The 140,730-nt window shown below is 39.4% G+C and overlaps 4 protein-coding genes across 4 annotated transcripts; 2 read left to right on the forward strand and 2 right to left on the reverse strand.

Moving 5' to 3' along the window:
- Positions 1-16,370: 16,370 nt before the first annotated feature.
- LOC119525972 (ras-related protein R-Ras2) lies at positions 16,371-18,283 on the reverse strand. The gene has a single exon (XM_037824743.1). The coding sequence runs from the start codon at positions 18,004-18,006 to the stop codon at positions 17,392-17,394; it is 615 nt and encodes a 204-aa protein (XP_037680671.1). The 5' UTR covers positions 18,007-18,283; the 3' UTR covers positions 16,371-17,391.
- A 2,226-nt stretch (positions 18,284-20,509) lies between these two features.
- Positions 20,510-42,433, forward strand: LOC119525971 (lanC-like protein 3). Its single transcript, XM_037824742.1, has 5 exons — positions 20,510-20,524; positions 21,372-21,495; positions 24,359-24,556; positions 35,461-35,668; positions 42,207-42,433. Exons 1-5 carry the CDS (start codon positions 20,510-20,512, stop codon positions 42,364-42,366), a joined length of 705 nt encoding a protein of 234 aa, XP_037680670.1. The 3' UTR covers positions 42,367-42,433.
- A 19,642-nt stretch (positions 42,434-62,075) lies between these two features.
- On the forward strand, positions 62,076-119,564 carry XK (X-linked Kx blood group). The gene is given in 3 exon segments (XM_037824745.1): positions 62,076-62,424; positions 70,231-70,493; positions 114,689-119,564. Coding segments are annotated over 3 exon segments (1,335 nt in total). The 5' UTR covers positions 62,076-62,179; the 3' UTR covers positions 115,516-119,564.
- LOC119525973 (heterogeneous nuclear ribonucleoprotein D-like) lies at positions 107,978-109,188 on the reverse strand. The gene has a single exon (XM_037824744.1). It carries the CDS (start codon positions 109,150-109,152, stop codon positions 108,247-108,249), a length of 906 nt encoding a protein of 301 aa, XP_037680672.1. The 5' UTR covers positions 109,153-109,188; the 3' UTR covers positions 107,978-108,246.
- Positions 119,565-140,730: the final 21,166 nt, after the last annotated feature.

Raw genomic sequence — 140,730 nt, forward strand, 5'->3', positions numbered from 1 at the left:
TAAAGTTGTCTGTAATCGATAGTAAAATATATCCCAAGTGTCATTTAAATTTTAGTGCTGGTATGCCTTAATAACTTCTTTTAGTTATGTACTCCTTGAATAATGTGACAGTCTTAACATGAGATTTATCCAACAGGATTCATCATCAAAGCTGGGATTTATTCTGACCAAATGTGAATAAAGGGGCACTTCCTGCTCCCCGGTCACAGGCCAAAGAGTGACCTTCATTCTTTCAGATAATCTACTTAATTTCCATGCTAATAGCAACATAAAATTATTCCATGGCTTGCAATAATGTGGGGACAGTTAACTCATTTAAAGGCAAGTGTTTGTGATGTTTAGTCTTCCTTATGTTTCTCTTCTAGGCATCCTCCCCCCACCCCACCACCATTATAAGTTCTGTGCAAAAGATAAGTGGTTTATAGGGGAGGCAAGCAAATATGTAGAGGTAGAGAAGTTTGGCCATTCTCCAGTGAAGGTACCCGATTGTTGATGACTTACCTTGGACACTTTGTTGCCTTAAGACTGTAGCTTTGTAACCAAATAAACCCCCTTTTATAAAAGCCAATCCATCTCTGGTGTTTTGCATTCTGGCAGCATTAGCAAACTAGAACACCCACCCAACTGTGAGTGGCACCTTTGGTTAGGGTGTGAACTCTGAATGTTTCCATGGACGTGTGGCCCCACCCATTCAGCATGGCTCTTGATTAGTAAGCTGGAGCCCTATGAAAGCTCACAAACAGAAGGACCTCAGAGAGCTGCGGCCAAGAGAAGCTTAGAGAGACATTTTGAAGACGGCCGTTCAAAGCTGATGCTGGCATTTTGGAGAACACCATTTTGAAACACAACCTGGGAGCAAGCAGACACCAGCCACGTGCCTTCCCAGCTAACAGAGGTTTTCCAGATGCCACTGGCCTTTCTCCAGTGAAGGTACCCTATTGTTGATGCCTTTCCTTGGACACTTTATGGCCTTCAGACTGTAACTTTGTAACCAAATAAACACCCTTTATAAAACCATTTCTCGTGTTTTGCAAAACATCGGTGTCTTAGTTTGCTAATGCTGCAGAATGCAAAACACTGGAGATGGATAGGCTTTTATAAAACAGGGGTTTATTTCGCTACACAGTTACAGTCTTAAGGCCATAAAGCGTCCAAGGTAACACCTCGGCAGTTGGGTACCTTCACTGGAGGATGGCCAATGGCATCCGGAAAACCTCTGTTAGCTGGGAAGGCAGGTGGCGTCTGCTCCAAAGCTCCGGCCCCAAAACGGCTTTCTCCCAGGACGTTCCTCTCTATCAAGCTTGCTCCTCTTCAAAACATCAGTCCCAGCTGCACTCCGTTTCCTCTCTTTGAGTCAGCTCATTTATATAGCTCCACTGATCAAGGCCCACCCCGAATGGGTGGGGCCACGCCTCCATGGGAACATCCCATCAGAATCATTACCCACAGCTGGGTGGGGCACATTCCAAGCAAATCCAACCATCACCAAAACGTCTGCCCCACACAAGACTACAAAGATAATGGCATTTGGGGGACACATTATACTCAAACTGGCACATTCCACCCCCTGGACCCCAAAATGACATTATCTTTCCAAATACAAAATACATTCATTCCATCACAATATCACAAAAACTTAAATCATTCAGTAACAAAAGTTAAGTACAAGATCCCATCAAAATCAATTATAGGCATGGCCAGTCCTAAGGCATAATTTTTCTTTAGCTGTTGATCTGTGAACTTAAAACAAGTTATGTGCTTCCAATATACAAAGGAGAGATATTCATAGAACAAACATTCCCATTGCCATAAGGAGAAAGAGTAAGGAAAACAGGGATAAAAGTACCAAAACAGTTCCTGAAACCTGCAGGACAAACTCTATTAGATGTCAAAGTCTGAGAGTCATTTACAGAACAATGTTTCATCCTTGGGGCTTGAGAGAGCGGGAGCCTAACCCTTCCCAAGGGCCTTTTTTGGCAGCTGTTTCCTCTCCAAATGCTTGCGTGAGTGCTCCAACATATCCACACAATGGGGAGACCACCTTCTCGGCTCCACCCTCCTCAAACATCGGGGCAGCTACCGGATTCCCTTCCATCTCCGGGGCACACACTCAACCCCTTGAGAACACTATGGTGGCAGCCAGGCTCTCCCCAATTCCCTGGGAATGTGCTCCAACCTCTTTGGGACCTCAGATGACAAAACTCTTCCAGAGCAACGAGGCGGAAAGCCTGCCATCAACCTCCAGGGCAAACTCACCCTTTCCATGCATGTGGGCTGCTCTGCTCTCCCAGCTCGAGACCTCTTGACTCCAGACCTCAACCTCCATGGCTCTGTCTTTGAAGAAATTTTTCCTTCAGTTTGTTCCTTGTCTGTCTCCTCCAGTCCAGACTGGCAATGGCTCTGTCTATAAAGATCTCGCAAAAATTCTGTTGGCTTTGCATGAAGCACACAGGGGTCAAAGCCGTCAGACAATAGGACTTTCCACAAATTCTTTCTGCTTAACTCCTTTTTCAATCTTGGCTTGTACTGAAATGGCGGCGGGGCTCCATGTTTGGTTATAGCCTCACACTGGGCTGTAGCTTCTAAAATTCTACCCCCTGGAAGCCTGTAATTTTCCAAGCCATCAGCTTCTGGTTTCTTTGAACCCAAGAGTTCAGTTCTAAGTTTATCTCTTTCCGCTCACATTTTACTATAAGCTGCAAGGAGAAGCCAGGGTACCTCTTCCATATGTAGTCTGGAAATCTCCTCAGCTAAGCATTCCAGGTTGTTGCTTTCAAATTCTTCCTTCCATCTGACACCAGGACTCAATTTTGCCAAATTCTCTGCCACTTTCTCTTTACAGCAGTTTTGGCCTTTTCTATCAAGCTCCTCACAATTCTTCCAGAATCTTCCCCTTATCCATTTGAAAAGCCGTTCCAACATGTTTGGTATTTGCAAACTCAGCAGCAAAAGCACCCCACTCTCGGTACCAAAATCTGTCTTAGTTTGCTAATGCTGCAGAATGCAAAACACCAGAGAAGGATAGGCTTTTATAAAATGGGGGTTTATTTCACTACACAGTTACAGTCTTAAAGCCACAAAGAGTCCAAGGTAACACCTCAGCAGTCAGGTACCTTCACCGGAGGATGGCCAATGGCATCCGGAAAACCTCTGTTAGCTGGGAAGGCAGCTGGCGTCTGCTCCAAAGCTCCGGCCCCAAAACGGCTTTCTCCCAGGACATTCCTTTCTATCAAGCTTGCTCCTCTTCAAAACATCAGTCCCAGCTGCACTCCGTTTCCTCTCTTTGAGTCAGCTCATTTATATAGCTCCACTGATCAAGGCCCACCCCGAATGGGTGGGGCCACGCCTCCATGGGAACATCCCATCGGAATCATTACCCACAGCTAGGTGGGGCACATTCCAAGCAAATTCAACCATCACCAAAATGTCCGCCCCACACAAGACTACAAAGATAATGGCATTTGGGGGATCCAATACACTCAAACCGGCACAATCAGCATCAGCAAACTAGAACACTGTATGATTTCAATCCTTTTAAATTTATTGACCCTGGTTTTATAGTCCATCACATTATCTAGCATGGTACACATGTTTGCCAAGATTTTTTGAGAAGATGTAAAAGAAATACAAAAATTAAACCCTGCTTTCCTGCAGTTTACCAAGCACATGGGAATTAAAATGTAAACATATTGAACAAAATGGTGAAGTCTGGGAAGGTTGAAATTAAATCATCAGTAGAGTTAAACACATAAGTGATAAAAAGTCTTAAAGAGAAAGGATGGCCAGAATAGGGGCTCAAAGAAAGTACACACCCCTCCAAATTTTCTTAACATGGGTGTTTGAACCAATTTTTGAAATAGGTGTTGGCCATGAACTTTTGGACTGGAGTTTAGGGAACTGATAAATGAAATGATTAGAACACAAGGAATTTAAGAAAGAATTGGCAAGTCACAAGCAGAACATAAGAAATCTCCTTCTTCCTTCCCTTGGTTCCTTTTTTTGCCCACAAACATTTTCTTCTAACCTAGTGTATGTCAAGCTTTGTGATTAATGCTAGAGCTATGCTGCCTTTGCTCTCAAAGAGCTCTTGGTCTAGAGGAAGATTCAGACATAAATACATTAAGGCAAAAGGGTTAAGAGGAAGGGAGATACAAGTACTGGAATAGCAGAGGTAGTAGGACAAATTAATTTACTTTACTTGAAGGGTGTGCTAGTTTGTATATATTATGTACCTCAGAAAAAGCCATATTCTTTAATGCAATCTTGTAGGGGCATACATATTTGTGTTGATTAGGTTGGAATCTTTGGATTAGGTTGTTTCCATGGAAATGTGACCCACCCAGCTGTGGGTAATAACTTTGATTAGACTATTTCCATGGAGGTGTGGCCCCATGCATTCACCATGGGTCTTGATTAGTTTTACTGGAGTGCTTTAAAAGAGAGCCACATAGGCCCAGATGCTTGCTGGCTGATCCTGATGCTTAGGCATGCTTGGAGTCATGCTGCAGCTTAGAGAGTCATTTTGATGACAGCTGTTGAAAGCTGATGCTCTGGAGCACACCATTTTGAAACGTAACCTGGGAGCAAGCAGACGCCAGCCTTGTGCCTTTCCAGCTAACCGAGATTTCCCGGATGCTAATGGCCTTTATCCAGTGAAGGTACCCTATTGTTAATACCTTAACTTGGACACTTACTGGCATTAAGACTAACTTTGTAACTAAATAAACCCCCTTTATAAAACCCAATCCATTTCTGGTGTTTTGCATTCCAGCAGCATTAGCAAACCAGAACAGAAAGTTACCAGTAAATCCTTGCCTAGTTAGTGGGTATCTTTTGTCTAAGAATAATTTGGAGTCTGCCAGGCACAGAGGATTCAAAAGTCCTGCAGCATGTAAGAATAAGAAAGAGAATAGCTAAGGATATATATGATGGGTAGGGGGATGAATTTGCCAAGGTGTGCTAGGGCCAGATAATTTGAGGGCTTGTTTGTGCTTAAGGAGTTTATATTTTATGTTCAAGGGGATAAGAATCATGAAATGTTTTTTTAAACATAGAGCGGCTTGATCATATTGTGTTTATAAAGATGTCTGGTAAAATTGAGTAGGGTGAATTGGATTTCGGGGAAACTAAAAACAGGAAAAGTAGTTGGGAGAGCATGTTGTTGGTCAGGTGATGAAAGATGCGTCTGAAGTGAGGCAGGAAAGAGAAATTAATATGTGAGGCATGTAGGTGGTAGAATGGGTAGATAACGAGGATAGAGAAGAAAAGGTCATGGGTGACTTTACCATTTCTAATGTGGGTTGTTTGGTACATGGTGGTGTCATTAACTAGGCAAGAAAATGCAGGAGAAAGGCTGATTTTGGAGGAAAAAATGAGTTTCATTTCTTTTACATTGAGAGGGAAATACCATAGATTTTAATTACAATTACATATTGTGCCGGTTTGAATGTATTATGTCCCCCAGAAAAAGCCATATTCTTTGATGCAATCTTGTGGGGCAGACAGAATAGTGGGGATTAAGTTGGAACGTTCGAATTAGGTTGTTTGCATGGAGATGTGCCCCACCCAGCTGTGGGTGGTGATTCTGGTGGGATACTCCCATGGAGGTGTGGCCCCACCCATTCAGGGTGGGCCTTGATCAGTGGAGCCATATAAATGTGCTGACTCAGAGATGGAACGGAGTGCAGCTGGGAGTGATGTTTTGAAGAGAAGCAAGCTTGCTAGAGAGGAACATCCTGGGAGAAAGCCATTTTGAAACCAGAACTTTGGAGCAGACACCAGCCACGTGCCTTCCCAGCTAACAGAGGTTTTCTGGACGCCATTGGCCATCCTCCGGTGAAGGTACCCGATTGCTGATGTGTTACCTTGGTCGCTTTGTGGCCTTAAGACTGTAACTGTGTAGTGAAATAAACCCCCGTTTTATAAAGCCTATCCATCTCTGGTGTTTTGCATTCTGCAGCATTAGCAAACCAGGACACACACACATATATATAATAGTTGTAATAATAGATTGATAGATATAGGTATAAATACAGTAACCATAGATCTGAAGATCAGGAGAGAAATTTGATTTGCAAGTCATAAATATTGGATTGACATCAGTCAAGCAGAAAACTGGATTTACACCCGAGTTGTGTGTCTTAGGAGGACTAGACTATTGGATGAGGATTAGATTAAGATGACCTATGAGGCCCATCTCAGACCTTTGAGTATCTATTAAGATGAAAGAAGGAGGTGTGGAAGAATATATAGGAATATTGGGAGCTGGTAAGCTAGTGGAGTATTCTGAAGGCCAGGAATACCAAACTCTGACAGTTTGATCCTTAAACCTGCCTTATTTCTTAAACAAAAGGCATTATCATGAAAAAGTAACTGGAGGAAAATTAAGCTCACATCATTTATTAATTAGGACATGCGGGAGTTTATGTAAGAAAAACCAACTTGAGCTAACTTTGGTAAAGATTTTCTTATGAGGATGCTGTGGTTCCTCAGAGAAGCCAGAGATAAGAATGCCACTGTAACCAGGAGGCAGACAACCATTGAGGATCCAGGCTGAGCGTCACTCTACCCCTTTCCTGTTTCTCGCTCCCCTCTCTTCCATTAGACCGCCAACTTGCTTTCTCTGGTTCTCCTAACATGTTACCAATTCTCCCTCCCCATTCTAAATGCAGGGAAGTTCTCTGATTTTTCGCAGCTTGGCCAAGATGCTTGATCCTGATCTTATAAACTCTGGTGTGTGTATATTTAGAGGGAGGAATGGACTCCAAGACAATTAAATAATATCTGGGGGATCTGGAGGTGGGTCCCAAATATCAGAATCAGCTTTTTACAAGCACCCCAGTTTGAGAACCATTGACTGAGGCTCTGGTGTTTTAATGAAAATAATGATTGTGGTAGGCAGAGTAATGCCCCCCCCCCATTCATGTCCTAATCCCCAGAACTTATAAAAATATTATGTTACATGCAAAGGGAAATTAAGATTGTAGATGGAATTAAGTTTGCTAATCAGCTGGTCTTAAAATAGGGAGATTGTTCTAGATTAACTAGGTAGGCCTAAAATACGGAAGAAGTATCAGTGTGTCAGAGTGATGCCATTGCTGAGTTTTCAAACAAGGAAAGGGGCCATGGGCCAAGGAATGTGGGCAGCCTCAAGAAGCTGGAAAACATAAGAAAACAGATTCATCCTTAGAGCCTCCAGAAAGGAACTCAGCCTTGTAAGGAGCTCAGAAATTTCTGTTGTTTTAAGCCATTAAATTTGTGGTAGTTTGTTACAGCAGCCATAGAAAATTAGTACAAGACATTGTTAAGAAGACTTGTTAGTAATTCATTATTTGATGTTGGAAGAGAAAGAAGGAAAGAAGTCAAAGATAATTCCAAGGCAGTATTCCATAAATGCAGATATTCTACAGTGAACATCTTGTATTTGTCTAGTACCTTTCCCTTCTTTTGGAAACAGCATCTCCCTTTCCTCTTGGTTTTCACTGAGAAATTTTCTCTTCATTTTTTCTCTATCCATATAGTTTTATTTGGTGTGCCACTCTTATATCACAAATGCATTTTCTCTCTAGTAATGGGTATAGTACTCAACCCCACCCAATCCAACTCTTTATCTGGTGTTTTACAATTGGAACTGAGGGATGAGAGATTTCTATGTGTTATGCTTCTGTCTAGTAATGTAACTTGGTAGGTCTTACACAATTTGTCACAGATCATTGTTCCAAGCCTACAGAGAATGCCTTTCTGAAGTTTTGAGAAAATGACCCTGTTTGAGAGAGGCAGGGTGAGAGCATGTGCTGGAATTTAAGACATTCCATTGGTGGTTCCATTCATCCCTAAGGCCAATCATACACTTGCTCTTTCTCAGCCTGGGTTATACAATAACTTTCTCTTTTTGTCTGAGCTATGTTGATTTAATTTTTCTCACTTTGACTAAAGTATCCTGACAAATTCAGACACAAAAGAAGAAAATAAACTTGATAATCACATGAAAAGTTAAAGCACACATACACACATCTATTAAGGAGGCAACAATTACTTTTACTAAGCTAGAGTTGTTTTTTTTCTTTTTAAAAAAGCTTCTGTATGTGAAATATTTTACCAGGGAAATGAGTAGGACAAGGCCCTGCTCCCAGGCATATTCATCCTACAAAGTCTGCATCTACATTCATCAACACACCCTTTGGCAGTACGTCTGTCCTCCCACCTATCTCCCTATTCTTATTTGACAAAAGCAAAATAGAAATGAGTTTGAGAAAGAGTCTGGTTTGAAAAATACACAAATGTATCTAAGATCCTCCAAGGATGGAGGGACTAGGTATCCCAGAGGACCCCAGAACATGGAATTAACCATTCCCTTATAAACAGTCTAGGTAAAGGGGTGGTCTGGGGCCTGGGTGTTTGTGTATGCACATGTGTGATAAAAGGAAAAAATGTGGTCTGGAATATGTGGTAGTCATTCCCTCTGAGAAGAAGTGAAGGGGATGGGATTGGGCAGCAATTAAGATAAAGGGAATCTGAATTTTATATGAAAATTTTCCATTAATATACGTGTACAGATGTTAAAGCTTGTTAATTCTGGGTAGGAAGATGGGGACCTGAAAAACTGCCCTGTCTGAGTACCGGGGGACAGTAACAAGGCGAAGTGAGCCCTAAGCTAGCTTCCCCACAGCCATGGGGTGACTTCCAGTGGTCAGCAGAGCCAGGTGTGCATGTTGTCATCACAAAACTTCCACTTCTGTTTTCTTTCAATTTTACCATTTCTGCCAGTAAAATAATTTGAATCCAGAAAAAGAAAAACAGCCTCAATAGAAGGGGTGAGAAATAGAAGATAATGGCTGAAAGTCAAATTACTGATTTTGAATATAAAGTAGAATAAATCTTCCTGAATATAAAGCCATTGACCCTGGCTTCTCTGAAGAACGTACAGTGGGGGATGAGTGGAAGCAGGGAGGCTAGTTGGGGGCATTGCAGGGGTCCAGGGGAGAGTTGAGGTGGCTGTTAACTATGGTGACGGCTGAGGAAATGAAGAGATGTAGACAAATTCCAGATGAATTTTGGACATGTTGACAGGATATTCTCATGGCCCAGAGATGAAAATAATCTAGGTTCTGGGGTTTGGACTTGAGCCCCTGGGTTAATGGTGGTGGTCGTTATTAACCTGGGGACATTTGCAGGGGGTATACCTGGGTTAGAAGGATGGGGAAAGTATGTCATGTAAATTCTGAAGAGCCTATTAGATGTCCAAATGGGCATAATAGGGCTATTGATAATATAACATCTCAAATTTATAGAAATCCACGCACTTTACCATACAGGTTCTCAAGCTTTGCTGCAGATTACAATCAACTTCAGAGCTTTTAAAAAAAAATCCTGGTGTCCAGGCTGCCTTCCAGACAAATTATATCAGATTCTGTGGGGCAGGACCTTGAGATCTCCCTAGCATTGAAAACATTTTCCTGATGTCCTTTTACTTCTCTGTTGTGAAAGAAGGGGAGCACACTCCGACTTCAGTGTTCGTGTAAAAGAAAGTTTTATTCTACTCATTTCTACAGGCCTTTATAGCATACAAGGTAGTTTCCTACATGACTCCTTTCAGGTATTTCCGGGAAGGTACATTTTTTCTAAAGCCATGAGGTGTATTTACATATCTTTAGTCTTAAGGGACAATTTCTTTGGGGGCTAGACGGGGCTAGACGGGAAACAGTGGGGGCAGGAGACAGGAGCATGGAAGGAGCCCAGCAGGAGCTCAGAGATTATTCCCTCATCTAAATTGCAGTCTGCTTTCAGACATGCAAGGCTTTTGGCCTTTTCCTAGCCCAGAGCCCGCCTTCAGGCTTCCAGATCTTAGGAAATGGACTCTATGTATAATCTGTGGAGCCAGGGTACCTTCTGTGTCTCCACACTTTGTCTATATTTTCTTTAGCTCTTTGAACGTATTTAAATCTTTTTCTCACATGGGCCATCGTTTCTTGTTTCTTTGTATGTTTTGTGGCCTTCTTTCCCACCCTGAACATTTTTATATTTTAATGTGTTACCTTTGGAATTAAGGTGTCTATTCCTTACCCTTATATCCTTAAGCTTGTATTCATCTAGTGTTTTAACAGAGATTTCCTCAAATGCCAGGAGCTAACAAAATAAAAAAAGAAAATGTCTTTCCTCATCTTTGCAGATTGGCCTTTGCAAGGGCTCTACTCCTAAGGTTAGCCATCCTAACAGTGAGTTTAGAGAATAGCCCAAAGCAAAAGTGTGGGGTCCTCTCCAGTCTTTTCTGCACACATGCCTTGTCCTGGGCATGTGTGCAAGGCTTTAGGAATTCTCCAGTTTACAAGGATCTGGATGTCAACTTTCCTCTTGGAAATAGTGTTTCTTCATTGTTTCAGGTGCTACACTGTATGTCTCACAGCTGGTAATCCTTTGCACCAGGCAGCTGTGTTTTGACTGTACCCCTACAGTGTTCTGTAGGAAAGCTCTGTGAGTCACCTCTGCATGCAGGGCAAGTTCTGGGATGGTGAGCCTGAGATGAGTGTCCTGGTTTAGTCCTTCATGTTGTCACCAGACAGACTGGCACAGACATACATGTACCCAGTATGTACATGAAGGGATGGGGAAGGGGCCAGCCAGGGTACCAAGATAATTTCCTATCATTTCAAATTTTCTTTTTCTTGATTCAGTCTTTTCCCTATTACTGTAACTCTTACTATTTTCTGGAGCTTTGAGAAAGATGGTTCTGCCAGTTTTTGCTTGTCGCTTAAAGTTTCTGGGGATGGGGGGGGTGGAGTCGTGGAGCTTCTCACTTGACCATCATGATGATGTCACCCCTTGACATGGAAGTTGTTAATCTCACTCAAAATTAAGTCTATGGTTTTGCTTCATTTTAAATTAACGTGTTTATCAAGTGCATGCTATCTGTAAGGTACTGTTTCAGGTGCTTTCCAGATATTGTATGTGTTCTTGTCATACAACCCTTTGAAGTATTGCTCTTCCCTGTTTTACATGTGAGAAAATGGGCTCAGAGTGGTGTCATTTTCTGATACTGCACAACTAGTAAGTGATAAGAGCCAGAATCATCTTGCTTCCAAGGGAAATAAAGTTTTTGCACCATTTCTGCTCTATCATCTTGATTCCTTGGGCAGTATGATCCATATTACAGACATAGTTTCATTTAAGAAACACCCCAGTTTTATAAAACACAAGGCAGTTAGGTTTGGGGGTAGTGTTTGCCTGTCCTTTCCAGGCATTCGACTCCAGAGTCCATGCTTTCCCTGTTGCACCCAGCCCTGCATGACTTTTATTTCACTAGTTTTATAGAAGTACTTAATTAGGTATGTAGAAGTTTGTGCCACTATAAGCATAATTGTCAACTACTAATTTTTAATTCCTCAAAAGCACTGCCCTACTGTTTAAAATCCTTTCCTCATGCTAAATATTTCTGCTTTATGTAAGGTGAAGAATTACCTAAATAGCTTAACAGACATAAACAAACCTAGTTTGTTTGATGACAGTTATATTAGTCTTAATTTCAAGTTAATTATCTAATCTGTGGGGTCTTTTAACCAAAGAAATAAATCTGTCAGTACCTTTTCATTCTGTTAATTTGATACCTGTGACAGTTTGAATGTATTGTTCCCCAGAAAAAGCCATATTCTTTGATGTAATCTTGTGTGGGCGGACATGTCAGTGCTGATTAGATTGTAATTCTTTGAGTGTTTCCATTGAGATGTGCCCCACCCAACTGTGGGTGATGACTCTGATTGGATAATTTCCATGGAGGTGTTACCCCACCCATTGAGGGTGGGTCTAAATTAAATCACTGGAGCCATATAAAGGAGCTGACAAACAGAAGGAACTCAGTGCAGCTGAGAGTGACATTTCGAAGAGGAGCTACAGCCAAGAGGGACACTTTGAAGAATGCACAGAAGCTGAGAGAGGAGCTGCAGATGAGAGACAGTTTGAAGATGGCTGTTGAAAGCAGGCTTTTTCTCCAGAGAAACTAAGAGAGGACAAACGCCCCAAGAGCAACTGAGAGTGACATTTTTGAGGAACTGCAGCCTAGAGAGGAACGTCCTGGGAGAAAGCCATTTTGAAATCAGAACTTTGGAGTAGATGCCAGCCATGTGCCTTCCCAGCTAACAGGTTTTCTGGACACCTTTGGCCATCCTCCAGTGAAGGTACCTGATTGCTGATGTGTTACCTTGGACACTATGGCTTTAATACTGTAACTGTGTAACCAAATAAACTCCCTTTTATAAAAACTAATCCATCTCTGGTGTTTTGCATTCCATCAGCATTAGCAAACTACAACAATACATTAATTGAAAAATATGATCTGTAAGATGAGTCATCTTGCTTTTGACTTCATATTTAATATGTTGGAAAGATTGACTTTTCTAGGAAAGTGTCCAAAGCCATTCAAAATATCTCATATATTAAGGCAGATTGCTTTTTGACCCTGTGCAAGGCCTCTTGCATTCAAATCCTAGCTCCAACATCTTCATGTTAAATGATCTTGGGCTTATTATTTCTTATAACCTCCCTGGCCTTCATTTCCTTTACATGGAAGAGGGGATAATACTGCTGCCTACATTATTGTGTGTGGTGAGGATTAATTGAATTACTATGGGTAAAGTAAAAATCTGGTTTTGTAAATCCTTTTCTCCCTAAGCTTGGTATTTATCATATGAGTTTTATTTTACTCTTTTTTTAATATGGTAAAATATATATAGCATAATATTACCATCTTAACTATTTTTAAGCGTACAGTTAGGTGGTATTAAGTATGTTCATAATGTTGTACAACCATCACCACTGTTTTATTTCCAAAATCTTTTATCAGTACAAACAGAAACTCTGTTCCCATTAAGCAATAATTCCCTATTTGCCTACCCCCCGCCCCCCAGTCCTTGGTAACTTCTACTCTACTTTCTGGTTCTATGAATTTGCCCATACAACATATTTCATATAAGTAGAATTTTACAATATTCATCCTTTTGTGTCTGCCTTCTTTCATTTAATGTTTTCAAGGATCATCATTTTGTAGCATGTATCAGAATTTTATTCCATTGTATTGTTGAATAATATTCCATTGTATGTATATACCACATTTTGTATATCCATTCATCTGTAGATGGACACTTGAATTGTTTCCATCACCTGGCTGTTGTGAATAATGCTGCTATGAACATTGGCATACATGCCATATGGTAATTCTATGTTTAATTTTTTGAGGAACTGCCAAATAGTTTTCCACAGCACCTACACCATTTTATATTCTGACCAGCTATGTACGAGGGTTCTAATTTCTCCATATCCTAACCAAACCTCATCTTCTATGTTTTTTATTATAGCCATCCTAGGAGGTTTGAAGTGGTATCTCATTGTGGTTTTGATTTTTATTTCCATATGTGACTAATACATCAAGCAATTTTCCTGTGCTTATTGGCCATTTATATGTCTTCTTTGGAGAAATGTATATAGAAGTCCCTTGCCCATTTTTAAATTGGACAGTTCATCTTGTAGTTGAGTTGTCAGAGTTCTTTATATATTCTGTATATTAAACCCTTATCAGATATGATTTGCAAATATTTTATCCTGTTCTGAGGATTGCCTTTTCACTCTCTTGAGTATCCTTGGAAGCACGAAAGTTTGCGGTTTTTTTTTAAAATTTTTTATTGAGATTGTTCACATACCATACAACTATCCAAAGATCCAAAATGTACACTCAGTTGCCCATGGTACCATCATACAGCTGTGCATCCATCACCACAATTAATTTTTTTTCAATTTTTAGAACATTTTCATTACTCCAGAAAAGAAATAAACACAAAAAAAGGGAACTCAAATCCTCCCATACCCCTAATCACCCCCCTCCATTATTGATTCATAGTTTTGGTATAGTACATTTGTTACTGTTGATGACAGAATGTTAAAATACTACTAACTATAGTATATATTTGCAATAGGTATATATTTTTTCCTATATGCCTCCATTATTCTAGTTACAGTGTCATATATTTGTTCTAGTTTGTGAGAGAGATATCTAATATTTGTACAGTTAATCACAGACATTGTCCACCACAAGGTTCCCTGTTTTATACATTCCCATCTTTTAACTCCAACTTTCCTTCTGGTGACATATGTGACTCTGAGCTTCCCCTTTCCACCACATTCACACATCATTCAGCACTGGTAGTTAGTCTCACAAAATGCTACCATCACCTCTGTCCATTTCCAAACTTTTAAGTTCACCTTAACTGAACATTCTGCTTATAATAAAGAACCGCTTCTCATTCTTTTGCCTCATTCTATATCCTGGTAACTTATTTTTCATGTCTATGAGTTTACATATTATAATTAGTTCATATCAGTGAGACCCTGCAGTATTTATTTTTATGTGTCTGTCTTATTTCACTCAATATAGTGCCCTCAAGGTTTCTTCATCAACCCATTTTTTAAGATGGTTTTGTTCACATACCATACATTCCATCCTAAGTAAACAATCATTGGTTCTCTGTATAGTGACGTATTTATGTATTCAGTACTATCGTCACTATCCATAGAAGGACATCTCCATTTCTTCCACAAGGGAGGAGGAAAAGTCAAAGAAGGCAGAGAGACAAAATAAAGAGAGATAGAAAAAAACAAAAACATGACAGCTAGAAAGCAACAAAAGGAAAGATAGCGTTAAACTAAAGCAGAATAAAGAGTCAGACAACATCACCAATGCCAGGAGTCCCATACCCTTCCCCTATTCCCCACCCCCTCCATATGCATTTAGCTTTGGTATATTACCTTTGTTATATTAAAGGAAACATAATACATTGTTTCTGTTAATTATAATCTCTAGTTTGCATTGGTTATATGTGCCCACCAATCCCACCCTATTTTTAACACCTTGCAATATTGACATTCATTTGTTCTACCTCATGTAAAAACATATTTGTACCTTTTATTACAATTGTTGCGCACCCTCGGTTTCCCTGAGTACACTGTCCCAGTCTTTATCTTTCGTCTCTTGTTCTGGTGTCCCACATGCTCCTAACATTCCTCTTTCAACCATACGGTCATCTTTGTTCAGTGTACTTACATTGCTGTGCTGCTATCTCCCCCAATTTTTTTCCAAACCTCTCACTCCTGTCTTTTCCTTTCTGTCTGCACGTGCTTCCTTTAGTGTTTCCTGTATAGCAGGTATCTTATTCACAAACTCTCTCATTGTCTGTTTGTCAGAGAATATTTTAAGCTCTCCCTCATATTTGAAGGACAGTTTTGCCAGATATAGGATTCTTGATTGGTGGTTTTTCTCTTTCAGTATCTTAAATATATCACCCCACTTCCTTCTTGCCTCCTTGGTTTCTATTGAGAAATCCACACATGGTCTTATCAAGCTTCCTTTGTATGTGATGGATCGCTTTTCTCTTGCTCCTTTCGGGATTCTCTGTTTATCTTTGACATTTAATAATCTGATTACTAAGTGTCTTGGCATAGGCCTATTCAGATCTATTCTCTTTGGGGCACACTGTGCTTCTTGGATCCGTAAGTTTTTGTTTTTCATAAGAGATGGGAAATTTTCATTGATTTCCTCTATTATTGCTTCTGCCCCTTTTCCCTTCTCTTCTCCTTCTTGGACACCAATAACATGTACATTCCTCCTTTTCATTTTGTCCTTAAGTTCCCGGAGACGTTGCTCATATTTTTCCATTCTTTTCTCTATCTGTTCTTTTGTGTGTAGGCTTTCAGGTGCCTTGTTCTCCAGTTCCTGAGTGTTTTCTTCTGCCTCTTGAGAGCTGCTGTTGTATGCTTCCATTGTGTCTTTCATCTCATGTTGTGCCTTTCACTTCCGTAGATTCTGCCAGTTGGTTTTTCGAACTTTCGATTTCTACCTTATGTATGCCCAGTGTTTTCATTATACAGTTCATCTCTTTTGCCATATCTTCCCTAAAGTTTTTTTGTTTTTTTGTTTTTTTTTTTTTTTTGTGATAACAGATCAATTTTAATTCTAGCACCTGAAGCTATACAAGGGTACGCTTTATAAACTTCATGGACTGTTGTACACATTCAGTAAAGTGACAACTGTGCAATACCACTTAGTATCTCAAAATCAGGAAACATACTTCGGAATTGTTTAAACACAATCCACGGAATTAAAAACAAAATCAGAAGTCATCCACAGTTATACTAATTGTCAAAAGTTTTACATTTAATACTTGATATAACAGTCAATATGTAGTAAGGGATATTTAAAGTGATTTCAGATTCTCATCCTGTAAGTTGTACTCTACTGGGAAGCTTTATTGAGTAGGTATGTGACTGGCCAAAGTGGGTACAACCAGGACCAGAACAGCAGGTAAAGTTCTACCACAGTTTCCGTACCTCCACTTATTTTTCCTTTTGTCAGTTAAAAGTGAACAGTGAGAATTAAATACTTATCTTTACATATACACAAGGTATGCTGTGAAAGCATATTTGCTTACAAACATATAAAAATACTTGTTAACTAGTTTGATAAGAAAATAATGTATAAAAGTATATAGCAAAAACATTAATCATCTCTGACCCCGGAAAGATCAATTCCATATTTTACATTACATTAAACAAAAAAGTTTTAGTTTTTTTTGAATCCCTTATCCAGAAACACTTAAAAAAGAAGACAGACAGAAATTGTTTATTTCTACCCTCAACCTGGCTGTGAAGAGTTAAATTAAAAAACTAAGAACAATGAAATGCTTAAGTCCAAAATGAACCAAATATCTGGCCACGTAGACTGTTACCACCTTCAAGAGCAGGAGTAATAATAAAGGCTTGAAAAGCGGTTTCGAATCCATAAAGGAAATAGGCATTTTGGTATTTTGGCCACGGGAAAACAAAGTTATAGCATCAGTTAAGGTCTGAGATGTCTCACTTTTGCAGATTCAATTCAGAGTATCTAAGGTTAACTAAAGCTGACATCAAATTTGTTAAAGGTGGGCAAAAATTCACATTTAAAAAAAAAAATACTAAGTTTCTATTTAGAGTAACAGTAAGCAATATGACTCCAGAAGTTAAAAATCATTTCACACCTAAGACTTCAGCTTGGCAAACAGCTTGGGTTCCAAAACTGATTCATCCCTATTAAAATGTAAGTCCTTAAAAATGTGTCTGTGTATATAGATATACATTTTAAAGGAATCAGATAACCTTAGAAGCAGCCTTAGTGTTTCCTTTTAATCTGTCTTGAAATGACCATAGTATCTTCATGGAAAGGATTAGCCAGCTTCTTGGTCTAAGGCTAATATGGTGATCATTTGTCAGACTTGCTTGTCTAAGGCTAAGAAGGTACCGACAAGATGTAAACTGTAAGGAGAGAAAGAGAAGATGAGGACTTTTCCTGGCAGTTGGTAGCTAAAATTCATGGGATTCTTAGAAAATTACACAGTGGCAGCCTTTCTTATCTTTTTCTTTCCGCGTTGGTTCTGGTGAAGGAGGACATTCCTGCTCTTGAAATTTCCTTATAACCCGGACAAGTTCATGGAAAGCTTGATCTACATTCATCCTAATCTTTGCTGAGGCCTCCATGTATGTTACCTTAAGTTGCCGTGCTAACTGCTGTCCTTCTTCCTGTGTTACCTGTCTCTGATGATCTAGATCTGCTTTATTACCAATTAAAATCATCGGAAATTCATCACGGTCCTTTACTCTGAGAATCTGTCTTTGAAACTTAAAGATTTCTTCAAAGCTGCCTCTATCTGTGACTGAAAAGACCAACAGGAAACCCTCGCCAGTCCTCATATACTGTTCTCTCATAGCTCCAAACTCTTCTTGTCCTGCAGTATCCAGAATATCTAGCCGGGCTGCTCTGTCATCTATCACACACTGCTTTGTATAGGAATCTTCAATGGTTGGATCATAATCCGTTACAAAATAGGACTGGATGAACTGGATCGTGAGCGCCGACTTGCCCACGCCGCCCCCGCCGACCACCACGAGCCGGTACTTCTCCTGGCCGGAGCCGTCCCGCCAGCCCGTCGCGGCCATGGGGACGCCGCCGAGCCGTCGCCGCCCGCCCTAGGCCAGGCTCCGGGGACGTGTGCGGCCGGCGGGCTGCAGACGAGCAGCCGGGCGAGGGTCCCGGGTACCGGGAGCTGTGAGGGCCGGTCCGCGCGTTAAGCCCGGCGCCCGAGGTTGGCCGGTCCCGCCCAAGGCGTGGAGAAGCGGGGTGTCCAACGCGACCAGGGGCGGCAACGACCGGGGGAGCGCGCTCCTCTATCCGTCTCCGCAGCTCCAGCCGAACGCAGCCTCCAGCGCCGCTACAAATGGCCGTCTCCCCTAAAGTTTTTAATTGATTTAGCATTAGTTGTTTAAATTCCTGTATCTCAGTTGAAGTGTAAGTTTGTTCCTTTGACTGGGCCATAACTTCATTTTTCTTAGTGGCCGTTGTAGTTTTCTGTTGTCTAGTCATGGTTTCCTTGATTAACCCAACCAGGTTTTCCCAGACAAGAACGGGCTCAGGACCCAGAAGGGAGAAATATTATCTTATTAGAGCATATAGAGATTATACTTTTTTGTATGTATTAACATTAAGTTCTCTATTTGTATATTACATGTTTGCAAATTGAAACGAGAATTGAGGGATGTTTGTGCCTCCAATGGAGTGAATATGAGCAGATGAAAACCTTGCCTTATTGCAGCTGGAAGCAGTTTAAAAGATTTCCAGAGAAATGAGAAATGCCACCCAAAGATTTTAAATTTTGTGCTTGGTAAAAATGATTAGTAATAGGGACAGGACTACTACTTATAATATGTCAGTCAGCTGAATTCAGAGACAAGTTACATTGTTGAATAAACAAATTTTAACCCTTTAGAGAAACATTATATTGTTCCACACTAACTTTTATTTATGCAGATGTTGAAATAAAGCACATCCATCTGTGGGAAAAAAAAAAGATCCATACTGGACACACAGGGCCTAAATATAGTCAAAGAGTCAGATATATTCCCAGAAAAATATGATATGGAACCAAGATAAAGTGCCATTAAGTGCATGTTCTTCAAGGCTTAACAGGTTTCTAAGAGTGGGCTAGGCTGGAGGGGTTGATTTGAGACTTACAGTGTAAGATTTTCAGTAGAGTAATGCTAAATTTGAGGTCAGTTGTTATTGATAAAGGCACAAAGAGTAAAATGTTTTCAATAGCGAATGAAAATCTTGTTAGCAATTTGAATAGACGCAGAATAGGAAATCATTTAGGAGAAAATTGCTATTCAGTTGAGGAAAGACCTGAGGCTGAGCCCTGAAATGATGGTGGGAATGAATGGGAAGACAGGGCCTTCAGGAGTTGTTTTTTTTTGTTTTTGTTTTTGTTTTTGCATTTTTTGCTGCTTCTTTATTAGAGAAGATATTTATTTACAGAAAAAGTCATGCAGAAAGTATGGAGATCTCATATACTCTTTTACAGTTATCCTCATTCTTAATATTTTTCATCAGTGTGATGTTTTTGTTACAAGTGTTAGAACAATTTTATTACAAATAAACTGTTAACTGTTGTCCCTAGATTATATTAGGGTATACTGTGGAGTTGTCAAGTCCTATGTTGTTGTTTTGTAAATTTATTCTTGTAACATATATACAACATTGAATTTTGCCTTTTCACCACTTGCAAGTATAGAATTCAATGGTGTTAATATTCACCTTTTTGTACTACCATCACCATCATCCGTTGGCAACTCTTTTCCATTACCTGAAACAGAAACTCTATGGCAGTTAGGCATTAGCTCCCCATTCCCTACCCCCACATCCGGATCTTCAGGAATTTTAAGCAGAAAGGAAGAATAAACTCAAGGGACAAAGATAGGTGGCTAATAAAAGAGAAATTTAAATCAAAAGCCATGACGTAATTTGTTCTGAGCAAATGGAGATAGAAAATGAGGAGAAAACCAAGTCCTCATGAAGTTAAGCAGTACTTCATTGGCCATATTAAATACCTTACATTACTATTTCTCTCCACCCCTTGGCTCGGGAACTTTAATTACTCTATTGTAGACTTTTGTCCATGACTCATCTTTAGCACTGGATGATAAGTTCCTTGTAGGGAAAATAGGAGCCCCATGCTTTCTAGAATTTCCCCACAATATCTAGTATGAAGGCCTTACTGGAAGAGTAGCTCAGTAAATGTCAATTGGCTGCCTTAATTAATGAACAGCATCCTCTTTTCCATAATTCTTTTTCCAAGTTAAATGATTTGGAAGATTTGAGGAGGCCAAAAGCTGGATGATATTTTACCCTTCTGTTGTTGGATAAATCAGAGGAGAAAGTTATGACTTAACAAATCACTATTACCTTTTTCAAAAGGAATTGGTGGGTCTAATGGCAACCATCAAGTTGGAATATTAGACACACAAGTCTTAGGAGAGATACCAAAATCCAAAGAACTTTTCCTTGATTCCAGACTCATTCATCCAGACCAAAGAGGAACATCAGGAGACCTTTTTTTCTTTTTGTTATTTTCCCTTTAAATCTGACCGGTACTTACCCTGTGTGGCAATGCCATTTTGGAAGGTTAGCTCTATCAGAGCAGGGGTCTTGTTGATCTTCTTCTTGTTGTACCTCCAGCATCTAGAATAGGATTTCCTGGCATATAGGTGCCAAAGGAAGCATCAACTCTTTCCTGAGGAAGGGCAGGAGGCAGAACATGAAAAAAACCAGAGCAGAATCTTAACAAATTCAGTGATGCTTTGTGGGCTTCAGAACATATTAATCTGTACAGTCCTAAGACTGTCTGAGGATACATTGAATAAAACTGCAAGTCATTGCATTTTAGTCATTCTCTATTCAGAGTCATTTTGATGTTAGAAGTTATTTTACCTTGGTCCTATTGGACTTTGGTTTCATTCAGGGGGTGCAAAAGGTTAGAATGACTCTGTCATGCAGCAGCATGTTGTAGCAATTGTGATTTTATAGGCACAGTCTAAATGACTTAAATTGAAGGCCCATTGTCTGGGCCAGACTTGCAACCATATACCATGAATAATAACTCTGTTAAGCATGATTGGTTAGGGGCACCATTTTTTCTTTTCTGAGCAACTTCTTGGTCCTGTGACAGGGATTAATGATATAACAGCCATAAGGTTGTCTTTGCATTTGATAATAGCCTATAGCAGTAAAGGTGTGTGTTTCCCATCAAAACAGCAAATTTTCTGAAGAGTGTAGATAAACTTGACAACAAGAAGGAGAGTCAGTAGCAAAAAAATATTATGGTTGGCTAAGCTTATTTACAGAATGCATTGTCACATAAGAAAAGGATTCTGGAGATATGTTGAGTTTTTAAGCAAGTAAACCTAGTGTCTGAGGTGAAATAAAGAAAAAAAACCTGCTTTGACTTTTGTTTCTTGATTTCCTTACTCAGGTGCTGACCCCAGCACAGATCAAATCAATTTGCCAGGCGATTCTGGACTCTGGGAAGCAGTATGCCGTGAAAAAGAGGAAACCATTTCCCCTGATGTATTCTTATTATGGAACCGAATATTTGGGTGAGTGAAGGTGTTGGCAAAGGCGTGTAGGATGAAAGGAGTCTCTAAATTTAATGTTGAATACAGGCTACAGATATCATCACTATTCTTTTAACTAGAAGTATTTTAAAATGTCATTTAAAACAAGTATTGATGATAAAAATCAGTTTAATATATTGCCATTATTTACCTGAGAGAAATGAAGCCATTTCAACAATTAGTCTCATTAACAACTAAATTCTTTTTTCTAGATTGTGAGTTCATTGATCTAATTTTGCTGAAGGATTGTGAACAATTTTTACAGTCCTGGAAAGCAGTGCTTCTGCACAGGGAAGCAATTCAGCCACTAACATTTTAAAAGCAATTTTTGGATTTTGAGCAATATAAAGTGTAACTTCATTATTCCTCTTTTGAATCCTTACGTGACTTCCCCTAACTGTTGAGCAAAGCTTACAAGGCCCTTTGTGATCTGATACCTGCCTCCTCCAGACTGAAGCTTCATCTCTCCCTTCCCTGTTATCATCCAGCACAGTGTCCTGCAAGCAAAGTGTTCCCATATCTATGTACCTTTGTGCATGTTCCTTCTGCCTAGAACACCCCACTACTCCTGCCCCCTTCATCTATCTGTAGTGGTTATACCCAGACTTTAAGATTCTGCTCGAATGTCATCAGATCTCCTGAGAAACTTTCTTTGCTTTTGGACAGGGGGTTTGTTGAAAGCTTTCTGGAGAAACATACATTTCAAGTTTTCCCCTGAAGCAAAATTATGTGGCATCATGTCACACTACTCACACTTCTATTGGAGCCCTTATCACATCACACTGTAATTAGTGGCTTACCTGTCTGACTGTCTTAGCAGACTTTGTGCAGCTTCAGGATCGGGACTTTGTCTCATTTCTCTTCAAGATCTCTAGACGTTACCAGAGCCTGCACATAATGAGTATCCAAATGAATGAATGAATGGCTTATGAAGAACGTCAGCAATGAGCTTATAGACTAGCAATTCTCTGAGAGTTTTCTCAAAGAATTTTAAGTTTCTAAGTTTCCCTAGAAGCAGATCTTGAGCCACAATTTTTAGTCTAAAAGGTTTATTTGGGAGGTGATCCCAGAAAGTGTTGATAGAGGAGTGAGGAAGAGAGGCAGGGAAGAGAAGGAAGTGAATAATGGGTGCATTAATAAGCAACTGTGGGTAACTGAGGGGCAGTTCCATTGGGGACTCTGAGAAACTGTATAGACCACACCTCAGAATTGTCCCACTTCGGGAGTGAAGAAGCAGGGGTACTTGTCCACCAACTCCCTGCTTAAATTGTCAAGTGCTCTCAGTGAGCAGGACCCACTCCTATGACCAGAGAAAGCCTCAAGCAGATTCATAGGTTCTTGAGGTACGTAGTGGGAAGAGTATGTGTACAGGGATGGTGAGTGTGGATTAGGTGATGAGCAGGGCTCTGATAGCCTCTGCTTAGTTCCTAATAGAGCTCTCTCTTTCATTTTTCAGGCTTATTAGAGAAATTAAAATTCTATCCATTTACATATATAACATAAGCCACATTCCTTTCTAATGCATAACAATTTCAAATCCAGTGAAAGGTGCTTTTAAGTTTCATGGACCAAATTTTAAGAAGAATAGACATTTTGGTTGGATACATGCTGTTTCTGGGCAGCGAAAAGTTCAAATCAAGTGTATGGCAAAGTGAAAAGTGCCTGAATGAAAAGAGAAAGCTTAAAAATATGGAGTTGGGTTTAAAGAGCAAGTCCTCACAATATATTCACTCCAGCCCCACCCATTAATCAGGATTCCACTGATTGGGAATGAGTGAAAACTTCTACAGGGGCTAGGCTGACTTTCCCTTTGTTAAGCTAATTCCTTCTCCAAAGGCAGGCTCAAACGTTTGCTAGTTCAGTACCCTCTTCTGGAACCCTTAGGAGTTCTTGAAAACATTGCTCAGGTGACATTACCTGTGTAGAACCTTCAGCACTCCCTATGATCCCAAGACCATGTTAAAGTCTCCTTCCTAGGTTCTCTTTTGGCTCCTGGTACTTTCTTAAAATTTGTTCCACGAAACTTGAAACCACCTTTCTCATAGAGCTCTTATCACCTCAGGTTCTAATTATTTCTTTACAAGTCTGGCTCTCTCACCTGACTGAATGGGGAGGTCTTCAAGGGTGTAGACCTAGTCATATTCACCTGCATATCTCCAGGACTCAGACAATGCCCAACACAGTGCTAAATATGAAGGATTAAGTAGATTAACACTAATTACTAGTTTCTAACATCGCAGAAGAAGGTTTTTAGTCTGTTTGTTCACTACTCTGTCTTCAGCACCTAGAGCAGTATTTGGTACATAATAGGTGCTTAATGTTTATCTGTTGAATGAATGAATGTTTAGTATATCTGGAACAAGTTATTTTCAAGCATTTTAGGAGCGTTACCATAAAACTTATTGATACGTCAATTACGAAGTCTTTTTTTAATGTCTCTTCTCTTAAAGGAGGGGTTGGTCAGCAGACTTTTCTATAAAGGACCAAATAGTAAACATTTTAGGCTTTGCAGGACATATGGTCTCTGTCGCAAATGCTTAACCCTGCTGTTGTAGCACAAAAGCAGCCATAGACCATATATAAATTAATGAGCATGGCTGTGTTCCAATAAAACTTTATTTATAAAAACAGGCATTGGGGTGAATTTGGCCCACATGTCAGAATTTGCCAACCCGTGCTTTAAAGTATGTTCCCAGAAGCCATTCTTAGGTAACCTGATTGTTATATTACTATATGTGCTTTTGAGTAATATTGCCATTTTTTATCCTATGGTTTTCTTTTCACTAAATCAAACTGACCCTGCTCTCAATTGCATGAATTAATTGTGCTTTATGTGTCCATATAGGGGCAGCTCATGGCCTGTCATCCATTCTCCAGATGCTTCTGTCTTACCACGAGCACCTCAAGCCCTCAGATCAGGAGCTGGTATGGCAGAGTGTGGACCTCCTCATGGAACAGGAACAGAACTGCAACTGGCCCCCTGAGCTCAGCGAGACCATTGAGAGAGAGAACGAGCTGGTCCACTGGTGCCATGACGCCCCAGGTCTCACACACACACTGAGTTGAAAATACTGCCTTTCATCTAGCTTAGGCAAAGGGAGATTCCTTTTCTGAGAAGTGAAATTATTTCTCATCTTATATCATTACCATGTGCCTTAGTTTCCCAGGGCTACTGTAACAAAGTACCATAAACTGGGTGGCTTAAAATAACAGGAATGTATTGTCTTGCAGTTCTGGAGGCCAGAGATCTGAAATCAAGGTGTTGGAAGGGCTGTGCTCCCTCGAAATCTGTAGGGGAAAATCCCTCCTTGCCTCTTCCTAGCTTCTGGTGTTTGCTGTTAGTCCTCGGCATTTCTTGGCTTGGTCCTTTAGAACTTCAGTCTCTGACTCCGTTGTCACATGATGTTCTCTCATGTATCTCTGGCTCTTCTCCTAAAAGGACACCAGTCATATCCATAATCCAGTTTGGCTTTTTCTTAACTAATCATGTCTTCAAAGACCCTATTTCCAAATAGGATCACATTCATGGGACTGGGGTTAGGACTTGAATATATCTTTATTATTATTATCATTGTGATAACATACATACAACATAAAATTTCCCATTTCAACTACCTTCAGTCATACGATTCAGTGGTGTTAATTCCATTTTCAATTTTGTGGTACTATCAGCACCATCCATTACCAAAACTTTTCCATCACCTCAAACAGAAACTCTGTACAAATTAAGGATGAATAATCTATTGCCCCTCTCCACCCCTACCCCTGGTAAGTTGTATGCTAATTTCTGACTGTATGAATTTGCATAATCTAATTATTTTATATAAGTAAGATCATGTGAAATTTCTTCTTTGGTGTCTGGTTTATTTCATTCAACATGAGGTCTTCAAGTTTTATACATGCTGTAGCTGAACATATCTCTTTTGGGGGATGCAACTCAACCCATAACACTATGTGAGACAAAAAGGTCAGGATGAAATTTTTCAAAACCAAAAATGTCTTGTACTGCATAGGATCTCCAGAAATGATACTGTATTTTTAAATATATGATCTACATCTAGTTGTATATAAAGTTAAACTAGCATTGTCCAATAGAAATATAATATGAGCCACAAATGTAATTCAAAACATGCTAGTAGCCTCATAAAGAAAAGTAAAAAGAAACAGGTGAAACTTATTTTAATAATGTGTGTTATATAACCCAACATACCTGAAATATTGTCATTTCAGTGTGGAACCAATTTAAAAATTACTGGAATATTTCACATATTTTTTCACACTAAGTCTTTGAAATCCAGTGTGTATTTTACACTTCTTTCACATCTCAGTTCAGACTAATCACATTGCAAGTGTTCAATAGCTACATTGGACAGTAGATCTAGATCTTGAAAATTCAAAATATGATCCCTGGACTAGCAGGATGGGCAACCTGTTAGCTTGTTAGAAATCCAGAATCGTAGTCCTTACCCTAGGCCCATTTTAACATGATCCCCAGATGATTTGCATTAAAGTTTGAGATGTACTGTTCTATAATTCTTCAAATGTGGATTTCCATTAGAACCTAATAAAAAGTCTAGAAAAAAGAGAAGCCATCTCCAGTGAACTCTGGAATTGAGCCTAAAAACATGTCAGACACCATCTTTTCCTTTTTTAAATCCCATTAGACCTTCTGAGAAGGGGTACATTGAAAGGAGTTAAATACAAAGAAATGAAATAATTTTGGTTAATTGGCCAGGGAAGAGATTTTTAAAAGACCATGTAGCACAAAATTGTTGGATCGTGAGTGGATTGAATTTTCAAGGCTAAGTTTCAATGCCATGAGCACAGCTCAAAATATATATGACTCCTCCTAACTTTGGTGCCTGATTTTTATTACCTCCTTTACCCCCTTACCTAATTAATATTATTTAACAGAACTGTAATTCCATTTGTCCCTCAGTAAAATTTGAGTTGCTGGATAATATAAGTCTCAGTCCGTTGGCCATATTTCCTGTCTGCCACGTTTACCTAAGGAAGAGGCTTCAAAGGCACCTGTGTGCTCTTGTACCAGTTCCAGGGCATTGTGCATTATGTCCAGGCAAAATCCTGCCAGTTATAATTTGAGCCCGTTTATTTCTTCTTGCTTTGACATTTGTGGAGAAACACAGCACTTATTTACCATTCTGGAAAGAATATCTCTTCACATTATGCTCAACAATCTCCTTTCCCATTCCCTTTGATCATTGTCATTGATGGTCTCTGGATGTCCTCCAAGCACCTCACGAACCTTGAATTTTGAAGATGTCCCAAACTAAATACAGACTATTTTAAAAGGACTCAATGTGCTAGTCAAAGCCTTGAAAAGTGGGAAGATAATCAACTAAAATGAGTGATTGGGTCAGTTAATTGATGTGGGTGTGTCGAAGGGCAGTTATTTTCCATACACCAAATACCAGCTGTCTTTGTACATCTTGTACCATAACAGTACAGCACAGAATTCATCACTTTGGGGACTTCATTTGTCTTCCTTTATCATTCATGTTCAGTATCTTGGTAAGATTAAACATAGTTCCCAAAGCAAAACCATTCGATCCATGTGTTCACTGAACTACCCAAAATAAACCAATTCATAAATGAAGAACCAGATGGGGCCCATCATTTCTTCCAAACCTCACCCCCACCCCAAGGGTATTGGTCTTGTTTATGAGCGATGTGCTAAAAGCAGCATGAGGAGAGATTATAAATCTGATAACTGCAAGTCAAGGGCCATCAGGATCTCTCTGAATTTGACAATAGTAAACTCTCAGCAAAAATTCTAAAGCAGATGACCTAGAAAAATCATTTTTTGAGAGTAGATTTATGAACAGTGCAGATGGTTTAGGGCAGCAGATCAATTCTCTGATTAAAACCTGCCACAGATAATCCACAGGGTGGAACTTCATTAATGACACCTTATTGTCATCCCTAATTGTTTCCTATTGACTTTCCTTCAACCCACCTCTACAGGTGACAGCACCAGTTATCATTCATGTAGTGAAGAAATAGTTCTTGACTCTAATAATGCTGGGTTCTAATTGTAGGTTCAACACTAACCAGTTATGTGACCTTGTGAAAACCGCTTTGTTTCTTATGTGCCTTTGTCTCTTTATCTGTGAAGTAAGCACATTGGAATGGGGTGGTGGAACTCAATATTTTTATCTCCACAGACTCTTTTTATACTGTGGACCCTGCCATTCCTAGAGGGATGTGTCTTGAAAGCTTTGCCAACCTCCATGCTTATAAATACCCAGTGTGGCTTATAGCTTCTCTCATTAAATGCACTAAAGTATAACAGACAGATTGATGTGACCCCTTCGTAGCCTCAGTGATTCTGAAATACAGGGCTAGATTCCTTTACTAAAACAAATGCTGTGGCTAAAATAAAATCTAGACTGTGTAATCTTGCATCAGTACTTTGGTAGCACTGACAATGCATTTCCTTTACTCTGTGAGAAACATAAGGGTGTATGTATGTGTCTGTTTTACTCATTGCAGAAGGGCTCTTGTGTAGGTGCCTTTAACAGAGACCTGCAAGGGCTTGTGGAGTGTAGGTGCCAGTGGTCACTTAGCTTTGTAGCACATTGTACAACTTGTGCCTCACTGAAATTACAGATCCCAGAATGGACCTGTGTGGAAATTCTTCAGTATGTTGAAACTGCATGTGCTCAGTCGGGCTATCACAAGGCTCTGCTAGAGCCCATGTCTGGGAAGATTTAGTCTCTCAAACCATATTTATTAAGTAATAATTAACTCCTTTCCCCAGTTGTATTTGGCAGATATACATCAGTGCTGAATTTCTTATCAATGCACAATAATCACTGTTCCCATGACAAAATGATATGGTTCCTAAAAAAGCAAATAAACCCAACATTCTTTTCTTTTAGATTAAGCAGTCTAATTGTGGATTTCATTGCTTCAGTTTTTCAAGGTCTTTTCCATGTATCATTCTGTGATCCAGGTTATAGGAAGAAGCCCTTTCTCTCTGGAACCACAGGATCAATACCTATTAAGCTGCCTGGGACTAATGGCCTGGTATAGCAATGACACCATCTTGTCCTTCCTTCCTCATCTCTCATTCCTACCTCCATGGTGGCCTGGGCTGGGGTGAGAAGTGAGGCATTGTAGGGTCAACAGACATTTATAGAGCCCTTGCCATGTACCAAGCACTATGCCACAAACCTGGGGAGCTAAAATGGGCAAGATACAATGCCTGCCCTTGCGTAGTTTGCACTATATCACGGCAGGCAGATATTTAAACAGATAATTTTAATATGGTACTCTATAAATGCTAAGGTTTGTATAGGAAGCAATGGGAGTCCAGGGGAAGGATTCCTGGTGTTGGCTCTGGATTCAGAAAGGGCTTCCTGTAAGAGGTGATACCTGAGCCAAGGAATGTAGGAAGGATGCTCCAAGAAGAGTGGACAGTATGGGCAAAGTCAGAGGCATAGAACCACATGGTGAAGGAAGGAGAACTACAGGCAGTTTGGTTTTATTGAAGTGAAAAGTTTCAAGCAGGGAGTGGAGGAGAAGAGGTGGGAGGAAAGTGTAGAAGCTGGATCACCAAGAGCTTTCTATGGCATGCTAAGGCATCTAGGTGATTGGGAGCTATTTAGCAGGTTTAAGCCGAGGAGTAACATGGTCAGATTACAGTTTCAGAGAAGTCACTCACTGTGCAGCAGGATGAATTTAAGGTGTGGCAAACCGGGGTCTGGAGGCTAAGGTAGTCTCCCAGAAATGCTGATGACAACCTGAGGGAGGATAGTGAGAGGAGGACCTTTCTGTGTGCCCTTCCTTCCCTCGGCCTAGAACACTTCCCTCTCCAACCTCCTCTTTGCTTGGTGTCTAGAAGTAGAGCGTGCTCTCAGGAAGAACCTGTAAGGGAACGAGGGAAGCAGGATAGAGCCATTGGAAAAGCCAAAGATGAGTATGTCTCACCTGGAGACTAGTGTCACCCTGATTCCAAGGCAGAAGCTAAAGAGGCACAAATTACACCACAATACTGGTTCCATCTTGTACCCCTGTGTCAGTCATTGGCTGAAATCTGCTAAGAGGGTGCGTACGCTAGCCTCCTGCTTGGTCAAGGTTAAAATGTTCAAGAAGGGAGCAGCTGTGAGCTTTTAGCAGCCAACTCTCATAGTGACTGGGAGATGGGGCACCTGCCAGTAAGGCAAAGGGGATCTGGGCGGGACACCAACAGCATCTACTACACTGGCTAACTCCTCCTTATCTTTCAGCGCACAGGTTAAATGGCACTGCTCCGTCTTGTAAGCCTTTCCAATAATGAAGTGATGGTTAGAGGCCCTAGAGGCAGGAACTTTTAAAACCTTAGCACCTACTACTGTGTCTGGCATATACAGGTGCTCAATATCTAAACATGCACCAAGTCCTGGGAAATGTGTCTTTCATTCACTTCCTTTCTATCTTTCTGCCAACATAATCAGCTTATGGCTGCCCTGTTGTACCTCTTTAGTTCTCTCCTGACATAACTTTGGGACATTGTGTCTATAATACCAGTCACATTGTTAACCAAAGGTTAAAACCAACCAACCCACCAGAAAGACACTGTTTTTTCCGTGGTTCCCTATTGTCCATAGAATAAGTTGCAAGCTGCTTAGCAGGGCTTGTAAAACCATCCAAAATCTGAACCCAGTCTACCTTTCTACCCCACTGGCCTCCATGTGTCTTGTCCTTCCTGCCTCAAAATCTTTGCTCTTGCTGATTTTGGTGCCAAGAATGCCCTCCCTATCTAAGCATCCTACAAAGTCCTGAGCAAGTCCTACTTCCACCCAAGACCTCCCCTGACTGTCTCCCTGAGGCAACTTTCTCCTTTCTGATCCCTCTAATATTATTGACCATATCACTCATCTTATGACCCGGCAGCATGATGAACTACATGTCCTATTCATGTCTGGTCATATGTACCTACTTTTATCTCTTCATCTAGACAGTGGCTTCCTATAGGGCAGGCATCATGTTTAGTGTTAATTTTATATCACCCAGGGCCAGGGCTGGCTCCATACTTTGAGGTGGGGGGCAGGCAGTGTGACATGAAAATGCAGACCCTTTGTTCAAAAATTATTAAGAATTTCAAGCTCGTGACAACAGAATGCTAAACCAAGCACAGGGCCATTCTACAGTGGGACTTTGTGGGACTATATAGCCCACATGCCCATGCAGCCAGCCCTGCCCAGGGCTATGTATACAATAGATAATCAATGAGCACTTTTGAAAGAATGAATGCAGTGAATGAATGAATGCATATATACCTAAATAAAGTTCAATTCTTTCAGTTTATTGGAGATACTTTTTCCCAAAAGTGAAAAAGGAAGATGTTACAGGTAAAGGCAATCAATGGTTGCCTGGAAAGCACTGGCTGAGGAAAGAGCCCACTGCCATGTGTGTGTTCTTCACAGGGAATGTCAAAGGATAAATTTGACATTTATTTAAAGAAGGCAGAATTATGACTCTCAAATATAAAATGAGCATATATCAGCTATTTTATTTAATTCATTGATTAATGAGGGAACATAAAAGATATTACCCCTGGTTCAAAAGAGAACCCAAAGAGCAGGCACAATTATAGGCCATTAGGAGTGCTGAAATGCATTTGCTTAATTGTTGCAAAATCAGCTTTTTCCACAGAGGCAGAGGGAAGTCAAGCCAACCTCTAGCAGACAGAATGTGCATTTCTATGGACAGGAATAATTTACATCACTATCAGTTTTCTAGAAGATAACAGATTCTATTTCTACAGAGTCGAGCATAGTCAAAGACAGTAAAAGGCAGAGATAACCTGGTTGGATGAACTGATCAGGATACCCACCAAATTTCCATCTTTCCCAGTATTTTTTCTTAAAGGAGAAAAGTAGGCTGAGCAGGAGAGAGAGGGGTCTTATGCTAGTAACCTCTTCCCTGAATATGAACACCTGGAACTTGAGGGAAATCATTTCTATTAATAGCCATTTGTTTCTGTTCCTGCCTTTGTAATTGATAGTACATTTGTTGATGAGTTTTTTTTTAATTTTGAAATAAATTCAAAGTTACATGAACAGTTGCAAAAACAATACTAGCCCCATACACAGAATTCCATCATACCCTGACCCCCCTCCCCAGGTAGCTCAATCCACCAACTTTAACTTGCTGTCACATTGCTATTTCTTTCCCTCCCTCCCTCCCTATCATCCATCATCAATTGCTCTGTCGTCTGAACATATGAGAGTTAGCTGCACACATCCTTGAACATTCACTATAATTCACATATACACTTCCCATGAACAAGAACATTCTTTCATGCAATCCCATTAAGTGCAGCTAAGAAGTACAATAGATTCAACAAGATAAAAAGCTTACATTCTATATTTCCTTTTCCTTATGTCTCAACTGTGTCCCCTTGAGCTACCTGTCCTCTATCCTGTCCCATCCAAGTTCATCCTTAGTATTCAGTTGTCATCTAGTTAGACTGACTTTTTTTTTTCAGTTGTGGAAACATATATACAGCCTAAATCTTCCCATTCCACTCCCTCCCTAGCCTTCCATTAGTGGGATTAATCACGTTTAGAATGATGTTATGCTCTTTCCCACCATCCATTACTAGAAATTTCCCTTCACCTCAAACAGAAACCCTACACTCATTTCTTAACTCCCCATTGCCCCTTCCCCCAATTCTCTTAACCCAAACTCTACTTTTCATCTCTATGGCTATATTCTCTGATACTTTCTTTGTGTTTACTGTGGGGCTTAAAATTAACCTCTTAAATCCATATCAATCTTGTTTTTCTTTGATACCACCTTCACTTCAATAGGACACATAAACTATGTTCCTATACTCCTCCATTCCCCCACCTTTATATAGTTGTCTAAAATTACATATTTTACATTGAGTTCAAAACCACTGATTTGTCCTTAGAGTTTGTGTATTTTATATCATGTAGGAAGTAACTAGTGGATTACAGTTCAAAAATTATTGACTTCTATTTGTATTCCATTGTGGTTGGAGAATGTGCTTTGAGTATATTCAATGTTTTTTTTTTAAATTTCTTGAGGCTTGTTTTATGTCCCAGCTTATGGTCCCTTCTCGAGAAAGATCTGTGATCACTAGAGAAAAGTGAGTGTCCTGGTGATTTGGGATGTAAGGTACTATATATGTCTGTTAAAATTCTCTCTATCTCTTTCTCCTTTCCCTGTCTCTCCTCCAGCAGGGCTCCCCTCAGAATCTGAAGTAGGGCAGGTCTTTCATCGGCAAAGTCTCTCATTTTTTAGTCTGAAAAATTTAAGCTCTCCCTCAAATTTGAAGGAGAGTTTTGCTGGATAAAGTATTCTTGGTTGGAAATTTATCTCTCTCAGAGTTTTAAATATGTCATACCACTGCCTTCTCTCCTCCATGGTGGCCGCTGAGTAGTCACTACTGAGTCTTATGTTGTTTCCTTTGTATGTGGTGAATTGCTTTTCTCTTGCTGCTTTCAGAACTTGCTCCTTCTCTTCAGTATTTGACAGTCTGATCAGAATATGTCTTGGAGTGGGTTTATTTGGATTTATTCTATTTGGAGTTCGCTGGGCATTTATGCTTTGTGTATTTACATTGTGTAGAAGGTTGGGGAAGTTTTCCTCAACAATTTCTTTGAATACTCTTCCTAGACCTTTACCCTTCTCTTCCCCTTCTGGGACACCAATGAGTCTTAAATTTGGATGTTTTATTTTATCTATCATATCCCTGAGATCCATTTCAATTTTTTTGATTTTTTTCTCCATTCTTTCTTTTGTTCTTTCATTTTCTGTTCTGTGGGCTTCTAGGACACTGAGATGTTGTTCAGCTTCCTCTAGTCTTGTATTGTGAATATCCAGAGTCTTTTTAATTTGGCCAACAGTTTCTTTTATTTCCATAAGATCTTCTGTTTTTTTACTTAGTCTTGCTATGTCTTCTTTATGTTCTTCTAGGGTCTTCTTTATGTAGCTTACATCCTGGGCCATGGTCTTCTTGATGTCCTTTAAATCCTTTGCCATGTTTTCGTTCCTTGATTGTAGAGCTTTGATTAATTTTGCGAGGTATACTGTATCTTCCGATATTTTGCTTTGTGTGTTTGGAGTTGGATTCTCCATATCTTCTGGTTTTATCATATGCATTAAGATTTTCTGTTGTTTTTGGCCTCTTGGCATTTGTTTTGCTTGATAGGGCTCTTTCAAGTTGTAAAGAAAGAGGGATATCGATCTGATTTTTCAGGAGCACAGTTTGGTGACGTACACTTTCTCTAATTAACCAGCAGATGGCATCTGTGAGTCACCTATATCCCTCGAGTCAGTTCTCAACCTTTTTTCCACTTTGTGTGGGGAAATGATTCTTATGGGTTCAATTGGAGAACTCAGTTTGGGTGTGTTGCTGGAGCTGTCTGCCCTGAATGTGGGACGTGTGTATGGGTAGCCAGGGAGGAAGGGCAGTTCTAATGTTCAAATCCCCAAGGATCCCAGAGATTCAAGGCTGCTGCAAAAGTCTAAGCCTTCATTTCCGTTCAGCCCCAGCCTCTCTCTCTTGCTGATCCATAAACCACCGGACTTGGTGTATCTACGTCCCTGGGTTCTCCAAGCAGATCCCCCCTCCCAGCCACGTTCCTCCAGTAGCTCAGCCAAGGGAAGGCTGTGCTACGTCATCAGTGCATGCCGTCCCACAAGGGAAGCCCCGGGCCACCGGGCTGTGCAGCGCCGCACTCCCAGCCCGAAGCAAAAATGGCCGAGCGGGGCGTCTCAGCCCCCTCCTTCTTGCACAGTTCCTCCTTCCCAGCTCCGGGACAATTGGCGGGGCTTTGGGCTGTAGGCACGGCCCCAGGCAGGAGTTTATCCAGCCCTCCAGGGGCTAACTGCTAGCTGCGGGGTTTCTTTCTGCTTCTGGCTCTCCCCTCCATTCCCCCGAACCCAAGGGTGTCTGCTGCAGGCTATCTTCCCGGCCAGACAGCAAGAGGCCAGCCCAGCCCCCTCTTGCTGTGTTTTTCTGCGTGGTTCCCACAATTGCTACTGGAGCCGCTCCTGTTTTTTTTTTTTAAAAAAAACAGCCAGCTGGTCTCCATACGCTGAACCCTGGCTTCCCCAGCCCGCCGCGTGACTGCGGTTCTTCCAGCCAGCTTACTCACTCGTTTCAGAATGCCAACTCCCGGTTTCACCAAGTATACGGCCCCTCTGGAGCTAGGAGCCCTCATCCAGTTGGCATATCGCTGTAACTGGCGTTCTAGGTCACTTTATGGTTTTTAGCTAGTGTTTTTCACGGAGGCATTTTTTTCGCCCTGTCTCAGCTAGCCACCATCTTAGTTCCTGTTGATGAGTTTTGAAGGCAAATTTCTTTCCTTGGAACAATCAAGTTGAGAAGGTCTTACTTCACAGCTGAAGTAGGGAATCTTGGCAAGGTTGTTTGGGAGCATTGTTGTTCTTGGAAGGACTCCCAGTTTTGCTCTTAAGGAAAGGTGTGTGGTTATACATACTTAAACCTCACAAATTCTGAACCTCTGTGGGGTAATGGGCAAGCTGTATACACATTTAGCCATTTCAAAGAGTCAGATTTGCATAATACTTACCAGAGTATGCATCATTAAATATTAACTCATTTGTAAATTATGGATTTTACCGATCTATGTACTTCAATTAAAATGTTGCTCTTTCTTCGGGGGCCAATCCTATGATAACATTAAAACAACTTAAACCAAATCTCACAGGGAAAATAATCAGCCTTCCTTACAGAAGATTCTCTAGCCTTGCCAATCAAATTGTGGTTCCTATAAAGGCACTTGTTAGAAATGTGGTAGCTGTGGGCCCTATCTCAGACCTACTGGGTCAGAATTTCTGTTTTACCAATGCCCCAGATGATTGGTAAGACTTTTGCAGTTTGAGAAGTTCTGCACTACAGTGTTAAGCCCTGAAAGTCACCTTTAATGTCTGATGTTTTAACAGGAATTGCCTATTTGTTTGCTAAAGCTTATCTGGTTTCCAAGAAACCGCAGTACCTGGACACATGTATCCGGTGCAGGGAACTCATGTGGCAGAAGGGCCTGCTGAAGAAGGGGCCGGGGATTTGCCACAGTGTGGCTGGCAGCGCCTATGTCTTCTTGCTTCTATATCGGCTCACAGGAAACTCTAAATACATCTATCGAGCCCAAAGGTCAGCCATTCTTCGTATGCATTGTTTTCAAAATTTTTATCTAATTAACCTTGTTTTATAGGTAAGGCATTTACATGGTTTAAAAAGTGCAAAAAGAAATATATCAACCATGCCCTCTAGCCATTTAGTTCACTTCTCTGGAGGCAATCAGTGGTACTTACTTTCTTGATTATCTTTCCAGAGATATTCTTTGTGTATACAAGCAAATAGGTGTATGCGGACTTTTGTCCCTCTTTTTTTTTATGCTCAGAGATCATCCTAAATCAGTATATAAAGGACTTCTTCAGTCATTTTTGTTGTTACATGGTATTCCCTTGTATGAATGAACCATAATTTATTTACCCAGTCCCATATTGATGGATATTTGGGTTATTCCCAATATGTTGTTCTTACAAATAATGCTGTGATGAATAGCCTTGTACACATATCATTTTGCACATGCATTGCTGTATCTGGAAGATAAATTGCTAGAAGTGGAACTGATGAGCAAAAGGGTATATATATTTGTAATTTTTATAGATGGTGACTAATTGCCTTCTATAGTTTATTCCCTGAAAAACTGATTAAAATGGAGCATGAGCTGTGTACCATACAACACTGCTTTTGATAGAAATAACTCCTGATTTGTAAACAAGGTAAACTGGACCTGGATAAATGTGAATGAACTATAAATAACTTGATGGGAAGCACAGGTGGGGGCTTCCCTGAATGCAGAATGGCATGAAATTGGCATTCCCTTTGAGGGGACTTGGAAGAAGCTATGTCCATAGGTTGTTACAAAAAGATACTGGTTTCCTATATGGCACTTATGCTTTCTAAGTCTAGGGGGCTCTCACAGTGACCAGTGTGGTTTTTTTCCCCTTATATCTGAGCTGTCACTTGTAGGAGTTTAAAGAACAGCCCTTGTACTATTGTGAGGATTCCCACTGAGGTGTACACCTGATAATCTTACTGGCTATGTGAACTTGAACATGTCATTTAACTTGTCCTGTGTCTCAGTTTCCTCATCTGTAAAATGTGAGAAATAGTTGTTGGAGCATTGGATGGTTTAAATGAGTTAATATATGCAAAACACTTAGAACAATGCCTGGGGCATAGTAGCTGCAACTTAAATGTTCACAGTTATTATCACTATAAACTTGAGTTATATTATTAGACTTTTCTCAATGTATAAATGTATGCTGATGTATGTATGTATTTAGGTATGTGTGTATATGTGAATTTTAATAGGCTCTTACTATCATACTGTGTGCAGCTTATAATTTTAAATGAAAACTTTCTAAGAGGCATCTTCCTTTTCAGTTTGTATAGACCTATCTCATTGCTTTTAACAGCTGTACAGTAATCCAGTATGGATGTATCATAACTAATTTTAGTGGTCTCTAAATAATGGACATTTGGTATATAGACGATTTTTATTAATGTAAAAAAAATGCCCCAAATATCTAATACATACCTTTCTGTGCATTTTGTAGGGGAAAGTTTGGAATTGAAATGGCTAGGTCCACAGATATTTCTTGGTTTATAACTAGCCTGTTTTTACCTTTTGCCCATTTTTTTCTATCATGATGCATGATTGAGGATTCTCCTGCTTTGCCATTTCCTTTCCTTGTAATTTGTATTCTCTTGCCCTGCCAAGTTTTAAATGCTTTTCTTGTCAAAGTTGTCAATATTTCCTTTAAGATTTCTGGATTTTGTGTTATCCTTAAGATGACCCTCCCCATTCCAAAATTACAAAAAAAGATTAATTTACATTGACTTTTAGTAACTTTATGATTTTATTTTAACATTTAAATAATTGATTCATCTAGAACTTATTTTTATTAATGATGTAAGACAGGGATCAAACTTTATGATTTTAATGCAAAGCAAATGTTTCCAATAGTATTTGTTCACTAATTTCTCCAATGATTTGAAATTCCAATTTTACCATAAACTGAATTTATATAAATATGTGGTTTTGTTTCTATTCTGTTCTATTTGTCTATATCTATATTTCATTTTTCATCTATTTCTATTTTTTCTTAGCTATTCTCTTATTTACTTATTCCAGTTGAATTGTAGGATCGATTTGTCAAATTTAAAAATCACATGGAAATTTGGTTGGAATATGACTGAATTTATAGACTACTTCAATGAGAATTAACATGTTTAGAATACCAAGTTTTTCCATTCAGGACCATGGCATCCTTTCCATTTATTTAAGTCTTTAAAAATATCATTTAGTAAATTTTTTAATACAATTTTGTTGAGATATTTTCACACACATTTGGTGAAATTTTAGTCTTACAAAGAAGGCCCGTATGTTTCTTGTTCATTTTATTCCTAGGTGTTTTATGTTTCCAGATTTATTTGAGGGAATCTTTTCCTCCATTATATTTTCAGGTTGTTTAATACTGGTATATATGAAAACTTTAAAAAATTATATATTTTTGCAGTTTATCAATTCTAAGATGCACTTTTTCATATAAATCTGCATTGTATCAATAGCTATCTTAGTTTTGATAAATATGATAATATGTCTTACTGAACTCTTTCAATGTTTCTTTTGGTTTTTCATTAGATTCCATTGGGTTTTCTAAATAGACATATGTATTATCTGCAAATAATCATAATTTTAGTTACTTCATCTTTCATATATATACTTCTTTTTAATTTTTCATTTCCTATTGCTTGGGTCAGAATCCCCATAACCCGGTTGCATAATAAGAGGGATAGCAAACATCCTTGCCTTTTTCCTGATTTTACTAGAAATGATTCTGCATTTCACCATGATATTTTAAATTGGCTTCTGATAATGCACATCACGTCAGATCATGAGAATCCTCTGTTGCAGATATGGCTTCCCACATGACTCAGGGTAAAAGCCAAAGTCTGTCCCATGAATAAAAGGCCCTACGTGATCTACCCTCCCATTACATTTCTGATCTCATCCCCTAGTCTTCCTCTTGGTTCTCTCCACCACAGTGATTTCCTTGCAATTCCATTTAGTTGCCAGGTACATTCCACCTCAAGACCTTTAAGTTTCGGTCCCTTCCATCTACAATGCTCACACGCTACGTGTATATCTCCTAGCTCTTTCACTTCATTCAGATCGTTACACAAAAGGTATTTTCTCAGAAAGGTCTTCCCAGGCCACCTTATCAACTTTCCAATGTTAAATAAACATAAAATATCCTTTAGCTATTTGCAGGTATGCACTGAAAGACAGACCGACATATGTAAGTCCTTTAATTGAAGCTCCTTTGTTTGGGACTCCTGTTAGCTTGTTGCCTCCCTAATATGCTTAGCTGGATACCTGACCAGTTGTTTTCCAAATTTAGCAAAAGAAAGTCATTTTGGATCTTATCTAGGCTAATGGGATTTCACCTTTGGGATAAATTTCATCACCTTTGGGATAAATTTTCACCTAGAAATGTCTTTTTACAAGGGTCAGAACCACCCCTCTATATTCTGGAAAGCCAGTCTTAGTTCAGAGAGTCTTGGTTATAAGATTCAGGGATCCAGAGTCCTTCAGACAACTGAAATTTCTCACATATAGGTAGAAGGCTGAAAATGTGCAGGCAATAGCTGAATATTATTTGGGCATTGCATTTAATTGCTTAGAGTACTGAAATTTCCACTTCATTATAATTCAAAAGTTAAATACGGTATAGCCCAAAGAGGGGAGGCTTCCCTAGTTTTGGAAGTTTCTGAAACAGTAATGTCAAACAATGTGTACCTCCCCAGAATAAACATTACTTGGTCTTCACCTATTACTCTTTTAACATACAGTTGGCATTTATGGCTACAGACAAATATTTGACAACCTTTTCAGTTTCTTTTATTATTATCTAATTATTCAGTTTTTCTACCTCTTTTTGAATTAAGTTTGATAGTGAACATATTCCTATAAAAGAGTATAATTCATTGGGTTTGCAAATAGTTGATGTAAAGCCCTAATACTATTGTTCTATAATATTTTAAATTCACTATATCTGTGGTTGTATGCCCTCTCTAATTCTTAATGCTTTTCCTTCTTGGTAAGGCACACCAGCAGCATTTTGTCCATATTGTTCATTCTTTCAAGAGATTTGTTCTTAGTTTCAATTCTTTTTTTTCTCCTTTGCTTCCTAATTCCTTATTTTATGCTTTTATTTTGATTTTCCACTGTTGCCTTCTTTTGTATTGTTTTTATTTTCTGCAATTTTAAGAAATCTTATTAGACTATCTTTCATCCTTTATTATTATTGTTATTAACAAAAACTCATATAGCTATGAATTTTCCTTGAAGAGTTTGGTTTTGGCTATAACTAATAAGTTTTGATATATAATGCTCATGGTATGTTTAATTTTTAAAAAATTCTGTAATTACCGCTCATTTCCATTTTAACTAAAAAAGTTTTAGAAAAATGAATGGCCTGTTTGATTTTTGTGTGCTTGGGTAGATTTTTGAAACAATTATTTTCATTTTTTATGTCAACATTTTCCAGATATGATCAGTGTGCAGGTCAGAATGCAACAAAACTGTTACTCTTATGCATTGCTGATACTATTATAAATTGCTATATATCATTTAGAAATTGTATTGAAAAATAGAAAATGTTTACTGTATTATTTTTAAGTGGAAAAATGCAGGCTACCAAATTGTGTACATGCTATAAATACAACAATACAATAAATAAATCAAAACTTTGGAATAAAAAGGTCAAAAGAAGAGAGAACAAAATTAACTGAGGTTTTTTTTAAGTATGGTGGAATGGTTTTCTCTGTTTAACAAATATTCTGCTATGTTTATGTGAAAAAGTAATATTTGTATTTATCAAATGTTTTCTATATACTTACAGTCTAATTTAGAATATCTTTACTCTTTACAGCTAGTCCTATGGAATTCTGCAACTTCACCATTTTATAGTCAGATTTAAACATTAGCCAAAGGGCATATACCATGAAATTATCTGAGTTGGATATTTCAATTCCAAAGCCTTTCCTCTTCATACTACAGCTCAGTTTTCTAATCAAGGATCCTTGAACTTTCTGGGAAAAATATTACATTATTATTTCCATTAACCTCAAACTGAAATGTAGCATATCCCAAGCCACAGGAGTATTAGCAGCAGCTGGGACTCTGTCAACAATAGAGATGACATTTACTATCATGTCATATTACTCTTGTTGCTGATTTTGTGAAATATATTTCACTCCCATTACTACTTATAAATGTCGACAGTTATTAGACCCACTGCTAGATCTTGTTATTTAAAGCATGAGTAATATATATGTGTATATATATATATAACTATATCACAAATTTTGTTTAAAAATTCTTGATAACTATGCTTTAATACAATTGGTTTCCTTGGGAATGCTGTATATTTAATTTTATGCATTTGAAAACTTTATTCTGAAGTAGGGTCCAGACTTCCAGATGATCCATGGCACCAAAAGTGTTAAGAACCCCTGAAGCTGTACCAAACTGCTGCCTTCATTTTATAATTGCAAATTTTGAATTAATTGTTAAGGTGCATCAACATTTTGCTGTTTAAAATGTATAATTCCATTTAAAAATTGTGGCATATGGAGGAAAACATTGACAGAAAATTGTCCCAAACAGAATTGCAGTGTTTCCTGCTAATTTCCTTTAGGCTGCCATAATTCCAAGAGCTGTAAAAGATCAAATAAGTAATTATTCATAGGATCCCCAATGTTGTAGCAATAATCTAAATTTATGGCCGTTTCAGCTCTCAGGCCTTGCCAAACCTATGAGCTCCAACTGCTGAATTAGTGATTATTTTTGTTGGTGATGAGAATGAGTGGAGCAAGTCGGTAAAGAGATGACATAGGTGACAGCCCTTTAAAAGCTGTAAACTACTATAAAAATGTTACTTGTTAAAAATACTCTAATAGGATTTGTGACAAATATAAAAGAAATAAAGAAGGTCTTTCATAGAGAATTTAGAGACCAGCGATTTATTTTAAGGGAGATAGTCCTCTATCTTGTAGTTGAGTTTGCTATTTGATGTCATGATTATAAAACATTGCTTGTCTTTTCCCATTCATCTTGTTTTGTTTGTCCAAAGCCCAGATTCTATAAAATCTTGCCCATTTTTTTTCAGTTTGTGCTCTCTGTCACATACAAATGAAACCTAGCTCAGAAATAATATGCTTGTAGAAACACAGCATATTTACTTTTTAAAAGAAACAGTTCTATACCAGTTTGCTTCTATTCAAGATAAATAAAAGTATGTTTTTTCTTCCCTTTTTATTTTTAATTATTTGATGACAGAAGAAATGAAATCTTCAGAAAATACCAAACTGCTTTGCTTTGCAAACTGAAAATACTTGGATTTGCTTGCCAACATAATTTGTTGTGAAACATACACAATTATATAACAGATCCTCTTTTTATTTTAACAGAAAAAAAGGCTTTCTTAAAATAACTTAATTTTATAATTCTGGAAAGAAAATGATACTAAAACTTTAACTTAATAAGAACCAACCCCAGGCCAATAGTATAAGAACACTCATGTTAAAACTGTTCATATTTTCTTCTTCTCAGGTTTGCAGAATTGTTATTTACTGAGGAATTCAAGGCTGGTTCTCGGGTCCTGGAGAGTATATACAGCTTGTATGAAGGCTTCTCCGGGACCATGTGTTTTCTGGTCGACCTGCTGCAACCCAGTCAGGCTGAGTTCCCTCTCTTCAGCGTCTTTGTTTAAAAGGTTCCACCTTCCATTGTGGCCCTGCACAGAAGGCCCCTGAGATTTCCTGAGCTTACCCGAGGCTGTTTCCACATAAACCACATTCAATGGTATCACAACCATGAGCCTTAACCATGAGAAGGAAGGGCTCAGGCAGGTGAAGGCAACATGATACCAAACTTGAGAGAGAACAGTCTGAGAACCTGCAAAACAAAGACACCACAACTCTTTCCATAAACCGTAGAGATTTAATATTTCAGGGGATAAATGTGAAACCAGAGGTCAGGGGAAAAAAGGAAAAGAGAAATGATCTGTTTCATTAGTTAAGATATAGAACAGAAAGCTGAAATATGGACTATGGCAATAAAATGCCAATACCTTTGCAGTTGGCCAATTTGACCCTCCACTCCAAAATTCAGAAATAAAGACAATCAAAAACTAAAGTAATTGCCCAGCTGAGACCTGCTAGGAGGGATGGAGTGTCAGGTTGCTGAAGGACATAAAATGTAACTCTTGATTGTCCTAAGCCTTCATTTATTGAAATTCATGATTTTTAGAGAGTTTGGTTAGGAACTTCTATATTTTTTGGTCATTATCCTGGACACTTGAAAGAAATCGTATCATAACTTAGTTTAAACCCTGAAACTCAAAGCTTCCTTAGGCCGTAGAACGTCTCTTTTCCTGGTTCCTTTTACCTTCATAAACTTCAATTAGAATAGTAAAATTCATAGGCTAGCAAATACTGTAGCAAGTATTGCTGTCAAGTGTTTTTCTTCAATTTGAAGTATGAGCTGTGTATTATTTTTTGTTATAATTTAAAAAATACTGTTATGTATGTACTCTCTATGAAACTATTAGCTGAACTAAAAAATATGCTTTTGGAAAAAGAACAGGGTAACCACTACAAAGGTGTGTCATTTCTGCATTTGAGGAAATACTGTGTCCCCTGGGACAGGTAGACTTGGGCTGAGAAGTAGGCCAGTGATGATTGAAAGAACATTGCTCAATTTTACACTATTAGATTGAGAGATGAGTGAGCTCCCTTCCAAGACACAGAGTCCACTGAAAGCTGGCTACAATACCCATTGAGTCTGGTTGTTATATCAAATTCAAACCTGTGTAAACGCATGGCAGTTGTAAATGTGCTTCAAGTAAACAGCAGTTTGCAAAACACTGTAGGAGCATCTGTCACTTCAGTACTCAAATCATGAATCTACCCCTTTCCTAGAATTTGGTCACTGCCAATTTTCCTTATCAGAATGAGAAGGAAATTGTGTACTGCCGAAGTTTTAACAATTATTTAAATAGCTATTAAATATTTGGATATATATGTATATGTATAGTTCAGTGATTCCTAACGCGATCCATACATAGACTTTGGGAAAACTTTGGAAATACTCTGTTGCCTGAAAATGTTGACGTTTGTGTGCGTACACATACTCATTTTTCTGGGAAGAAGTTCTTTAGCATTCATCAGATTCCCAAAGAATCGATGACCCAAGAAAGTTAAGACCTGCCTTTGTGTATTCTATGACTGTGTATGTTTGCACTCACAGAACAAATCAGGACAAAATAGTTTTGAAAAAGCATACACCTCTTTAGGCTTATTGTTCAGTTTTCACATCTTCAGTCATAAACATATAAAATTGGTCTCAATTGTTTATCTTTCAAAATACTCAGTTTGGGGCAATACCACATAAATAGCAGCTTTCAGATGACTCCCAGTACTGAGTTCCAGAAGTTCTTTCATGAAGAGTCAAGCATCTTCCAGAAAGCCTCAAGGCAAAATATCTCTTACAAGCTAGTCTTTTGAAATGCTAGTGACACCTGCTTGTCACCATCTGGTTTAAAATTCATTTCATTTGATCCCATAGGCTGAAGATAACAGCCATACAATATACAGGGCTTTATGGAACACATGCTTTTTCATTGTCCAGCAACCCCTTGAGGTGTGTTAGATAACTGCTCCAAAGTCTCACAGCTATTAAGGGGCAGAACCAAGATGTGAACCCGGGCTTTCACTTTCCAGGTGCATTTATTCAGTATTCTAGACTAGAAGCTAGGCTACAGCAGTGAACAAAATATCCCTTCCCTGTAAATTACCTTTTGTTTCTGTTTGCTGATCCTTTCACCCTTGAGACCTATAAACTAAAGTAGGAAGTGATACCAAAGCTCATTATATCACAATTTCATTTCTAGGAACTGCAGAAAAATTGGACCTCCTTCCTGCCCACCCATCCTTTTTTAAGGTCTAGCAGGGTGACTATGATGTTGTTATACTGACCTTTGTGAAAATACAACACTTTTGTTTGTCAAATCCAAGCAGAGGCCTTGTTCAAGTGTTGTCTTTATGAGATGATACCTCAGTAAATTAGAAACAAGGGGAAGCTTGTTTAGTATTTAAACATGTTGTTGAAAGTTTTCATTTTCCTGAAAGAATATAGAATTATAGATGTGGGGAAATCATCTTCTTATTTTCCCAAACTGGAGTGGTGGTGGTGGGGGGGTGATGTCTTAAGTTTTGTGTAGAAAAGTATGGTACTGTCTCTCTGGGAGCATTTTCCCCATCTCGAGTATGCCATTAATATTATTTACTTTATGTGGCATGAACAGTTATAAATCCTAAAAGATCTGAAGATAAATTGAAAGATTCTTTCCACAATAGGGTGACTGCATTGAGCAGGAAGTTTTGGAAACCATTAAAACTCTGTTCTACTTTGTTTCATTAATGCAATTATCCCCTCACCCACCCCCCAACTTCGGTGTTAAACATCTTTATTTTGCTCAATCCTGTTGGATCATCAGCTTTCACTTTTCGTTGCTGTTCCATGTATAATCAGATAACCAAGGAGAACAGAGGTTTGGCAGCATCTGTTCCCCTGTATTACTTTAGGTAATTGATTACTCTATTAAAATAATAGTATTTACTTACTGATAACTTATGAAACAAATAGAGTCATTTCCTCGGTCTGTGCTGAACTGGGGCACTTCTACTGGCAGCTTATTTCTTTAACTTTCTTTGACATGTTAAGATTTTAATCAAGGTGGTACTCAAATGGTTTCAATTTCTGCAGAGAGGAAATCTCCATAATTCAGAACAAGAAATGTAAGTTTGTGTTGTATGGCCACGCTAAGAAAACATGTGATTAAAAGGAAAAACATTAGTAATGCCAAGAGACTCCTGTTGGAAATCTCAACACCTTGCTCAGCCATTTCCTGGGGCCACTGCCATAATAATAGTCACCCTATCACCTCATAGGGTTGTCCCAAGAGTTTAAGGATAAAATGTATAGAAAAGGACTCTGCAATATGTAGGCCCTTTAAATATTGAAAAGAGATGCTATATTTTAAGAACTTATTATGTGCATAGAAAATCATGCTCCGTTATGATTTAAAATAAGCATTTCAGCCAAATGGAATCTCCATACATGGATGCAGCATTTGAGGTCTGGATCTAAATGGGTAAAAACCAAGGTTATGGTTTTCGTATTCTAGCACCAGTACTCATTATAGCATTTGTGCCACGGTAGTTACAGTCTGGTTCGACAGAATTTATTACACAGGAGTAGGCTGGTTTAGCTTGGGAGCTCTTTTTAATGCAAATATTTATTTCGCTTGTTGAAAACAAAGGATTACAGTGTCAGTAACCCGAGGAAAGGGGCAGGCAGGCCAGGTCTGCACAGCAATAATAAGCTGGGAAATCAAGCATTTTAATTCAGCTCTCAGAACTGTGTAACATATAGTAATAGAAACATACTCTCAATTGCATTTAAGGTCTTCCTTCAGGGATTTAGGCTATTTATTCAACGCTGCCCCAAATTGATAGCTAAATGCCTAAGCCTCAGATTCACCAAGGCCACACAATCTTGTTACAAACTTGGCAAGGAAAGCAAACAAACAGGCAGGCAAAGGAGGGGGATGGGGGTGGGAGAGCTGGCTGAAGTTTAGCATGCCAGTGTGAGCTATGGATGTACATTTAATGCTGCTGAAACCAGCCCAGTTTTACCCATACTTTTTATCGCTTCCTGGGTCCTCTAATCTCCAGACACCTTGATTCAGCAACTTCTCGTCCACCTTCTCCTCTTTAAGTAGTACATTCTGATGTTTTCTCTTGTGTCTTAATCATGTGATCTCCTTTTGCCTGGGAGGGTGGGTTTTCTCTTATCTCTTCCATCCAAGTCAGCTTTCTTAGCTGAGAGCTCTCGCTTCAATAAGGTTGGAATCTCTTCAGGACAGAAGGGCTGCTGTCAAGGTCAGCAGGAGCTGGAGGTTTTCCTGCTCTGCAGTCAGATCACACATCCAAGACAGGCTACTGTGAGGGCGGCTATGCATGAGAATAGAATTGCAGCTGCATTTATCTTGCTTCCCCTCCATAAAGAAAGCCGGGCATTTTATTTTTACAGCAAAAGTTGATACCACATTAAATATTTGGGTCTCCGCCATTGTCCTAAATCTCATACTAGGGGTGTGATTTCTCTCCTTGTTTCTGTAACTGAAAGTGCTAATGAATTGAGGCCTGATGGATGCCTTTAGCATTTTAACGTTTTCTTTATTTCCTTTTTTTTTCTTAAAATATTGAACCTTGTCATTTCCACCCAGTCCCCTCCACAAACAGCCAAGTTCCTTATCTGCAGAATCTCCTGCATCTTCCTTTACCTTTGTGCAACTGTTATTTACCCCCCTGCACTGCATTTGAAACATTATTTGAATTGAAAAACCAATAATCCATAATTTTGTTCTTTTGGGGGGGGGGGAGCTGTTGGTGAGTTGAGTAGTATGGATTAAAAGGCAGATTATCTTCTCTTTTCTTGCTTTTCTCCTCCCGGCACAACATTAAGAAAGAAGAGGGAGAGAGAGGAAAAGATACATGAGGTATAACTACCGAAAGCTATGCAAACAGTTTGCAAGAACTTCCTGTTTGCCCCCTCTTAGGTTTTTTTTAGTCCCTGTAGGGGACAGTTTGTATGCATATGTGTATGTGCGAGAGAAAAAAAACTGAGAGAGGGAGAGTCAGTGTCACATATGAAATAAAATGCAATATTTTGCTATCTGAGTGAAAGGATATATGCAAGAATGAATTGATTAATGAATCTTAATTGTGTGCTAACTACTCTCTAATACATTAGCACACAAGTAATGAGGGTGCTAGTAACTTACAACTCTAGTTGTCTATCTCAAGCATTTGTTTTCATTCAAACTTCTGCCCAGTTAAAGCCATTAGTCACCATCTGGAGACGATAACAGTTGTGCCATGCAAAAAAATATAATGTGAGCAGCAAATGTGAGCCACATATGTACTTTTTTAATAGCCATATTAAAAAATTAAAAAGAAAAAAGTGGGAAGGCAGGGCAAGATGGCAGAGAGGTGAGGAGCAGAATTTCGTCTTTTCCCTAGAGCAGCTGGCAATTACCCAAGAACTATATGAAACAGTGTTTTCAGGTCTCCAGTAACCAGTCACACATTGGACACAAGTTTGGAATTGGAGGAAAAGCTGAGATCGCAGCGAACATTGTAAGTTACCCGGACCAGGGGTCTGGCTCCCCTCCCCACCCAGACCTCACAGACTGTCTTGCTGCTGGCTCCCTGAAAGGGGGGGGGGGGACGACAAAAAACAGCAATCTGCTGAGGGCAAGAAGGGAGACTCAAACCAGCCTCAACTGCAGAATTAATTAACAAATTAGTTAACTAACTTTGGGCGCTGGGGTGCTAAAGAAGGGCTGGGCTCCAAGAAGTGGGGGTACATAAAAGTGGGCACCTATTCCCAGACTCCAAAAAAGCCATTTTTTTTCCCCTACATTTTGTCCCTTCGGGCTTCTCACCGATCCCTTATCTTTCTGCATTTCAGTAGCCCCCGGGCAGGGGTGGAACTGAAGCGGTTGGAGAGTAATTATCAGACAATAGCCCAAAGCATATCTTTAAATGCTCTATTCTGACACTGACAAAACTTACAGGCCGGGGAAAGGCTTTTAAAAGAGACTCTTTTTTTTTTTCTTTTTTTCTTTTTCTTGATCTCTTTTCTACTTTTTTTTTTTTTTTTTTAATCTGAAAGTAATATATGTGGTTATTTTCTATCGGAAAGCCCAGGTTGAGGGACTAGGCTGGGCTTGGGGGAGACAGAGTACCCACAGTGTCTTTGAATTCCGTATTCACTACTGAAGGCCTCCCTCCCCCACCCCGGTCTTTAATTGGCAACTCAGGCTGACCAAGGAATCTACCTGGAGAGGCCCCAAAGAAGAGAGAGGAGAAGGGAATAGTGCCCCTGAGAGACAACTGGAGTTCTGAGGATTGGGATAGTGGAGGGAGGTCCAGCTCAACTGGCAGTCCTCCTTCTGGGAATTCAGACCCCAGGGGCTGGAATTCAGATTCCGGCTTCAGTCAGCCACCCCCCGACAGGATCAGAGTCACCAGGAGAACTAAAGGCTCAATATCTCCTTACACTGGTGGGGGAGCTGTGGGCTGGCCAGCGCCACCTGCTGGACAGGAGAGGAAAAGCACCAATTCTAAAGGCCTCATAGGAGGGTCTCAGTCTCAGGAAAACTCCATACACTCCCAATGAGACCTGGGCCTCACTAGACTGGGAAAATCTGACTAGGGTCGACCGTATCTGAGGAGACCCACTCACAAAAAGGTTACAAAGAGGCAGAGCAAGAAACAGAAAAAAAAAGAGGGGAAAAATTCTGATCAACTAAATAGAACCTAAGTTAGAGGTCTAGAATAAGTTGAACTGAATAACAGAGGCCAGAGAACAAAGCCAACCAACAAGAAAACCACTAGGTAAAAGACAGAAAACAAGCTCCAAAATAAACTAATCAAGAAAATCAGATGCCTAGACAACTTAAGATAACAAGCCATACTGGAAAACACGAAAACATGGACCAGCCAAAGGAACAAACTAATAGCTCAGCTGAGACACAGGAGTGGAGGCAACTAATGCTAAATAAATTTGATGAAATGAAGGAAGATATAGCAAAAGAGCTGAAGGATATAAAGAAGACACTGGCTGACCATAAAGAAGAATTCATAAACTTAAAAAAACAAATGGCCGAACTCATGGGAATGAAGGCCACAATGGAGGAGATGAAAAACACAATGGAGGGACACAACAGTAGATTTGAACAGGCAGAAGAAAGGATCAGTGAACTGGAAGACAGGTCATTCGGATTCATACACACAAAAGAACAGATGGTGAAAAAAATGGAAAAATATGACCAGGGTCTTAGGGAGCTGAGTGACAACATGAAACGCACAAATATACATGTTATGGGTATCCCAGAAGGAGAAGAGAGGGGAAAGGGGGCAGCAAGAGTAATAGAAGACATATTCACTGAAAATTTCCCAACTCTTATAAAAGACAGAAAATTAGAGATTCAAGAAGTTCAACGTACCCCAAATAGAATAGATCCCAATAGACCTACTCCAAGACACTTACTGGTCAGATTGTCCAATGTCAAAGACAAAGAGAGGATTCTGAAAGCAGCAAGAGAAAAGCAATCCATCACATACAAGGGAAGGTCGATAAGACTATGTACAGATTTCTCTGCAGAAACCATGGAGGCAAGAAGACAGTGGCATGATATATTTAAGATACTGAAAGAGAAAAACTGCCAACCAAGAATTCTATATCCGGCAAAACTTTCCTTCAAAAATGAGGGAGAGATTAAAACATTTTCAGACAAACAGACACTGAGAGAGTTTGTGAATAAGAGACCGGCACTACAAGAAATACTAAAGGGAGTGCTACAGGCTGATAGGAAAAGACAGGAGAGAGAGAGTTGGAGAAGAGTGCAGAAATGAAGATTATCAGTAAAGGTAAAAGGAGAGGAAAAAATAAGATATGACATATAAATTCCAAAAAACAAAATGGTAGTAAAAAGTACTGCCCTTACAGTAATAACACTAAATGTAAATGGATTAAACTCCCCAATAAAAAGACACAGACTGGCAGAATGGATTAAAAAACAGGACCCATCTATATGCTGTCTACAGGAAACTCACTTTAGACACAAGGACAAACATGGACTGATAGTGAAAAGTTGGAAAAAGATATTCCATGCAAACAACAACCAGAAAAAAGCAGGAGTAGCTATATTAATATCAGACAAGTTAGACTTCAAAAGTGAAACAATTAAAAGAGACAAAGAAGGACACTATATATTAATAAAAGGGTCAATTCATCAAGAAAACATAACAGTCATAAATATTTATGCACCAAACCAGAATGCCCCAAAATTCATGAGGCAAGCACTACGATCACTGAAAGGAAAAATAGATACCTCTACAATAATAGTTGGAGACTTCAATACACCACTGTAATCAATGGATAGAACATCTAGACAGAGGATCACTAAAGAAACAGAGATGTTGAATTGTACGATAAATGAACTGGACTTGACAGACATTTATAGAACACTACATCCAACAACAGCAGGATACACTTTTTTCTCAAGTGCTCATGGAACATTCTCTAGGATAGACCACATTTTGGGTCACAAAGCAAGTCTCAACAAATTTAAAAATATTGATATTATACAAAATACTTTCTCAGACCACAATGGAATGAAGTTGGAAATAAATAAAAGGCAGAAGTTCATAAAATTCACAAACATATGGAGGCTAAACAACCTCCTCTTGAAAACCAGTGGGTAAAGGAAGAAATTACAAGAGAAATTGGTAAATACCTCGAGGCAAATGACAATGAAAACACAAGTTATCAAAACTTATGGGATGCAGCAAAGGCGGTGCTGAGAGGGAAATTTATTGCCGTAAATGTCTATATTAAAAGAGAAGACAGAGCAAAAATTGAAGAGTTAACTGCTCACTTGGAGGAATTAGAGAAAGAACAGCAAACTAACCCCAAAGCAAGCAGAAGGGAAGAAATAACAAAGATTAGAGCAGAAATAAATGCAATTGAGAACAGGAAAACAATAGAGAGAATCAACAAAACCAGAAGTTGGTTCTTTGAGAAAATCAATAAAATCGATGGACCACTGGCTAGGCTAACAAAAAAAAAAAAAAAAAAAGAGAGAGAGAGAGAGCAGATGCAAATAAATGCAATCAGAAATGGGAAAGGAAAGATAACTACCGACCCTGCAGAAATTAAGGAGATAATGAGAAGATACTATGAGCAACTATATGCTAATAAACTAGACAGATGAAATGGACAACTTCCTAGAAAAGCATAAACAACCAACATTAACTCAAGAAAAAATAGATGACCTCAACAAACCAATCACAAGTAAAGAGATTGAGTCAGTCATCAAAAAGCTCCCAAAAAGGAAAAGCCCAGGACCAGATGTTTTCACATGTGAATTCTACCAAGCATTCAAGAACGAATTAGTACCAATCCTGCTCAATCTCTTCAAAAAAACTGAAGAAGAGGGAAAGCTACCTAACTTTCTATGAAGCCATCATCACCCTAATACCAAAACCAGGCAAAGATACTACAAAAAAGAAAATTATAGACCAATTTCTTTAATGAATATAGACGCAAAAATCCCCAACAGAATACTCGCAAATCGAATCCAGCAGCACATTAAAAGAATTATACACCACGACCAGGTGGGATTTATTCCAGGTATGCAAGGCTGGTTCAACACAAGAAAATCAATTAATGTAATACACCACATCAAGAAATGAAAGCAGAAGAACCATATGATCATCTCGATTGATGCAGAAAAGGCATTTGACAAAATTCAACATCCTTTCCTGATGAAAACACTTCAAAGGATAGGAATAGAAGGGAACTTTTTCAATATGATAAAGGCAATATATGAAAAACCCACAGCTAACATCACACTCAATGGGGAGAGACTGAAAGATTTTCCTCTAAGATTAGGAACAAGACAGGGATGCCCACTATCACCATTGTTATTCAACATCTTGCTGGAAGTTCTAGCTAGAGCAATTAGGCAAGAAAAAGAAATAAAAGGCATCCAAATTGGAGAGGAAGAAGTAAAACTTTCACTATTTGCAGATGACATGATTCTGTATGTAGGAAATCCAGAAAAATCTACAGCAAAGCTACTAGAACTAGTCAATGAATACAGCAAAGCAGCAGGCTACAAGATCAACACGCAGAAATCAGTAGTGTTCCTATACACAAGTAAAGTGCAACAAGAGGAGGAAATCAAGAAAAAAATCCCATTTACAATAGCAACCAAAAGAATCAAGTATTTAGGAATAAACTTAACCAAGGACACAAAAGACCCTTACATAGAAAAGTATAAGAAACTGCTAAAAGAAATTGAACAAGAACTGAAAAAATGGAAGAACATACCATGTTCATGGATTGGAAGACTAAATACAGTTAAGATGGCAATTTTACCTAAACTGATTTACAGATTCAATGCAATACCAATTCAAATCCCAACAACTTACTTTACAGAAATAGAAAAACCAATAACTAAATTTATTTGGAAGGGTAAGGTGCCCCGAATAGCCAAAAATGTCTTGAGAAAGAGGAATGAAGTGGGAGGTCTCACACTACCTGACTTTGAAGCATATTACAAAGCCACAGTGCTCAAAACAGCATGGTACTGGCATAAGGACAGATATACTGATCAATGGAATCGAATTGAGTGTTCAGAAGTAGACCCTCACATCTATGGACAACTGATCTTTGATAAGGTAGTGAAGCCGAAGCAACTGGAAAAGAGCGGCCTGTTCAATAAATGGTGTTTGGAGAACTGGATATCCATTTCCAAAAGAATGAAAGAGGATGTCCATCTCACACCTTATACCAAAATTAAGTCAAAGTGGATCAAAGACCTAAACATTAGCACCAAGACCATAAAACTCTTAGAAGAAAATGTAGGGCAATATCTTAAAGATCTTGTGAAAGGAGGTGGTTTCTTAGACCTCACGCCCAAGGCACGAGCAACCAAAGAACAAATAGACAAATGGGATCTCCTCAAAATTAAACACTTTTGTACGTCAAAGGACTTTGTCAGAAAAGTAAAAAGGCAACCTACACAATGGGAGATGATATTTGGAAACCACATATCAGATGAGGGTTTAATATCCCGAATATATAAAGGAATCCTGCATCTCAATAACAGAAAGACAAACAATCCAATTAAAAAATGGGCAAAAGACATGAACAGACATTTTTCTGAAGAGGAAATACAAATGGCTCAAAAGCATATGAAAAAATGCTCAACTTCACTGGCTATTAAGGAAATGCAAATCAAAACCACAATGAGATATCATCTCACACCTACCAGAATGGCCATTATCCAAAAAACAGAAAATGACAAGTGCTGGAGAGGATGTGGAGGAAGAGGCACACTTATTCATTGTTGGTTGGAATGTAGAATGGTGCAACCACTCTGGAAGACAGTATGGAGGTTCCTCAGGAAGCTAAATATAGATTTGCCATATGACCCAGCTATTCCATTGCTGGGTATATACCCAGAGGAACTGAAACTTAAGACACAAACAGACATTTGTAAACCAATGTTTATTGCAGCATTATTCACAATTGCCAAGAGATGGAAACAGCCCAAATGTCCATCAAAGGATGAGTGGATAAACAAACTGTGGTATATACACATGATGGAATATTATGCATCTGTAAGACAGAACAAAGACGTGGATCATGTAATAATGTGGATGAACCTTGAGGACATTATGTTCAGTGAAGTTAGCCAGAAACAAAAGGACAGATTCTGTATGGTCTCACTAATATGAACAGACATTAATGAACAAACTTTGGGAGTTAAAACCTGACAACACAGGCGACCAGGAGATAGAAAGAGGGCAGAGATCAGCCATTTGATGCTGAAGGACTACAGAACGTTTAGGATTGATTGCATAGATCCAGAAATAGACAGCATAATACTGTGTGATAGTAGCACGGTATTGTAAGTACACTGAACAAAGATGTCTGTGAGTAAAGCTGAAAGAGGTGGGATAGGAGAATGTATGACACCAGAGGTAAAGATAGATGATAAAGACTGGGACTGTATAACGTGGCAAAAACTGGAGTGGCCAATGACTGTTACTAAATATACAAATATAAAAATGTTTTTGCATGTGGGAAAGCAAATGAATGTCAACCACGTAGAAATTTGAAAAAGGGATGGTATTCAGGAAAAAACATAATCAAAGCAAACTGGAGTCTATGGTCAACAGTAACATTGTAATATACCTCCATTAAATGTAACAAAGGCAATATGCCAATGCTAAATGTATATGAGAGGGGGATATAGGGGAGTAATATGGGATTCTTGGTAGTGGTGTTATTTGCTGTCCTTAGTAGTATATTGTATTGTATGACATGTTATTTTTCTTTTTATCATTTTTACTTATTGCTAAAAAAAAAATTTTTTTTCTTGTAGTAATCAGTATGTTCGAGTGCTGATTGTGGTGATAAATGTACAACTTTATGATGATACCATGAACAACTGATTGTACACTGTGGATAAATGTATGGTATGTGAATATAACTCTATAACATTGTAGGAAAATATATATATAGGAGTAAAAGTGTTGGAGAAAACATGGTGAGAGGGATGATGCCTCACCAATATGGACTAACTACAATGTGTAAACTCAGAATTGAATCTTAGAACATAGCCTAACGTGGACACAATAATTGTAATAGTCCCTAGATTGTAAGCTCTTACAGCAGTTAACTCTATCCCTGAATTGTAAGGCCTATCTCTAAACTTTGAGATGCTGATCCCCTAGCGTATAACCTGATTGGTCTCTGGAACAATGCATATCTCTGAGACACCTGAAACTCAGAGCTAGAGCTCGGCAGATATGAATGTCTGTATTAGTGCATAGAGCCACTGTCAAAAAAAAAAAAAAAAAAAAAAAAAGCTGAAAAAGAGCCCAGACTTCAATTAGCGATATGAATGAAGCAGGTCTGGTTAAGACCAGGGCAAGCCAGGCCAAAGGATAAAGGTTGAAACTGATTGTATTTTAAAACTTCAACTTTCATATGAGACCAAGGGAATAGATATCTATTTGGTACAGGATCTAAATTTTCTAAACGGTACAACTCTACAGTCGATTTGTTCAAACACCACAATTGCATGGAACTTTGAATAGGAAGTGAGATATGGTAGGTTAGTATAGACTGGAGTGAAATAGTGACACATCTTAGAGTAATTTGGGCAGATAATAAAAAAATATATTTACAGCCTCCCCCTCCCCAGCCCCGAGGATCTGGGGGAAGGTGTGGATGTGTTGGACATCCTCACCTGGACTGGTGTTGATGTTGTCACAAACATTGGGACTGGCGGTTTGATGTGCTGAGCTCTCGAGCACAGGACTTGCCCTTATGAAGCTCATTACCACAAAGGAGAGTCTAAAGTGGTATGTAATGGTGCCTAAGAGTCTCCCCCTGAGTACCTCTTTGTTGCTCAGATGTGGCCCTCTCTCTCTCTAACTGAGCCATCTCGACAGGTGAACTCGCTGCCCTCCCCCCTACGTGGGACCCGACTCCCAGGGGTGTAAATCTCCCTGGCAACGCAGAGTATGACTTCCGGGGATAAATGTGGACCTGGCATCGTGGGACTGAGAGTATCTTCTTGACCAAAAGGGGGATGCAAAATGACACAAAATAGTTTCAGTGGCTGAGAGATTCCAAATGGAGTTGAGAGGTCACTCTGGTGGACATTCTTATGCACTATATAGATAACACCTCTTAGGCTTTAATGTATTGGAATAGGTAGAAGTAAATACCTGAAACTACCAAACTCCAACCCAGCAGTCTGGACTCCTGAAGACAATTATATAATAATGCAGATTACAAGGGGTGACAGTGTGATTGTGAAGACCTTGTGGATCACACCCCCTTTATCTAGTGTATGGATGAGTGGAGGAATGGGGATAAAAACTAAAGGACAAATGGGGTGGGATGGGGGGATGATTTGGGTGTTCTTTTTTCACTTTTATTTTTTATTCTTGTTCTGATTCTTTCTGACGTAAGGAAAATTTTCAGAGACAGATTGTGGTGATGAACGCATAACTATGTTATCATACTGTGGACAGTGGATTGCATATCATGGATGATTGTATGGTGTGTGAATGTATTTCAATAAAACTGAATTTAATAATAATAATAAAAAAGGCATGTTCAGGCCCTAACCCTCGGCCCTTGGAAGTAGGGTCACTGCAGATGGAGTTGGTTAAGCCAAAATGAGGAGGTGCAGGTGTGGGGGGCCAGTAACCCACCACGATGGTGACCTGATAGGAAGGGGGAGGGCCTCCGACGGGGAGCATGCCGTGGGTTGACAGAGCCCGAAGCTGCAGGGCTGAGGCTGGGTGCATGGCCTGTGGAGCCCTGCCAGCGAGCAGCAGAAGCTGGAGGAGGCGGGAAAGGTCTCCTCCCATCCAGGCTTCCGAGAGAGGGGTCCCGCGACCCCTGGATGCTATGCTCCTGGGCTCCGGGAGGCAGGAAACTGCGGCTCGCTGTGGTGCTTTGTTACAGCGGCCCTAAGACACCAGGGCAGGGGGCAGGGGAGAATGCAGAAAGACTTCGGCAGCATTTAGGAAAATGTAAATTAAAAGCACAATGAGACACCTCCAGACGCCTCAGAACGGCTTAAATGAAAAGACAGACCCCGCGCGCCATGAGGACCCGCAAGAACTGAACCTGACGCTCCTGGTGGGAACACGGACAGCTCCTCCAGAAAGCAGTTTGGCGATGTCTTAAAGATAAGCGTAAACCTACGAGCCAGCCATGCCACTAGTGTTTTTCCCCAAGAAAAAAGAAAGCATATGTCCCTACAAAGAATTGTACGTGAATCTTTACAGCAGATTTATTTATCAAAGGCAGAAAGCACAAACAGCCCAGTTGTTCACCACCAAGTGACTGGGTAAATAGAATGAACTCCACCCACAGGCCAGAGTACCATGCAGCAGCAAAAAAGAACAAACCACGGATACGAGCAACGACATGGATAAATCTCAAGACAATTACAATGCATGGAATGAGCCAGACCCCCGCCTCCTCCCACTGCCCCCAAAATACTGAGACTCTCCTACTTGCTGATGGGAGAAGGTGATTTGAATAACTGATGAAATATTAGCATACAGAATATAAAGAACATTTACAAATCAGTACAAACAGATGGAAAAAAATCTTATAGAAAACATGGGTAAAGAGTTTGCAGTTGGTTCAGAAAAGAGGAAATAAAATGGCATACCTAGGAAAAAAAAAAAGAAAAAAGTGAAATTAACTTTAATAATATCTTTTATTTAACCCAATAAATCCAGAATATTATCATTTCAGCCTTTGATCAGTATAAATAAATATATTGAGATATTTTGCATTTTTCTGTACTGAGTCTTCTAGTGTACATTTTACACTTGCTACACACTTCGAGTCAGAGTAACCACATTTCAAGTGCTCAATAGCCACGTATGGTTTGGCCACTCTAGCATCCCAATCTGGATATACAGCATTGTTAAAGTCTTCCTATAGCTTGTAATTTGTTGTTGTTGTTAGAAGAGAAAAATGGATACAGAACACCACATGCTGTAAGAATACTGTGGTGTTTCCCCAAATGCTGGGAATTCTGTGATTAAATAAGTTAGGAAAATTCCATTGTTTTACTCCCCCTTTGGAGATTCATATGGTACATGAACATATTAAAAACTTTGAGAAAACTCTCCTGGGTAAAGAAACCTGTTTGAAATTGTTGAGCTCTGTTTCTGTAAGGTTTCAGCTTCCTAATTGTCCGTGTTGCCCAGCTACCACTATAAAAAAAAAATAAAACATGGTTGGTCTGGCATGGCACATTTATGGTACACTTATAATGTTTATTTTCTCTACAGAGGAGTTTTTAACACCATCCCCAATGAAAGATATTAGAACAATGGGTCTGTCTCAAAGTACTACTCTCTACTAATTGTCTTGATTTCACAAAGATCTTGAGTTCATTCTTTACTGCATTTTTGGGGATAAAAATGCTAGAAATTGCCACAAGTGTCTATAGAGAAAAATTTGTTTCCCCTCCTTCTCCACTCTTTTTGTAGCCTGTCAATACTTATTCTTGGTGTTCAGAATCACCCAAGAGCCAAGATACATCTTTTTGTCCTAGAACAACCACTTAATAACTTGAAACAGGCAGATGGCTTTAGCGTCTGGAAAAAGGACATAGGTCTTCCGAAAGTACCTAAATACACACCTTTCTCTCATTCTTTCAGAAATTATGAGCTCTCTAAAAAGATGGGGGGCGGGGCATCTGAATGTGTATAGGTGTAAACTCAAAATATATAGTTTCTTAAGTAGAGTAAAATAGTTCCTGCTGATGCTTTCTTTTTATATTTTGAGTGTGGTGTTAATTTATGTGCTTTAATGTGCACTCTTTTTGTGATATGCATAAGGGAGCTGTGACATAGAGATCAGTTTAAAGAAGATATAGACTATGCTTAACTACTGTCAATCTGTAGATCTGCAGCAAATTATCTTTTCGCAACTTGGTTTTAGCAGGGCCTCTGATGCTGCCCCAACAAGTTTTGTTTTAAAATCTGTGTTCAAGTGGCAATTATCAATAAAAGACATTCCATTGCTGAATTTGGATCCAACTTGATTGTAGTAATCTCTCATATGTGGATTTATTCAAATAAGCAGATTGATTTAAGTGATCAGTTTTGTCTCTGTTTTTCAGGACTTTAATATTTCAGTAGTACAGATGTTTTCTGGAGACTGTAACAGCAGTAGAATCACTTTGCTTTTGAAAAAGCGAAGTACAACATCCCTTTTATATGGTTTCTCCAGGAGTAGGAATGGAACATTCTAAGGACAAAAGTTTGACTTTAGCATCTGTCTGATAAGGAAGGGAAACCCATTCTCTAAAAGGGTAACACCTTTGAATATCTGGGGAAGCTCTTCTCAGAAAGGAAGTATGACTTTGAATCTCTTGGATTTAAGGGCACTAAATTAACAAAAGTTTTAAAAATGGACTTTGCAGAATCAATTACTAGGGGAAACATTTGCAAAGCCATATCTTGGGGAATAGGAAAGCACTATTCGTTTCAGGATGCACATTTTCCAAGTGAATAGAATTCAGTTCACCCCAAAGATTTTTGGCACAAATCCCAATCCTTATGGAAATGTGACTGTATCATTGAAGCAAAAAAGCTCACCTCTTAATGATACACTTCGTAAGTAGTAAATTAGTGCAACTCCTTAATTATTTGGGAATAATCTGTTGGTATAGTATAACTGCTTATTCCTAATTGTATCTAGGAATGAATAAGCACTATTATTTAAAGTACTATTGAATTTTGAAGAATTGCTTAATGAGTTAGTTATTAATAAAACTGTACTCCTTGTAATACATTTGTCTCAGCACAAGTGCAGAAAACTAAAATTATAAAATTATATAAAGCAAACAGTAAACAAATAATAGATTAGTTATTACTTTAAAATCCTACTAATATCCACTAGCATTAAATTTAACACCAGTTGTCTATAGAACATAACTAAGATTTTGAAAGACTTGCACATAAAATGAGAGGTTTTTTCAAAGAAGCCTTTGTTTCCAAATCAGGTTCTATGTTCTCTTAATAATTATAATACTTCTTTAATTTGTGGTACTTTGTGGTACTTTGTGGCGCTTTCTAAGACATATCTTTCCCAATTAAGTCTAAATTTAGAGCAGAACATTCTGTCAGATACTTTACTATATCAAAAAAATTGTAGTATTATATTCTATAATAAAGCTAAATTCTCAAGTATTCTGGTCCCTTACCCATTATTATATCAAAAATCACTTTCTATAAGTCTATTATTGCATACATAATATTTAAAGTAATGGATATTGACAACTAAATATAATGCAATACATGACATTAAATTGATCCTTATTCAAAATCTATTTAGATGGTTGACAGGGAAACTAGCAGTCATGAGTTCTAACCTATATATATTCTCTATGACAAAATGACAAATGATAACATGTTAAGACATGATCATTGGGGTAGATTAGCTGGTGAGCAGACTGAGAAGGATAAACTTGCAAATGGCCATCAGATGGTAGCTTTTGTTATTGATTGTTCCTGGAGGGGAGAAGTATGTAGTCAGTGGATATTATGTCCCCTTCATTTCACGTGGGGGTTTTTGCTCAAGCCACTTAATGGTATAATAACATCTTTTTAGAAGATTAAGTCAGAAGCTTCGAGATGCACCTTACTGTTTTTAAAACTGCTGTTAAAATGTTCTAAACACTGTGATCTTTCCAAATGTGTTTTCTGTATTAGTTCTATACTGTAGAAAATAATTCATCATAAACTGGACTTTATAGTGTTTAAAGTGATGTTATTTACTGGCTTTCTGTCCCCCCCCCCCATATTTAAGGACAGTTGACTTATTAATATAAAACCTGTGATAATCCTTTGCCTTAAAATAAAATTTACTGCTAAATATTGAGTGTGCTCTAATTAATAATTATAAGGTACTAATCAATTAATTTGCCCTTTAACGCTTAACTACAGTGTCAAATAAAATATTATACAAATGCTCTGTGGAGTGTTGCTGTGAATTCTGTGTTTGTGTGTGTATCTTGATCCAGGACATGGTGACTTGCTGGGTTCTGTAAATAGACATAAGTAATCCTTTTAGAGAAAGGGCCTGATACCTCTCAGCTGTTGCCTGAATATTCCCATAAACCCTTATAAATAGATTTTTCCCATGCCACATAAGAACAAAGAAAAACGGTTCTTCATGTTCTTTCACTCTGCATTTTTTTGGTCTTGATTCCTACTGAATCTATTCAGTCACATTCTATTTGGGTAGACACCATTTTCTTAAGTAGGAAACTGCCAGAGATGCCTGAAGATTGATGAAATCACCCAATTTCAGCAGGGAAAGTGATCTTATAATTATTCAAGTCTAATCACCTTATGGAACTGGATAGAAGCTGAGTTTCAGAAACATTTAGTGACTTGGTCAGGGTCTGAGGGGCATGGGTGGGCTGAGCCCATTCTGATGTTCAGAAGGTGGTTACCAGTTCAATGGGTGAAAAGGGACTGTATTATTGTTAGGGCACACACCAGCAAGGAGGGTTATGCCTTGTGCTAGAAATCCGCTTCCTTCCTGTGGTCTTTGCCTTGCCTGAATTAATCACAGTTATGGAAGAGTACATTTCGTGGGCAGTTTCCCTGGGAGGGAAGTTGTTGGCTCCAAGAGATTATCTCTGATGCTCTTTCACCATTGTAAGCGAGGCTTCAGACCACTGTATTTGTAAGTGGAAGGGGCATACTAATATGGCATAGTGTAAAGTTAAATCCTTCTGATCTTTGTAGTGGGCACATGCTAATATACTAGCACTTTGAGAACCATCTGTGTGGTCTGGTCATTTTTAATGACCAGAAGAGTTGGCCATTAGAAGCCTCAGGCGTTCCCCAGGCCCAGAAAAGAGAAACGGGGCGGGAAAGGCGTCCAGACCCCACTTCTGGGACCTTTTTGGTGCAATTTGACAAAGGGATGTGAATGGTTTCCAAAGAGAATGCCAGCCAAGGGACTCTAGGACCCAGAGGCTGCTGGTGGGGCCAGCGGTGTGTCCGCAGTATCACTGTGGGCTCCGGGCGCGATCTGTCAGGGCACACGGGTTCGCGGCCCACCTGGGAACTGTCGCCACAGAGCGGCGGCGGGCCTTCGGGCGCGCGGGCGGCGCACGGTGCGCGAGGGCGTGTCCAGCGGGGCCGCGCTCCCCGCCCCACCCAGTCCCATCCACCGCCCCTGGGCCCAACTGCAGCGGACCCCGGGTGCCCTCGGCGGGCTGCGCAGAGCGCGAGGGCAAGTCGGGGACGGGCATGCCGGGGGCCCCTCCGGCTGCAGCCGCCACTGGTGCGCGCCGCTGACGCGCGGAGATGAAATTCCCAGGCTTGGTGCTGGTGTTCGTGTTTCTGTTCGTGGCCGAGATGACTATAGCGCTCTACCTGAGTAGCACCTACCGCTCGGCCGGGGACCGCATATGGCAGGCGCTGACTTTGCTTTTCTCGCTGCTGCCCTGTGCGCTCGTGCAGCTCACGCTCCTTTTCGTGCACCGCGATTTCAGCCGCGACCGGCCCCTCGTGCTGCTGCTGCACGTCCTGCAACTCGGGCCACTCTTCAGGTGCGTGCGGACCCCAGAGCCCCCGGCCGCAGAGCTTCCGGCCTCTTTTTTCCACCTACCCTTGCCGGGGTGGGGATGGAGAAACATGGCCTTCCGGTAGGGACAGGTGACTGGACCAGAGGCTGGGCCCAAGGCCGGCCTGCCCTGCTCCCCAGCCTCACTGTTGCAGCCTCAGGAGTGCGACAGAATTCAGGGATAATGGCAATAAAGCTGGTGCGGACAGCGTTCTTGGTAGGTTGTACCACATGAAATTGCCAATCTTCGACCGAGTTTGACCAACAAAAAACGGCAGTTTCATGCGGTGCAACTTCATAAGATACCCTCTTTCTCTGTGGTCATTTGGGCTTTGGCAGAATTAGTTTGTGTGGCCACAAACCCTTGGTAAGTGTTTCTTAAGTCACAAAGACAGCGAAGGAGTGTACAGATTATTTGATTTTATTTGTCAGACACGTGGTGCTTACTGTGTGCTAGGCACTCTTTTAAGCACATGTCAGATATACAGGTATTTACAAATATTCAGCTCTCATACAGAACTCTTGAAATCCACGCATCATTCTTTGTTCTTGGTGTGTTTGTTTTCAGTGAATATTATGGGATGTGGAAACATATGGGGTTGTAGAAATGTCTTATGGCCCTACTTAGCTTATAAACATAGTCATTGAAGTTTGTGCACAATGTGCCATGGAGACAAAACTTGCTGTGTATTAAGTCAAGAAAATTTATTAGTGACTTTTTCCAGAAATCAATTTTTATTAACACAAAACAAATAGAAATATGTTGTACTGAAATGGACTTTTTCTTATCTAAGGACCTTTAAGAGAGAGTTTAAAATGTGTTGTTTCATACATTTATAGGAATAGCAAAACAAAAAGTGTATAGCTGGAGTAGAAATCAGTTTATAATACTGAAGTTTAGACACAGATGATACAGAAATTGAAGAGGCAGAAAGGCCAGAGACACACCTCAGCTGCCAAAAAGTTTAGCGAGGTGGAATCCTTTCCTACCAGGAAATACACCTGTCCTGTCTCCACTTACACACATACAAAGTTGAGTAGCAAGACAGATTTTACAAAACCCTATTAAGAAACTTTTGCGTTTAATATTAAAGACATCCATCCCAGCTGACACTCAGAATATTGACCTGTAGGTTACACACAGTGCCGACAAACTTGGTGAACACGTTTCCCAGCCTCCAGAAGCTGCAAAATCCTAAAAAGGAAGAGAAACATGTCCTCTGGCAGGAGTGAGAAGTTGCCACTGATGTCCTGATAGCAAGGAAAGAGTCAGGTAAAAAAAAAAAAGAAAAAAGAAAGGGAAAGAGGGGAGTTTATAAAGTCTTGGAGCCATTTAGTACCAAGAGAATTAGCCCTTCCTCGTTGGGTAGGCCCTGTGGTCCTGATGGTAAAACAACTGTGATCTGACCTGGGTAAGACACTTGTCACTTTGGAACCTCACATTCCTCATCTGTTAAAAGAAACATTCACATTCTTGATGTTGATGTGAGTTGACAGAAAGGGAAACTGACGTTTCTCAAGTCCTTCTTTGTGCCAGGTGGTTTGGTTCAGTTCACTGAATTTACACCATGAGATAGAGGTAATTGTCACCATTTTATAGATGAGAATGAGGCCCAGGACCACATAGACACAGCTTCTCAGAAATGGAGTTGGGTTAACTGTGTTCCCTGTACTCTGTGTACGAAGGCAGATTTATCAGCAGTTCCATCTAACTTAAGAAAAAGTTTCATCATCTCGGTAAAATTTAGAAATTGAACACAACCTAAATGGCCATCAAGTAAGTGATAATATTTTATCATAGGATTGGCCCCTGGAGAAAGAGCAATGTTTTAATTGAAGTATGTAGATTGGTAAAATCCATAATTTACAAATGAGTTAATATTTAATGATGTGTACTCTGGTAAGTATTATGCATATCTGACTCTTTGAAATGGCTAAATGTGTATATAGCTTGCCCATTACCCCACAGAGGTTCAGAATTTGTAAGGTTTAAGTATGTATAACCATATACCTTTGTTGCCATTAAAATATTTCTAAATTCTAAGAGCAACCTAAGATAAAAACTTGATATAACATTATGTATAAAAACGGAATGAAAAATATGAACCTGAGGTCAAAGGACATATACAAAGATGTTAAGTGTAGTTATTTCTGTATGGTAGATTCAAGATTGATTTTAATTGTCTCCTGAAAAATATAGAAAAGTGTATAATTTTCTCGTTTGTTATATACTTTCCTATATTTTTTTGTTTTTACAGTAAAAAATATTTTAACTTTATTAAAGATAGAGAAAGTTTGGTGCTTTTAAAAGATAATATGGCAGCTACATAGGTAGTTTCAGTGCTATAAAAAGACCCATTTCCAGAAAGTTTTGAATGAGTCATTGCCTTCTCAGGGAAAAAATAAAATAGAAAAAAAATAACAGAGCAACAAACAAACCCTTCCATCAACAAAGACTTTCTCATTCTAAAGCAGCTGATTGGTTTCAAGGAGATATTGAACCCATGATCTTACAGGTGAGATACACAAAATGTGCTTTTAAGTCTCTTAATTTCCAGATGAAAAGAAAAGCAGTTTGATGTTGTATACTAGCATGACTTAATATCTTACCGGAAGTACTTCCTGCTGGCTGTTTCATTCTGTCTTAACTCTTAAGACATCGGTTTTACACCCAGATAAAAATTATTTGCCCCAAGCAAAGGAGAGTCATGGTGTTTCTTTTCCGCCTTACCCATTGGACTTAGTAATATTTCTAAATTGTTTTTGGAAAGTTTAGTTCTGTTTACTTTTGGGTGGATACTAGCCAAAAGCCATGTTCTTTTTTAGGTGAGATACTGTTTTTGAGTTCACTCAGGATGATGGCCCAGTTAAACTGTAATACATTTCACTATAATGATTAAGGGCTAAATACTACAAACCAGGCTCCACTCTTCTCTTCTGTTACGGAGATAACCATATTTCATTTATACCAGTTGTATATTTAAAATGGTAGCTGCCATTAGTATGGCTGTTTTCTCATTTAAGCTGGGATCACATTCTTAAATGGTATGAATATTGGATAATGCCTTGAATTTATTTTTTTCTATTTTAAGGAAAATCTTATTGTGCATGAAAATAGATAATATGGAAAACAAGAAAAAAACCCATCTCTTATCAAGAAAGCATTTTGGAAAACATTTCTGTTTATCGTTCTTTTATAATTACATTAATTTTTATAAATTAATTGGGAGAAGGAATAAATATAAATAAGTTACATCCTCAAGAAGTTTCCTCCATTTTTCTAGTATAATGAGGGAAAATGATACAATGAAAAATCTGGGTTTATAAAATAAAGGCTAAGAAGTTCCAGTAATCTTGTAGAATTTAGTAAAATGCTTCCCTGTAGCACTTCTGTGTAATAAACGTTCAAGGAAATTAAAATTGATAATTGCCTATATTTGCAGAGCATTGTTTCATTTGCAAAGTGCTTTCACGTATTTAATTTCATCTACTGTAAAACCCTGTGAGTTAAGTGTCATTATCTTTTTTTAAGTTGAGGAATTGAGGCTCAGTGAGATTAAGTGGCCTTTCAAAGCTCACAAGATGCTTTCTGTTTAACTAGTTTGGTTCTTGTATAGCCTTGCGGAGCATGTCTGTCATATGAAGGTAACAGGACTTATGGGAAATCATAATGAATATTTCTTTGAAAAAATATTTTTATTAACCATCTTGGAGAACCTCTGGTACCACAAGTTATTTATGCTGGCACCAACATGCATAGTTTCAACTGATACTAAACTTCAGCTATAACTCTATGATGCTTGAAAAATGGCATAAAGTGAAAAAATGGATCAGCTTGCTGATTAAGTACATCAGAGGTCGGGAAACTATGCCTCACAGGCCAATTCCATTCCACCACCTGTTTTTGTAAATAAAGTTTTATTGGAACACAGCCATATTCGTTCGTTTATGTAATGTCTGTGCTACTTTTGCACTAAAATGGCAGAGTTGAGTAGTTGCAACACAGATTATGGCCTGCAAAACGTAAAGTATTTACTCTCTGGCTCTGTATAGAAAAATCTTGCCAACCCTTGGTGTACATGATACTGAAAACTACCTTGAATCATTTTGTTGAAAATGTCTAATTTGTGGTCTTATTTAGATAGCCTCTAAAGCAAAAACAACAAACAGAAAGTTGGGGTAATTGGATGAGTCAGAATTCCAACTTTGTTTTTTAATCAGTTTGGTGGGAGGTCTTGGGGCTTTCTTTCACAAATTTATTGAACATCTACCATGTGTTAAACTCTGTGCTAGGACAAATGTGTTAATTAGCTGGGAAAAACAGTGAATTGAGAGGAGGGCACCTGTGCTTCAGGGCCACATCTCCCATTAACTCATTCTGGAACCTTCTTCTATTTCCACATCTGAGGTGGTGTGGCCCCCCTGGTTGATCATTGTTTCCTTTCCTCTACAATTCTGCAAATGTTCCCCCTTCCATAGGGTCCCTTCCTCAGCAATTAGGGCAAGAGGATTGTTTGCTCCTCTGAACCCTCATTTCATTCATTCACCTCTTAGCATGTGCTGGTGTTTCTTTTTAATCTTTAAATACTCTAAACTTGATTTTATTATGCCTAAAGCATGGTTGTTGTTGAAAGGGCAAGATAGCAGAAAACAGATAAGCACAAAGAAGAAAATAAAACCTCTAATTCGACTATGTAAAGCGAACAGTTCTTAAAAGTTTTATTGCATGTCCTTAACTAATATTTTTGAAGTGGTGAGCTGGTAGACTTTTCCTCGTGGTGGTGGTGGTGGGTGGTCCCCTGATTTGCAACGTTTGCTGATTTCAGTGATGTACATCCTGCCGTCATAGCTGCTTTCAAGTTGCCAATGGTTTAACAACTGGCTCACAAAATTCCTATTTAATAGTTGGCTCTGATCAGTCAGTATGAGTCAGCTCAAGCACTCCACTATTTGTATATGTTTATATATATGTAATTTATCTATATTTATGTCTGTAATTTTCTTCTTAGAAAAAAGGGAATTATAAATATGTATATTCTATTGTAATTTGCTTCTTTCACTTAGCAAATATAGTAAACATTTTTATATCAGTAGATTTATATCTATACCATAACATTTTAGGACTGCATAATATTTCTTTGAATGGGTATATATAATAGTTTATTTAACCATTTTTTAAAATTTGGGGTACCTTTAGAATTTTTCCGGAATTTTACTGTTGTGAATAATACTATGATATACATTATTTGCATAGTTTTTCTTTTTAAGTGAGTTAATGTGTGGGAAAATATTTTATAAACTGAAAGTGGTATACAGATATTAATTTTTTTCATTATGTATCATCATTACTGTGTACCTGTCTCATTTTCCCATTTTGATTGCAAGGACCTTGGAATGAGGCAGGGATATCCAGTTGTTTTTGCATTCCCCACAGCACTTAAAGTGTGTCTGCATTCAGAAAATACTGAGAAATGAAGATGGTGGTCAGTCTACTCTGTTTTCTAGTCCTGGTTGTGGTTAGCGGCCCAACAATGTGAAATGGGTAGGCCTTATACTGTTTTCAGTCCTAGCTTTGAGTTTTTCCTCAGAGCGAATTCAGTTGGACCAGCTGGGCTTGAACTCATGAACTTAACTTCAGTAACATTATATTCAACTGAACAAACTAGCCCAGGCTGCTTTACATATTTTCATGTAATAAATTAAAATGTCTGTGACCCCACTGGGCAAAAGTAGCAGACAAATCTGCCACCTGCCACACGCATGTTTATACACACATGGAGTGCTATAAGCCTTCTTTTTCTCAGGAACAAATAAACAAAGGTAATGATTACAAAATATGTCCACTTTGTCCTTGACATAGAGGTTCCTGCATCTCCTCTCTTACATCAAGCTTTATTTTATTATTTCAAATTATAAATGTGTTCTCAGTGCCATAGTCACCTCGAGGTGAGGGTACAGAGTTAACAACATTCAGTAAAATAGATGACGCCATAAAATCTTCCAGGAACATTATGAAGTTGTTATAAAAATGTGTGTTTGGGCATAAAAGTCCTTTAACAATTTTTGAGCCTAAGGCTGAGAACATTTTTCTCTACTAGGGAAAACCCATTTCTTCCCAGCATTTTATTATAAAAATTTTCAAACACACAGAAGAAAACTTGAAATAATCATGCAGTGAGCACCCAAGAAATACTCACCACCTTGATTCTGTAATTAACATTTTGTTGTGTTTGTTTATCGCACATCTATCCATCTCTTTTTCCATTCATCAGCCCATCTGTTTTTTTCTTTTATGGACTTGAAAGGAAATTGCACACATTGGTACTCTTTCCCATTTCAGCATTCATATAATTACCTACAGAGGAAAACCAATTTTAAAATCTAGGTATTTTGTCAGTCTAGAGAGGTCACTGGTTAAGGCTCTGTCTATAAAGCAGGCTTGGACTTCCATAAGTAAGACATACCTGGCAGGCCTCCAGTTGCAATTGATCTTGCTCTGGTCCATGAGGGCTTATGGGAACAGAGAGACAGGTAACGTGTTGTCTTCCAGGGGAATGCTAGATAGCAAGCTACTCTGTGCTGGAGGATCTTCCCTTTATAGATAGCTTCTACATTAACTGGGGTGGTTTGGGGGCATCTTTTGGATGTGGACCATTTAGATATATCCTATCCATCCTTCACTGGAATGTGGCAAGGTAAGTATTATCTCTTTTGTAATTGAGAGAAGTGCTCGGGGGTTAAGTGACTTGTCCAGGGCTGCACAGCTAATCAGTGTGAGGAAGGGGAATTGAACATTTTTCTGTGACTCTGGAGCCTGAGCCATTTTCCTTTCTCTACTTGGCTTCCTTGATTCACTGGCCATCAGTGTCACCTTTGAATTTGTCACTCAGTTCCCACTGGCATGACGGAGGATCTCAAGAGGATGGCCTACTGAAAACTGGTCCTTGGAGTGGATGATTTTAGAGGAGTAGGCTGAAGTTCAGAATAGCCAAGTCAAAGCTTTGAAAATCAGGCTACTCTCTCTCTAGCTAAGTCAACTTGAAAGGTGAAATCACTGCCCTCCCCCCCTACGTGGGATCAGACACCCAGGGGAGTGAATCTCCCTGGCAACGTAGAATATGACTCCCGGGGAGGAATGTAGACCTGGCATCGTGGGACGGAGAACATCTTCTTGACCAAAAGGGGGATGTGAAAGGAAATGAAATAAGCTTCAGTGGCAGAGAGAATCCAAAAGGAGCCGAGAGATCACTCTGGTGGGCACTCTTACGCACACTTTAGACAACCCTTTTTAGGTTCTAAAGAATTGGGGTAGCTGGTGGTGGATACCTGAAACTATCAAACTACAACCCAGAACCCATAAATCTCGAAGACAGTTGTATAAAACTGTAGCTTATGAGGGGTGACAATGGGATTGGGAAAGCCATAAGGACCACACTCCACTTTGTCTAGTTTATGGATGGATGCGTAGAAAAATAGGGGAAGGAAACAAACAGACAAAGGTACCCAGTGTTCTTTTTTACTTCAATTGCTCTTTTTCACTCTAATTATTATTCTTGTTATTCATGTGTGTGTGCTAATGAAGGTGTCAGGGATTGATTTGGGTGATGAATGTACAACTATGTAATGGTACTGTGAACAATCGAATGTACGATTTGTTCTGTATGACTGAGTGGTATGTGAATATATCTCAATAAAATGAAGATTTAAAAAAAAATCAGGCTAAGTGTAAGGGGAATGACTATGAAAAGACAGGATCCAGTCTACTCTGATTGGACTTGTTCATTTTTTCCAGGTGTTTTGAAGTCTTCTGCATCTATTTTCAGTCAGGCCATATTGAAGAGCCTTATGTCAGCATCACCAGGAAGTGGCAGATGCCCAAAAATGGCCTCTCAGAGGAAATTGAGAAGGAGGTGGGCCAGGCAGAGGGCAAGCTGTGTACCCACCGATCTGCATTCAACCGGGCATCGGTGATCCAGGCTTTCCTGGGCTCAGCCCCGCAACTGACCCTTCAGCTGTATATAAGCATCTTGCAGCAGGACGTTACTGCCGAAAGAAGTATGTATGGTTTTGATTTCTGTCTGGGTTTGGTCATCAAAATGGGAAACAAAGCATACAGTTCATTCTGCTTCAGGGGAAATTCGTTCACACTTGCATTCAATCCTGCATCTTGTGTTCCAGTTACTAAGCCCCAAACTTAGTGAGTTAAAATGACAACATTTATTTTGCTTATCAATCTGTAATTTAGGCAGGGCTCAGAAGGGATAGTTTGCGTATGATCCACTAAACTTCAGCTGGTGTGGTTCAAAGGTGGGGGACTTGAAAGCGCATTTATTCACATGACTCGCTGGCTTTTGCTGGGGGCTCAGTTCTTCTCCATTTGATCTCTCCATGTGGGCTAGTTTGGGCTTCCTTATGGCATGGTTGCTACTTCCAAGGCAAGTGTCTCAAGAGTGAGAGTGGGCTAGGCAAAGCTGTGTCTTTTTCTTTAATCCAGTCTTCAAAATTATGCAACATCATTTCTGTTGCATTCTGTTTGTTGAAGCATTCAAGATCCTGCCCAGGTTTAAGGGGAGGGAAGTAGACTCTGCCTCTTGCTGGGGAGTGGCAGGGTTCTAGAAGACCATGTGGGACCAAAAATACTGCTGTGGCCACTTTTAGAAAATACAGTTTGTATTGGTTGAAAGGTACTTCTGGACTTCTTTGGATTCTGTCTCTATCTTTCACTGGTATTTCTAAACCAACTGAGATGGTTGTGACAGCTTATTTTTGGTGAATGATGGAATCAAGGCCATTTTCCTGTCTTCTTGAAGTTCTAATAGGTGGATCAGCTTTTTGTTTTTTTTTTTTAGCGAATAATAAAAAAGATGATAAAAAGAAAAACAACGTGTCATGCAATACAATATAATAGTAAGGACAGAAAACAACACCACTACCAAGAATCCCATATCCCTCCCCTATATCCCTGTCTCATACACACTTAGCATTGGTATATTGCCTTTGTTACATTTAATGGAAGCATATTACAGTGTTACTGTTGACCGTGGACTCCAGTTTGGTTTGATTATGTTTTTTCCAAATACTGTCTCTTTTTCAACACTCTGCATAGTTGACGTTCATTTGCTCTCCCACATGCAAAAAGATTTGTATGTTTGTACATTTAGTAACAGTCATTGGCCACTCCAGTTTTTGCCAAGTTGTAGAGTCCCAGGGTAGATCAGCTTTTAAATGAACATAATTTTCTAATCTCTGGGCTTTTCTCACATTATCATATTGAAGGCAGGTTTTGGTTAAGCCAACTTTCCAAAAAACTTCTACTCACATTGGAAATGTGAAAAGTCTTCAAATGCAAAGGGGAAATGACTCCTCCCAAATATTAATATTACACATGAATGAAAACCAGATGTTTTCATAAATTTTACTGTAGATCAGCAAAAATGAGTTAAAAGCCTAAATTAAAAATTGTTTTTAAAAAATACAAAAATCGAAATTTAAAAAAAAATTGCTCCTACTAATTTCATTTCTCTGATTTTTATCCTCTTTCTGTCTATATTTTAGACCCAGTAATCAAAGGTCTTAATTTATGGCTGGGTCACAGAGTATTTGCATGTCACGACAGAGTTGAGTAGTAGCAACAGAGACCATATAGCCCCCAAAGCCTAAAATATTTATTATCTGGCTCGTTACAAAAAAAGTTTGCCAATCCTAATTGTAGTTTTTCAGACAGTATTTCTTTCAGGAAAATAAAACCTATCTTGAAAAGTGTTGATGTCGCATGGGTTATCTGTGAAATGCTCCCTAGGAACCTGGAAAAATATAGTCTTCTGAGAGTCAAAGGATTAATCGATTAGATATGGAAAAAGGACCTGGGAATGATCCTCTTAAAGAGACAGATGGCTGTCATTTATGCAGGTCTTGGCTAACCCTAATGATTGCCTTAATATATCTGAGGAAAGAACCTGTTCCCATAAAGAAAAAGGCAATTATAAATAGAGCATGGACTAGGGTGTATAACAGAGGCAAACATTGGCAGCATCTATCATGTGTTTAGGAATGCATTTGGTGCCAGGAACAGAAACCTGACTACATGGTTCAACAGCCTAGGGTTTCTTTTGCTCATCTAACAAGTAATTAGAGATAAGCAATAGTTGGCATTATTTCAGCTGCTCATGATAGCAATTCCATTGGCTTTTTCCTGGGTTGCTACTGCAGCACTTGCCATCTTAGATGCATGCAAGACAGGAAGAAGGGGTGAAAGGAGAGGGGCAGGTGTCTTTCTCCTTTTATTAGTAAATAAAAGCTTTCCTAGAAACCACCCTAGTAGACTTTGCCTTAGGTCTTATTGACCAAAATTGGTCGCATGGTCACTTAGTTGCAGGGGATGCTCAGGAAACTGGTTACAGAAATGCTTGCCATCGTTGGCTTAGACTGATATTCCTCAGACTTCCTTGATGATGATTAGAGTTGCCTGGGAGCTTGTTAAATGTACAGATTGCCAGGCCTCTTCCCTGCAAATTGTCATTGGCTGGGTCTGAGATGGGAGCCCAGGATGTGTCTTTTTATCTATGTCTCTTGTTTTTTAAACAAGTGCCCCAAGTGATTTTTATCATCAGGGAAGTTTGGTAGCACTGGCTTAGACTAGTCACCTGTCTGTGGTGGGCCGTTGCCACCCAGAACAAAATCATGTTTTCTTAAAACACAGTGGTAGAGTAGGTGGTTAATGTCTGCTATACCATATAATGCAATCCATACCAATGGAACTATCCATTGTCTGGATGGGAGAAAGCCACCGAGTCCATCAGAATCTGACCCCATTAAACATTGCAATCCTACATCTCTTCTTCCTCTGATTCTGTGCTCTCGGAGCAAATATTGATGAATTTGGCCTTGGCAGAAGTTGCCTTCAGGGAGAGAAAGTGGAACCAACCCTGAGGGCCACTGGAGAAGTTTTTTTTTTTTTTGATTGAGATATAATTAACATGCCATAAAATTCATCCTTTTAAAGTATTCAATTCAGTGCTCTTTTTCCTTTGACTCTTCACAGAGTTGTGCAGATGTTGCCGCTATCTAATTTTAGAACAGTTTCACCATGCTAATAAGAAACCTCATACCCATTAGTAGTTATTCTCCATTCCCTCTTCCGCCAGCCTATGATAACCACTGATCTATTTTCCATCCCTATGGATTTACCTATTGTGCGTATTTAATATAAAAATGGAATCATATACCACTGGAAAGTTTCATTTCACATTGCCAATGAGTATTGGACACTGTGTTTTTGAGCTTCAGTCTCTGGTGTGTTTGGCCATCCTGAGACTCCCCGTGTCTACTCCCCATGTCTAGTCAGCTCTCAGTGGAGGCTTCATCAAGTCTCTAGACCTTGGAGGATGGGTTGAGCGGAGAGTCAGGTGAGCACACCAAGTTACTTTGCTCTGTGTGAAGGCTCCTGCAACCAGCTATTTAACCATCTTGGACCCTACAGTGCTGTTCTCTCTGCTACTCCAGGCAGTAGTGTTGACTGATAATACCAACAACTTTTTTGTGAGACCTTTGGTTTGTGCTCAACTCTTTATGGGCAGGCAATTTTCATATCATCCTTATGAGATAGCTAATAGTATCTCCATCTTACTAAAGAGGAAAATGGGGCTTATGCTCCATCAGAGGAGCTGGGAGTTGGGGTTCGCATTGTCTGACTTCATTCATTCCTTCACACAGCATGTCCTTAATAAATAGCTGCATATATATCTTTTTCTGTATATACCAGGGACTTAGGTGTGCTTCCCCAAGATACAGCCAGTTCTGGCTCTCTAGTGTTTGTTAGAGGTTTGGGCCTCTAACTATACAAACCACATCCTGCTCAAGATTGTGGAGAGATAAAAGAGTGCCATGCAGAAGAAGAAGACAGCTTACTCTGCTCTCCACTGCCTGGTGACTCACCCTCTCTCTGTTCTCTCCACCATCTGTCAAAACAGAAGAACCTGGCTTGGCCTTTGCTTACCTCACAGAAGTAACCTGACAATGGAGGAAATAGTGTTGAAGTTGTGCTTAAAGCTCTTTGGAATATGTGCTTGTATAAATCCAAGAAGCCTTTCTTGCTGCATAGTACCCATTGAACTTTGTATTTACAGAATGCTCATTGTCACAAAGTTCACCCCACAAATTGGAGATTCATTCTAGAGAACCATGGAACACTCCTTGCACTGACCAAATTTAGTTCTTTCTCTTCTTTTGGTTTGAGGAGCAAGCAGGCCTCTCCGCAGCAACTGCCCGTGGAGAGTCACCTTCAGCTGATCACACGCACCACAGCACCAGCATCACCACCCCCTTCCCAGAAGTTCAGTAGCCTCGTGTCCAGGCTGTTTGTTTCTCATATTCCAGTGTCCAACTTAGGGTGAATGCCTCTAGAGTGGGTAATGCCAGGGAATGAGTCATTACAAAAATTTTGATGTGTTGGTTAAATAGCAGCCTGATTGTTAAGAACTGTTTATTTTGACTTGGGGCTGTGGCTTGTAGCACAAAACATGGTCTCCTGGAAACTTCCCAGGACAGCACCTCAGAGGACTTCATTCCAGGTCCGAGAAACCATAGCAGGGGAGTGAGCCATACAGGGTTAGTGATATATGAGGTCAAGGGTCAGACCTCACAGTCCACACAGTAGCCATGGTGGGGGGTGGGTAGGCCATGTGGGAATTAGTGATATGTGTGATCAGGGTCAGACCTCACAGTTCACACAATAGCCATAGCAGAGGTAAGCCATGTAGGGGTTAGCAGGGCTGTGTGGTCAGGGGATCGCACCTCACAATCCCAACAGCAGCTGGCAGGTAATGGGCAGGATGACTCCTGAAAGGAGACAGGCTTCCCAAGGTGTCTCAGAATCTCTGACCTCTGAGTGAAGCTGGAGGATGAGCTTTTCTGAGCCTGTGTTTTGAGCCCTGTACAAAGTCAATGGGCAGGAGAGAGTGAGGCAGAACAATACTGCCATCCCTTGAAGAATTGGGCTTCAGCTGTGCTTGTTGATTTCACACGAAACCTGGGGGCCAGAACTTGAACAACATCCAGTCTAAATCCAAGATCTGCCCAAATCCCACTTCTGTGTCATAGGAATCCTACGCTCGGGAGGAAGGAAGACACAGAGAGAGAATTGCTGCCCTTGGAAAAGTATCAGCCTACTCCAATTTAGGCCTTTTTGCACATTATTATAAAATGTGGGAGGGGAGAGAGCAAGGAAGCATTCCCTCAAGTTTTGGGCCCAGTGGAGCAGATGCCCCTTGTTTCCTGTGAAATCCACAAGCACAGTTGAAGCCCTGCTGGCAGTGGGGAAGCTAAAACTAGGGTGAGCAGGACAGATGCTGGGGAGGGTGTGGCTGCCAAACCAGGTCAGTGAGCAAAAGTAGTATCAGGGCAGGTTGGTGTCAGATACAGGTCAAGATGGCAGAAAATAGCACATGTGGGAAGAGAGCAGTACAGAGCAACTTAAGAGTGTCAAGTTGGCTTGGTGTTGACATGAATGCAAGGCCTGGGAACTAGGCTGGCTTTTCACTGAGACCATCCATTGGGAGCAGAGGCATGGTGAGCCCCAGGCTCCCCTGATCCCCATATCTGACAGATCCTGACTCACTCAAATCTTGTGGCAAATCCAGATTGCTATAAAGGTTTCTAAATGCCAGGTCTCAATTTCTCTACCTGTTGTAGCTGGCCATTAACAGTTTGTAGACCAGTATCAATCCGGGAACAACAGGGTGAATCCACAACATAGTGAAATTGCTGTATTTTATTCTTTTAGGAGTATAGTTTAAAACTAAGGAAAGGCAGAATAGAGGACATGCATTTGGTATTGTTTTAGTGTCTTTTCTGCAGTATCTTCAGGAAAACAGAAAATTGGTCCTTCTTGTATTTAAGATTTTAGAGTAACACTGAGGAAAATAACCTCTTGACTTCCTCGGTTAATACAAATCCTATGAAAGGAAACCATTCGCAGGAGGAAGACAGGTTAGTTTTTGGCGTTGGGAGATATTGGGGTTCTAATAAGTAGGAAGAAAGGAATTCACCAACTCGCTTATGGAAGAGAGACTTCATGACACAAAGGGGCAAAACAGTGAAAGGAGAGGGAGGAGAAACCGGATTCTAGGAAAAGGTGTAATTAACTCGAGGGCACGTCAGCTTCCTTGACTGTAAAATAAGAAAGTTGGACTAAATTATTTCAGAGGTCTGATTGAGATATAAAATTGCCAGACTATGACCCTTGCCTTAGAAAAGATCTCTGCTGAAAATGAGTAATTGGGGTATAGAGGACAGGGATTTTTTAACGGGCTCCATTTGAAGCCAAGATCCCTGAGGCCGCAAGGTAGTAGTCAACTCTCCCAAGGTCGTGGCCGGCGAGTAGTACAGCTGAGAAGAGGGACTGGCTCTCCTCACCTGTTGTCCAGGCTCTTTGTTATATCCTAAGAAAAGGGCCTGGAGATAAAAAGTGTTTAATGTTCTCCTCTGGGAAAAAGAAGCTAAAGTCTTCAATATATAGGTCTTACAGCCTCTTGGATTTCTAGGAGAGCACTCCCAGCAACTCTCAATAGCTTTCCCTTCTGTCTCATTTGGGGAAGGGCCGGCTAGGTCAAGAGTAAAGGTCTGATTTCATCGTGCAGTTCTTTGGTGGTAACCCAGGTCTTGTTCCACTGCATATTGTGATAGCTGCATCATGAACCTGTCTGCTCTTAGCTAAGGTGTTGTGGAAATTCTCACTGTGTCCACTGCGTGGCCTAAAGGTTATGTGCTCACATCAGAACCCTTACCGAATAGTACAACATTGTGAACTCAATTAACAGCACTGAAATATATATCTGAATATGAATAAAAGGGGAAATGTTAGATTGTATATAAGGTAACAATAAAATTTTTAAGAATCCATGGAACTACACTACACAAACAGTAAACCCTAAGTTAAACCATGGACTTTAATTAATAGTACAATTATTAAAATGTGCCATCATAAATTGTAACAAATGTTCCACACCAGTAATGCAAGGTGGTGGTGGTGGGGTGGTACGTGGGAATCCTGTATTTTATTCATGATTTTTCTGTAAACTCACAGCTTCTCTGATTAAAAAAAAAAAAAGGAACCCTTACCCAGGAGCCTACTCTTTGAAGTACTTGAGGTACTGTTCTTTTGCTCGGGGCTCTGAGACACTGTTTGCAGAAGACAAGAACTCTGGCCTGTAGTTGATTGCAGAGCCTTTTGGGACACATCAGAGGAAAACTAAAAACTCTCTGGAGTTGGCAGAGATTTTACATGGCTGTGGGTATTTAAAATATACTAATAATTTTCATAAGTGAAAAGTCTGGTGGGAATGTATAAGGAGAACAGTGCAAATGAAGAAGAAATTGGCTACTTTTTCTGTGGTTAGCAAAACGAGATAATAAATCCAATCCCCCCAGAAAAGTTTTGGACAAAGTGTCTGTAAGTCTATAGTAAAGATTATTTTCAAAGAAGTCTTGAGTAGGTTCTAAATATATGTCTTTTAATAAAGTTCCATATGTAGGTTTGATGTGCTTCCTAAATTGAAAAGCCCTGGCCTAGAAAATGCTAGATTCAAATTTAGCAAGGTTGTGAGCAAACATTTTTTAAAAAGCCTGAAATTATAACTGATAAATAGAAGGACATTGTAGATAGCAAAGTCACTGATAAATCTCTGGGATCTTACCATCTGGCATACAGCACTGAAAACATTAATAATATTTTCCATATTCAAATTTAACCTAGGGAATGTTGAGCAGCTTTTTTGATTTGACAGTTTTTCCCATGTAACTCATCAATTCTAAAGTAGCAAATAAAGCTAATTTTTCCTAGCACTGCCCTTCCATAGGGTGAGAGAGCAAATCTTTTTGACTTTTTAGGGGTCTTCTAGGAACTCTCAAAGACAATTTTTTTAATTAAAAAAATTTTAAATTCACTTTTATTGAGATATGTTCACATACCATGTAGTCATCCACAGTGTACAATCAGTTGTTCATAGTACCATCATATAGCTGTGCATTCATCACCCCAATCAATTTTTGAACATTTCCCTTACTCATAAAAAAAATAAAAATAAGAGTAAAAATATAAATAAAAAAGAACACCCAAAGTATTCCATGCCCCCCATCCCACCCTATTTTTCATTTAATTTTTGTCCCCATTTTACTACTCATCTGTCAATACACTGGATAAGGCAGTGTGAGCCACAAGGTTTTCACAATTACACAGTCACACCATGTAAGCTACATAGTTATGCAGTTGTCTTCAAGAATCAAGGCTGCTGGGTTGCAGTTCAGCAGTTTCAGGTAATTCCTTCGAGCAAGTCCAATACAGTAAAACCTAAAAAGGGATATCCATATAATGCTTAAGAATAACCTCCAGAATGACTTCTCAACTCCATTTGAAATCTCTCAGCCACTGAAACTTTATTTTGTTTCATTTCTCTTCCCCCTTTTGGTCAAGATTTTCTCAATCCCATGATTCTGGGTCCAGGCTCATCCCTGGGAGTCATGTCCCACGTTGCCAGGGAGATTTACACCACTGGGAGTCAGGTCCCATGTAGTGGGAGGGCAGTGAGTTCACCTGCCACGTGTGCAAAGAGGGAGGGGGGGACAGGCCACATCTGAGCAACAAAGAGGTTCTCTAGGGATGACTCTTAGATAAAATTATAAGCAGGCTTAACCTCTTCTTTGCAGTAACAAGTTAAAGACAGTTTTTAGGTACAAAATATTGTAAAAGTTTTATTTCATTTTTCTTTGAGGATTCATTTTGGGATGGCAAAAATCAAAAGTTGCCAGGAGAATTGATCATAAGATAAGATTGTTGGTGCTGGAGTACATGAATGGTTGTAGCTTACCTACCTCTATTAAATATAATAGTGGCAATATAATATTTAAATAAACATACAAAAGTCCTCAGCACAGACAGAAATTTGGAACTTCTGTTGTTTCTTGTATTTTAAAGAAAATAATAAGGGCATGATGAAGTCAGAACAAATTATTATTCTGGTGAAATACAGAATCTGCTCTTTGGTCAGATTACATAGAAGGTGATGTGGAAGGCTAAATAATGGCCCCAAAAGATATTCAGGGCCTAATCCCCAGAGCCTGTGAATGTTACTTTGTGTGGCAAAAGGAGTTCATGATGTGATTAGGTTAAAGATCTTGAAAAGTGGAGGCTATTCTGGATAACCTGGTTGGCCCTAAATGTAATTCCAGTGTCCTTATAACAGGAAGGCAGGGGGGATATTTGAGTCCAGAAGAAGAAGGCAATGTGACAGCTGAAGCCAGATGCTCCACTGCTGGCTCTGAAGATGGTGGAAGGGGACAGGAACCAAGGAAAGCCAGAAATGGAGCTCGAGAAACTGGAAAATGAGGGAGGCAGATCTCCCCTGGAGTCTACTGAGGGACTGTGGCACAACTGACACCCTCACTTTGGCCCAGTGAAACAGATTTCAGACTTCTGAACTCCAGAACTGAAAGAATAAATATGTGTTGTTTTAAGCCATCAAGTTTGTGGTCATTTTTCACAGCAGCCATAGGAAACTAATGCCAGGGTAGGGTAAACTTTTACAAACTCTTATTCAGAGCACATGAATACTCTGCAAACACTTTGTTGTTTTACCAAAGAGGAAATCAAACTCCAGGTTTGCATCACAGTATTTCATTCTACAGGACCCACAAGGTCTTTCTAAAAAGCTTATGAATAAATCCATCAAAACTCAGAAAGATTTGGCAAAAGTTTAACACAAATTTATGTTCCCTCCCAGATTCTCTTTCTGTGAACCTTCTACAGCTTTCTACCTCTACTCAGTATTGTCCTTCGCCATCTTCTTTTCCATTCTGGAACAAGTCCTTTTACTTCAGGACAGAAACATTCTGCTTTTTGCCCTTAATCACAAAAAAATGTATAATTATCTAGACAATCTTTGTAGAGTCTCATTCACATGTATTACTTATAACTCTTAAGCACAGTCGCTTGTATTTCACAGAGAAGGAGGGGGATAATGTAAATTTCCTGTCACTTTATCAGATTAACGAAACTCATGAATATACCTAACCCAGCTTTATTCAGCCACACACACCCTGTAAGCAACTTTTCAACCTGCAGAAATGAACATGCTCATTGACAGACCCTAAGATATAGACTCTTTGTAGCATGTACAAATAAAAAGCAAAAGTACATAAACTAAGAATGCATGTAGGGGGCAAGATGGCAGACTGGTGAGCTGTATGTTTTAGTTACTCCTCCAGGAAAGTAGGTAGAAAGCCAGGAACTGCGTGGACTGGACACCACAGAGCAATCGGACTTTGGGCATACTTCATAAACACTCATGAAAACGTGGAACTGCTGAGATCAGCGAAATCTGTAAGTTTTTGCGGCCAGGGGACCCGCGCCCCTCCCTGCCAGGCTCAGTCCCGTGGGAGGAGGCGCTGTCAGCTCCGGGAAGGAGAAGGGAGAACTGCAGTGGCAGCCCTTATCGGAAACTCATTCTACTGATCCAAACTCCAACCATAGATAGACTGAGACCAGACACCAGAGAATCTGAGAGCAGCCAGCCCAGCAGAGAGGAGACAGGCATAGGAAAAAAAACAACACGAAAAACTCCAAAATAAAAGCAGAGGATTTTTGGAGTTCTGGTAAACACAGAAAGGGGAAGGGCGGAGCTCAGGCCTTGAGGCGCATATGCAAATCCCGAAGAAAAGCTGATCTCTCTGCCCTGTGGACCTTTCCTTAATGGCCCTGGTTGCTTTGTCTCTTAGCATTTCAATAACCCATTAGATCTCTGAGGAGGGCCCTTTTTTTTTTTAATCCTTTTTTCTTTTTCTAAAACAATTACTCTAAGAAGCCCAATACAGAAAGCTTCAAAGACTTGCAATTTGGGCAGGTCAAGTCAAGAGCAGAACTAAGAGAGCTCTGAGACAAAAGGCAATAATCCAGTGGCTGAGAAAATTCACTAAACACCACAACTTCCCAAGAAAACGGGGGTGTCCACTCACAGCCACCATCCTGGTGGACAGGAAACACTCCTGCCCATCTCCAGCCCCATAGCCCAGAGCTGCCCCAGACAGCCCAGTATGACGGAAGTGCTTCAAATAACAGGCACACACCACAAAACTGGGCGTGGACATTAGCCTTCCCTGCAACCTCAGCTGATTGTCCCAGAGTTGGGAAGGTGGAGCAGTGTGAATTAACAAAGCCCCACTCAGCCATCATTTGAGCAGACTGGGAGCCTCCCTACACAGCCCAGCAGCCCAGAACTGCCCTGGGGGGACGGCACTCACCTGTGACATAGCACAGTCATCCCTCAACAGAGGACCCGGGGTGCACAGCCTGGAAGAGGGGCCCACTTGCAAGTCTCAGGAGCCATACGCCAATACCAAGGACTTGTGGGTCAGTGGCAGAGACAAACTGTGGCAGGACTGAACTGAAGGATTAGACTATTGCAGCAGCTTTAAAACTCTAGGATCACCAGGGAGATTTGATTGTTAGGGCCAGCCCCCCTCCCCAACTGCCCAGAAACACGCCCCACATACAGGGCAGGCAACACCAACTACACACGTAAGCTTGGTAGACCAATTGGGCCCCACAAGACTCACTCCCCCACTCACCAAAAAGGCTAAGCAGGGGAGAACTGGCTTGTGGAGAACAGGTGGCTCGTGGACGCCACCTGCTGGTTAGTTAGAGAAAGTGTACTCCACGAAGCTGTAGATCTGATAAATTAGAGATAAGGACTTCAATAGGTCTACAAACCCTAAAAGAACCCTATCAAGTTCAGCAAATGCCACGAGGCCAAAAACAACAGAAAATTATAAAGCGTATGAAAAAACCAGTCGATATGGATAACCCAAGCCCAAGCACCCAAATCAAAAGACCAGAAGAGACAGAGCACCTAGAGCAGCTACTCAAAGAACTAAAGATGAACAATGAGACCATAGTACGGGATATAAAGGAAATCAAGAAGACTCTAGAAGAGCATAAAGAAGACATTGCAAGACTAAATAAAAAAATGGATGATCTTATGGAAATTAAAGAAACTGTTGACCAAATTAAAAAGACTCTGGACACTCATAGTACAAGACTAGAGGAAGTTGAACAACGAATCAGTGACCTGGACGATGACAGAATGGAAAATGAAAGCATAAAAGAAAGAATGGGGAAAAAAATTGAAAAAATCGAAATGGACCTCAGGGATATGATAGATAATATGAAACGTCCAAATATAAGACTCATTGGTGTCCCAGAAGGGGAAGAAAAGGGTAAAGGTCTAGGAAGAGTATTCAAAAAAATTGTTGGGGAAAACTTCCCAAATCTTCTAAACAACATAAATACACAAATCATAAATGCTCAGCTAACCCCAAATAGAATAAATCCAAATAAACCCACTCCGAGACATATACTGATCACAGTGTCAAACACAGAAGAGAAGGAGCAAGTTCTGAAAGCAGCAAGAGAAAAGCAATTCACCACATACAAAGGAAACAGCGTAAGACTAAGTAGTGACTACTCAGCAGCAACCATGGAGGCGAGAAGGCAGTGGCATGATATATTTAAAATTCTGAGTGAGAAAAATTTCCAACCAAGAATACTTTATCCAGCAAAGCTCTCCTTCAAATTTGAGGGAGAGGTTAAATTTTTCACAGACAAACAAATGCTGAGAGAATTTGCTAACAAGAAACCTGCCCTACTGGAGATACTAAAGAGAGCCCTACAGACAGAGAAACAAAGGACACAGAGACTTGGAGAAAGGTTCAGTACTAAAGAGATTCAGTATGGGTACAATAAAGGATATTCATAGAGAGAGGGGGAAAATATGACAAATATAAACCAAAGGATAAGATGGCTGATTCAAGAAATGCCTTCACGGTTATAACGTTGAACGTAAATGGATTAAACTCCCCAATTAAAAGATATAGATTCGCAGAATGGATCAAAAAAAAAATAAACCATCAATATGTTGCATACAAGAGACTCATTTTAGACACAGGGACACAAAGAAACTGAAAGTGAAAAGATGGAAGAAAATATTTCATGCAAGCTATAGCCAAAAGAAAGCAGGTGTAGCAATATTAATCTCAGATAAAATAGACTTTAAATGCAGGGATGTTTTGAGAGACAAAGAAGGCCACTACGTACTAATAAAAGGGGCAATTCAGCAAGAAGAATTAACAATCGTAAATGTCTATGCACCCAATCAAGGTGCCACAAAATACATGAGAGAAACACTGGCAAAACTAAAGGAAGCAATTGATGTTTCCACAATAACTATGGGAGACTTCAACACATTACTCTCTCCTATAGATAGATTAACCAGACAGAAGACCAATAAGGAAACTGAAAACCTGAACAATCTGATAAATAAATGAGATTTAACAGACATCTACAGGACATTACATCCCAAATCACCAGGATACACATACTTTTCTAGTGCTCACGGAACGTTCTCCAGAATAGATCATATGCTGGGACATAAAACAAGCCTCAATAAATTTAGAAAGATTGAAATTATTCAAAGCACATTCTCTGACCACAATGGAATACAATTAAAAGTCAATAACCATCAGAGATTTAGAAAATTCACAAATACCTGGAGGTTAAACAACACACTCCTAAACAATCGGTGGGTTAAAGAAGAAATAGCAAGAGAAATTGCTAAATATATAGATACGAATGAAAATGAGAACACAACATACCAAAACCTATGGGATGCAGCAGAAGCAGTGCTAAGGGGGAAATTTATAGCACTAAACGCATATATTAAAAAGGAAGAAAGAGCCAAAATCAAAGAACTAATGGATCAACTGAAGAAGCTAGAAAATGAACAGCAAACCAATCCTAAACCAAGTAGAAGAAAAGAAATAACAAGGATTAAAGCAGAAATAAATGACATAGAGAACAAAAAAAGAATAGAGAGGATAAATATCACCAAAAGTTGGTTCTTTGAGAAGATTGACAAGCCCCTAGCTACACTGACAAAATCAAAAACAGAGAAGACCCATATAAGCAAAATAATGAATGAAAAAGGTGACATAACTGCAGATCCTGAAGAAATTAAAAAAATTATAAGAGGATACTATGAACAACTGTATGGCAACAAACTGGATAATGTAGAGGAAACGGACAATTTCCTGGAAACATGTGAACAACCTAGACTGACGAGAGAAGAAATAGAAGACCTCAACCAACCCGTCACGAGCAAAGAGATCTAATCAGTCATCAAAAAGCTTCCCACAAATAAATGCCCAGGGCCAGATTGCTTCACAGGGGAATTCTACCAAACTTTCCAGAAAGAACTGACACCAGTCTTACTCAAACTCTTTTAAAACATTGAAGAAAAGGGAACACTACGTAACTCATTTTATGAAGCTAACATCAATCTAATACCAAAACCAGGCAAAGATGCTACAAAAAAGGAAAACTACCGGCCAATCTCCCTAATGAATATAGATGCAAAAATCCTCAACAAAATACTTGCAAATCGAATCCAAAGACACATTAAAAAAATCATACACCATGACCAAGTGGGGTTCATTCCAGGCATGCAAGGATGGTTCAACATAAGAAAATCAATCAGTGTATTACAACACATTAACAAGTCAAAAGGGAAAAATCAATTGATCATCTCAATAGATGCTGAAAAAGCATTTGACAAAATCCAACATCCGTTTTTGATAAAAACACTTCAAAAGGTAGGAATTGAAGGAAACTTCCTCAACATGATAAAGAGCATATATGAAAAACCCACAGCCAGCATAGTACTCAATGGTGAGAGACTGAAAGCCTTCCCTCTAAGATCAGGAACAAGACAAGGATGCCCGCTGTCACCACTGTTATTCAACATTGTGCTGGAAGTGCTAGCCAGGGCAATCCGGCAAGACAAAGAAATAAAAGGCATCCAAATTGGAAAAGAAGAAGTAAAACTGTCATTGTTTGCAGACGATATGATCTTATATCTAGAAAACCCTGAGAAATCGACGATACAGCTACTAGAGCTAATAAACAAATTTAGCAAAGTAGCGGGATACAAGGTTAATGCACATAAGTCAGTAATGTTTCTATATGCTAGAAGTGAACAAACTGAAGAGACACTCAAGAAAAAGATACCATTTTCAATAGCAACTAAAAAAATCAAGTACCTAGGAAGAAACTTAACCAAAGATGTAAAAGACCTATACAAAGAAAACTACATAACTCTACTAAAAGAAATAGAAGGGGACCTTAAAAGATGGAAAAATATTCCATGTTCATGGTTAGGAAGGCTAAGTGTCATTAAGATGTCAACTCTACCCAAACTCATCTACAGATTCAATGCAATCCCAATCAAAATTCCAACAACCTACTTTGCAGACTTGGAAAAGCTAGTTATCAAATTTATTTGGAAAGGGAAGATGCCTCGAATTGCTAAAGACACTCTAAAAAAGAAAAACGAAGTGGGAGGACTTACACTCCCTGACTTTGAAGCTTATTATAAAGCCACAGTTGCCAAAACAGCATGGTACTGGCACAAAGATAGACATATAGATCAATGGAATCGAATTGAGAATTCAGAGAGAGACCCTCAGATCTATGGCCGACTGATCTTTGATAAGGCCCCCAAAGTCACTGAACTGAGCCATAATTGTCTTTTTTTTTTTTTATCATTTTATTGAGATATATTCACATACCACGCAGTCATACAAAACAAATTGTACTTTCGATTGTTTACAGTACCATTACATAGTTGTACATTCATCACCTAAATCAATCCCTGACACCTTCATTAGCACACACACAAAAATAACAAGAATAATAATTAGAGTGAAAAAGAGCAATTGAAGTAAAAAAGAACACTGGGTACCTTTGTCTGTTTGTTTCCTTCCCCTACTTTTCTACACATCCATCCATAAACTAGACAAAGTGGAGTTTGGTCCTTATGGCTTTCCCAATCCCATTGTCACCCCTCATAAGCTACATTTTTATACAACTGTCTTCGAGATTCATGGGTTCTGGGTTGTAGTTTAATAGTTTCAGGTATCCACCACCAGCTACCCCAATTCTTTAGAACCTAAAAAAGGTTGTCTAAAGTGTGCGTAAGAGTGCCCACCAGAGTGATCTCTCGGCTCGTTTTGGAATCTCTCTGCCACTGAAGCTTATTTCATTTCCTTTCACATCCCCCTTTTGGTCAAGAAGATGTTCTCCATCCCACGATGCCGGGTCTACATTCCTCCCCGGGAGTCATATTCCACGTTGCCAGGGAGATTCACTTCCCTGGGTGTCTGATCCCACGTAGGGGGGAGGGCAGTGATTTCACCTTTCAAGTTGGCTTAGCCAGAGAGAGAGGGCCACATCTGAGCAACAAAGAGGCATTCAGGAGGAGACTCTTAGGCACAAATACAGGGAGGCCTAGCCTCTCCTTTGCAGCAACCGTCTTCCCAAGGGTAAAACTTATGGTAGAGGGCTCAACCCATCAAACCACCAGTCCCCTATGTCTGTGGTCATGTTAGCAACCATGGAGGTGGGGTAGGCGAATACCCCTGCATTCTCCACAGGCTCCTCAAGGGGGCACTACATCGTTTTTTTTTTTGTTTTTTTTTTCCTTGTTTGTCTTTTTTCTTCTTTTTTTTTTTTTTAACTTTCCCTTCTTTTTTTCAAATCAACTGTATGAAAAAAAAAGTTAAAAAGAAAACAAACATACAATAAAAGAACATTTCAAAGAGACCATAGCAAGGGAGTAAGAAAAAGACAACTAACCTAAGATAACTGCTTAACTTCCAACATGTTCCTACTTTACCCCAAGAAAGTTACATACTATAGCAACATTTCAGTGAACTTGTTCCTACTACATCCATCAGAAATTAACAGACCATAGTCATTTCTGGGCATCCCCAGAACGTTAAATAGCTTATCTGTTCTTCTTGGATTATTGTTCCCCCTTCCTTAATTGCTCTCTACTGCTAGTTCCCCTACATTCTACATTATAAACCATTTGTTTTACATTTTTCAAAGTTCACATTAGTGGTAGCATATAATATTTCTCTTTTTGTGCCTGGCTTATTTCGCTCAGCATTATGTCTTCAAGGTTCATCCATGTTGTCATATGTTTCACCAGATCATTCCTTCTTACTGCCGCGTAGTATTCCATCGTGTGTATATACCACATTTTATTTATCCACTCATCTGTTGATGGACATTTGGGTTGTTTCCATCTCTTGGCAATTGTGAATAATGCTGCTATGAACATTGGCGTGCAGATATCTGTTCGTGTCACTGCTTTCCGATCTTCCGGGTATATCCCGAGAAGTGCAATCGCTGGATCGAATGGTAGCTCTAGCTCTAGTTTTCTAAGGAACTGCCAGACTGACTTCCAGAGTGGCTGAACCATTATACAGTCCCACCAACAATGAATAAGAGTTCCAATTTCTCCACATCCCCTCCAGCATTTGTAGTTTCCTGTTTGTTTAATGGCAGCCATTCTAACCGGTGTTAGATGGTATCTCATTGTGGTCTTAATTTGCATCTCTCTAATAGCTAGTGAAGGTGAACATTTTTTCATGTGTTTCTTGGCCATTTGTATTTCCTCTTCAGAGAACTGTCTTTTCATATCTTTTGCCCATTTTATAATTGGGCTGTCTGTACTATTGTCATTGAGTTGTAGGATTTCTTTGTATATGCAAGATATCAGTCTTTTGTCAGATACATGGTTTCCAAAAATTTTTTCCCATTGAGTTGGCTGCCTCTTTACCTTTTTGAGAAATTCCTTTGAGGTGCAGAAACTTCTAAGCTTGAGGAGTTCCCATTTATCTATTTTCTCTTTTGTTGCTTGTGCTTTTGCTGTAAAGTCTAGGAAGTGGCCTCCTAATACAAGGTCTTGAAGATGTTTTCCTACATTATCTTCTAGGAGTTTTATGGTACTTTCTTTTATATTGAGATCTTTGGTCCATTTTGAGTTAATTTTTGTGTAGGGGGTGAGGTAGGGGTCCTCTTTCATTCTTTTGGATATGGATATCCAACTCTCCCAGCCCTGTTTGTTGAAAAGACCATTATGGCTCAGTTCAGTGACTTTGGGGGCCTTATCAAAGATCAGTCGGCCATAGATCTGAGGGTCTCTCTCTGAATTCTCAATTCGATTCCATTGATCTATATGTCTATCTTTGTGCCAGTACCATGCTGTTTTGGCAACTGTGGCTTTATAATAAGCTTCAAAGTCAGGGAGTGTAAGTCCTCCCACTTCGTTTTTCTTTTTTAGAGTGTCTTTAGCAATTCGAGGCATCTTCCCTTTCCAAATAAATTTGATAACTAGCTTTTCCAAGTCTGCAAAGTAGGTTGTTGGAATTTTGATTGGGATTGCATTGAATCTGTAGATGAGTTTGGGTAGAATTGACATCTTAATGACATTTAGCCTTCCTATCCATGAACATGGAATATTTTTCCATCTTTTAAGGTCCCCTTCTATTTCTTTTAGTAGAGTTATGTAGTTTTCTTTGTATAGGTCTTTTACATGTTTGGTTAAGTTTCTTCCTAGGTACTTGATTTTTTTAGTTGCTATTGAAAATGGTATCTTTTTCTTGAGTGTCTCTTCAGTTTGTTCACTTCTAGCATATAGAAACATTACTGACTTATGTGCATTAACCTTGTATCCCGCTACTTTGCTAAATTTGTTTATTAGCTCTAGTAGCTGTATCGTCGATTTCTCAGGGTTTTCTCGATATAAGATCATATCGTCTGCAAAAAATGACAGTTTTACTTCTTCTTTTCCAATTTGGATGCCTTTTATTTCTTTGTCTTGCCGGATTGCCCTGGCTAGCACTTCCAGCACAATGTTGAATAACAGTGGTGACAGCGGGCATCCTTGTCTTGTTCCTGATCTTAGAGGGAAGGCTTTCAGTCTCTCACCATTGAGTACTATGCTGGCTGTGGGTTTTTCATATATGCTCTTTATCATGTTGAGGAAGTTTCCTTCAATTCCTCCCTTTTGAAGTGTTTTTATCAAAAACGAATGTTGGATTTTGTCAAATGCTTTTTCAGCATCTATTGAGATGATCAATTGATTTTTCACTTTTGACTTGTTAATGTGTTGTAATACATTGATTGTTTTTCTTATGTTGAACCATCCTTGCATGCCTGGAATGAACCCCACTTGGTCATGGTGTATGATTTTTTTAATGTGTCTTTGGATTCGATTTGCAAGTATTTTGTTGAGGATTTTTGCATCTATATTCATTAGGGAGATTGGCCGGTAGTTTTCCTTTATTGTAGCATCTTTGCCTGGTTTTGGTATTAGATTGATGTTAGCTTCATAAAATGAGTTAGGTAGTGTTCCATTTTTTTCAATGTTTTGAAAGAGTTTGAGTAAGATTGGTGTCAGTTCTTTCTGGAAAGTTTGGTAGAATTCCCCTGTGAAGCCATCTGGCCCTGGGCATTTATTTGTGGGAAGATTTTTGATGACTGATTGGATCTCTTTGCTTGTGATGGGTTGGTTGAGGTCTTCTGTTTCTTCTCTGGTCAGTCTAGGTTGTTCATATGTTTCCAGGAAATTGTCCATTTCTTCTACATTGTCCAGTTTATTGCCATACAGTTGTTCATAATATCCTCTTATAATTTTTTTAATTTCTTCAGGATCTGCAGTTATGTCACCTTTTTCATTCATTATTTTGTTTATATGGGTCTTCTCTCTTTTTGATTTTGTCAGTGTAGCTAGGGGCTTGTCAATCTTGTTGATCTTCTCAAAGAACCAACTTTTGGTGATATTTATCTTCTCTATTGTTTTTTTGTTCTCTATGTCATTTATTTCTGCTTTAATCCTTGTTATTTCTTTTCTTGTACTTGGTTTAGGATTGGTTTGCTGTTCATTTTCTAGCTTCTTCAGTTGATCCATTAGTTCTTTGATTTTGGCTCTTTCTTCCTTTTTAATATATGCGTTTAGTGCTATAAATTTCCCCCTTAGCACTGCTTTTGCTGCATCCCATAGGTTTTGGTATGTTGTGTTCTCATTTGCGTTCATCTCTATATATTTAGCAATTTCTCTTGCTATTTCTTCTTTAACCCACTGATTGTTTAGGAGTGTGTTGTTTAACCTCCAGGTATTTGTGAATTTTCTAAGTCTCTGATGGTTATTGACTTCTAATTGTATTCCATTGTGGTCAGAGAATGTGCTTTGAATAATTTCAATCTTTTTAAATTTATTGAGGCTTGTTTTATGTCCCAGCATATGATCTATTCTGGAGAAAGTTCCGTGAGCACTAGAAAAGTATGTGTATCCTGGTGATTTGGGATGTAATGTCCTGTAGATGTCTGTTAAATCTAATTCATTTATCAGATTGTTTAGGTTTTCAATTTCCTTATTGGTCTTCTGTCTGGTTGATCTATCTATAGGAGAGAGTGATGTGTTGAAGTCTCCCGCAATTATTGTGGAAACATCAATTGCTTCCTTTAGTTTTGCCAATGTTTCTCTCATGTATTTTGTGGCACCTTGATTGGGTGCATAGACATTTACGATTGTTATTTCTTCTTGCTGAATTGCCCCTTTTATTAGTATGTAGTGGCCTTCTTTGTCTCTCAAAACATCCCTGCATTTGAAGTCTATTTTATCTGAGATTAATATTGCTACACCTGCTTTGTTTTGGCTATAGCTTGCATGAAATATTTTTTTCCATCCTTTCACTTTCACTTTCTTTGTGTCCCTATGTCTAAGATGAGTCTCTTGTATGCAACATATTGATGGTTCATTTTTTTTTTAATTCAGTTTTATTGAAATATATTCACAAACCATACAGTCATCCATGGTATACAATCAACTGTTTACAGTATGATCATATAGTTATGCGTTCATCACCACAATCTATTTCTGAACATTTTCCTTACATCAGAAAGAATCAGAATAAGAATAAAAAATAAAAGTGAAAAAAGAATACCCAAACCATCCCCCCATCCCACCCTATTTGTCATTTAGTTTTTACTCCCATTTTTCTACTGATTTTTTTTCAATTTTTTAACTTTGTTTATCAAAAAATTAAAAACAAACAGGCAAACAACAACCAAAAAAAACCCCACAACATTTCAAACAAAGCAATGGATTAAGGAAAACAAATAACCTAAAATAACTACTTTGCTTCCAATATGTTCCTACCATACCCCAAGAAAATTAATAAACCATGTCCAAACAGAGGAGTAAGAAAAACAAATAATCTAAAATAACTACATTGCTTCCAACATGTTCCTTCCATACCCCAAGAAAATTAACAACCCCTAAGAAAACAAAGGAATAAGAGAAAAAAAAAACCTAAAATAACTCTATTGCTTCCAACTTGATCTTACTATATCCAAGAAAGTTTACAAACCATAATCATTCCTGAGCATTCCCATAACATTGAGATTACCCTCCATAGTTTATCTGTTCTTATTAGATTATCATTCCCCCTCCACTAATTGGTATCTCTAGGTCCCCTACATTCTACAGTATAAAACATTGTACATTTTTCACAGAATTCACATTAGTGGTAACATACAATATCTCTCTTTTTGTGCCTGGCTTATTTTGCTCAGCATTATGTCTTTTTTTTTTTTTTTTTTAATCTTCATTTTATTGAGATATATTCGTATACCACGCAGTCATACAAAACAAATAGTACTTTCGATTGTTCACAGTACCATTACATAGTTGTACATTCATCACACAAATCAATCCCTGACACCTTCATTAGCACACACACAAGAATAACAAGAATAATAATTAGAGTGAAAAAAAGCAATTGAAGTAAAAAAGAACACTGGGTACCTTTGTCTGTTTGTTTCCTTCCCCTATTTTTCTACTCATCCATCCATAAACTAGACAAAGGGGAGTGTGGTCCTTATGGCTTTCCCAATCCCCTTGTCACCCCTCATAAGCTACATTTTTATACAACTGTCTTCGAGATTCATGGGTTCTGGTTTGTAGTTTGATAGTTTCAGGTATCCACCACCAACTACCTCAATTCTTTAGAACCTAAAAAGGGTTGTCTAAAGTGTGCGTAAGAGATGGTTCATTTTTTTTGATCCATTCTGCGAATCTATATCTTTTAATTGGGGAGTTTAATGCATTTACATTCAACGTTATAACCGTGAAGGCATTTCTTGAATCAGCCATCTTATCCTTTGGTTTATGTTTGCCATATTTTTCCCCTCTCTCTATTAATATCCTTTATTGTACCCATACCGAATCTCTTTAGTACTGAACCTTTCTCCAAGTCTCTCTGTCTTGTCTTTGTTTCTCTGTCTGTAGGGCTCCCTTTAGTATCTCCAGTAGGGCAGGTCTCTTGTTAGCAAATTCTCTCAGCATTTGTTTGTCTGTGAAAAATTTAAGCTCTCCCTCAAATTTGAAGGAGAGCTTTGCTGGATAAAGTATTCTTGGCTGGAAATTTTTCTCACTCAGAATTTTAAATATATCGTGCCACTGCCTTCTGACCTCCATGGTGGCTGCTGAGTAGTCACTACTTAGTCTTATGCTGTTTCCTTTGTATGTGGTGAATTGCTTTTCTCTTGCTGCTTTCAGAACTTGCTCCTTCTCTTCTGTGTTTGACAGTGTGATCAGTATATGTCTTGGAGTGGGTTTATTTGGATTTATTCCATTTGGAGTTCGCTGAGCATTTATGATTTGTGTATTTATGTTGTTTAGAAGATTTGGGAAGTTTTCCCCAACAATTTCTTTGAATACTCTTCCTAGACCTTTACCCTTTTCTTCCCCTTCTGGGACACCAATGAGTCTTATATTTGGACGTTTCATATTATCTATCATATCCCTGAGGTCCATTTCGATTTTTTCAATTTTTTTCCCCATTCTTTCTTTTATGCTTTCATTTTCCATTCTGTCATCTTCCAGGTCACTGATTTGTTGTTCACCTTCCTCTAGTCTTGTACTATGAGTGTCCAGAATCTTTTTAATTTGGTCAACAGTTTCTTTAATTTCCATAAGATCATCCATTTTTTTATTTAGTCTTGCAATGTCTTCTTTATGCTCTTCTAGAGTCTTCTTGATTTCCTTCATATCCCGTACTATGGTCTCATTGTTCATCTTTAGTTCTTTGAGTAGCTGCTCTAGGTGCTGTGTCTCTTCTGGTCTTTTGATTTGGGTGCTTGGGCTTGGGTTATCCATATCGTCTGGTTTTTTCATATGCTTTATAATTTTCTGTTGTTTTTGGCCTCGTGGCATTTGCTGAACTTGATAGGGTTCTTTTAGGGTTTGTAGACCTATTGAAGTCCTTATCTCTAATTTATCAGATCTACAGCTTCGTGGAGTACACTTTCTCTAACTAACCAGCAGGTGGCGTCCACGAGCCACCTGTTCTCCACAAGCCAGTTCTCCCCTGCTTAGCCTTTTTGGTGAGTGGGGGTGTGAGTCTTGTGGGGCCCAATTGGTGTACCAAGCTTGCGTGTGTAGTTGGTGTTGCCTCCCTGTATGTGGGGCGTGTTTCTGGGCAGTCGGGGAGGAGGGGTGGCCCTAACAATCAAATCTCCCTGGTGATCCTAGAGTTTTAAAGCTGCTGCAATAGTCTAATCCTTCAGTTCAGTCCTGCCACAGTTTGTCTCTGCCACTGACCCACAAGTCCTTGGTATTGGCGTATGGCTCCTGGGACTTGCAAGTGGGCCCCTCTTCCAGGCTGTGCACCCCGGGTCCTCTGTTGAGGGGTGACTGTGCTATGTCACAGGTGAGTACCGTCCCCTCAGGGCAGTTCTGGGCTGCTGGGCTGTGTAGGGAGGCTCCCAGTCTGCTCAAATGATGGCTGAATGGGGCTTTGTTAATTCACACTGCTCCACCTTCCCAACTCTGGGACAATCAGCTGAGGTTTCAGGGAAGGCTAATGTCCACGCCCAGTTTTGTGGTGTGTGCCTGTTATTTGAAGCCCTTCCGTCACACTGGGTTGTCTGGGGCAGTTCTGGGCTATGGGGCTGGCGATGGGCAGGAGTGTTTCCTGTCCACCAGGATGGTGGCTGTGAGCGGACACCCCCGTTTTCTTGGGAAGTTGTGGTGTTTAGTGAGTTTTCTCAGCCACTGAATTATTGCTTTTTGTCTCAGAGCTCTCTTAGTTCTGCTCTTGACTTGACGTGCCCAAATTGAAAGTCTTTGAAGCTTTCTGTATTGGGCTTCTTAGATTAATTGTTTTAGAAAAAGAAAAAAGGATTTTTTAAAAAAAAAAGTGTCCTCCTCAGAGATCTAATGGGTTATTGAAATGCTAAGAGACAAAGCAACCAGGGCCATTAAGGAAAGGTCCACAGGGCAGAGAGATCGGCTTTTCTTCGGGATTTGCATATGCGCCTTAGGGCCTGAGCTCCGCCCTTCCCCTTTCTGTGTTCACCAGAACTCTAAAACTCCTCTGCTTTTATTTTGGAGTTTTTCATGTTGTTTTTTTTTTTTCTATGCCTGTCTTCTCTCTGCTGGGCTGGCTGCTCACAGATTCTCTGGTGTCTGGTCTCTGTCTATCTATGGTTGGAGTCTGTATCAGTAGAATGAGTTTCCGATAAGAGCAGCCACTGCAGTTCTCCCTTCTCCTTCCCGGAGCTGACAGCCCCTCCTCCCACGGGACTGAGCCTGGCAGGGAGGGGCGCGGGTCCCCTGGCCACAAAAACTTACAGATTTCACTGATCTCAGCAGTTCGACATTTTCATGAGTGTTGTATGAAGTATGTCCAAAGACAGATTGCTCTGTGGTGTCCAGTCCACACAGTTCCTGGCTTTCTACCTACTTTCCTGGAGGAGTAACTAAAACATACAGCTCACCAGTCTTCCATCTTGCCCCGCCTCCATGATAAAGTCTTTTGATGCACAAAAGTTTTTTTATTTTGATGATGTCCTATTTGTTTTTTTTTTATTTTGTTGCTTGTGCTTGAAGTGTAAAATCTAAGAAATATTTGCCTAACACAAGATCCTGAAGTTGCTTCCCTATACATTTTCTTCTAGGAGTTTTATAGTTCTGCTTCTTATATTTAGGACTTCGATCCATTTTGAGTTGATTTTTGTATATGATGTGAGTTAGGGTTCCACCTTCATTATTTTGCAAATGGACATCCATTTTCCAGCACCATTTGTTGAAGAGAATATTCTTTCCCAATTGAGTAGACTTGGCAGCCTGTCAAAAATCAATTGACTATAGATACGAGGGTGTATTTCTGAACTCTCTATTTGATTTCATTTTTGCATATATCCTTGTGCCAGTACCATGCTGTTTTTTTTTTTTAGATTTTATTTTGAAATAAATTCAAAGTTATAGGAACAGTTGCAAAAACAATACAAACCCCATTCACAGAACTCCAGCATTCCCTGACCCCACCCCCATACCCCGATCCACTAACTTTAACATGTTGTCACACTGGTATTTCTTTTCCTCCCTCCCTCCCTCCCTCTCTCCCTATCTATCATCCATCATCTATTGCTCTGTCTTCTGAACATATGAGAGCTAGCTGCACACATCCTTGAACAAACACTATAATTCACATATACAATTCCCATGATCAAGAACATTCTTTTATGCAATCCCATTAAGCGCAGCTAAGAAGTACCATGCTGTTTTAACCATTGTAGCTTTGTAATAAGTTTGAAAGTCAGGAAGTGCGCATCCTCCAAATTTGTACTACTTTTTCAAGATGGTTTTGGCTATTCGGGCCCCCTTACCCTTCCAAATAAATTTGAGACTTGGCATTTTTCATTTCTTCAAAGAAGGCTGTTGGAATTTTGATCAGGATTTTGTTGTATCTTAAATCATTGGGTAGAATTGACATCTTACCAATTTTTAGTTGTTCAGTCCACAAGCATGGAATGTCCTTGCATTTATTTGGATCTTCTTTGATTTCTTTTAGCAAAATTTTGTAGTTTTCCATGTATAAGTCCTTTACATCCTTGGTTAACTTTATTTTTAGATAATTGATTCTTTTAGTTACCATGGTAAATGGAGCTTTTTTCTTGATTTCTTCCTCAGATTGCTCATTATTAGAGTATAGAAACACTACTGATTTTTGCATACTGATCTTGTACACCACTGCTTTGCTGAAATCCTTTATTAGCTCTAGGAGCTTTGTTGTATTTTTTGGGACTTTCTCTATATAGGACCATGCCGTCTGCAAATGGTGAATGTTTTGCTTCTTCTTTTCCAATTTGGATGCCTTATATTTCTTTTTCTATTTATCTGGCTAAAACTTCCAGTAAAATGTTGTTTAACATTGGTGACAATGGTCATCCTTGTCTTCTAGAGCTTAGAAGGAAAGCTTTCAGCCTTTCACCATTGAGTATGATGTTAGCTGTGGGTTTTTCTTGTATGCCCTTTATTTTTTTGTTAATGCTCTCATTCTTTTTTAATTTATTTCATTTATTTCTGCTGTAATCTTTGATATTTCTTTTCTTGTGCTTGCTTTAGGATTGGTTTGCTGGTCTTTTTCTAATTCCTCCATGTGTGCAGTTAGGTCTTTGATTTTAGCTCTTTCTTCTTTTTTATTGTAAGCATTTAGGGCTATACATTTCCCTCTGAGCACTGCCTTCACTTCTTCCCGTAAGTTTTGATATGTTGTGTTCTTGTTTCCATTCATCTCAAGATATTTACTGATTTCCCTTGTGATTTCTTCTTGCTCTGTTGATTGTTTAAGAGTATGTTATTCTCCTTTTTAGGTTCTAATGAATTGGAATAGCTAGCAGTAAATACCTGAAACTATCAAACTACAACCCAGAATCCTTGAATCTGGAAGACGACTGTATAAACATGTAGCTTATGAGAGGTGACAATGTGATTGGGAAAGCCATGTGGATCACACTCCCCTTTGTACAGTGTATGGATGGATGAGTAGAAAAACGGTGGCAAAAAAAAAAAAAGGACCCAGTGTTCTTTTTTACTTTAATTGTTCTTTTTTACTTTAATTTTCATTCTTATTACTTTTGTGTGCATGGTAATGAAAATGTTAAAAAATTAAATTTGGTGATGGATGCACAACTATATGGTGGTACTGTGAACAATTTATTGTACGCTTTGTATGACTGTATGGTATGTGAATATATCTCAGTAAAATTGAATTATTTTTTTAAAAAAAGAGTTAGTTATTCAACCTTCATGTGTTTGTGGATTTTCCAAAGCTCTGCCTGTTACTGATTTCTAGCTTCATTCCATTGTTGTCAGAGAAGAGGCTTTGTATAATTTCATTCTTTAAAAATTTATTGAGACTTATTTTGTGACCTAACATGTGGTCTATCCTGTAGAAAAATCCATGTGCCCTTGAGAAGAATGTGTATCCTGCTGTTTTGGCATGAAATGTTCTGTATATGTCTGTTAGGTATAGTTCATTTATCATATTAACCAAGTTCTCTGTTTCCTTATTGATCGTCTGTCTAGATGGTATATTGATAACAGTGGTGTACTGAAGTCTCCAACTATTATTGTAAAGGTGTCTATTTCTTCCTTCAGTTTTGCCAGTGTTTGTCTCATGTATTTTGGGGCACCATAGTTAGGTACATAAATATTTATGATTGTCATTTCTTCTTGGTGGATTGGCCCTTTCATTAGTATATAGTGTCCTTCTTTGCCTCTTGACTTAAAGTCTATTTTGCCCAATATTAGCATAGGTACCCCTGCTCTATTTTGGTTACTATTTGCATGGGTTACCTTTTTCAATCCTTTCACTTTCAGTCTATTTGTGTCTTTGTGTCTACACTGAGTCTCTTGTAAACCACATATAGTGCTTTTTTATCCATTCTGCCAATCTTTGTCTTTTGATTGGGGAGTTTAAACCATTAACATTCAGTGTTATTACTTTAAGGGGAGTAATTACTTCAGCCATTTTGTCCTTTGTTTTTGTATTTCTCAGATCTTTTTTGTCTCCTTTTTCCTTTACCACAGTCTCCTTTTCTGTATAATTGATCTTTTGTCCTGTATCTGGCTGATCCCTTTCTCATCTCTGTTTCTATTTATTTTATTTATTTTTTTATTTTTTTCCTTATAACATTTATTTTTTTTATTCAGTTTTATTGAAATACATTCGCACACCATACAATCATCCATGGTATACAATCCACTGTCCACAGTATGATAACATAGTTATGCGTTCATCACCACAATCTATCTCTGAACATTTTCCTTACATCAGAAAGAACCAGAACAAGAATACAAAATAAAAGTGGAAAAAGAATACACAAATCATCCCCCCATCCCACCGCATTTGTCCTTTAGTTTTTTTTTGTTTTTTTTGATCTTCATTTTATTGAGATATATTCACATACCACGCAGTCATACAAAACAAATCATACTTTCGATTGTTCACAGTACCATTACATAGTTGTACATTCATCACCTACATCAATCCCTGACACCTTCATTAACACACACACAAAAATAACAAGAATAATAATTAAAGTGAAAAAGAGCAATTGAAGTAAAAAAGTACACTGGGTACCTTTGTCTGTTTGTTTCCTTCCCCTGTTTTTCTACTCATCCATCCATAAACTAGACAAAGCGGAGTGTGGTCCTTATGGCTTTCCCAATCCCATTGTCACCCCTCATAAGCTACATTTTTATACAACTGTCTTTGAGATTAATGGGTTCTGGGTTGTAGTTTGATAGTTTCAGGTATCCACTACCAGCTACCCCAATTCTTTAGAACCTAAAAAGGGTTGTCTGAAGTGTGTGTAAGAGTGCCCACCAGAGTGACCTCTCGGCTCCTTTTGGACTCTCTCTGCCACTGAAGCTTATTTCATTTCCTTTCACATCCCCCTTTTGGTCAAGAAGATGTTCTCCATCCCATGATGTCAGGTCTACATTCCTCCCCGGGAGTCATATTCCACGTTGCCAGGGAGATTCACTCCCCTGGGTGTCTGATCCCACATAACGGGGAGGGCAGTGATTTCAACTTTCAAGTTGGCTTAGCTAGAGAGAGAGGGCCACATCTGAGCAACAAAGAAGCATTTGGGAGGAGGCTCTTAGGCACAATTATAGGGAGGCCTAGCCTCTCCTTTGCAGCAACCGTCTTCCCAAGGGTAAAACCTATGGTAGAAGGCTCAACCCATCAAACCACCAGTCCCCTATGTCTGTGGTCATGTTAGCAACCATTGAGGTGGGGTAGGCCAATAACCCTGCATTCTTCACGGGCTCCTCAAGGGGGCACTACATATTTTTTTCCTTGCTTTTCTTTTTTTTTTTTAACTTTCCCTTCTTTTTTAAATCAACTGTATGAAAAAAAAGTTTAAAAACAACATACAATAAAAGAACATTTCAAAGAGACCATAGCACGGGAGTAAGAAAAAGACAACTAACCTAAGATAACTGCTTAACTTCCAACATGTTCCTACTTTACCCCAAGAAAGTTACCTAATATAGCAACATTTCTGTAAACTTGTTCCTACTATATCCATCAGAAATTAACAGACCATAGTCATTCCTGGGCATCCCCAGAATGTTAAATAGCTTATCTGTTCTTCTTGGATTATTGTTCCCCCTTCCTTAATTGCTCTCTATTGCTAGTTCCCCTACATTCTACATTATAAACCATTTGTTTTACATTTTTCAAAGTTCATATTAGTGGTAGCATATAATGTTTCTCTTTTTGTGCCTGGCTTATTTCGCTCAGCATTATGTCTTCAAGGTTCATCCATGTTGTCATATGTTTCACGAGATCGTTCCTTCCTACTGCTGTGTAGTATTCCTTCGTGTGTATATGCCACATTTTCTTTATCCACTCATCTGTTGAAGGACATTTGGGTTGATTCCATCTCTTGGCAATTGTGAATAATGCTGCTATGAACATTGGCTTGCAGATATCTGTTCTTGTCACTGCTTTCTAATCATCTGGGTATATACCGAGAAGTGCAATCGCTGGATCGAATGGTAACTCTATATCTAGTTTTCTGAGGAACCACCAGACTGACTTCCACAGTGGCTGAACCATTATACAGTCCCACCAACAATGAATAAGAGTTCCAATTTCTCCACATCCCCTCCAGCATTTGTAGTTTTCTGTTTGTTTAATGGCAGCCATTCTAATCGGTGTTAGATGGTATCTCATTGTGGTCTTAATTTGCATCTCTCTAATAGTTAGTGAAGCTGAACATTTTTCATGTGTTTCTTGGCCATTTGTATTTCCTCTTCAGAGAACTGTCTTTTCATATCTTTTGCCCATTTTATAATTGGGCTGTCTATACTATTGTCATTGAGTTGTAGGATTTCTTTATATATGCAAGATATCAGTCTTTTGTCAGATACATGGTTTCCAAAAATTTTTTCCCATTTAGTTGGCTGCCTCTTTACCTTTTTGAGAAATTCCTTTGAGGTGCAGAAACTTCTAAGCTTGAGGAGTTCCCATTTATCTATTTTCTCTTTTGTTGCTTGTGCTTTGGGTGTAAAGTCTAGGAAGTGGCCGCCTAATACAAGGTCTTGAAGATGTTTTCCTACATTATCTTCTAGGAGTTTTATGGTACTTTCTTTTATATTGAGATCTTTGGTCCATTTTGAGTTAATTTTTGTGTAGGGTGTGAGGTAGGGGACCTCTTTCATTCTTTTGGTTATGGATATCCAACTCTCCAAGCCCCATTTCTTGAAAAGACCGTTATGACTCAGTTCAGTGACTTTGGGGGCCTTATCAAAGATCAGTCGGCCATAGATCTGAGGGTCTATCTCTGAATTCTCAAATCGATTCCATTGATCTATATGTCTATCTTTGTGCCAGTACCATGCTGTTTTGGCAACTGTGGCTTTATAATAAGTTTCAAAGTCAGGGAGTGTAAGTCCTCCCACTTCGTTTTTCTTTTTTGGAGTGTCTTTAGCAATTCGAGGCATCTTCTCTTTCCAAATAAATTTGATAACTAGCTTTTCCAAGTCTGCAAAGTAGGTTGTTGGAATTTTGATTGGGATTGCATTGAATCTGTAGACGAGTTTGGGTAGAATTGACATCTTAATGACATTTAGCCTTCCTATCCATGAACATGGAATATTTTTCCATCTTTTAAGGTCCCCTTCTATTTCTTTTAGTAGAGTTACGTAGTTTTCTTTGTATAGGTCTTTTACATCTTTGGTTAAATTTATTCCTAGGTACTTGATTTTTTTAGTTGCTATTGAAAATGGTATCTTTTTCTTGAGTGTCTCTTCAGTTTGTTCATTTCTAGCATATAGAAACATTACTGACTTATGTGCATTAATCTTGTATCCCGCTATTTTGCTAAATTTGTTTATTAGCTCTAGTAGCTGTATCGTCTGTTTCTCAGGGTTTTCTAGATATAAGATCATATCATCTGCAAACAATGACAGTTTTACTTCTTCTTTTCCAATTTGGATGCCTTTTATTTCTTTGTCTTGCCGGATCGCCCTGGCTAGCACTTCCAGCACAATGTTGAATAACAGTGGTGACAGCGGGCATCCTTGTCTTGTTCCTGATCTTAGAGGGAAGGCTTTCAGTCTCTCACCATTGAGTACTATGCTGGCTGTGGGTTTTTCATATATGCTCTTTATCATATTGAGGAAGTTTCCTTCAATTCCTACCTTTTGAAGTGTTTTTATCAACAACAGATGTTGGATTTTGTCAGATGCTCTTTCAGCATCTATTGAGATGATCATTTGATTTTTCCCTTTCAAATTGTTAATGTGCTGTAATACATTGATTGTTTTTCTTATGTTGAACCATCCTTGCATGCCTGGAATGAACCCCACTTGGTCGTGGTGTATGATTTGTTTAATGTGTCTTTGGATTCTGTTTGCAAATATTTTGTTGAGGATTATTGCATTTATATTCATTAGGGAGATTGACCGGTAGTTTTCCTTTTTTGTAGCATGTTTGCCTGGTTTTGGTATTAGATTGATGTTAGCGTCATGAGTTAGGTAGTGTTCCATTTTCTTCAATGTTTTGAAAGAGTTTGAATAAGATTGGTGTCAGTTCTTTCTGGGAAGCTTGGTAGAATTCCCCCATGAAGCCATCTGGCCCTGGGCATTTATTTGTGGGAAGCTTTTTGATGACTGATTGGATCTCTTTGCTTGTGATGGGTTGGTTGAGGTCTTCTATTTCTTCTCTCGTCAGTCTAGGTTGTTCACATGTTTCCAGGAAATTGTCCATTTCCTCTACATTATCCAGTTTGTTGCCATACAGTTGTTCATAGTATCCTGTTATAATTTTTTTAATTTCTTCAGGATCTGCAGTTATGTCACCTTTTTCATTCATTATTTTGCTTATATGGGTGTTCTCTGTTTTTGATTTTGTCAGTGTAGCTAGGGGCTTGTCAATCTTGTTGATCTTCTCAAAGAACCAACTTTTGGTGATATTTATCCTCTCTATTCTTTTTTTGTTCCCTATGTCATTTATTTCTGCTTTAATCCTTGTTACTTCTTTTCTTGTACTTGGTTTAGGATTGGTTTGCTGTTCATTTTCTAGCTTCTTCAGTTGATCCATTAGTTCTTTGATTTTGGCTCTTTCTTCCTTTTTAATATATGCGTTTAGTGCTATAAATTTCCCCCTTAGCACTGCTTTTGCTGCATCCCGTAGGTTTTGGTATGTTGTGTTCTCATTTTCATTCGTCTCTCTATATTTAGCAATTTCTCTTGCTATTTTTTCTTTAACCCACCGATTGTTTAGGAGTGTGTTGTTTAACCTCCAGGTATTTGTGAATTTTCTAAGTCTCTGATGGTTATTGACTTTTAATTGTATTCCATTGTGGTCAGAGAATGTGCTTTGAATAATTTCAATCTTTTTAAATTTATTGAGGCTTGTTTTATGTCCCAGCATATGATCTATTGTGGAGAACGTTCCGTGAGCACTAGAAAAGTATGTGTATCCTGGTTATTTGGGATGTAATGTTCTGTATATGTCTGTTAAATCTAATTCATTTATCAGATTTTTTAGGTTTTCAGTTTCCTTATTGGTCTTCCGTCTGGTTAATCTATCTATAGGAGAGAGTAATGTGATGAAGTCTCCCACAGTTATTGTGGAAACATCAATTGCTTCCTTTAGTTTTGCCAGTGTTTCTCTCATGTATTTTGTGGCACCTTGATTGGGTGCATAGACATTTACGATTGTTATTTCTTCTTGCTGAATTGCCCCTTTTATTAGTATGTAGTGGCCTTCTTTGTCTCTCAAAACATCCCTGCATTTAAAGTCTATTTTATCTGAGATTAATATTGCTACACCTGCTTTCTTTTGGCTGTAGCTTGCATGAAATATTTTCTTCCATCTTTTCACTTTCAGTTTCTTTGTGTCCCTGTGTCTAAGATGAGTGTCTTGTATGCAACATATTGATGGTTTATTTTTTTTTTTTGATCCATTCTGCGAATCTATATCTTTTAATTGGGGAGTTTAATCCATTTACGTTCAACATTATAACCATGAAGGCATTTCTTGAATCAGCCATCTTATCCTTTGGTTTATGTTTGTCATATTTTCCCCCTCTCTCTATTAATATCCTTTATTGTACCCATACTGAATCTCTTTAGTACTGAACCTTTCTCCAGGTCTGTCTGTCCTTTGTTTCTCTGTCTGTAGGGCTCTCTTTAGTATCTCCAGTAGGGCAGGTTTCTTGTTAGCAAATTCTCTCAGCATTTGTTTGTCTGTGAAAAATTTAACCTCTCCCTCAAATTTGAAGGAGAGCTTTGCTGGATAAAGTATTCTTGGTTGGAAATTTTTCTCACTCAGAATTTTAAATATATCGTGCCACTGCCTTCTCGCCTCCATGGTGGCTGCTGAGTATTCACTACTTAGTCTTATGCTGTTTCCTTTGTATTTGGTGAATTGCTTTTCTCTTGCTGCTTTCAGAACTTGCTCCTTCTCTTCCGTGTTTGACAGTGTGATCAGAATATGTCTCGGAGTGGGTTTATTTGGATTTATTCTCTTTGGGGTTCGCTGAGCATTTATGATTTGTGTATTTATGTTGTTTAGAAGATTTGGGAAGTTTTCCCCAACAATTTCTTTGAATACTCTTCCTAGACCTTTACCCTTTTCTTCCCCTTCTGGGACACCAATGAGTCTTATATTCGGACGTTTCATATTATCTATCATATCCCTGAGGTCCGTTTCGATTTTTTCAATTATTTTCCCCATTCTTTCTTTTATGTTTTCATTTTCCATTCTGTCATCTTCCAGGTCACTGATACGTTGTTCAACTTCCTCTATTCTGGTACTATGAGTGTCCAGAATCTTTTTAATTTGGTCAACAGTTTCTTTAATTTCCATAAGATCATCTATTTTTTTTTATTTAGTCTTGCAATGTCTTCTTTATCTTCTTCTAGGGTCTTCTTGATATCCTTTGTATCCCATACTATGGTCTCATTGTTCATCTTTAGTTCTTTGAGTAGCTGCTCTAGGTGCTGTGTCTCTTCTGATTTTTCGGTTAGGGTGCTTGGGTTATCAATATCGTCTGTTTTTTTCATATGCTTTATAATTTTCTGTTGTTTTTGGCCTCGTGGCATTTGCTGAACTTGATAGGGTTCTTTTAGGATTTGTAGACCAATTGAAGTCCTTATCTCTGATTTATCGGATCTACAGCTTGGTGGAGTACACCTTCTCTAACTAATCAGCAGGTGGCGTCCACGAGCCACCTGTTCTCCACAAGCCAGTTCTCCCCTGCTTAGCCTTTTTGGTGAGTGGGGGAGTGAGTCTTGTGGGGTTCAATTGGTGTACCAAGCTTGCGTGTGTAGTTGGTGTTGCCTGCCCTGTATATGGGGCGTGTTTCTGGGCAGTCAGGGCGGGGGGGGGGTGGCTCTAACAATCAAACCTCCCTGGTGATCCTAGAGTTTTAAAGCTGCTGCAATAGTCTAATCCTTCAGTTCAGTCCTGCCATAGTTTGTCTCTGCCACTGATCCACAAGTCCTTGGTATTGGCGTATGGCTCCTGAGACTTGCAAGTGGGCCCCTCTTCCAGGCCGTGCACCCTGGGTCCTCTGTTGAGGGATGACTGTGCTATGTCACAGGTGAGTGCCGTCCCCCCAGGGCAGTTCTGGGCTGCTGGGCTGTGTAGGGAGGCTCCCAGTCTGCTCAAATGATGGTTGAATGGGGCTTTGTTAATTCACACTGCTCTACCTTCCCTACTCTGGGACAATCAGCTGAGGTTGCAGGGAAGGCTAATGTCCACGCCGTTTTGTGGTGTGTGCCTGTTATTTGAAGCACTTCCGTCACACTGGGTTGTCTTGGGCAGTTCTGGGCTATGGGGCTGGTGATGGGCAGGAGTGTTTCCTGTCCACCAGGATGATGGCTGTGTGCAGACACCCCCCTTTTCTTGGGAAGTTGTGGTGTTTAGTGAATTTTCTTAGCCACTGGATTATTGCGTTTTGTCTCAGAGCTCTCCTAGTTCTGCTCTTGACTTGACCTGCCCAAATTGCAAGTCTTTGAAGCTTTCTGTATTGGGCTTCTTAGAGTAATTGTTTTAGAAAAAGAAAAAAGGATTAAAAAAAAAAAAAAAAAGGGCCCTCCTCAGAGATCTAATGGGTTATTGAAATGCTAAGAGACAAAGCAACCAGGGCCATTAAGGAAAGGTTCACAGGGCAGAGAGATCAGCTTTTCTTCGGGATTTGCATATGCGCCTCAGGGTCCTTCCCCTTTCTATGTTCACCAGAACTCCAAAAATCCTCCGCTTTTATTTTGGAGTTTTTCATGTTGTTTTTTTTTCTCTATGCCTGTCTCCTCTCTGCTGGGCTGGCTGCTCTCAGATTCTCTGGTGTCTGGTCTCAGTCTATCTATGGTTGGAGTTTGGATCAGTAGAATGAGTTTCCGATAAGGGCTGCCACTGCAGTTCTCCCTTCTCCTTCCCGGAGCTGACAGCCCCTCCTCCCACGGGACTGAGCCTGACAGGGAGGGGCGCGGGTCCCCTGGCCGCAAAAAGTTACAGATTTCGCTGATCTCTGCAGTTCCTCATTTTCATGAGTGTTGTATGAAGTATGCCCAAAGTCAGATTGCTCTGTGGTGTCCAGTCCACGCAGTTCCTGGCTTTCTACCTACTTTCCTGGAGGAGTAACTAAAACATACAGCTCACCAGTCTGCTATCTTGCCCCGCCTATCATCCGTTTTTATTCTTTAATTTTGACCAATCATTTTCTTTTGTTACTGGCATACCTTGTTATTTTTTATTGAATATCACATATTTATATTAAAAAAAATCCTAGTGCTGATTTGAGGCTGTGGATCAGTTATCTTTCTTCAGGGCCATTTTACTTTTGTTTCTAGCAGTCAGTTGGACTATGTGCAGAGCAACTTGATTTAATCACAGCTTAAGCTGATTGGAATCTGTAGTTCAGCCTTTGTGAGAGCTTTGTATTTCTATTTCACCATTACTCCTAGGGTTTAGCTCTTAAGATTCCCATCCCAAAACTTTGGGTGTATACCAGGGTCATCGTTGGGCTTGAATGGCAATATTTGTTCCTGCCCTCCATCAGCTTTGAGAGATTGCTGAAAAGTGTTCCACTTTTTATTCTTTTTAATACCTACTTTTATATGGGGAAATGTATTGGGGAAAAGCAGCCTCATGTGTTAGAATATTCACTTTTCTTCTCTCTGAGATCTTGGTCTCATCAGTCTTCACTGTTTGATACATCTCTGATGCCTTAAAAAAGATATTTGTCTAGTTGTTCTTGGCAGGAGTATTGGTTCTAAACAAGCTACTCTGCCATCACTGTGCATGGAAATGCTCTTTTTGTTTTTTGTTGCCCTAATTTTTAGGGAATCTAAAATGCATGGCAAGATAGACTTGTACTTTTTTTCATTTTAATGTTCATTGATGTCTGTGGGTAAGACTAATATTTTTTGTATCAAAAATACTTTATTCAGATCTAGTCTTTGAATTCTGGCAGACTTTTTTTAGATACATATGGGACAATTTGAGCTCTATTATTAGTTTAAGCCATAGTTAAGAACCAAAAGCAGGATTTGTGGAAGCAACAGGGCAGTGGGATGGGGTGTAGGGTGGTGACAGATGTGGGTGTAAGCTAATGGTGATGATGATCTCTTTTATTCTTAACTTCTTGGTCAATGGTTTGCTGACCCAGTTACCAGGGCATAGGGTGAAGCAAAGCAGAACACTCGTTTCTAGAATACAGTCCAAGGCTAACCCAATGGATTAAGCCATCGAATCCAGCAAGAACATTGATCTGGCCAGTGAGATACAACATTGCCAAGATAATCCAGACTTGTGTTAACTCTTGATGGGGCCCTGCATTCTGAAGCAGCACTTAGCTTCCTTAGTCATTCCCATGGTCAGAGACCACCGTATTGTTCCTATGGCTCTGTTTGGTGGGCCTCTCATTTACCTTGAATAGCATTTTTAGGGCTTAGATTTAAATCTTAAGGACCTTTTCTAATTTGAATCTTACCTCTCAGGTAATGTTGGAAACAAGTCCAAAATGGGGCATGTTTTAGTTTGCTAAAGCTGCTGAAATGCAGTATACCAGAAATGGGTTGGCTTTTATAATGGCAATTTATCAATTTACAAGCTTATAGTTTTGAGGCTGAGAAAAATGTCCCAATCAGGCAATGTACATGGCAAGGCACATGGCGACACCTGCTGGTCTCTCCTTCTCTTCTGGATTTTTTTGCTGTCAGCTTCTGGCTTCCATGGCTTTTTTTTTTTTTTTTTTTTTTTTTTTCCACATAAGGAAGCATTTATTTGAGGTTTAACATGAAATCATACAAATAAAATTTGTATAAACAAATCCACACCGAGGCATAACACAGATAGCAAAGGACAAAGTAAAAACAAAGAAAACTAATTGGCAGCTATATACAGTTGGACAGTTGTGTCTTGTACACTAGAAAGTCTTTTACAAAATAATCATCTTAGATCAACAGAAGACCAATCTTCAACATCGTCCTGCAAGATGGGTTACTTTAGTATTTCCTCCTCTTTTCTCCAAGGTCCTCTTTTAGTATGGCTGGTAATTGTTTTGGTGATTGCCACCCCCTCGAGATGCCTTGCCATATGTGCTCTGTTGGCCACTGTAGTCTGTATATCCCTGTCCATATCCATAGTTCCCATAGTTATACCCAGTATAATCATATCCGCCATAGCCACTATAGTTCTGATCACCACCATAGGCACTATTGTAATTTCCGTATCCTTGATCGTAATAGTTGTTAAATCCTTGGTTCCAGTTTTGGCCCTGACCTCGTCCTCGACCCCTTGTACCACCTCGTCCAGCAGCTGCAGCTCCTCTTCCTCCTTTCTGTTGTTGCTGTTGCTGCCTATATACCTCTTTGGGTTGTGCAACTTTGATTTCACACTTTCCAGAACCAATTTGATGGTATCTGCTTTCTAATAATTTCTTTACTGGCTCTTCATCTGTATATGTGATAAAACAAAATCCTCTTCTTTCATTTGTTTTTGTATCCATGGGAAGTTCAATATTTTCGATCTCTCCAAATGCTCCAAAATATTCTTTTATTTGCTCTTCAGAAGTATCTGGGCTCAATCCACCCACAAAAACTTTTTTAGGGGGTTCTTTCCCTTTTAAAGCCTTCGCCCTTTTGGGGTCTATCAATTTGCCATCCAGTTTGTGTTCTTTCAGTTCCAAAACCTTATCAACACTAGCAGCATCTTTGAAAAGCACAAATCCAAATCCTCTTGATCTTCCAGTGACTGGATCTGTTTTAATTGTGCAGTCTACAACCTCTCCAAATCGAGACAAATATTCAGTCAGATCTTTCTTGCTTGTATCCCAGCTCAAGCCTCCAATAAACATTTTACCGTCATCCTGCTGATTCTTGCTCGCGTTAATCTTGGATCCCTCTGCGAATTCCTCTATGTTGCTGTACTCGTTCATGTCCTCCATGGTGGCGGAACTGTCGGTAGGGGGTGCTGGCGCGCAGACCGAGTACCAGTAGCGGCGGCAGCGGAGCGTTGTATGGAGCTGGATTTAAAATGGCGGCGGAAGAGCCATGGCTTTTTCTCTCCGATTCTGCTGCTTTCTCTCTAGAGGTCTTCTGTGTCTGTGTGTTTTTTTTTAAATCTGAACTTCATCCTCTTATAAAGGACTCCAGTAAGAAGATTAAGACGCACCTGGGGCATGCCTCAACTGAAATAACCTCAGCAAAAAGTCCCACCCAGAATAGGTTTACACCCACAGGAGTGGATTAGCTTTAAGAACATGGTCTTTTCTGGGATCCATACAGCTTCAAACCATCACAGGGCAGATGTATTTGTGTAAGAAGCCTATAACTCCATAAGTCACCCTGAGGTAAGGGAATTTAAGAAAACATGCTGCTCATTCCAGTTATGTCTGTTGGAGATTTAGAGCTTAAATTCTTCATTCAGTGGTGAAGAAAGAGAGTTCGTAGCTTTTGCATAATTTCATTCATTAAAAATATATATGTTGATTATCTACTTTGTGCCAGGCACTGTGCTAGATGCTGGTGATAAAAAGTTGCATGACACATTAGCTAAATTAGCTACTTCTAGGAGGCTTACCTCTAGGACAGAGACAAGTAAACCAAAGGTACTAAGCAACGAGAAAAAGGTATGCATAGGCAGATAGGAGGTTCCAATAGAGTGGCAGTTAACTGAGCTTGGAAGAGTCTTGGAAGCATCTAGTACAACTGCATGAATGTAGTTAAACAAAGGCTTAGTAAAGGCATCAGTGATGAGGTAACATTTAACTGAACCTTGAAGAACAAGAACGGGTTAGTCAGGAAGACAAAGAGAAGAAAGAGGAAGACTGGTGGCAGAGAAACAAAAGAGTTAGGACCCACAGCAAGAGGCATTTGAGAGGTAACAAGTGACAGAACCACAAGGTGGGGGAGGGGATAACTTAAATCAGTGCTTCTCAAACTTTAATGCACGTAGAAATCACCTTGAGAATTTTGTTAAAATACACATTCTGACTCTGAGGTGGAGTGCATGCACCAAGCTTACAGTCTGTATGGAAGCTGCTGGTTCAGGCCACACTGAGTAGCAAGGGCTTAGAGATCTATTGTGTGTGATGAGAGAGGAACATTAAGCATGCTAGTTGACATGTCACCCTCTGGATAAGATGATCTGGAGGTGACAGTCTCATGGGAAGCTAGAAGGAATGTAAGAGGAGATTTCCAGGGAAAGATAAGTTTTATTCTATCCATTTTTTTTTGAGTACCTAGGGAATATATAGGAAGGAAAATCTGGTAGGCTCTTGGATATTGAAGACAGTAAAGATGGAGAAAATAAAAACATGGTTCCTGAGTGGGAAGAGAAGGATGTATCTATGAAGGAGACTGCAAAGAGGCCAACAAGAAAGTGAAAGGATGATTAGGAGATAACAGGAAGAGATTCAAGAAGGTGGGAATGGACAACATCAATCTTGCAGATAGGTCAGGGAAGAAAACTTAAAGGAATTCATGGGATTTGGGCATTAGAAGGCCACTGTGACCCTGAGAGCAGTTTCAGTGGTTTGCCAAGACCAGAATCCAGACAGCAAGGAGATGAGGATTAGGATGTGAGTGTTTTGATTACAGACATCTCAAAAGGGTTGGCTAAAAATTGTCAAAGAGAGTGCAGGGTAAAGTGAGGGCTCTTTGCTCCCTCCTTCCCTGCCTCCATCCTTCTTTAATTTTAACTTCTTTGTTACGGAAATGTTCCAACATACAAAAAGATCGAGAGGATATTATCATGAATCCCCATGTATCCGTCACACATCCCAACAATTATGTAACTTTTTGCCAATGAAGGTTGGTGTTGTGGGTTTCATTGTGTCCCCCCAAATGATATGTTCAAGTCCTAACCCCCCTGGAACCTGCGACTGACCTTATTTTGGTAATAGGCTCTTTTCAGATGTAATTAAGTTAAGATGAGGTGATACTGGATTAGGATGGGCCCTAAATCAAAGATCCACTGGTATCTTTATAAGAAGAGATACAGACAGATACGCACACACAGGGAGAATGCCATCTGAAAACAGAGGCAGAGATGTGTCTGCAAATTAAGGAATGCCAAGGATTGCTGGCAACCACCAGAAGTTAGGAGGCAGGGAAGGATCCTCCTCTAGAGCCTATAGAGAGAGCACGACTCTGCTGACACCTTGATTTCAGACGTCTAGACTCTAATACCGTGAGATAATAAATTTCTGTTGTTCTAAGCCACCCAGTTTGTGGTAATTTGTCATGGCAGCCCTAGGGAACTAAGACAGATTTTTTTTTTTTTTTTTTTTTTTTTAGCTGCAGTGGACTTAGGCGTATTCGTATGCTCAGGAAAAAGAGCCAGGAGTGGGGGAGCAGTTGAAGATACAGAAGAGGAAGGTGATAACTGATGAAACAAGGTTCTTGAGGAGGAAACAAGTGATGGACTGTAGTACAAGAGTAGAGCCTGGCTTTAGACAGTAAGAAAGATACCAAGTTGAAGGAAAAGAATTAAGAGTCACACTGTCCTTCAGAAATATGTTTTAAATTCCAATTTCCAGAAGTTTACCGTGCTTATCTCCCCCAGTTTCCCTCTGCCACTGCAGTCCAAATCCCTTCAGAATGCCTCAGCTCCCCCTTTGAAGTCATTCACTAATTTTTATGAAAAGTCTGTTCCACCCAAGCATTTCACGAGATTAGTTACTTTATTGTGATCTGGGGTCGATGGAGAGCTGTCACATTATAAAGAAAAACCATCTACCATCCTCTGTCTTTGGAGCAGCAGCCTTTCTTATCTTCCCAAAGCAACAGAGAAACTGATTCCCTTTTCTTAAAAATAGAATTCTCTTCTTAAGAGGAAATCTGGGGAATAGAATGTTATCCATCACTTTATATAGAGATCAAGTTTTTGGTGTCAAGTCAGAAAATGAGAAAATTCATGCCTGATGGTAAGTATTTTCTCCATGAAGTAGGTAGTGTGTTCATTCAGAAGGAGTTCATTTGGCTGTAATCAGGTGGGAGGAAGCTTTAGGAGTGTGGCAAGGGTTTGGAATATCACCAAAGCCTTCTTTTTAAATTTACCTAAAACAAGGTCTTGCCCTCTCATTAAAGATGAAAACAGAGAAATCCACCCCCCCACCACCACATATATACACAAAGGAAACGAGAATAGAATTATTAGATGTTGGACTTCTGTGAAGTGCCACTTAAATGGGTGGGACTGCCAACTTGTCCCCTTTGGTTCTGACGGTGGTTAGACAAGTTTGGGAGATGGGGTCCAGGAGCTTTTCTCTGTTTAAATCTGAATAAGTAGTTATTTGCATGAGCATCATCCTATTCAGTCATTAACTAACAGCTCAATTCTAGAGGGAGAGGTATGTTCTGAGCATTTTGTAAAAGCTTCTTGTCTTCTAAGTGTACCTCCCTCTTAGGCACCCTTTCTATCTGTGTCCTTTTGCAGCGACCACCCAACAGTGGGAGTGATGATTGTCAGTGATTTCAAGATAATTTCTCTGCAATCTCAGAAGGCTTCAGTGGTTGATTGCTACTAATCACCAAGTGGGCAATAATTGGCTAATTCTCTTGATAGATAAAAAGATGCAATTTCAAAATAATTGACCTAACAGACAAATGGATAGATGCTTTGAAAAATTATTTGGGTCATTGTATTGTTAAAAGTAATAAACAATTTGGAGTAAAAAATACCAGAAATAGAGTAATATAAACACTTTATATTTATGGATGTGTAATTGTACATTTTAATTATTTATGCTTAGCTCATTCTGCATTTAAAGTATTTTTCTCATAAGGGAGAAAGCATAAGGACAAAGAAAAGGATAATGCTAGCTCCTTAGGGTATGGAAATTTGTGATTTGTGACCACAAATATAAAAATATATCCCTAATATGTACTGCTTTAAATTGCTCCACTAAATTAATATCTCAGGAAAAATCAGTCCAGTTACCTCTCAGTCTACTCCTGTGATGGTGTTTCTGTCTTCTAAATTTGATTAGTAAATGTCAGTCTTTCCAGTAAATAATGACAATAATTGAAATCAGCATCAAAAGGCTGAGAAAAGTTGATGCTTTGAGTACAATTGAGCTTCTCCCAGGCAAATAAGTACCAAGGTTTCAGAGTTTTTATGCCCACCAAATATAGATATTTTTCCTTTGTTTTAGAATTTAAGAAAAAAAAATTACCTATTCCCCACATTTATATGATCCATTTAGGTAGAGACAACTATATTACATGAGCAGTGTTACATGGACATTAAGAAGCAGACATGGAAGGTATCATTATGTCAACTTTATGGGTGACAGAAATGACCCCAGAGAGGTTGCAGTTTTCCCATTATAAACTGGCAAAACAAGAGTAGAACCAGAGCCAGACTCTTGGTTGCTATCTCATAGCCCTGCATCCCATCTCTCCTTGCTCCAAAATTTGGAGATGGTGGCAGCGTGTAGTAAGTGATTTTATTTCAGTTTTTGCCACACAGTTGGCAGCACATTTCTTACATAATAAAATTATTTTGTACTCTTGAACATAGTACCATGAGCCATTTAAATAAGCCACATCTTTTCCCCCTAAACTGCTGCTTTTTGAAAACTGGAAAAACCCATTAGCCATGAATTATTTGAAGAAATAAACAGCTAGAGTTGAGACTTCTTGAAAATCTAAGGCCTTTCATCCCAAGACAGATTGACTCTCAGTAATAATAAGGTTCTCATTTCTTCAGCTCTCTGCAGAATTTAAGAATGTAACAGAAGAGTAAAGAAAAGTAAATATTCTATAGTCAGTATATAAGTAATAAAATCCTGTAGATAGGAGCTCATTGAGCAATTTATTATTGAATGCTTTCTGTTTGTGTACCTATGACTGGTATGTGTAGAGGGCCATCAACCTGGTCTTGGCTTCCCAGACGCTTCTAAGCCAATTAAGGAAAGAAAACACACCATGTATCCAGACAGATGGAGATCAGGTCAGGAGGTATTTTAGTGTGAGTTGTCCTCAAAACAGACCTGGAGACAAGGATTTGAGTGTGTTATTTTTGGGTGGTGGGGTATAGGGAACATCAGCATGAGAGAGGGGGAAGAGAGACAAGGAAAGACAGTCAATAAAGGGTACATTATTAAGACAGCTGTCAAAGTGAATGACTAGAAATTAATCCTTTGAAGAGACAATTGGAAATCGTATGGAACACATGCCGCAGTTAAACCTAAGGAGTGGGGGAGCTGAGGTGGTTATACTCCAGCTCTCATCAGTCATTGGTTGAGGGCTCTCCCAGGCTTATTAATTCTCCTGCACTTCAGCCTGCCAGATACGTGGGCAGAGCAGCATTCCAAATTCTGGACACAGATGCAGATACTAACAGCTGGAAGTCAGCCTGGGCACTTGAAACAGAAGGGCCCAAGGAATATGGGCAGGGAACTGATGGCGTATCTGCCATAGGAAGATTCTTGGTGGAGGTAAGACTTGAAAGTCCTCTTTTTCTTTTCTCTCCAGGCGTCTTCATGACTGTATCCTTGTTGTCCATTGTGTATGGAGCCTTGTGCTGCAACATCCTAGCCATCAAGATCAAGTATGATGAATATAAGGTCAAAGTGAAGCCTCTGGCCTATGTCTGCATCTTCCTCTGGAGGAGCTTTGAGATTGCCACTCGAGTCGTGGTTCTGGTCCTCTTCACCTCTGTCCTGAAGGTCTGGGTGGTGGTCATCGTACTCATAAACTTCTTGAGCTTCTTCGTGTATCCTTGGGTCCTCTTCTGGTGCAGTGGCTCCCCCTTCCCTGAGAACATCGAGGAGGCTCTCAGTCGGGTAAGCACCACTGTTGTGTTATGCTTCCTCACCTTACTCTATGCTGGCATCAACGTGTTCTGCTGGTCAGCTGTACAGCTGAAAATCAACAACCCTGACCTCATCAGCAAGTCCCAGAACTGGTACCAGCTGCTGGTGTACTACATGCTGAGATTCATTGAGAATGCCTTACTCCTCCTCATGTGGTATCTTTTCAAGACTGACATCTATATGTATGTGTGTACGCCCCTGTTGATCCTGCAGCTGCTTATTGGGTATTGTGCAGCCGTTGTCTTCATGCTTGTGTTCTATGAATTCTTCCACCCTTGCAAAAGGCTCTTTTCCACCAGTGTTTCTGAAGCCTTACAGGTATGGCTCAGGCGTGTCTGCTGGGTCTGCAGGTGACGTAAATCCCAGGAGTTGGCAGAAAAATCAGACCTGAGGTCACCCAGAGACAGAGACAAGACACCTTCCAGTAGTAAAATTAGTTCTATGCCCAGCCAGAGTTTGAACCCCAGTGAGTTATGCTCTGCTTAACAGAACCTGGGGTCTCTTGTGGCACAGGCATCTTGTTTTCAGGGTTGATTCCTGTTCTTCATACAAGTAATGAGCCCTGCACAGGTGAGCTTGTGAGCTGCTCCCTTTTATAGAGCTCTTGGGTGTGTGAGAACCGTGAGGAGAAGCCAGAGAAGCTGAGTGTTGTAGGAGTTAGTGCACGGCACCACAACTCATGAATTACCATGTTCTTTCAAGCAGTATTTCAAGCAGTATGGCATTTTTCATTGACAGAGTAACATAGACTGTTTTCACTCTGCCAGACATTAATCCATGAAGTCTAAATTGGGCTGATTAGATCCATCAGGTAGAAGAAGGAGAGGGGCTTTCTTGTTTTCAAGTTTCCTAGACTCTGGTCTGGGTAGCCTGACGATTTAGCATCCCTGAGCATAGTTTTCACCAAAGAGCTAACCTGATGATCAGAGAAGGTTACTGAGGTTTTGCCATCAGCACAGCATCATTCCTGTCAGAGTTTACAGGGAGGGCTGTTCAAGTGTGGTTTTTGAATAGATAGATGACCCATTTTCATCTCATCAGGGCCCTTTGCATGTAACCAACTGTAACCACCTTGGCATGCCATCTCTGAGATTCAATTGATCAAAGAGCCTTGATTTGGAGACTTTATTCCCCAGGAAACATGGATGCCAAATTGAATTCTCATTTGGTTATGGAAGCCCTAAAATTTTAGGAAAGTTATATTAGATATATTAAAAAAATTCTGAATTAGGAGGGTTGTTAAAATGTCAAAATAATTCACAGAGGGAAGTTTAAAATTTTTCCTTGGAGGATTCTATAAGCAGAATTCTTACTTTCTCAGAATGGTTAAAGATGTGACTGTTAGAAAGAAGACTTAAACCTTCTCAAGGTTCAGGCCTGTCTTGCAATTCTGGGAAATTTCTCATGGAACTGTCCAGAATTTGTTTTCCTTGAAAATCAGGAAATAAAACTTATGGTCTTCACTTCCCCCTTTCTTACCTGCCAGGAAAGTTTTCAAAAAGAGTTATCTTGATTGACTTAAGTTTTTTTCAGGAAATCCCTACAGAAATCTCTCACCTATTGCAGGTATATAGGACATTTTAATTTTTAATAATTGAAGGAAAAGATTTGTCTGCTCCTCTCCTCCCAGACCCAACGCCCCAGTTAGAGAATGACTTCAGAAACTTTTTTAAATCATAGAAAGAGGTGAAATAAATGGAAAGTTTTTGTGTTTCCTTCAATGCATTTTCATTTGGCATGATTATGAGTTATTTTGAACAAAATCTCCAGTTTTATCCTCCTACACCTTCCTATCATATGTATAATTTCTCCTTGCATCTGGAATCCTATTTTTTTTCATTAAAGGGGATAGTGTACCACATCCTCATTTGTCTTGGAAAAATGTTTGGATAGACTGCCATTATTTCTACAGTTAAAACCTTGACAGTGAAATATTTGAAAACAGTTGACCATTAATATCACACTATGATTTAAAAAGAGGATTGGAGCGAAATCTGAAAAGTTTCCACTGGAGGCTCCAATGATAGGCTTTATTATTACCAGGATGGAATAGGGATCTACTTCCCTGACTGTATTAAATCCCAAAACTTATTTATCTGGCCATCTCACTTCTGGTAATTTCCCCTTTTATTCTTGTTAGTTTTGAATTTATAAGCAAGTTCATACATATAAATGAAAATGCAAGTTGATCAATTTCCATTACATTCAGGGATCAATGAAGGAGTAAATATTATTTTCCCAGGGCACACATATGGCTTAATATTTTTGTACAGTTCCATAGAAAAGTATCTATAAGCTCCAAAGCCTGAATTTTATTTTTGTATGTTTTTCCTTATTTGAAATTCACTTCATCTGTCAATATTTGTGGTTTAGTTTTGTGGGGACATCCAGGCAACAGATAATTTTTCGGTCTTTTTTCACCCAATAAGAATAAAACTCAGGATTGCCTACATTCTCCCTGTTCGCACATTGTCAATTACATGCCCTATTTTTAATAGGTCTGAAATATCAGTGAATGTGCATAATCAAAAGGATACTTCATTCAACTTATGCTCTACACAAAAGTATATATTCACATATGTGCAAAGATACACACTTGTAATGCACAAAAACACCCTTGAAACTATGTAGCAACTATGAATAAAATAAAGCTAAGATGTTAGATCATCCTTGTTGGGTTGTTTCTTAATTAACTAAAGGGTTTGATAATTATTAGGAGAGGAGCTAAGTCATCCCAAGTGTTTCTTTATGTCAAACCAATTAGCTGTGTTCATTGACACCAGACATTTTCAAGCTCTCTTATGAGAAAGATATTCTTGCCTTGAAGCTTTACGATGACTGATGTAAGGGGTTATGGTGCCCCTTCTCCACTTGAAATGCATTCAATTCATGCTCTGGGGGTGAGAAGTAGGGACAGCCACCCACCTGTCACTAACGAGGGTGGGCATTGCAGATGAATCAGTGCTGGATCCCTAATGGCTGAATTTTCTGGCCCATCCTGTGCTCTAGCAGCCAGTCTGTCAGAGGATAGGTGAAAAATGCTGCCTTTGAGCAGGAATTCTTGGTCAGATTTAGACAGGAATGGGGAGACTGGTTTTTCCCAGCTTCTGGTTCTTCCCAGCCTTGGTTTAGAAGCCTGTCTCAGGAGCCATTACAAAATCTGAACCTCCCAATACATTTTAAATCACTTTAATGCAGAAGAAAGATGAGCATCTTGAGTTACCCCAAACCAAACTAACAGTGATGATCTGTCAGATTCCCAAAGCCCAATCCATACATTTATAACAACAGAAAGGTTTGGTAACTTAATTGGATAGTTTGTCAGTTTTAACCCTTGATATACAGTTACCCAAACTTTGGGGACATGTATCTCCATTCACTTTGGGGGAGAAAAAAACACTGCTTTTTTTTCTGCAAAAAGTCATGGTGAACTGAGGATTTTTGTTTTAAAATTTTTTATATTATAACTCAGAAATGGCAGAATTACAGTTCAGACTGCAAAGCTGTGTTGTCCAAAAGACAAACAAACCAGCAAATTCCCTCATACATTAGGAGTTAAAATGTGTATTTCTGTTATAATTCCAATTATTAAAAATCTCTGTGCTTTGTCTAATTAATGACATGCCATAACTTGTCAATACAGCTCTCCAACTAAATCTCTGTCATTTGGCTGGGTAGGAGTGAACTATTTCCTCAAGATATATTGAAATAAATACCGTAAAAAATTTCTAGACTTTTTCATTAGTGGTGACAATCCAGTATAGAGATTGATATTTCCTTCTCCAGCCCTACAAGTTATTTAATTGCTCTATGCCTCAGTTTCGTCACCCAACATATTTGGATGATATACTTTCCCAGCTTCCCTCATAGGTTGTTGGAAAGATAACTAATAGGTGTGAAAATGCTTTGAAGATATTTTTAAGTGCCATGCATATTTAAGAAGTTATTACAGTTCTTCAAATTCATAAGCAGGTTACTATATTTATTTTTTACTCTTAAAAAAGAAACTAGTAGTGTCATCCACTTGAGTGTCTTGAGTGGATACTTGGGCCTTTGGCCTTATGGAAGAGCAAGAGTAAACTGTTTTAATTTTTGGAGAGAACTCAGCAGTTGTGTCTTCTCTTACCACCAGTTATTTCCAAAAGCTAATGCCCAAACACACTGTAGTTGGAGGAAAAAGATCCGCTGAAATCAGAGAAAGTGCTTCTGATGGCAAATGAGTTTATCATGTTTGTATTGTCTTGTGTAAAAGTGACACAGCAGTATCTTTGGATAATTGTGCTTTGCCTCTTGAATCCCTGGTCCTGCTAGACTTTAAATGACTGGTTTTAATCTTTTCTGCCTTGTAAATGGGAAAATAAATGTTAAAATTGATTGTCAATGCAGCATTTCCTTGGAAACCACCTTAGGACATTAGCACTATGATTATGAGTGTGTGTGTCCATTCTTCTCAGCCAATAAATTGTAGATGTGAGTTTTACTGGCTGCTTCTCTGCAGTCAATTGTCTCTAATAAATATTGTTTATGTTTCTTCATATGGTAAAAGAATGTTTCAATTTCTCCTTACATTTCATTTCTTAGGCGAGCCTTGCATAACTTCATGCCTTGCATGACTTCAGGGACTATTTTAAAGTCAGAAATTTGAAAATGATTTGATTGTGATTAATTAGGGTTTTGTAACCCCAGCTGGAAACTCCTTTGGTAGAGTGAGAAATTTCAGAGTTCTAGGATTCTGCTTTGCAAGATACCAGTCCCTGGAACCTTCTCTGATTATTTTATAAGGCATTTGCTCTGTTAAAGTTGCACTCCTGGACACTAGGATTCTGCTCAGTTGTCTGTCAAGTACTGTGTGTGATAAAAAAAAAGAGAGACATATAAAAATCTTGTAGACAAACATAATTAGTATACTGATTCAGAAATAAGAAACACCAAATGGTTGGCTGACATAAATAAATAATCAAATGTTGATGACAGTCATGGTTGGGAAAAAACAGTCATTAAAGGGATCATTTCAGAACATGAGAAAGATATGGGATTTTTCAATAATTTCTGTTCTTCTGAAGGTGGCCTTGCCATTTGCAAAAACTTAACTATAGGATAAGTCTTTTGAATGAAATCTCTTGGTGTTAAATCAACGCCTTGAGAAAACTGAATGTCAATAATTACAGGGTTCAGGTAGGTCAATCTAAAATCACTTAGTTTGGTATTTGTAAATGTATTTAAAATAATAGAAGACCCACAAGAACAGTACAGAAATGTCTTGTCTTTCACACAGATTCACATAATATTAATATTTTGTAATCTTTCCTTTAACATTCTCTTTCTCTGTCAAGAACCATTTGAGGTTAAGACATTATACACCTTTACTCCTAAATACTTCAGTTTGTTTTTCCTAAGAACAAAGATGTTCTCCTAAATAACCACCATACAGTTTATTGAATTCAGGAAATGTATTATTGATACAAAACAATTATCTAATTGAGTCCATATTGCATGTCAACAATTATGCCAATCCTTTAATTTGTTTTCACAAAGCTTCCTCCAACCATGTGAATCTACTCAATTCTCTTCTATGGGATTCTCTTGATTTAAAAATATGAATAAGATGCAGTTCCTGAGAAAGGGAAATACAGAATTACTGCATGACCCAGCAATCCCACTTCTAGGTGTATATACCCAAAAGAATTGAAAGTAGGGACTTGAACAGATATTTGCACACTGATGTTCATAGCGGCATTATTCATAGTTGCCAAAAGATGGAAGCAACACAAGTGTCCATCAACCAAAGAATGGATAAACAAAATGTGGTATATACACATGATAAAATATTATTCAGTAGTAAAAAGGAATGAAATTGGATTCATGTCCCAGGCCTGCCTCTTATTAGCTGTATAAACTTAGTCACATTATTATTCTTCTCTGCCTTAATCTCATCCATAAAATGGTACAATATATAATGGTAGACTGTATAATAGTACCTACCTATTACTCTGGAGATTTAATGAATGAATATATGTAAAGTGTTCAGCACAGTCCCTGTACAATAAATGCTCAAAAACTATTATTATAAAGGTAAATTCTTGTTGTGGGATCACAGTTTCAAAATTTGTGTTTTTTCTAAAAAAAATTCAATCATAAATGATTTTTTTCTCAGTGCTTATTAATTGTCTACACTTTTGCCAACTGCTGTAGTAAGAATCAAATAAACAGTTCCTCTAGGAAAATACAACAACAAAAAGGAATGAAGTCCTGATACATGGAACGACATGGATGAACCCTGATGACACCATGTTGAGTGAATTAAGCCAGACACAAATCAATGAATATTATATGCTCTCACTGATGTGAAATAATTAGAATAAGCAAATTCAAAGAGTCAGGAACTAGAATATGGGTTACCAGGGTGTGGGGTGGCAGAAAGGAATGGGGAGTTAAGGCTTAAAATATAGAGTTCTTTTTGGTATGATGGATATGTTTTGGTAATGGATGGTGTTGATGGTAACACAACATTGTGACTGTAATTAACAATATGAATTATATATTTGAATGTGGTTAAAAGGGGGAATTTTACATTGTATATATGTTAATAGAATAAAAATTAAAAAAAAATCCAGAGACCTGCACAGCACAAACAAATATATATATATGAATATGTTTTCACTTCCCTTTGAATCCTGGGAAAACTACAGCACACATTGAAAGTTATTTGAAGAAAACATATACATGTTATCAGTCCTGACTAATTACTTAAAACCATAAATTTGATATGCTTGCCAATAAACTGTAGAAAGTCCTTTTTCATGGGTAACCATTTTAGATTTCAAGAATTTGCCATTTAATGTATGAGCATATAGTTCATCTCCCCCTGCCCTGCCGTGATAGCTCTGTGCTTGGCCCAAGCTTGTAAAGATTAGGAAGGGAGTGAGGAAGTAGGTATCATTCCACTATGACCATATTTCTCTGCCCCCACCCCTGCCACCAGCCAGCAGAATATATCTTCTATGAACAGCTCCTTTCCAACTGGGAAACAGCTCAGAAATCCCATCTAAACGTTGTAATTAAATGAATAACATTTTGAGCCTTTTCTTTTTTACAGGAAAAGGCTCCTTATAGCAGCCAAGATTTTGGTAGATCTGGCAATACAGACACATCTCCACTGCCTTCTTTCCCAGCAGACAATGCAGCCTATCAAACTAGTCCCTGATGTGCCAAGAGGGAGTGTCTGCTGCGGAGGCATGTTTTGCTCTAGGGAATGCCTTCTGTCATGATCACCTTCCCTGCATGGTTGTTTCTCTGGAAATTACTAGGCCAAGGAGGTCCAAAACAGTGTCCATTTAAATGGGTTTTGAAACCCAGTACAGATTTGGAGAGTGGACAGTGTTATGCAACAGCTGGGGCATACATATCTCGGTTTCAGGGTTTGTCCCCTCCCAAGGAAAATAGATTTGTGCAGATAAATTTTGAGATTCTGCTTGTTCTTTTGCTCCTCCCTGCCTACCATCCTGAATTAATTCTCTCTCTCCCTGAATTATGAGTTCCTGATTGAAACCTAATTAGCCTGCTTCCTAGAGCCCTGGGAATACCATCCTCCGTAGACATCTGCATTATGCATACTGGTTTAATTTCTTATCAGTCTGCTCCTTATCTTAATTACCTAAACTCTACAGTTAAGAAGTCAGGTTTTCTGGAGTGAAAGTACTCAAGAACAAAACAGGATTTAAAAATTCTATTTTCAAAGGATGCTGCAAGACCATCCCCACAGCATTCCATTGGAGAGAATGCTCTCCTGGCATTCACCTTCTCCTAGCAAGGTGACCTTCTTACATGGAGTGGCAGAACTTTTGAAAACAATGGTGCCTAACTATAGGGCTGCAGGCCTCCAAGAATTGGAGAGAGAATTGCAGTCCTCTCTGCAAGCTAGAGATGTCTGCACACCAACTCGAGATGTCTGGCACACAGTCGTACAATTATTTTTCAATCCAACGGGGATGCTGTTGTGAGTGATAAAACAGGACTTGATTAAAAGCATCACTGTATTCAAAGTAACTTTGTCATTACCCCCCCCCTGCATGAACAGGCATTAAAAATTCAACCACTATCATGTGTGTATGTGTGTGTAGGGGGGGTAGTTAACCTTAAAAGTGGTACTCTGTAATTGAAAATTTTGGGAACTACCACCCTAGAAGGTTTTCCTCTGCTGGAATATTTTTCATGTATACTTATACTCTTTTCCTTTCCAAACAAGGGTGGTTCATATGGAAATCACTTGGCTTCTCTCATTTCCAGCTTGATTGAAGAGACGGGAAAATATTTTTATTTTAAAAGTGTTATGTGAATGTGCTAATAAAAATTAAATTATCTACCTTCAAAACAAAAGACCAATATGTCATCAAGGTGAAATGCTTTTACAATTTCAAAGTGCTAATAAATGTATATTTATTATTATAATCATCATCAAAATAATGAAGTTATTTCTATGCATTCTTCAATTTACCTCTCAATCCATCTCCTTGGCCTTGTTAAAAATTATATTGGGGTGTTTACAGCTATAATTTGTAGAACACCTGATTAAAAGTGGCTTAAATAATAGGGTTTTATTATCTAACAACAGGAAGTTTGGAGAAGGTGATTCTAGATTCTAAGGGGAAGGGCCAAGTCCCAGAGACTCTCCATCTTTCCTCTTTGCCATTTTCAGCCTGTTGCTTCATCTTCACACTTGGATCCTCATGATTGCAAATTGGCAAACTGATCTCCAGGCAACACATTCACACAAATGAATTCAGAATTACAAAGGGGATTTCCCTTGGGGGTATCTGTTATTTCCGGAGGAAAATCTTTCCAAGAAGCTACCCAACTCGAGCAGAATTTTTTGTTTCTTTTTGGCCATGGTTGGGTCACATGCTCACATCTAAACCTGTCTAAGGCAAGGAGAATGGGATTACCATGGCTTCCTTTGACTACACAACATTCACCCCTTAGGGGTGGCAAGGGAGCCACTATCCATGAGCATATGACAGGAAGAATGCCCACAAAATTAGAGCCCTGACAGCAACAGAGTGAGGAAAACAGCCATTTGCTGAGCAACCCATAGCATCTGCTGACACTTTGGAAAAATAAAGACCCAGCTAAGCTGATGAATTGGGGAAAGATGTGAAAGCATCCTATCCTCTCTTTCCAAAAATAGTCCAATACATACCAATACTGACCCCATCTCTTCTCATATTATATGTCTTGGTTTAAGATTCTCTGTGGACTAAGTCATATGTTGAGTAAATAGAGGCAGTTACACCTCATTATCCTGGGAGAATGCCTTCTGTGGTATGGTCTTAGTGTCACAGGATTGAAATTGTGGGGCTGTAGGCATTGAGAAGGACCAGGGAGGATAATTCTCCTCATCTCTGGAGGATCAGGGATCCCAGAGGCTAGAGGTGGAAAACCAGATATTCATTTATTTCTTCAACAGATATTTAAAGAGTGCCTTCGTGTGCCAGTTGCTGGAGGAGGCACTAATGTTAGACTGTTGTGCAGGAACCTGTCCCTACATTTCTAGAACTCATAGTGTATTTAAAGAGACGGACACTGAAGCCGGAAGTTTCAATGCACTGGGTTAAGGACTATGTTGAGGGTACACCTGGGGTTCGTGGGGAGTCAAAATCTAGTCTTCGAGGTTCAGAAAAGATTCCTGGAAAAGGTGACAAAAATGTGAGACCAGAAGTGAATTTACCCTGAAGTTGATACAGCTTAAGCTAGATAAATTAGAAAAAAAACAAACAACCCCCTTTTTTTCAAACTGATATTTTAGAAGAAGTCTATTAAGTGTTTACATTGTGGAGGAAGACAGTTTGATTAAGGGGCCAAACTAACATGATATTTGATGGTGTCGGGCCACCCTGAAATACCTCAGTTCCTACCCAGACCATCGACCTCTCCCTTCAGACTTCCCAAGGACAAATTTAGTGAGACAAGGAAGCAATATGGTTATTATCTCCCCCAACCCCAATGGAGAACTCTAGTTAGCTGAGTTGACACATCTGAAAGGATCCTTTCCCCCATTTTAGAAAAGATTAAGTAGCTTAAAAAGCAGGCTGTAAGACCTGCCGTATGTGTTTCTTCTCACTGCTAATACTCAACTCATGGGATTACGAAACCAACGGAAAGGTACATCCACTTGGGCCTTTTACCTGTAAAAGGCCTGTTTCTACCCTTAGAAATGTGGCCCACTCTTGGCCCTGAAATCTGACCAGTTGTCTCTGGACTTCTTGAAGTCTGGAAAGGGATTTCAGGAGTTGTGTAAGGAGGCAGAACTGTCTTTTTTGGCCAGGGTCATGCATCTGTTCTAGAACCATGGGCTACAGGAAAAGAAAAAGTATAGATATTCCTGATTTCTCTGACTGAATGTTGACCTGATTTTGTAGGTCTTAGAACTCTTTGGGATTGCTTGACGTTCCATTTTCCGCCTCCCTGAACGAATTCATTCCCCGCTTTCTCTGAAACACTGATTCTGAATGAAAAAATTCTGATGCTAGGCCATACCTCAGACCAGTTAAATCAGAATCTCTGGGGGTGGGGCCCAGCCATTAGGGATTTTTAAAGATCTCCAAGTGATTATAACACTCAGCCAAAGCTGATAATCATTGCTTTAAAAGATTACAAGCTAATTTTGCCCAGAGGTCTGGGCTCCCTAGCATCCCAGAAATTTTGTTTTATAACAGTGGCAGGTGCCTAGGGCTTAACAACAGGTGTCTCCATTCTGCTAAATTAAATACTTTCTTTGGAATAACTGCACATCTTAGACATAAATGCTCTGTCTTTCAGAATGCCTCCCTGCTCTCCTCCTTTACTATGCCAGGTGAGTAGGAAAGAAGCTGTGTGTGACCTCATGGTAGAAGGGCAGAGGGGCCTCTGAGCCTGAGGCTGATTCTGTGGTCAGGCCAGTGTTTGCTTGAATGTGGTCCTTAAAAATTCTGGTAGAGTCTGCTGCCACGGTCTGCAGCTGGTTGGGCCATACTGCTGTCTGCTTGCTTCCTCGGCCTTGCCTTGGCTCTCTGAGAGCTATGGACCCTGGAACCTGTGCCATTTCTTCCTTTGGGATCCTGGACAGGGCTGTTCACCACAGAGTCACCATGGAAGGCTTAGGCCCTCAGTTTCACATCCTGCCCCCTCCCTGCCAGGCTACTGCTGGAACTTCTAGAACATGCTTGACCTTACCAGAGGGCTAGTCCCTGCCGTTTCTCTCTGACCACACGTCTCCTCCTGCTTAATGATCCATGATAAGGTGGGTTCCCCGGCACAAAGGTCACCTCAGAGAATCACGAATGGGGACAGGAGCAAAATCCCCTAAACCTCTGGTATTCTTTCAACCAATTAATTATGCCCTGTTTCCAGGCTTTGGTCTGGAGTGGGGACAGGGCAGCACATAGGCCTCAGAGCCAACTTCCTTCTTTTTTGCCAGCTCCAAATGGAAACCCTCTACCTTCCTCTTTCCAATTCTAACCCAAATCATATCCCTCCACTCCCCATCACAGGCAGATGATGCCTTGGGGTGGCTAAGGGTATGGTCAGATACATGTAAATGCAAGAGAGGAAAGCTCATTAATATGCATTTAAAATATGATTATTCTTATTAAAATTATATACTGACAGCTTACTGAGTGTCAGGCCCTGTTTTTTATGCTTTACATGTACTAAGTCATCTTCATTCTTACTAAAACTTAATGAATAAACAGGCATAGAGAGGTTAAGTAACTTTCCCAAAGCCACACAGCTGGCAAGTATCAAATTTAGGATTTGAATGCAGACTGGCTCCAGAGTTTATGATTTTAACCACAGTGCTCCTCTCTCCCTCTTCATGACCCTTTCCCCCTCCATGCTCTGCTACTTCTCTTGGAAGACTTAAAGATGAAGTGCCACAAAGAAGACTTCTTTTGACATGGAATGTCTGGGAAATTTCACTCCTGAAATGCTTTGTGGAAGGAATTGGGACACAAAATTTACAAAGAAAACAAATATGGACGACGACTACTTAAATTGTGTTTATTATCAATCATTAAAGCTCCTCTTACCCAACAATATTTAATCTGTTGCTGTGTTTTCAGATGAAGTTATTTCCTTAAGGCTTTTTTGAATTCCAGACACTTTTATTAACCTAGTGTTGCTTATCTTAAAGTGCTCCCACACCATAGCCGCCTTCATCATTGCCTCCTAATTTCTTCTGCTTGTCACCTATTCTCTGCCCTGCACAGTTTACAACATGTTTTGATACAATTATATGTTGTCTTATTGCTTCCAACATGTGTGTTTTATTTCTCCAACTTGACTACGAACTCTTCTATCTGGCTTGCATCCCCACAGCGCTAGCAGAGTCAGGGATACATAGTAGATTTGCAGTAAGTATTTGTAGATTGATTCACTTGGGAAAAGAGGGATTTTCTCCACGACGTCTTTGTTAATTCCAATTACTTTCCCTACAGGCTTACTCTCCAAATCTTTGAAACTTATATCCAATCCTGTGGCTTCCTTTATATTTCAAATATATATACTGGGCTCTGTGCTAAACTGCCTGAGTTGAAATTTTGGCACAGCCAGTTCATTGCTGCATGACTTTGGCCTAGCTGCATTAAGCTGCAGTGTTTCAGTTTCCACAAATGTAAAATAGGGATATAATTGTATTATCTCATAAGGTGGATGGAAGGAATAAATGAGATAATACATATACAACACAGACCAGTGCCTGGCACACTGTAACTATTCAATAGATGTCAACTATGATGAAATGGATACATGTTCTTTGTCTCATGTTTGCCACTCTCTAGTCTCCATACCCCAAGCACATATTTTCATGTGCATGGTAAAACATAACATTTAAAATATCTCAACATTTCTATCTGCTCACCCTTGTTTCTCAAAATATGGTTTCCAAACTGACCCCGGGAAAATCATATTCTTTTTGACCACCAGGGGGCAGTGTTTGTTCAGCCGGGTACAGATTATATAGACACTTGCCTTAGCGCTAGAGCCCAGCAGTGTAAGCTTCTCTTGGTGTTTCGGAAGTTCCGTGTCTTCCAATTTTCCCCTCCCTTTTTCTTTGCTTATTCTGTGACTGGATGTTTCTTTCCTTCCACTTCAATCCTTTCTATTACTTGACCCACAGCCATTATGCATGTAACCACCTCCTCAAATATAAGCCCTGTAGAATGTGGCCTTTCAGAAATGGGGTTGTGCTTACATAGCACCCACTAAAGTGTTGCTCAGAAATAATACTTTAGAAAATAGCCACCTTGAAAAGCCTGGAAAGTTAAAGATGAAATCACTTAAGGATAAAGGTCTTGGCACAGGAAAGGCAAATACTCAGTTTTCCCACTAATTCTTTCCACTCCGAACCCATGGCAGGCCAGCATGGTGAAACACAATGTTCTGTTGTCATGCTGTGACTTGCTGTGGCTTCAGAGTCCCTCTCAGTGCAGTCTGTCAGGAAACTTCTAGTAATCAATAGGCATTCACATGCGAGACAAAATGGTGTTTGCCATCCCAGGGAGGGCAAGTTTCTAGGTTAGAATATAGCATATGTGCAATCCCTAGGCATTGCATCTTGAATTTAGTTGCTTTCAAGAGGCCACTAAATAGGCCTCTTCACCATTCCGTGTTCCCCAGTGTTATAGCCACAACAATACATTAATAATACAAGCTATCATTAATAAGTCTATTTTATGTGTTGGGCATTTAGTGATTTACATGCATTATCTCATTTAATCTTCAGAAGAGTGCTGTAAAGTTAATGCTATACATGTAAAAACCATCATTTAGGTTTAAAAAATTGGTTACAAAGACAGTACAAGTAAAGAAAAGTACAAGAAAATCTCATAAATGAATATAGATAAAAATTTTAGCAAACTAAATGCAGCAGGGTGAAAAAAAATTAGTTAAAGTCATGCAGCTAGTAAGTGGAAGAGCTGGGATTGAGTCCAGGTCATCTGACATAAAAAACCTTGCTCTTAAACTGTCACTCTCTTGAGGTCCTCCAAGCCATCACATGTTCTTACTTTAGCAGTTAAAAATAGAAAAGTGTCATCGCCCCCATGCCTAACCCCACACACATGAGTCCCAGATGTCACTTTCTTTCACCATCCCCATCTCACAGCTCTGCAGAAAAATTAGAGTTGGCAACTTGACCTGACACTCTGAAAAGACTTTGTTCCTTTATTAGGGTCTCATCTCCAGCAAAATGATAAAAGAGGCAAGTAAACCCAATGGCAAAGGGTAGTTATGCAGATGGTGAGGGAGGTGACACTATTTTCAGTGCTGAAGGAATCTTCCTGATCTTTGGGATTATGAGGAAAACACAAAGGGAGGCCTCAGAGGCACTGAGGCTTTGTGTGCTCTGATTCAGAGCTGGGGTTTGGTTTCTCTGAGTCCTTGGTAATTCCTCTACACCCTGGGGAAAGGCCAGTATCTGAAAGAGCCCATACAGAAAGAAATTCTTGTCTGAGTGGCTGTTGAGGTGAGGGAAGGGAACAGCTCTTCCATAGACTGGGCGAGGTTTAGTGACAAACCATTTCTGGGTCACACAATTTTCTACAAAGACTGGCCTATTTTTCTGTCTATGAGCACTGTTGACAGACAGGTATCACATTCTTGCTGCTTTTATTGTGTGCTGCATTTACACCCCAGTTCTAATGAAGAGGGAAGGAGCAGATTGCCATGATTGTTTTGGTTTACTGCTTGGTTGATTTTATTAGCCTGAGAATGGGTAGTCATGGAAGCTATGGAAAGCTTGTGCTGAAAGGACCCTACTAACCAACTGTTGCCATGTCTTTTGTAACTTATACTCCAGAATTCCTTCAACTGTTGGTTGAAAACCATTGATGGATCTCAAAATTAATTTAGTGGGTCACAACCATCATTTATGTTAGCAAAGGGAGATAGACTAGAATTGAACACAAACTATCAGAGTGCATTGCATGTGTTGAGACAACTATTGTTTGGGGAATTTTTTTTCAGTTATATACAATTATGAGGGTACTGGGTCACAATATAAAATGTATTTTTACTGTGACTGTGGTCAAAAAATGTTTGTAAACCATTGCTATATTCCAGGAATCACCCAAGTCTCACCCTGATACAAAAGAAAGGCCCATTTTTTTTCAAAGGAGGACAACATAGGTCAAAGGACATGACCAAAATGGCCATCAACAGTAGAATAAATAAATAAATTGTGGCATATTTATACAATGAAAATGTTATATATTCAGCAAAGGAAAAGAATGAACTACAGCTACATGCAACAGCATAGATGAATCTTACTAACACCATGTTGAACAAAAGAAGCAAGATGAAAAAGAATACATATTTTGTGACTCAATCAATATAAAGTATTAAAAAAACCCAAACTAAACACTTCGGTTTACGGATGCACACGTAGGTGGCAAAATTATAAAGGAAAAGTGCCAATGACATAAAGTCAGGTTGGCTCTGTGGGGAAGGAAGAGACTATGATCAGGAAGGCATATACCAAGTGGGAGATTTTAGAGATCTGGCGGTGTCAATTCTTAACCCAGATGGTGCTTACATGGAAATTCACTTTAAAATTATTTCTCCAATTGTACGTTTCTGTTATATTCACTCTTTGGAATACATATTTCACAATTTTAAAAAAGATTTTCAAAAGCACTGTGAACAAATTTTCACTTTCAATCTACCTGTTTTTACTAGTGGCTGTAAAACATCTTGCCAACGACAGATCCACAGGAGTGATTATACAATTAAATTATGTCAGGGCCTGTTAGTTCCAAACCAGCACTGTCCAGTGGAACGTTTGGTGATGATGAAAATGTTCTAGATCTGCACTCTCCAATATAGTTGCCACTAGTCTCATCTGGCTCCTGAACACTTGAAATGTGGCCAGTGCAACTGAAAACTGAATTTTAAATTTTGCTTAATTTTTATTAATTTAAATTTGAAGATCCACATGTGGCTAGTGGCCACCATGTTGGATAATGCTGGTCTAGACCTATTTGCTAGATAAAATCAAAAGAACTTATACTTTGCTTTCAGCCAAACCTCAATTTGAATCCCAGCTCTGTCTCTACCATCCATGAGACTTTAGATGGGTCTCTTGACTTCTCTGATCCTCAACATACTCATCTGTAAAATGGGGATGTGTAGAGATACATCTTAGGTTGATGTAAGTACTGTATTAAATTAATGCAAAGCACTTAATGCAGCACCTGCTAGTCTTTGATGTTCAAGAAATGTTTGTTTCCCTTCCCACACCTACTTGGCCATCTTAAAATTGTGTGACCACCTTCAAATAGGGACTAGGTGAAAGAATATGGATGATTTAATGCAATCTACCCTCCATCTCTAACAGCAGTCCCAAGCACATGTCTGCAGGGCTGCAGCACCATCACTGTAGATATTTAGTAGGGCTTCTTCCATAGCTGAAACTCCAAAGAAACATTTATAGAAATGTTTCCAAGAAGAAACACACAGCCAAAAACGAGCTCAGCTTTTAAATATAAATAAAGGACCCTGACCTCGATCAATTATTTTTGTCTAGCTTTATGTAAATAGAACCCTTGTCAAATTTTCCAGTGCATAAAAAAATGAAATTCTCATTCACAACCCTTCCTCCCGTGAGACTTCTCAGTTCATATATACTGGCCTGATCTTTTTAAATCAGCTATCCTGACTCAATTGCTGCAGCTATATTAAAAGGTTCTGGTGGTTGTAGTTGATTGCACATTTCCATATGAGCCAATAATGTGAAGCAAGTCTTTAAAAGAGTAGCAAAATTGGTCTGATATTGCACCAGACATGTGGTCTTCAAAATGTGGGATGTTGAGATCTCTCTTTACTCTTGACCAGTTAGACCACACCTAGTATATTTTTCTCAATTCTGTGTACCACATTTAAAAAGGGAGGTAAAATTCATGCATTGTGCAGCTGCTATGTGATAAGCACCATACTATATAACTTGTGCACATTTAATCCTCCCACCAACTCAACAATGTAGGTATTAATAACCCCCCACATATTTTACAGATGAGGAAACTGGCACTCAAACAGGTTAAGTTGGTTGCCCAAGGTCATACAGCTGGCAAGTGGAGTGGTCAGGATTCAAACAAATTCTATGTGAATTTCACTAAACTCCTTTGCAATATTAGGGTGTGAAGGAACTTGGTTATTGAGCCATCTAGGAAGATTGGAAGGGATTGGCCATGTTTAACATAAATAAAGAAACCAAGAGACTGTCGAAATAGATTTGAGGGACTTTTGGAAGGAAGAGGGAATAAGATCATGTGAGATTAACTCTTCCGATTATCCCATCACTTGCACACACCCTAACCCTCCAGGCAAGTCCTGGGCTCTATTGGTTTTCCATTTCCTGGTCCCCTTTGAAATCCTTCCATTGGACATCTGTACTCTCATACCACAGTTAACAATATCCTCTACATACTCAGTTCTCTGAACATTTCCACTGCTTTTTGGTCTGTTCTCCTGTCAGAAGTCTATTTGGCCTTCAGACAATTCAATTCAGAATAGTTGGTTCTCCCCCATGCCATAGCTGTAAGAATGGGAGGTGGAGTTGCCTTTGCCCTGTCTCCCCACTGCCATTTCTAGACCGTCACCCTTCTCCCCTACATGCAAATCCCTGTGCTCCTTTGAGGTGCAGGCCACTCAGCAACATTTTCTTCTGCCTCTCCTTTTTGAAGCCATGTACTGACCTCCCATTTGCTTTATTGAGAACTCAAGCATCTATGGGACAGTGCACTTCTTCACGCTAACACTGACCATCATTCTGGGTGATTTCAGCAGATACAACTCCCGGCCACTCTCTTCCTTGGTCTCCTCACTTGGAGATCTTCAGCTCCCTCCACCTCAGCCACCAACTTTCCTAGCCATACTCTACACCTTGTCATCTCTCAGAAGTGTCCCACCTCTAAAATCTTAATCTCAGACATCACACCTTCTGATCACCACCTCCTGTTCCTCTGGCTTCTTCATTCACTTACACCCAGGATGACTGTCTTTCAACCTCATAAAGACCTTTAGTTTCTTCTTGACCCTTTGCTTCTCTCTTACATTCACTTCTCGATATACTATGCAACTTAGACCCTACCATCCATTCCTTCAACCATTTTTTTTGCATATGTCCTGAATTCCCTCATGTGCTGCCCTTCTACACTACCTGTCAGGCAAAACCCCAACCTTGATCAACTGAACTGCTTTCCTCCTCTAACCTTGCATGTGGGTTGGTAAGGAAAGCTAGAAATATTATCTCAAAACACAGATTCATACCATTATATATTTCTAATCTCCAGGCTCAACTGGGTCCTTAACTCTGCCTGGAAACCATTTTGTGTTTCTACGTTCAAGTCTTCCCTTTTGACTAGCAGACAGAATATCGAAAGCTTTCTTCATTTTCCGGAAATATCTACCCACCACTTTATTTTCAACAGACGACCTTGCCTGCTCTTTCGTAAAGAAAATGGAAACCACAAAGAGGAAGTCCCTCAACCTCCTGCCACTAGCCCTGCAACCCTTCCTGCAACTGCACTCTCCTTCCCTCCTTTTATAAGAGAAGGGCCCTCCTCCTGTTTAAAGCTAATTTAATTTCCTTCCCCCATTTACTCAGAAACCTTGTTCTATCAAGCTTATCTATCTAGCCTCTCCCTTTCCTCTAGCTCTCTCTCAACAATATTTACAGGTTCCTATTTTAAAAACAAAATGAAGCCATTTCTTCCTGGTGTCCACTTCTCTTCTCAGTTCGGGCCAAGCTCTCTCTCCCCCATCACAGCCAGCTCTTTTAAGGTGACTCCACTCCCTCACCTCAACCCACTAACATCTGGCCCACCTCTTTGCTCTGTTGAAACTTCTTACCAATGCCATTAATAACTTCCTTACTGGTAAATCCAGGAGTCACCCATCAGTCCATATTTTACTTAAACTCTTGTCATCAAACTCTTGTAATCCCATGGCTTGCAATACTCTAGCCTCCAGGTTTGCATTCTTTTCTCTGACTTCCTTTTCTCTTTTCCATTTCAGATTCCTCCTCTTCTGCTATCCTTCAAAAGAAGTTCTCCAAGAAGTATTCTGCCCTGGGGCCTCCTCTTTTCTTACTCCTACACACTCCCAGGGCTTTGTTTACCTCCTACAAACTGGTGACATCCAAATCTATGTCTCCAGGACAAACCTCATTCCTCAGCTCCACATTTTAATATCCAACTAATCAACTGACATAGTCCCTTTTGAAATCACCCCTGTCCCATCCACATAACTCAACGATGTCCAAAACTGTATTAACTGTCTTTCTCCACATAATGATTGTTCTTCCCAGGCATTTTTTTCTCCAGGGGATGGCATTACTATTAACCAAGTTGCCCAAGTGGGGAAACCTGAAGTCAGTCTTGACTCCTTCCTGTCCCTCAACTTCATCCTGGCTTATTACTCAGTCTGGCAATATTATTTCTGAATCCTTTTCTCTCCATCCCTTTCCATTCTGTCTGGCTTCTTTTTTTTAAAACAGTTTTATTCACACATCATACAATCCATCCTACGTGTACAATCAATGGCTCCTGGTATAACAACATAGTTATGTGTTCACCTCCACAATCTGTATGTCTCTCTAGCTTCTTCTTTTTTTTTTAATCTTCATTTTATTGAGATATATTCACATACCACGCAGTCATACAAAACAAATCGTACTTTCGATTGTTTACAGTACCATTACATAGTGGTACATTCATCACCCAAATCAATCCCTGACACCTTCATTAGCACACACACACAAATAACAAGAATAATAATTAGAGTGAAAAAGAGCAATTGAAGTAAAAAAAGAACACTGGGTACCTTTGTCTGTTTGTTTCCTTCCCCTATTTTTCTACTCATCCATCCATAAACTAGACAAAGTGGAGTGTGGTCCTTATGGCTTTCCCAATCCCATTGTCACCCCTCATAAGCTACATTTTTATACAACTGTCTTCGAGATTCATGGGTTCTGGGTTGCAGTTTGATAGTTTCAGGTATCCACCACCAGCTACCCCAATTCTTTAGAACCTAAAAAGGGTTGTCTAAAGTGTACATAAGAGTGCCCACCAGAATGACCTCTCGGCTCCTTTTGGAATCTCTCTGCCACTGAAGCTTATTTCATTTCCTTTCACATCCCCCTTTTGGTCAAGAAGATGTTCTCCGTCCCACGATGCCAGGTCTACATTCCTCCCCGGGAGTCATATTCCACGTTGCCAGGGAGATTCACTTCCCTGGGTGTCTGATCCCACGTAGGGGGGGAGGGCAGTGATTTCACCTTTCAAGTTGGCTTAGCCAGAGAGAGAGGGCCACATCTGAGCAACAAAGAGGCATTCAGGAGGAGACTCTTAGGCACAAATACAGGGAGGCCTAGCCTCTCCTTTGCAGCAACCGTCTTCCCAAGGGTAAAACTTATGGTAGAGGGCTCAACCCATCAAACCACCAGTCCCCTATGTCTGTGGTCATGTTAGCAACCATGGAGGTGGGGTAGGCGAATACCCCTGCATTCTCCACAGGCTCCTCAAGGGGGCACTACATCTTTTTTTTTTTTCCTTGTTTGTCTTTTTTCTTTTTTCTTTTTTTTTTTTTAACTTTCCCTTCTTTTTTAAATCAACTGTATGAAAAAAAAAGTTAAAAAGAAAACAAACATACAATAAAAGAACGTTTCAAAGAGACCATAACAAGGGAGTAAAAAAAGACAACTAACCTAAGATAACTGCTTAACTTCCAACATGTTCCTACTTTACCCCAAGAAAGTTACATAATATAGCAACATTTCAGTGAATTTGTTCCTACTACATCCATCAGAAATTAACAGACCATAGTCATTTCTGGGCATCCCCAGAACGTTAAATAGCTTATCTGTTCTTGGATTATTGTTCCCCCTTCCTTAATTGCTCTCTACTGCTAGTTCCCCTACATTCTACATTATAAACCATTTGTTTTACATTTTTCAAAGTTCACATTACTGGTAGCATATAATATTTCTCTTTTTGTGCCTGGCTTATTTCGCTCAGCATTATGTCTTCAAGGTTAATCCATGTTGTCATATGTTTCACCAGATCGTTCCTTCTTACTGCCGCGTAGTATTCCATCGTGTGTATATACCACATTTTATTTATCCACTCATCTGTTGAAGGACATTTGGGTTGTTTCCATCTCTTGGCAATTGTGAATAATGCTGCTATGAACATTGGCGTGCAGATATCTGTTCGTGTCACTGCTTTCTGATCTTCCGGGTATATACCGAGAAGTGCAATCGCTGGATCGAATGGTAGCTCTATATCTAGTTTTCTAAGGAACTGCCAGACTGACTTCCAGAGTGCCTGAACCATTATACAGTCCCACCAACAATGAATAAGAGTTCCAATTTCTCCACATCCCCTCCAGCATTTGTAGTTTCCTGTTTGTTTAATGGCAGCCATTCTAACCGGTGTTAGATGGTATCTCATTGTGGTCTTAATTTGCATCTCTCTAATAGCTAGTGAAGCTGAACATTTTTTCATGTGTTTCTTGGCCATTTGTATTTCCTCTTCAGAGAACTGTCTTTTTATATCTTTTGCCCATTTTATAATTGGGCCGACTGTACTATTGTCATTGAGTTGTAGGATTTCTTTATATATGCAAGATATCAGTCTTTTGTCAGATACATGGTTTCCAAAAATTTTTTCCCATTGAGTTGGCTGCCTCTTTACCTTTTTGAGAAACTCCTTTGAGGTGCAGAAACTTCTAAGCTTGAGGAGTTCCCATTTATCTATTTTCTCTTTTGTTGCTTGTGCTTTGGGTGTAAAGTCTAGGAAGCGGCTGCCTAATACAAGGTCTTGAAGATGTTTTCCTACATTATCTTCTAGGAGTTTTATGGTACTTTCTTTTATATTGAGATCTTTGATCCATTTTGAGTTAATTTTTGTGTAGGGGGTGAGGTAGGGGTCCTCTTTCATTCCTTTGGATATGGATATCCAACTCTCCCAGTCCCATTTGTTGAAAAGACCATTATGACTCAGTTCAGTGACTTTGGGGGCCTTATCAAAGATCAGTCGGCCATAGATCTGAGGGTCTATCTCCGAATGCTCAATTCGATTCCATTGATCTATATGTGTATCTTTGTGCCAGTACCATGCTGTTTTGGCAACTGTGGCTTTATAATAAGCTTCAAAGTCAGGGAGTGTAAGTCCTCCCACTTCGTTTTTCTTTTTTAGAGTGTCTTTAGCAATTCGAGGCATCTTCCCTTTCCAAATAAATTTGATAACTAGCTTTTCCAAGTCTGCAAAGTAGGTTGTTGGAATTTTGATTGGGATTGCATTGAATCTGTAGATGAGTTTGGGTAGAATTGACATCTTAATGACATTCAGCCTTCCTATCCATGAACATGGGATATTTTTCCATCTTTTAAGGTCCCCTTCTATTTCTTTTAGTAGAGTTATGTAGTTTTCTTTGTATAGGTCTTTTACATCTTTGGTTAAGTTGATTCCTAGGTACTTGATATTTTTAGTTGCTATTGAAAATGGTATCTTTTTCTTGAGTGTCTCTTCAGTTTGTTCATTTCTAGCATATAGAAACATTACTGACTTATGTGCATTAATCTTGTATCCCGCTACTTTGCTAAATTTGTTTATTAGCTCTAGTAGCTGTATCGTCGATTTCTCAGGGTTTTCTAGATATAAGATCATATCCTGTTTGTTTGGATGCCTTTTATTTCTTTGTCTTGCCGGATCGCCCTGGCTAGCACTTCCAGCACAATGTTGAATAACAGTGGTGACAGCGGGCATCCTTGTCTTGTTCCTGATCTTAGAGGGAAGGCTTTCAGTCTCTCACCATTGAGTACTATGCTGGCTGTGGGTTTTTCATATATGCTCTTTATCATGTTGAGGAAGTTTCCTTCAATTCCTATCTTTTGGAGTGTTTTTATCAAAAAGGGATGTTGGATTTTGTCAAATGCTTTTTCAGCATCTATTGAGATGATCAATTGATTTTTCCCTTTCGAGTTTTTAATGTGGTGTAATACATTGATTGTTTTTCTTATGTTGAACCATCCTTGCATGCCTGGAATGAACCCCACTTGGTCATGGTGTATGATTTTTTTAATGTGTCTTTGGATTCTATTTGCAAGTATTTTGTTGAGGATTTTTGCATCTATATTCATTAGGGAGATTGGCCGGTAGTTTTCCTTTTTTGTAGCATCTTTGCCTGGTTTTGGTATTAGATTGATGTTAGCTTCATAAATTGAGTTAGGTAGTGTTCCCTTTTCTTCAATGTTTTGAAAGAGTTTGAGTAAGATTGGTGTCAGTTCTTTCTGGAAAGTTTGTTAGAATTCCCCTGTGAAGCCATCTGGCCCTGGGCATTTATTTGTGGGAAGATTTTTGATGACTGATTGGATCTCTTTGCTTGTGATGGGTTGGTTGAGGTCTTCTATTTCTTCTCTGGTCAGTCTAGGTTGTTCATATGTTTCCAGGAAATTGTCCGTTTCTTCTACATTATCCAGTTTGTTGGCATAGTGTTGTTCATAGTATCCTCTTATAATTTTTTTAATTTCTTCAGGATCTGCAGTTATGTCACCTTTTTCATTCATTATTTTGTTTATATGTGTGTTCTCTCTTTTTGATTTTGTCAGTCTAGCTAGGGGCTTGTCAATCTTGTTGATCTTCTCAAAGAACCAACTTTTGGTGATATTTGTCCTCTCTATTGTTTTTTTGTTCTCTATGGCATTTATTTCTGCTTTAATCCTTGTTATTTCTTTTCTTCTACTTGGTTTAGGATTGGTTTGCTGTTCATTTTCTAGCTTCTTCAGTTGATCCATTAGTTCTTTGATTTTGGCTCTTTCTTCCTTTTTAATATATGCGTTTAGTGCTATAAATTTCCCCCTTAGCACTGCTTTTGCTGCATCCCATAGGTTTTGGTATGTTGTGTTCTCATTTTCATTCGTCTCTATATATTTAGCAATTTCTCTTGCTATTTTTTCTTTAACCCACCGATTGTTTAGGAGTGTGTTGTTTAACCTCCAGGTATTTGTGAATTTTCTATGTCTCTGATGGTTATTGACTTCTAATTGTATTCCATTTTGGTCAGAGAATGTGCTTTGAATAATTTCAATCTTTTTAAATTTATTGAGGCTCGTTTTATGTCCCAGCATATGATCTATTCTGGAGAAAGTTCCATGAGCACTAGAAAAGTATGTGTATTCTGGTGATTTGGGATGTAATGTTCTGTAGATGTCTGTTAAATCTAATTCATTTATCAGATTGTTTAGGTTTTCAAAGAATGTCTTCTCTTAACTGGAAAAGGCATATGTGTGTTGGTGTGACCAAAACTCTAGCACATTTCTTTTTCTTCATACATGGTATAATGAAAATTTGTCAATCCTTAGCTGTCCAGCCTCTGAAGCCCCTTCTTTTTTTGTGTGTGCAATTTTATTGAGATATATTCACACAGCATAGAAATAATCCAAAGCATGCAATCACTAGCTCATAGTATCATCAGATAGTTGTGCATACAACCCCATGATCAATTTTAGAACATTTTTATTACTCCAGAGAAGAAACAAAAATAAAAAATAAAACCCAATGCTCCCATACCTCTTATCCCCCCCACCTATTGTTGACCCATAGTATTGGTGTGGTACATTTGTGTCCCGGCCCGCGGGATGATCAACGGAGGCTCCGAGTCCTGTGAGGGAGGAATGGCATGGGACAAGAGACACGAGGAATGACAGCAAGACAGGTTTCTGATCAAGCTGCAAAACTTTATTGAAGAGGCAGAGCATATATACTCTAGGAGAAGGGGAAGTGGCTAGCAAGGGCTCGTGACGGTCTAGGATTGGTGGCTGCTGTTGCTAGGGCAGATGGCAGATGTAGGGTTAGCATTTTTGGCGCGAACTAGCACTTTTGGCGCGAACTACTTCCGTAAAGAAGGCTGAGGGTAACTTAAGCTATTGTTGTATCAGCCCTGGTGGCCATGTTGCACATCTCCAGCATAGCTGAAGGTGGGCTTCATGCATGCTACCTTAATCGCCCTCTACATCTCCTCCCTTTGTTTTTCAAAAGGATGGAGGAAGAATGCTGATCGAGCATTCTTTTGGCATTAACCTGCTGGGGGAAGTAGAGGCCTCATTCCCCAAGTTGTTTGTGGCTCTGTTTTTCTGGGGAGGGGATGTTTTGCAGAGCAAACCCCTATGCTAATGAGGCATACTTCTCAAGGAGCTCGAAAATGGCCTTTTAATTGTTTGGACCCTCCTTTGCAGTGCTTTTGCCCCACACCCAGTGGTACCAATTCATAGCATAGCGCTAGAAGCATACTTTCGAGTTATATGCTGCTCCCGTAGGAGGGGGGCTTTCTTACCCAAAAGGGGTGGGTAGCAGGCAGATTTTCTGGATCCACACCTTGGTCAGCGAGTGAAGCCGGTTGATAATGCACTTGAATAGGCTTGCCTAGGGCAGAATCACTTGGGTCCTTAACTAGCTGTATTATTCTTTTATGGCCCAAGGTGCAAAAGATATTATAAGGAGTATGGTTATAAGGGGCCTAATATAGGGAGAAGGGTAAGGGAGGATTCCATTAAGTCCCCAGGAGGGGCCTCCTTGGGCTTCCCGCTCATGCTTGGGGTTTGCAATTCCTTCTCTAAGTTTGGTCATGGAATCTCTAACTACGCCAAATGGTCAGCGTAAAAGCAACATTCTT

The sequence above is a fragment of the Choloepus didactylus genome, assembly GCF_015220235.1.
Source record: "Choloepus didactylus isolate mChoDid1 chromosome Y unlocalized genomic scaffold, mChoDid1.pri SUPER_Y_unloc5, whole genome shotgun sequence".
Taxonomy (NCBI): domain Eukaryota; kingdom Metazoa; phylum Chordata; class Mammalia; order Pilosa; family Megalonychidae; genus Choloepus; species Choloepus didactylus.

Excerpts from the sequence above, each read along its gene's own strand:
- LOC119525972 (XM_037824743.1), bottom strand. The coding sequence starts at position 18,006 with ATGGCCGCGACGGGCTGGCGGGACGGCTCCGGCCAGGAGAAGTACCGG.
- LOC119525971 (XM_037824742.1), top strand. Across the intron at positions 24,557-35,460 it reads CTGGTGCCATGACGCCCCAG|GAATTGCCTATTTGTTTGCT; the intron begins GTCTCACACACA and ends ATGTTTTAACAG. Across the intron at positions 35,669-42,206 it reads TACATCTATCGAGCCCAAAG|GTTTGCAGAATTGTTATTTA; the intron begins GTCAGCCATTCT and ends TCTTCTTCTCAG.
- LOC119525973 (XM_037824744.1), bottom strand. The coding sequence starts at position 109,152 with ATGGAGGACATGAACGAGTACAGCAACATAGAGGAATTCGCAGAGGGA.